The 126,550-nt window shown below is 41.3% G+C and overlaps 2 protein-coding genes and 3 long non-coding RNA genes across 8 annotated transcripts; 1 reads left to right on the top strand and 4 right to left on the bottom strand.

Moving 5' to 3' along the window:
• Positions 1-5,696: 5,696 nt before the first annotated feature.
• On the bottom strand, positions 5,697-10,913 carry LOC124874297. 2 transcript variants are annotated; one of them, XR_007039754.1, is made up of 6 exons: positions 10,552-10,913; positions 8,588-8,782; positions 8,361-8,482; positions 6,066-8,289; positions 5,829-5,960; positions 5,697-5,757 (listed from the first exon to the last, which is right to left on the bottom strand). It is a non-coding gene; the product is annotated as an uncharacterized LOC124874297 (long non-coding RNA). The 2 variants fall into 2 exon arrangements; XR_007039755.1 differs by having other exon boundaries at positions 6,085-8,289.
• A 23,662-nt stretch (positions 10,914-34,575) lies between these two features.
• Positions 34,576-37,043, bottom strand: LOC124874516. Its single transcript, XR_007039822.1, has 3 exons — positions 35,196-37,043; positions 34,802-35,118; positions 34,576-34,704 (listed from the first exon to the last, which is right to left on the bottom strand). It is a non-coding gene; the product is annotated as an uncharacterized LOC124874516 (long non-coding RNA).
• A 6,399-nt stretch (positions 37,044-43,442) lies between these two features.
• On the bottom strand, positions 43,443-49,991 carry LOC124874396. Of its 2 annotated transcripts, none has more exons than XR_007039791.1 (3): positions 49,799-49,991; positions 49,431-49,647; positions 43,443-44,282 (listed from the first exon to the last, which is right to left on the bottom strand). It is a non-coding gene; the product is annotated as an uncharacterized LOC124874396 (long non-coding RNA). The 2 variants fall into 2 exon arrangements; XR_007039790.1 differs by having other exon boundaries at positions 43,443-44,279.
• A 3,276-nt stretch (positions 49,992-53,267) lies between these two features.
• Positions 53,268-88,202, bottom strand: LOC124873321 (putative protein tag-278). 2 transcript variants are annotated; one of them, XR_007039497.1, is made up of 6 exons: positions 84,790-88,202; positions 66,313-66,548; positions 65,349-66,206; positions 61,781-62,263; positions 55,291-55,475; positions 53,268-53,463 (listed from the first exon to the last, which is right to left on the bottom strand). XR_007039497.1 is itself a non-coding variant. In XM_047373883.1 (2 exons), the coding sequence occupies exons 1-2, from the start codon at positions 86,942-86,944 to the stop codon at positions 82,692-82,694; spliced, it is 2,259 nt and encodes a 752-aa protein (XP_047229839.1). In that variant the 5' UTR covers positions 86,945-88,202; the 3' UTR covers positions 82,373-82,691. The 2 variants fall into 2 exon arrangements, 1 of the variants encoding a protein (XP_047229839.1); XM_047373883.1 differs by lacking the exons at positions 53,268-53,463; positions 55,291-55,475; positions 61,781-62,263; positions 65,349-66,206; positions 66,313-66,548 and adding an exon at positions 82,373-82,795.
• Positions 88,203-102,446: 14,244 nt separating this feature from the next.
• Positions 102,447-105,004, top strand: glulb (glutamate-ammonia ligase (glutamine synthase) b). The gene is made up of 7 exons (XM_047373937.1): positions 102,447-102,602; positions 103,034-103,209; positions 103,294-103,455; positions 103,527-103,673; positions 103,755-103,882; positions 103,962-104,161; positions 104,250-105,004. Exons 2-7 carry the CDS (start codon positions 103,044-103,046, stop codon positions 104,566-104,568), a joined length of 1,122 nt encoding a protein of 373 aa, XP_047229893.1. The 5' UTR covers positions 102,447-102,602; positions 103,034-103,043; the 3' UTR covers positions 104,569-105,004.
• Positions 105,005-126,550: the final 21,546 nt, after the last annotated feature.

The raw sequence follows: 126,550 nt of genomic DNA, 5'->3' as shown, positions 1-126,550 counted from the left end.
CATCTTTTGGCTCTCAAATTTAATCCTGGGTTGCAGGCGAAGAATATTGCAGCAACTAACAAAAGAAAAACTGAGCTTTTAGTCTAAGCTTTTTATGTTTAAAATATGTTTCTTCTATAAAAATAAAAGCAGTTCTGTAGAGGTTTTAACTTTAAAGCCAATTTTTCTAGTTCCATGAACATGCTTTTAGTTTTTTTCTTGTTGTTTTTACCCATGTCCAAATATGAGCATCCCAAATGTAATACCGTTTGTAACAAAATGTTCAATCCTAAAAATTCTCATGCAGGCTCTGACAGTTTTATACATGTTATTTAAATGAAGACCTGATTGATGTTATTGATGAGTGGCCAGATATTCTGTATCTACCTGTTAAACAGACTCAGGGTTGAGGAGTAACTGCCAGGATCAGCCATTTTGGGTTTTTTGTTAGTTAATTTTTTCTCTGTAAGGGGATTTTCCTGTTCCTTCTGATTAAGTAGTTATTCTGTTAAGTTATCACTTTCTAGATTCTTGTTTTCATGTGTTGGTTTATTTTCCTTTTAGGTCATCCCCAGGTTTTGTTATCTAGCCCAGTTTCTTTTTGCTCTGTCTCTCTTGTTTACCCTTCCCTGCAGTCAGGTCTCATCAGTTGCAATTAGTCACATTCCCCTCTGTCTCCCTGCTACCCGGTTCCTCACCTGTTACCATTTACCTCTGATTATTTTCCTCTCTCTCTCATTGGTTCATATTCCACCTCCCTCTGTATATTAGTTTGGTGATTTTCATTGTAGCTTGGTCCTCCTGTTTATTCCCCATGTTGCCATTCTGCTTCATGTCAGTGTACTGAGGATCCGTGTAAGTGTCGCTTACCTTTACTATTAAAAGAGAAGAATCCTCTCAATATGGCGATGCTGCTTCTGAGTGTTCATTTGCATTATAGTCCAAAACAACCCAGCGTTATGACAGTAACTATTTAAATGTAACGTTGATTTGCAAAATAAAAGATACAGCTACAGAGTAAAACATCTAGGCCTAAATAAATGACATGTTCTTATGAAAACATTCGTGATTACAAATTGCGATATATGTTATCTTCTGTGACAAAGCAATGTTTTATGTTCATCAACATTTTTACCGTCTAGACCGATGCGAATATAGGTAAATATTGCATTTCCAAGTGCAAGAAAATGCATCATGAAATGACACGTAACAACGTAGGTCCACTTTGACCAGGCAAGGCACATCCAACAGTCCTAATGACCTGTAGCCATCTTTCATTAAGATGTTACATGCTTAAACAGTGTTGGACCAACAAGAGTAAGTCAAGTTAACGTTGTTTATGTGAGTAAAGTTTGCTGACAGTCAGTATTATAGCCACCAAATACCCTTGGCGACATAAAACATCCCGAGAGGACCAGGCGGCCTGACAATCTATGCTACGTAGTTGAATCTTCTTACAGGTCGGTGCTACCCTATCGAAAACTACTTCTACCGAAAAGTACAATAAACAATGCTAAATATCACTATAACCAAGTCAAATGTTAATATTGTAGTAGACATTTAGTGGTTCCAGATAGTATTCTAATAGTCATGGTATTAAACAACTGTTAGAACTTTACCGAATGTCATATAGCTGTTGGACCACTTGTTTGCTGAGTATTGGAGTATCTGCACGTTGTTGGACGTCACTGTGCCTCTCCAATGGCATCGGCCATTTTGTATCCAGGACAGGCCGCTACTACATATCCCGTCGAGCACTGCGACTGATATGACGAGCGTCCCATGTCTGACGTCACAAGACGCTATATAGGAAGGCCTCCGTTTTGAACACCCCGCCTTCAGCTGGAGATCGTGACCCGATCACCAACATCTGAAGCATCACCTGGAGAAGAGTCCTGGGTAGATGTCATTTATTCTCTCGTTGGCCAACGAACAATCCATAACTGAGGTTTCTGGACTAGGAAGGCCAGAAATTTCACTTTGCCGATCGAAGACGTGAGTTTAACACGCAACTAAAAACACGGAGTTTTGAGGAGTCGAACCGCCACCGTGTTTTCATCCCAAGTCAACTTTGATGGTCAGATCATATTTTTCCTTTTCGCCAAGAAGGCCAAAGGACGGGGATTGGCCGCTTTCTTGTAGTTTAACTGCGGACACGCAGCAACGCTTCAACCCCCCCAAAAAAATTATCACATTTTAAAAGCACTTTTCTGATGACAGAAACGGTAAAGCACAGTGTAATATTTTCCAGAAAAATATCTTATTCATGTCCCAAAATAAAATAATTTGTATCCACCCAACGCATATAGATAAAATGAGTTACCCCAAGCTAGCTTCTTAAAAATTAAATAAACATAGAAATGAGCCTATTTGAAATGGCGCTTTGAAATCAACAGATCTACGAACCTGTATAAACGATTATCACCCTTCAATTAGCCATAAATACCATGTCTGCTTCTCACGTAACAATTTGAATTTCCAGCGTCACCCCATGTCTGCTACTTCACTTGTTTCTAGTCTTCTGGACTTTAAAACTGCAGCCGATATGACTGATCCAAATGTGTTAAAAAGTAATTAAAAAGATCTTGGTCCTACTCTACAACCACACAACTTCACTAATTGTGGCTCAGGTAAGACATACCGGAACCAAATCAAATACTAACTCTAGAGTTTGCCATTCAGCCACTCGTTAAAATTTCTGTTTATTATTATCCTGCTCTCTATTAAAGTACCCAGGTTAATAAACTCTAAACATTGTGAGAAATCTTAGTGACAGCTTGAATAAATGTTCAAAGTTAGCATTGTAGTGACAAGAAAATAGTATAGTAAATATAGTCATAGTAAGTGTGACTTATACTGTTAAGAAACAGATTTTTGCATGCACGCTATAAAAAGAGGCATAACAATTTTAAATGGTAATGTTAAACGGAGTGACTTGTGGAAGTGTTACTTCTTTTGTGATATCATGGAAACATCAAAAGAAATCAGCCAAGATATCTGGTGTTGGACTTCCACAAGACTGGATCCTCCTTGGCCAAGACAAGTTTTTTTTGTATTCCATCATTTATACAAAAGGCAAGTCAATGTGCTTTACAGGACATCAAAGGAAAGAGAAAAAGAGAATACCAATAAAACTAACTTCATATGTCAAACATTGTCTACAGTTTCTGCACATCTCAGGTTTTCTGGGAATTTGTTCCAGATCTAAGGAGCATAGAAACTAAATGCTGCCTCACCATGTTTAGTGCAGGCTTTGGGAACACTGAGTAAGCACGTGTCATGAGTCACCTGTGTTACCTGTGAGTTCCTTCTTGTTTGTTTCTCTGCATCTTCCAGTTTTGGTTCTCTAGTTGCTGTTATTTCGGTTCATTCATGGTTTAGATTAGGTTCTTGATTTATTCTTGTATTTTGATGATTCTGTTACTTCTCTGTGTTTCCACTCATCTGTGTTAATTAGCCTCCCTCCTTCAGTTGTTCTGCATTTTCCTGCCACCAGCTGCTCTTTATTTCATTTGATTAGGATTACTTCATTGGTTATTTTCTCCACACTACCTCTGTATTTATATTCTCTGGTTTTCATTACTCGCCACTACTGTTTGTCATGCCCATTCTGTTCCCGGTTAGCTACTCTGTTCCATGCCTTATGCTTTGTTTCATCGTCTGGTTCTCTGCCTATGCTCCATATCGTGGCCTCCCTTTTAAGATCCATAATTAACACCTTCTATCGCTCCAACTACGCACTCTGCATTTGGGTCCTTCCTCTATCTCACTGTGACAGTAGGTCTCTGAACATCTAATGGGTCTACATGGCTAATAGTTCACAAGCAACTCAGAAATTAATTTCATCCCAAACCCATTATGTGTTTTATAGACCAAAAGCAGCAAAATATTAAACTCTATTCTTTGACAAACATGGAGCACTTCAGTGATTTAAGAACTAGTAAAATACATTTTCCTAGTGTTGCTCAGGACTCTAGCAGCAGCATTTTGGATGAGATGCAGCTACCTGATTGATTTTGCACAGAGACTGGTAAAGTTTCTGTAATGTAACTTATTGCCATGCACAACTTTTTCTGCTTCCTGTTTTAACAGGAAACCCTTTTTCTGGCAATGTTTTGATATGAGTAAGTTGATTCAGTCACAGACTTTATTTGGCGGTTAAGATTTAGATCTAAGTTTAAAATAACACCAAGGTTTCTGGCATGCTCTGTGGTCTATAGCCCCATTGAGTATAGTTGTGGTGCCATGTTCATCTGTTCAAAGAAAATTAACACATGTATAAACACCATGGGAATCCCCAACGATTACCGTTCAGCAAGTACACATGTCCTGTCACAGAGATGATTGTGTTTTGTGTAAATCAATACCAGAACATAAACAAAACATCTTATGAAGATGCTGGCTGAAACTGAATAGAGAGTTTCACATTATCCACAGTAAAAAGAAGAAGTTATTACTAAAAAAGAAACATAACAACAAATGCCCGTTTGCAAAAGCAAACTGATCTGGCAACTGTAATTTATAGAGACATGCCTTAAGATCTGATAAAATGAAAATTTAGCTTTTCAGCTATAATACACATTGTTACATTTGGAGGAACACGAAGAAAGCTTGCAAGGCTGAGAACACTATCCCAACTTTACAGGGCTGATGGTATCATGTTGTATGGGGGTTTCACTTCAGGAGGTACTGGTGCACTTCATAAAATAGACAGCACTCTGTGAAAAGAACATTATCTGAAAACACTGAAGCAACATCTCAAACCATCACCAAGAAGGTTAAGGGTTGGCCACCAATTGGTCTTCCAGTGGACAATGATCCAAAGCATACTGCCAAATTAGTAGCTTAAGGGCAACATTATCAATATTTAAGAGTAATCATCACAAAGCCATTATCTTATTCCCAAATAAAATGTTTGGCCAATGCTGACATGGTGTGTGTGAGCAAGGCAGTCTACAAACCTAATTAAGCGATATCAGTTTTTTCAGGTGGAATAGGCAAAATTTCAGCTATCTGTCGTGAGAATCTTGTGAAATGATGCAAATAAATGATGAGCCAAGTCATATAGTTTAAAAGAAAATTCTACAAAATAATAAAGAAATGTATGTGGAGAGGGATGTTCAATTGGGGATTGTGGGTGTAGTCTTGCAGATGAAACACCATTTTGGCTCAGAAACTGCACTGTGCATCACCAAAAGAACACCATACCCACTGTAAAATGATATGGTATCATGGTTTGAGGTTTTCTTTCTTCTAATAGAATTGGGTTTATGTTTAGGTGAATGAAATTGAATCTGACTACTAAATCTAACAGAACATCTGTAGGCTCACCTAAAAAACGTTGTGGACCGGAGATGTCTTCTCAGTCTGAAAGATTTTGAGACCTTTTGCAAAGTACAGTGGACAAATACTACAAGGTACATATGTGGCATGCTGATAGACTTCAATGTCTTGTGGAATGTTTTTGTCTCATTCTTTCATGTTAATGTTTCATTTCCTGGCATTTTAACAGGGGTATGTAAACTTTTCAGAGCTCATCTGATCACACCTAGCTGAATAAAAAAAGAGTATTCAGCTAACTCCCAGAGAGCATACAGGGGAAATCTGTCTGAGCTGCAGCTTCAGGGAACTAAGTCCCAAAGTGTAAAGCAGGTTGTGTCATGATTTTTACAGCCGACTTAACCCACATGCAGAGACACTCAGAGAACTTGTTAAATAAAGAAGTTTATTGAAAACTTGGTCAAGCACAACAGAAGCGGCGGATCTAATCTCCCGTCACTGAAAGAACACAAAGAGAAATTATTAGTGGCTGAACCTCAGAACATGACCCAACTGAAACATTTTCTCACTGGAGACTCCAGGGAAACCGCCAGGGAGAGGATCAGAGTCAGGAAAGAAGCCCGCTTGCCAGGTTCAGTCCAATTCCAGGAAATAGCCAGTACCACAATGGAGGACTGGGACAGGACAGGCAGAAATCGCACCTGGAACAGGTAACAAGGGAAGTTAAATTTCACACTGAGAAAATACTTCAAAAAATCCTTCACAGCAATTCTTGCAAAGTTTTTCAAAGCTGGCCAGAAGATTACCACGGAGGCAAAACACCACCTGGCCATTAGACTGGGGGTGATGACCAGAGGTTAGCGCCACCTTCACCCCCAAGGCGTCACAGAAATGTCTCCAGACACGGGAAGTAAACTGAGGCCCCCTGTTGGACAACAGGTCACTGGGGATGCCATGCAGGCGGAAAACATGTTTGACCATCAATCTAGCTGTTTGGAGGGCTGATGGCAGCTTTTTGAGAGGAACCAGGTGGCAGGCCTTGGAGAACCGGTCGATAATGGTCATAATTACGGTCATCCCTTGAGAACGTGGTAGGCCCATGACGAAGTCCAAGGCCACATGGGACCAGGGTCGGCCGGGGATGCTGAGAGGCTGGAGCAAACCTGCGGAAGGTCGATTTGAGGACTTGCTTCTAGCGCATGTGGCGCAGGCATTCACATACTCCCTAGCGTCTCTGTGAGGCGACGGTCACCAATAATTTCTGGAAATTGCGGCGATGGTCCTACTGACACCAGGGTGGGCGGAGAACTTGGCCGAATGGAACCAGCCGATCAATCTGGATCGCACTGAAGCTGGAACGTAGGTCCTTCCAGGGGGTCCAGTTCCTGGCCCAGGATCATCAGGGAGGGCTCGCCGCACCAGGTCCTCTATCTCCCAGGTTAACGAGCCCACTGTACAACTTGGTGGCAGGATCGACTCTGCCTTTTTTTCTGAATCTTCAGGTCCGAATTGGTGGTACAGAGCGTCAGGTTTGAGGTTCTTGGATCCTGGCCTAAAGGAAATAGACAGATTAAATCGGGAAAAGAAAAGTGACCAACGTGATTGACGTGCATTAAGACGCTTAGCTGACTGGATGTACGACAAATTTTTATGGTCTGTCCAGACCAACATGGGGTGTTCGGCACCCTCCAGCCAATGCCTCCACTCCTCTAGGGCCAACTTAATGGCCAGCAGCTCCCTGTCTCCAACCTGATAGTTCCGTTCAGCAGGGGTCAGCCGACGGGAGAAAAAGGCGCAGGGGTGAAGCCTTCCATATCGGTCTGAGAGCTGGGAGAGAACCGCTCCCACCCCGGTATCCGAGGCGTCTACCTCCAGTGTAAACTGCCTTGTAGAGTCAGGATGAATCAGAACCGACGCCTGAAAGAACAGCCTCTTCAGTCGGGTGAAGGCGGTCTCGGCCTCCGGTCCCCAGCTGAAGGTCGTCTTGGTGGAAGTTAGCGCAGTTAATGGGGTCGCCATCTGGCTGTAATTTCTAATAAACCTTCAGTAGAAGTTGGCGAACCCCAAGAACTGCTGCAACTTCCTCCGGGAATCAGTTACTGGCTAGTCCATCACTGCTTGAACCTTCCCTGGATCAGCGCGAACCTGTCTCTCCTCCGACACGAACCCCAGGAAGCTGACGGTCGACTGATGGAAGTCGCACTTCTCCACTTTAACATACAGTCTGTTCTCGAGGAGGCGCTGTAGGACCTGTCTAACATGGTGGCGGTGTTCCTCGAGACTTCTGGAAAAAATCTAAATGTCGTCCAGGTATACAAATACAAAAATATTCAAACAATCTCTCAACGAGTGCCTGAAAAACTGCTGGGGCATTACTTAGGCTGAAAGGCATAACTAGATATTCAAAATCTCCCAGGGGAGTCTTGAATGCCGTCTTCCACTCATTTCCCTGGCGGATTCTGACTAAGTGGTAGGCATTTCTGAGGTCCAGCTTAGAGAAAACAACAGCGCCATGTATAGGCTCAAACGCAGAAGCTAACAAAGGAAGAGGATATTTATTCTTTACTGTAATTGAATTCAAACCCCTATAGTCTATACAGGGGCGTAAACCTCTGTCCTTTTTCCCCACAAAAAAAAACCCCGCCCCTAAAGGAGATGAAGAAGGATGGATAATTCCCACGGCTAAAGACTCCGCAATATATTTATCCATTACCCTTCTCTCCGGCCCAGAGATGCTATAGAGCCGACTGGAAGGCAAAGGAGCACCTGGGAGGAGGTTAATGGCGCAGTCGTACGATCGATGAGGCGGCAGAGACAGAGCCCGAGATTTACTAAAAACCATTTTGAGGTCGTGATACTCGAATGGGACCTGAAGGGTCTCCACTGGGTTAGGCTGGCCTGAGTGTTCTGTCATGATTTTTACAGCCGACTTAACCCACATGCAGAGACACTCAGAGAACTTGTTAAATAAAGAAGTTTATTGAAAACTTGGTCAAGCACAACAGAAGCGGTGAATCTAATCTCCCGTCACTGAAAAAACACAAAGAGAAATGATTAGTGGCTGAACCTCAGAACATGACCCAACTGAAACATTATCTTACTGGAGACCGCCAGGGAGAGGATAAGAGTCAGGAAAGAAGCCCCGCTTGCCAGGTTCAGTCCAATTCCAGGAAATAGCCAGTACCACAATGGAGGACTGGGACAGGTCAGGCAGAAATCGCACCTGGAACAGGTAACAAGGGAAGTTAAATTTCACACAGAGAAAATACTTCAAAAAATCCTTTACAGCAATTCTTGCAAAGTTTTTCAGGGCTGGCCAGAAAATTACCACGGAGGCAAAACACTCAGGCGACAAAGTGTTGGCAACCATCCTCTTTATGCTTCTCAGCTGATGAATAGATGCGCAACACCTGTCGCCTCAGGACTCTCCTACTGGCGGCACCTAGTGTTGGAAAGGTGTTAGCAGCAGGCAGCAGATGACTCCAGATCCTGACAGGTTGGTGAAACTGCCACTGGCTGATGTCTAAAAACCAAAAATTTGCAATTAGGCAGGAAAATAAGGAGAGGATAGATGTGGCTGTTGTCTCTGTAAAAATGAATAAACAATTAAACAATCATATTTTTACCAAATTCTGTAAAAGAACACCAAAAAATTTACTGCTAAAGTTTATAGATGGAATAGCATTTGGCAAAACAAGATAATGTCAAGAGGTGGATTTAAGGAGCAGAAGGTGGAGAATATTATCAGGACAGACATGTTGCTGTCTTGAAAGCACAAGGCAGAGAATGTCAGAGATTGTACATGAAGAAGGGCTGGATGATGGCGGTTTCCTGTGGAGGGTTGGACTTGATCTGTGCAGGCACATGGAGGAGGAGTAACGGCAGCAGCTAGAAGAAGCATTTCTGAGCTGAACAGTGCCAAATGGAGATTTGATTTGCAGCCTGGTTCATAAAGATCTTGGTGAGAATGTTTTCCATCAGTTTCAATCTGAAGCTGGTTGCTGAGGCAACAACAGCAGTTTAATGGTGATGGGAAAGTTGCAGCCTTCGGTCGGGCTGAAATGCAACAAATCAGTCAGGATACAGAAGTTTAATTTAATTTAAATTATTGGAGGTAGTGTAAGACAAGGCATGTTAATAAACATTTTCAGAATCCTAAAATGGATGTTACCTGTGAAGGTGAATGTTTGCATCTTGTGAAAGTGGATGCTGGAACTAAAATGTGGAAAAGAGATTTTTTAGGTTGATGTGAACTTTGTACCCTGTTGATGTTTCTTGGCAGAAGCAACATTTGGTTCAAAGAAGTATCATCCATAAAAAACCCAAAGCTGAAGAACAAATTACAAAGTTTATCTTGTCCAACTGTGTGATATTAGTCTTTTCTGCTAATTTCTTTAGCGCTTTGGACTCTGGATCATGTGCTCTCCTTGACATCTTTGATGCCATTGAACAAGTGACTGTCTGTTGCAAAATCCAGAAGGTTACTTTAATTTTTCTAGACTGGTTTCCAGACAGATCAATTCCAGCTGAAGAGGTGGAATGATGCAGCCATTAGACTCTGTCAAAGTAATTATTATTAGTGATGTATAATTATGCATTTACAAAAAAACAAAGAACAAAATAAAATGCCTTTTTTCACTGACATCGCAATCTTCCATTTTCATGATTTAAGGCCTATACATACTCTGCAAGAACTGAGACATGTGTTCTCTCTCCAAGGGGTGCAAGAACCGAAAGCCATGCTGTTCTTGCTGCCCTGGTTGTGGAGTTCTTGGAGCTTGTTCTTCACTCATATTCTGGGCAGAGCTTTTTTCTGGTGTGGAATCAGAGAAATATGAATGTGGTCTGCTGCAGTGGGAGAGACTTATAAAGACTTCCTAGAAGTTCTGAAGTATGAATTGTCCTGGACAGAAAGAACATTGTTCTTGTTAATGTGTCCCTGGGAGAGAGAACAAATGTCTCTGTTCTTGCAGAGAATGTACACTGTATAGATGTAATGCCTCTTGGAAACCAAAGTTTAAAAGCTGCCTTAAAACTATGAGTAAAGATAACTTTCAGATTCGCATTTGCCTCAAATCTGACAAGCTTACAAACAGTCAGGGTCATTTACAGCTGTAAGTTAAACACTCAAAAACACATAAACTTATGTTCTGTTTAAAAAAAACCTCATAACAAGTGGAGCCTTTCTGAATATCTGTGGTCTGTGCTTCAAAAGAATTCTCTGACTTTAAATATTGCTCTAATAAATATGCTGAGGAAAATAAAAAAGCAACAGTGGCAGCAAATTAATACCTGCAGAGTGCATCAACAGCAAAGCTCCATCGTCAGAGTGCTGAATATTCATTTCCCAGGATGCAGTGTGGGTGAATTAAACAAGCTGACCTCATCTGTTGGATTGACTGATATCCGTCACTGGTGAAAAAGCAGGCAGAGGGTGCAGAGATTCACCTGATAGTGCTTAAACACCGCTCCAAACATCAGAAACTATTCACAATGAACAAAACGAGTTTTTCTTAGAATGTTTTATATATTCTTACATATAAGGTTGTAAGACACAACCAAATAGAATTTCCTGTAGAACAAACCCTTAGATCTATGACCTACATATGTGTTAGTGCATGATTTGTTTTCTAATTGAAAGCTGCTGAAAATTAGTCCAGGGCTCTCCCCTCCTCTACCATTCGCTGTCATTATGAGTGTAGCTTTCACAGAGCTCCCACTGTGATTAATATTGTGAACAAAGATCATAAACCTACCTAAATCAAATAAGACAATTGTTAATTGGCCAACTTATTTCATTTCAGAGTCCATTATGAAGAATTACATTCGTTTTCATGAGGAGGTAATTGAATTTCTAATGGAACCTTTAGTTTTTGAAATTACCTTTTTCAATTAAAGCTTTTTAATTGAAACTATATCTTTTTCAATCACTAAACATTATTTAATTAAACAGTATCAAGATATATAGGACACTGGTTCAAAATTTAGCCTTGTCTTTTAGATTTTACTTTTTCAGAATATTTCTGCTGTTTGGAAACTAACGTGTACAGTTTGTTAAATCTACTCTGGAGAAGGTTTCAAATGTTTCTTCTGTCAGCTGCTCCCTTCAAGGGTCACCTCAGGACATTATCTGCCTTCATATCATCCAATCCAACATCTATTGTTTAATATATCCCTGTCCCTTCTATCAACATGAGCAAACAATCAGCTTTGTCATCAAACCTCTCATCATAAGCTGCCTCTCTTATACACGTTTTACTAATCCTGCCTATTTTTGTCACTTCCAATACAAATCTTAACATTTTCAAGTTATGTTGGACTGTTGGACTTAGTCCAACAGATGATCAAAAGTTTACTCTTCCCCTTGCCATCTAATAAATAAATCATTCATTTGATCAGTTTGATCTGACAGAGATGTTTGCATGAGCAGTTTGTACCATTATCAGAAAATAAATGTTTTATAGAGATGGGATAAATGAAGGGAGCCAGATCTGATGGATCTTTTCCTTTCTACGTTTTTATACTTCCTTACTTTTTTAAGGCCACCCTGGAGTAACTCATTTTTACCCATTTTTTTGTTTGGATCAGAATTATTCATTCAAACTTAAAAATCCCACCAATATAAAACCTACTGGTGGGAGTCCTCCGTGTTGTTCTATCCTTGTATTTTATTGATTTTAATTTCATTTAATGTATGGGGACAAGATTGTAATGTATGACCTGTTATATATTTGTTATTGTTTTTAAATTACTTCTTGACCCAGACATGAAGAAGATATTTTCCACCAAAAATTACACCTTGCAACATTATTTTTGTCATCAGAAATGTGCATCCTGATGTTCCTGCATCTTCTTTGGTTCAAACTAGTTATTTTGAGTCATCAGCCAATCACTTGAAATGAAGTGCATTTGGCTGCCCCCTTAGACTACCACATATTAGGCGCTCAAGTTAAGGCATGGTGGGAAACTCATGTGATGTCATTCGATATATGTAAATCAAGTAATAATCAGGTGTATTCTGCTGCCCTCCTTCACTTGTGCCGGTGCTCCATATCACCAAGCACCTGTTGTTTGAATCTGTGTAAAACTCAGGTGTGTAACCCATAACTGTAATGCATTAGTATCAGCCATAGAGGATTAATAGTATATTTTACTTAAAGCTAAAAGTCAGAAATGAACTGAAAGGCCCTTTAAAGTCGAAATTCTTACTAGGAAATTTCAAGGTCCCTCTTTAATGCCAACATCATAATGTTCATTTAAAATCTATTGATCACTGACCTAATAAGCTTTACTTCTTACGACTGGAACAGTCTCACGTTTAGTACTTTAGAACCTGTGTTAATGGATATTATGCTACAGATTTAGAAGTTTAAAATGCAGGGAAATACTAGCTTGTATAGTCTCCCGCTTTGCCACTGGAAGGCATTTAAAGCTTTTTGTTTTTAATCACAGCCCTAATATAAATGCTTAGAGCAAATAGAATTGGACCAACAGCATTTTGAGGTAGATGGAAAAAAACTCCCCCTTACAAAACCTAACTTTGGCTATTGCAGCATAATGTAAGGAGAGGTTGTGATTTCTCTCATTGGCATCCACAAAAAAATGGGTTATTTATCTGCTGGCTTGTTTGTTTTATTGGAAATGTGCCAAGACTTTGTGCTGCTGTGTTTTGTGAGAAAATTAAATAGTGTAAATATACAGGGACCAATTAGTGTACATCACTTCTACTGATTCTGTGTCAATTCTGGTTTTAGCTGAGAGATGCACCACAAATCTATGTTACGGAGACAATCTGCAAGCATAAAAAAAGGCATAAATGATCTGTCGTTTTATTATCGGAACCAACATTACGTAGAGAGAACCACAGAAACCACAGAAACTCTCAGTACCGTTTACACCCCTCATGCATCCAGACATCTTAAATGCTCCCAGCCTATCTCGAAAAAAACCTTTCAGTGTTCTGGTTGTAACCCTCCTCCTTGCTAACTTTATAGTAGAAAGTTATTAATGCTGCTATGTTTACAGCTGGACTTTTTTCCTTTGTTAAAGTGTTAATCTTAGGTGTAGCACACAGATATAAACACTTCACTACTCTGACCCAGACTATTGTAAAAGTATTGAGATGACATTAGAATGAACTACACCGTCTTTTATTTCCACAGACTGTGCTCTTCAATTTGTCCAAATGCAATGAATATAAACATGATTAAATGTTTGAAGCTTTTAGTAAAATTGAAATGTTTGTGAATATATGTTGAATTAATGTAAGTCAAGTTAATGGTTAACCTTCTAAGCTCGGTCCTTTCCTAGTGAAATACAACTTGGAAGGAACACACTGTCTCAGATGGTGATCTTTATCATCTATTTTGGAAACACTCCAAAAGTGAAGAGAATTTTGAAAAAATAGTACAATGAATTATTTTTTAATCTTGTGTACACTGAGCAGAAAAGCTTTCTTCTGTTAAGCTAAGAGCTGTGTAAGTAGATTGCAAGAGTGATGAAGAGAGCCAGACAGATGGACACAATGTCCTCTGGCCAGCTGAGACACAAAGAACAAGAACCGTGTCCAACTGACCCAACAAACAAGCTTGGGTGATGTCAGGGTTCTGAGTGTTGTTCTGTCTGTGTGAAGTTTGTCTACTGAGCAGCAGGTTTTATTCTGTTAATCTTTATCAGCTGAAGCATAGGAGGAGCTGCATGCCAGTGATTTCCCCCTGAGTTTTTACCACATTGGTAACTAGTAGCCCTCTGGGCTTTCTGATTTGATGATTCCTTGCACTACTTACCCAGCTCTCTCTGTCTTGTCCAAGGAGTAATCTCAAAGACTGCTGGCAATACCTCTACCAGCTGTTTTGAACCAGGCAACGTACCTTCACAATGGGCAGCTGGTGTTATCTTCTGCTAGTGTCTCCAAGCTTCCACCTGTCCGCCCTCAAACGCTCAGAGAGAACCCTTTTGGTCCATCTTAGCATACAGACCAACAACTCCTGCACTCTCTCCTTATGAAACCTCCAATAATCAGACAGTCAGAAAAATACCTTCTCATCAAATTCCTTCCCTGCTTAGTTGTCATATCCATTACTTGCCTGTCCTATTTCTTGTTATAATAAATCTTTCATGTTTCCTGAGAGTCTCCTTGTATGTGGGTCACACATCAGTAACAGTAGTAAGAGTCCATGTTTATTTGTCTTATTTAATTAATCATAAAATGATTGTGTCTAATACGCTAATTATTAATTCTTTTAGTGGCTAGATCCAGTATAATTTAATTTACAGCTGTGATTCTGAGGATATATATTTCATAATATAATCCTCTCATTACTTTTATGCAATTGAGGTTCCCTGAAAAACAAATTACCCTTCAGACAAATAGACTTCAGACAGACTGAAACATATTTAAATACTTCAGACTGATCAAAATAATAGAATTTCTTTATTAAGACTGATATAATCATCAATGCATACTGATGTTACTTAAGCTCTAGTATTTAGACATTTTTCCTCTAATTTCATCTTCTCTTCATGGGTCAACAATTCACAAAACAATTGCATAGTGGTAAGAAAAGGCCTTTAATTTGTGACACCATTCTCCGATCCGAGTTCTGAGTTCTGAGATGGAACACAGCAGCTTGACGTTCTGCCTCACACGGAGATCAGAGCGAAGTGTCCCATTTAATCAGCACACCCGTATGTGATTAGCAAGAACAGTAAAGAGATGATGAATATATAGTGATTCCAAAGTTTTTACTGTCCTCATACCTCCTCAGAGGTATGTCCATCTGCATAAAGTTTCATTCAGAATTAACATGGAAAAGAACACCACCACACATTCTATTGGGTCTTAAGCCATACCTAAAATATGTCTGCTGTTACTGCTCTTACTGAGCTTAACCTGCTCTTTACAGTTTACTCTTGAAAAGAAGTATTTATGGTAAATTTGAATCTGAATAACAATCAGCTTTATTGGCCAAGATTGTGCAAACAAGCAAAGAATTAGACTTCAGTCTTTTTCTGAAATAAAATTCCAGTGCTATGAAAATGCCATCAGTAGAAAATGAACTCCATGCTAATTATTATTTATTTATTTTTCACACAGTTAAACCAAAAAAAGACTAGTTGTTAAAATTGTCTGCGGTATATGCGTTTTTTTTTCTTCAGTTTATTGGTTTTGGAGAGGTTCATGTGAGGTTTGCTAAACTCTAATTTGAAACAAATATTGAGCTTTTTACCAAATAAAGGCCCTCACAGAGTCGGACGTAGTTCCATCTGCCGTACATGTCCACGCAAAGATCAATTTTTACGACTGTGTACGTGTACGCAGTGTCATACAATAAACTGCTTGGCGGGAAAAAATATTAATGTCAAACTGTTTCACATGTGACACCGAGCTGATAAGGATTGAGGTCTCTGCACTGACAGGTCTATGCCCTGGTGGAGAACAAACTGGACAAGGCGCCCGACTAGCTCATCAAACTTGTTACTATCAATTCAAAATTGTTTCTCACTGTTGATCATCTTCCTGTTCTTTACCAGTGTATTGCATTCCCCTTCTTCATCTCTAGTCTGGTTTAATGGACTTATATACCATCTTCTTTTCTTTGATTTCCAAAGCTATAAAGCAAACCAGCTCTTCCTCTTTGTCCAATGACGCCATGGTAGAAAGTGTTGTGAATGTCAGAATTTGTCTTATCAAATGTAAGAAAGTGGTATGCTCGCCTATGAAATCTCAAACGTCTGTGATCAGTGCGCATGGAGTCCACTAACCAACAGTCCACGCATAGTATGCCCGACTCTGTGGGAGCCTTTACACTTCAGGTAGGTGTTACATGAAATAATGGATTAATAAATGAAAAAGCACTTCATGTCTGCTGTTTAATATGGTGTAGGATCTGTGATGTTGTGGGCCTGTTTCTCTTCCAAAGCCCTTTAGAATCCTGTTGGAGCGCATAGTATTATGAACTCCTTGAAATACCAAGAGATTTTAAATGATCTGCTGAACTTACTATCAGTAAACTGATAATAGGTTGTCATTGGGTCCATCACCAGAATAATGATCCAAAATATACGAGTTCAACACTGCAATGGTTCACAAGACACAAAGTCAGCCTTCCTCCATGGCTGTCTAACACTCTGGATTGTGCAAAAAGATATGGTCTATGATCCCTCTCCACTCCAACCTTGAGAAGAGTTCTGATCTAAAAAAGTAGAGTGTTTTACTTCTCCACTGACCAAACATTCTCAATTAAATATTTCTAATAGACTTTTACACATCTTTACCAGGGGTGTCAAAACATCCTGCTGGCATTGTAGAGAGCAATAAAAAGGCTTCTGCAGCACCGACAACTAGTTTTCATTATTAAGAGATTTTACTGTTGCTTGTTTTGTAATTTAGATTTTTTTGTACTGAATTTAAGAAGACAAAAACAAACAATAGTCATAATTACTTGATGCCTGACTGAAGCTGTTCTTCTTGACTTTGTATAATTATATAAACACAAATGAGAAGAAATCTCTACTAATTGTTGTGGCTGTAAACACTGTCCTGCTGTAAACATGAGGCTGAAATTTGATTTAAAGAGAAGAAAACAATGTGTGACAATATGTGACAAAGCGAACAGCTTGACCCGCGCTGTTTTTGCCCTGTAGCCGTGTGTGTGTTTGTTTCTACGTCACCTTTTGGCATTGCTCTGAAATTCTCCATCCAAGTCGACCCGTTCTGCGTGCAGCAGCTGCTATTGCTGCCCTCCTTGCTTTCCTCCCCCATCCCTCCCTTTTTTCAACCTAACCTCTTTCAAAATCACCTTTTCTTTCCAAATCAAATTCAACATCTGGAGGAGGAAGAGCTGCTTGGAATGTTTATTGTTCTGTGCGTCAGAACAAATTACAGGCAATCAGGCGGGCGGGCAATCTAGGATGCAGGCGTGCTCAGTCTTACTGAGTCCGGATGTCAAACTTAAACTTGAACATAACCCAGTGTTACTCCTGACCTCCTGTACATGTCACAGTCCACATCCTCTTCTGGTGATCTCATTAAAACATTTTTATTCTTCCTCCATTGACATAAAGAAAAAACATCTGACTGCAGAGAATATTTAATGATAACAGATTTTGTAGAGTAATCTGAAGGTAGCCCATATTCTCTTCCATCTGTAAGGGGAACAAATAATGGGCTCCACACTGGTTTATGTCAACTTGAGGCCAAAACTCAACTACAGGCGGTGCAGATCTGTGACAGAATCTGACCAAAAGGGACTAATAACTAGGGGAGAGAAGCAAACATTGGGGCTGCACAGCCGATTCTTTGTTCTCAGCATGTATCACCCCTCAGAACACTGGATGTTTCTACATGCAATGTGACAAGACTTCCTCTATTCTTAACCTCTGCTGCTGTGGCTGCTGGGGCGGAGGAAAGCTGAGATAGGGTGTGTGTGTGTGTGTGTGTAGGGGTGGGAGGGTGTTGGTGGGGGTTTGCGGGCTCCTGGCTGTGGAATGTCTGACACAGCCTCAGCCTCTCGGCTCCTCGACGGCGTGCTTATGAGACAGCGCGCTGCCATCTGCTGTCCCCCACCACCACCACCACCATCACCATCACAACCCACCACCTCACTCCAAACCTAACGCTCGCATCCGGATGCTGCTGTCACCACTAACAACACAACAAGCTAATTAGGAGTCTTACTGCGCTAATTACACATGCACGGAAGTGTTGCAGAAGATTTCTATTTGGGGGCTCAGCTCTGCACACGATTTACCCTCGATTAAAGGCAAATGTAGCATGTAAAACTGTGCAATTCTCTTTTACACCCCCTGCTTGATGCTGATGCGCAATGACACCCGACAGACAGCTGTAATGGCTGAGGGCCACCTGACTTCTGAGGGGCTGGAACAAAGAGATGAGATCCCAGGCCCTGCAACCAAAGGGAGAAATGGGTTGTGTGCCACACTGAGGGGATGCTAGTATGGAGATAAGACGCGCAATCATAACATAGCATTCTATTTTCTATAACAATTAGCAAACAAGCAGGAGGAACAAGCCTACAGAGAATGCTAGTGCAACACGAAACAGCAGTTTGCAATGGTATAAAAGTCAGGCTTACTGGAGCTTTTCAAAGTTGCAAGGCAACAGTGCTACCAACTGCGCCACTGTGCAGCTATATATATATATATATATATATATATATATATATTTATATATATATATATAAATATGGTGGTGATTTTAACCTGATGGCGTGAGAGTTGAGGATGGAAGAATGACAGAGAACAAAAGTAACATGGTGCCGTGGAGATTTTAACCTGAAAATAAAAACATGCTGCACTGATTTACAGCGGTTACTAAGGGTGCCTGCTGGAACCTATCTAATTCTCTCATGATTAAAATGGATGTTGTCTTGACATGCTTCAAATGTCTTGCATCAAATTTGGAGGTGCTCTCCAGAACATGTGTGAAACATGAAACTAGGTGTTTCCTTTGTTCTTGATGTAGGGCTTTTGTCACTGTAGTTCCTATGTGAAATGGTTCTTGTGTTTGTATGGGTTCCTGCACAGTCTTGATCACTCCTTGCATCTTTCCAATTTTTTCCTTTCCTACCCCACTTCCTTGCTTGCTTCCATACCTCCTTCCATACTTCCTTCCTCCCTAAGACTCAAGGTTTTTGCAGGTTCCATCTTTAAAGCCTGACCACTGTACAAATAACTTTCATAAATTCACACTAACCTTTTATATTTAGTTTTGAGCACTGGGGCCAATGAACTGTTCATTATGAGTCTGAAAGTTTGACATGAGAATCATGTAGGAACTCTGGTGTGTAGATTCTGCGATGGCGTCTTTTGGCTTTAATGTGTTTTGACTATGTTTGACTTTTTCATGTTGCATTCTTCACAATAAGATGTCTTCAGTTGTCGTGTGACAACTTCCCCACACCTGTCCTCCATCTGTAATCCGTACATTTGTCGTCACTCAGTAATCACACTTCTGTTCCCAGCTTTTCTTCAGTTCACGGTTAGGTTCTCCTGGTTCCCATGTCTGCCCTTGTTTTTGTTGTGTTGCTTGTTTGTGTCTGGTTTTTCAGGTTCAGTTTAATCAGAAGAAAATTCCTAAATCTGAATTTTTCTTGCCTTGGTTTGAATTCTTTCCAGCAACTGGTCCTGCCAACATAAGGAACAATCTACTGCTAAATCTCAGACACTCTCCGAGAAGAGGAAAAGAACGTCAAAGTGCTGTGTATTAAATGGAAACAGGAGTGGGTGTCAAGGTTTGGATATCAAAGGTTTAACATTCAAAAGTCTGAATGGGTCATGAGTTATGAGTTTAAGTCAAACATTGTTTTAGAGATCTATTCATCAGTTAAACAGATTTCTGTTAAACCTCCATTTGTGTAATAGAACCATTGATTTAGATATTTTGTAAATTCTGCTTATTTCAACTAGTACGATACTAATTCTGTACTAATGTGCTGCTGGCATCAAGTAAAGATGTTCATAATTTCTAAAAATATATCTATTATATACAATCTTTTTCAATAAAGTGCAATATTATTGAAAAACAAATCTATTTCAGTAACTTAATTCACTAATTAAAAGACATTATATGGATTATTAGATTATTACGTCACACAAATAAAAATTGTTAAGGTTGCTATTTTCCAGTGGTACTTAAATCTAACAAACAAGCCTCATCTGAACGCATATTCTCATTTATTGAATATGACTGTATTATATGTTTGCTCAGAGTAAAGATTTAAAAGCAACGTTTTTTAGTTTACATTTCAAAAAACCTCTCACCTTCCTAAGAATAGCGGCTTTTAACATTTGCTTAACAAAGCATAAAAAATATGCCTATTTCTGCCACAGAGAAATTTGCCAAACATGCATCTTCCTTCCAGCGGTATAACGAGCTCAGTCAGGAGAATCCAGAGAACATCTCATTTGGGTGTGGGATTCTTTTTTATCTTGAACCAAAGCTAAATGAAGAGCAACAGTGAAGCATACGAGGAGCTGGAATGGTGCAGGCAACAGTGCACTGCCAGCACTGTTGCCTGCACCATTCCACCTTATTACTGGCATACAAAATAGGAAGAAAGTGCCAAGGCACCAACAGAGTGTTTAAATATTAATGAAGCATTTCCTAACATGGGAATAACAGAGGCCTCTCCTATTCCCTTTCCCTTCTTTATTAAGCTCATTTGTTTAATTAATAGAGGATGTTTTAGGGAAATGAGCTTTAGTCAATGGCCTCCGGCAAGGTTTCCACCCGGATTTGGGTGGGTTTGCATTTAGATGAAGAAGTTAGATGATGTAGTGTTGGCGACCTGGTTGGAAACTGTGTTTTTAATCATTACTCGTCTTATTTATGCATTTATACCCACTGATACACCAACACAAAGTAGCGCATGGTGGTGAGGTGGAGGTAAAAGAATACAATGGTTTAGAAATTTACCCATATAACCCTAAATAAAATTGAGTATAACCAATTGCCTATAGAAGTCACCTAATTAGTAAACAGAGTCGACCTGTGTATACATTAATCTCAGTATAGGCGCAGCTATTCTGTTTCTGGCCTCAGAGCTTTGTTAGAGAACATAAGTGAACAAACAGCATCTTTTACACCAAGGAACACTGCAGACCGGTCGGGGGGTAAGTTGCAAAGATGTGCATGGCACAACTGTAAACCTAAGTTAACATTGTCATCAGCATTAATTAGAGAAGCAGCCAAGACACCCATGGTAACTCTGGAGGATCAGTAGAGATTCACAGCTATAATAGGATAATCTTTTGATAGGACAGCTTTGAGTTGTACACTAAATAAATCCGCCCTTTTTTAGAAGAGTGGCATAAAGAAAGCCATTGTTCAAAGCTGTGCTTATGACTTTGAACAGTTTACAGTTTGCCAGAAGCCATGTAGGGGACTGTCATAATTTGGGGTTTTTGTGGACCAAAGTGCAGAGACAGGCGAGGAGACGGCATGGCGAGCAGAACGATGATTTATTTATATCACTCCGGTTTAACTGAAGGCAGGCAGGGAGATAGTAACAAGAGCATACAGGTGTCCAGGTCTGACAGAGTACGAAAAACAAAGGGAACTTGACGCAGGCAAGGTGACGCAACAAACCACCGAGGAACAAGGAAAACAGACCAACTAATATACAGAGGGAAATCAATGAGGAACAAAAGACAGGTAATCAACAGAACAAGGGACAGCTGTGACATGGGAAGCAGGGAGGCTGAAGGACAGGTGAAACTAATACAAAACTAAACCATGGGAGAAGGGACTAATTAACAAATCAGAGAAACAGACCTAAGCAAACTATAACAACCTAAGATATAAGAACCTGGCAAATAAGAATTAACAAAAGAAACCATAAAGAGACCCTAACTGCAAAAGTAAACACACCCAAACACTCACTGAAACTAACTGGGAAGGGAGCAGAGAAAGCAAAGACTAGAATAAATGTAAACAATAAGTAGAACAAAGTATAGTGACAAACAATAACTACAAGCTAACCTATAGAAGGAACTGAAACAATAAAAACTAACCTGGGGAACTAAACTAGGGATAAGGCTGGGAAGAACTACAAACATAAAGGGAGACGAACACTGAGTAAATAATAACTGAAGGGGAAACTAATGACAGAGAAGTAACAGGGAAAAGAAGCTAATAAACTAGAAGAGTGCAGCAAGAACAAATAACCTAACCATAAACAAACACAGAGATGCTAAACGGGAAACTAAACTAGAGAACCCAAGGAAGCAAGAGAACTGTAATAATAATAATAATAATAATCAGGAGAAACCATTCTAAGTAATAAATAAATGAGAAAGCAACCACCAAGGGAACTATGGGCGAGGGGAGAAAGAACTACAAACACAAGGAGGCTGGAGAGAGAACAAAACAGGAAACAGAATGAATAAATAAACATAACTACTAAACCCAAAGGAATAGATATATCTAGCTGAAAAGTAAACAAACACAAAACCACAACAAAGTCCAAAATGGCAGATCCTGACTGCAAAAATGTGGAAGATGATAAGGAATGGTATTTATAATCAGATTTATGAATTTTGTTTTTTCAATCTGAATTAGGAAATAGGATTTGAAAATACATTTTCAAATTGCAGTATTTATTAATGGATTAATAAATACAATTTACAAGTCCTCTTTAATAATTAAATTTAAAATGAGCATATAACAAAACGCTTTTCAAATTGGATTTCTGATTGTATCATTGAAATATTAAATTTGAAACGGTTGTATTTCTTTTTCAGTGACTGTCCTAGTCTTCCATATAACACCCTGAACAGACCACCCCCATGGTGAAACATGGTGGTGTCGGCATCATGTTGGGGAAAGCGTCTTCAGCAGGGACAGATATGCTAGTCAGAGTTGATGGGAAGATAGATGGAGCTAAATAAATGACAATCCTAGAGGAAAAGCAGTTAGGGGCTCCAGAAGATTTGAGACTGGGGCAAAGATTTACCTTCCAGCAGGATAACAACCTTATACACATAGCCAGAGCAACAAAGATCACAGGTGTCATACTCCAGTTCTTGTGAGCCAGTGTACTATCTGTCTCTGCTTCAACACACTGGAATCAAACAATTAGATCATTAGCAGAAAATAGTAGATCTATTTGCATGCTGAGGACGCAATTCAGCCATTTGATTTAGGATGGTCCAGTCAAAGTTCAGACCTAAATTTAATTAAGAATCTGTGGCAGACTTGAAAATTATTGTTCTCTATATAATTTGTCTGCCATGTTTTGTGTATCACATACAATATACAAAAAGTAAACTAAAGTTTGTGGTTATAATGAAAATCGGTATAAAAATAACCTTTTTAATATCCACATAAGTGAATATGTACACTCACCAGCTGCTTTATTAATAACAACTCTTAAATTGCTTGTTAACACAAATCACAAAACATCGAATCACACAGCAACGTTATGTATTTAGGCATCTAGATGTGCTGAAGTTCAAATAGCACATCAGAATAGGGAAGAAGATAGATTTAAGTGACTTTGAAAATGACATTATTGCTGGTGCTAAACAAGCTGGTTCGTGTGTATCTGAAGTGCTACTGGGAGTTTACACAACCATCTCTCAGGTTTACAGAGAATTGCTCAAAAAAGAGAAAATATCCAGCGAGTTGCCGTGTGGTGGAAAAAGTTCATGTCACAGGTGGCCTACTCGTGTTGATGTCACAGGTGAATAGGCAGAAAGGTTCCGAGTGATAGAAAGCAAGAGTAGCTCAGGAAAAAACAAGAAAAAGACGCTGCAATTTACACAGACTCAGCAAAGTTGGAAAGTATGCCTTGAAGAATTGAAGACAGTTCTCAAGTTAAAAGAGGTTTAACCAACTGGTACTAGGTGTACATAATGAAGTGGCTGTTGAGGGTTTGGCACAGTGGAGACAGATGACAATAAAATTAGTCAACAACACTGCGAGAATCTCTGCAAAGTTCTAACTTAAATTTCTGTTATCCGCAAAACACATAGTCTAGTGAGCAAATGTTGGAAAATGTGTTGTGGTCAGCTCAAAGACAATGTTTTGTTCACAAAGAAAAACCTCATGGTATAGGGTTGCTTTACTTCACATGGGGCTGTTGGGGTCATCCATTTTGGTTGGATAGAGCAGTTCAACATGCTCAGCTCAACAGGCATCGCAGCTTTTATGTTACCCGGGATTATAAAACCAGCGGAAACCAAACTTTCATTGTGATTTCCCGCGTGTCTCACGGGACGACGCAACAGGGCGCATATCTGGAGCAACAGAAACTCGCAGGCGAGTTACTTTTTTTTCCTTCACACGGCCATTCCTGGAAGAGCTTGAAAGCTGGAATTCTGTCTGATACAAGAAGGTCCGAAGATTCATAAACCGATCGAAGACCCCGCTGACACCCACCGCAGGTGAAAACCCCACAGAGGTTTTATTTCCCCACATTAGGTTTTAGGAGACCCCTTGTTGATTCAGTCGACTGCAACGGTTCCTCATCTTTTCCCCATTTTGCACAGATGAGAAGTTTACCAGTTTTGAGTTGATCAATTATCAATTATTAATAAGAATTAACTACAGGTCCTTCTCAGAATATTAGCATATTGTGATAAAGTTCATTATTTTCCATAATGTCATGATGAAAATTTAACATTCATATATTTTAGATTCATTGCACACTAACTGAAATATTTCAGGTCTTTTATTGTCTTAATACGGATGATTTTGGCATACAGCTCATGAAAACCCAAAATTCCTATCTCACAAAATTAGCATATTACATCTGACCAATAAAAGAAAAGTGTTTTTAATACAAAAAACGTCAACCTTCAAATAATCATGTACAGTTATGCACTCAATACTTGGTCGGGAATCCTTTTGCAGAAATGACTGCTTCAATGCGGTGTGGCATGGAGGCAATCAGCCTGTGGCACTGCTGAGGTCTTATGGAGGCCCAGGATGCTTCGATAGCGGCCTTTAGCTCATCCAGAGTGTTGGGTCTTGAGTCTCTCAACGTTCTCTTCACAATATCCCACAGATTCTCTATGGGGTTCAGGTCAGGAGAGTTGGCAGGCCAATTGAGCACAGTGATACCATGGTCAGTAAACCATTTACCAGTGGTTTTGGCACTGTAAGCAGGGGCCAGGTCGTGCTGAAAAATGAAATCTTCATCTCCATAAAGCTTTTCAGCAGATGGAAGCATGAAGTGCTCCAAAATCTCCTGATAGCTAGCTGCATTGACCCTGCCCTTGATAAAACACAGTGGACCAACACCAGCAGCTGACACGGCACCCCAGACCATCACTGACTGTGGGTACTTGACACTGGACTTCTGGCATTTTGGCATTTCCTTCTCCCCAGTCTTCCTCCAGACTCCGGCACCTTGATTTCTGAATGACATGCAGAATTTGCTTTCATCCAAAAAAAGTACTTTGGACCACTGAGCAACAGTCCAGTGCTGCTTCTCTGTAGCCCAGATCAGGCGCTTCTGCCGCTGTTTCTGGTTCAAAAGTGGCTTGACCTGGGGAATGCGGCACCTGTAGCCCATTTCCTGCACACGCCTGTGCACGGTGGCTCTGGATGTTTCTACTCCAGACTCAGTCCACTGCTTCCGCAGGTCCCCCAAGGTCTGGAATCGGCACTTCTCCACAATCTTCCTCAGGGTCCGGTCACCTCTTCTCGTTGTGCAGCGTTTTCTGCCACACTTTTTCCTTCCCACAGACTTCCCACTGAGGTGCCTTGATACAGCACTCTGGGAACAGCCTATTCGTTCAGAAATGTCTTTCTGTGTCTTACCCTCTTGCTTGAGGGTGTCAATAGTGGCCTTCTGGACAGCAGTCAGGTCGGCAGTCTTACCCATGATTGGGGTTTTGAGTGATGAACCAGGCTGGGAGTTTTAAAGGCCTCAGGAATCTTTTGCAGGTGTTTAGAGTTAACTCGTTGATTCAGATGATTAGGTTCATAGCTCGTTTAGAGACCCTTTAAATGATATGCTAATTTTGTGAGATAGGAATTTTGGGTTTTCATGAGCTGTATGCCAAAATTATCGTATTAAGACAATAAAAGACCTGAAATATTTCAATTAGTGTGCAATGAATCTAAAATATATGAATGTTAAATTTTCATCATTACATTATGGAAAATAATGAACTTTATCACAATATGCTAATATTTTGAGAAGGACCTGTAATTGTAATTATTAAGTGCTTTGAGCCCATAATCACAACACAAAAATTATTTTTCTAAATTAGGATTTTTAATTATAATTTTTGATAAATATTCATCAATCAATAATCATAATCCTTACAGGGCTTTAATTTTTGCCAAGTCAATTGGAATTATAAATAGTTTTAAATAAAATACAGTTAAAGACCAAACCTTGAGAAGCCTGCTGGAAAAGTAGGGTTTTCATGGCAATCAACAAAATTTACAAAATAATGAAGAAAATTAAAGTTTTGGAATAACATATCCAGATTCCAGATCAAAATCCAACAGAAAAATCTATGACCTAAAGAGACCTGTAGACAATAAATAATCTTACAATCTGATAGGGTCTGGAGAAGTTTTAGCAAGTAGACCAGACTAGTAAATTTTGTTAGTAAAGGGGATACTGAATCATGAAGAATTGTGCAAAATAAGAATACATTTTAAAATGAGTAAGTTGACCAAGACATATGTCACAATAAAGGTGGGAAAAGATTTAAAATTATTTATTGGGTCCAATTCTTAATGTCAAAAAGATCTGGCTTTTAAGAGGAGGGGGAACACTTTAAGGACCCATATATTTAGTCTCTAAATGCATCATATCAGGTTTATGTCTAATTAAATGTGTTGGATTTATTAATTGTTTTACCAATGCAATGCCAAATAAAACAGGATCATATAGAATATTAAACTATTTAGCAACCAAACTTCATGAAAGTCATGAAGCTACATGAGGAGCTGTTGTTTCTGCAGTAAAACATGGCCTAAGGCATCATTTAAATTCAAGCTGCACAGTCCAGGGTCATTAATGAGTGTGAGGTATCCGATAAGCTCATCTTTTCCATAACAATAACAGGAGTAAACAGAACCTCCTTTGGCAAGAATGATCATCGGCTCCCTGCTAGAACTTCAATGTCTCCCTGCTTTGTCCTTTCAGAGGCCAATTCACTCCAAGACACCACGACATGAATGAGCCTGAGCTGCACTTTGAATAGATAGCAGACACGGATGTTTTTTCACCCTCATTTCCAGAATATAACTGACAAGTTAGAGGAGAACACCACCACACTCCAATCCCTGTTTTAATTGCTTTCTAGCAGTGCTAACAAAGGAGTCATTTAGTCGACATACAATAGCATTCTCAGCTGGCCTAACCCAGTTATTCCAGTATTAAACCTTTAATTCAAAGTGCTGTGTAGATTCATTTTCTGATATGCTAAACATTTTCTACATTCTAATTGACACAGTTTTTTTATTGTGTAAATGAACGCTTTTCATGGAGATGTAATTAAATGGGCTGGTGAGGCTTTTATGAAACACATTAGAGCAGCAATGAGTCAATTCTGGTTTCTGTTTGAGCTGTGAAGTGACCATCACTGCACCTTGCTACTGTTTCATGGCTTCTCATTACCCACCAAAATATTTAGCTTCCCAAAACAAAAGAGAAAACAGAGAAAACAGAGATTTAATTTGAATGTCTGGGAATCTGTATTAGATCAGTTTGGTGATATGTTTTTAAAAACTAAATAATGGAAATTTGTTTTTGGGGAAAAATGATACAAAATGACTATGAGATTTGTTTTGACTGCAGTCAATAGAAATTACATTGAGAGCCTGATGCTTTGTTCCCACCTCTTTGACAATCAACACCTGTTAAGCTGAGTGAAACTGCCACCTGGTGGCAGAATTAAATACAACAAGAAAAGAATGAGGACGCCTCATTGAAACCAAACATATGCTAAAATAAAACTATGACCAATTAGCATGCCTTACTGTGTGTGCAGTGTTCACAACTTATCACTCTCTGCCCACTCGTCCACGCTAAGCAGACATGCAAGAAGTGCGAGCCAGAAATTACAAACTCTGAGCATAAGTTGCCTTGACAGGAAATCCTCCATAAATGCAGGAGTTTCTGTGCTGTGTGCAACGTTTTAATGAACATCCAGAAAATTATGCATTTTTTGAATGGTTTGCTGTATTGAACCAAAATGAATACCAACCAGAAGCTCATTGGAAAATGACTATCATAAATAGCAAAAGAGCATTGTACAGTAGCTTGCATTATGGCTACAAATGTTATATTTCCTGTAAATATAAAAAACCCCTGTTGGTTTACGCATTTCTAAACAGCTCTGGAGCAGTCTTTGTGAAGAACTTTCAAAGCATATAGGACAAATTGTGCATTTAGCAAATTCAAACTACCACTACTACTCCTACTTACCAAGTAGGAATTTTGGCCCAGTTTTCTTTGTAGAATTGTTTTAATTCAGCCATATTGGAAGGTTTTGAGTCTGAGCGGCCTGTTTAAGTTCATGCCACTGGCAGAGGTTGACTTGCTGGACTGCTTCAGATCATTTTCCTACTGCATAACCAAAGTGATCTTGAATTTAAGATCACAAACTCATGGCCAGACATTGTCCTTCAGAATGTTCTACCACAATGCAGAATTCAAGGTTCCATCAAATATAATAAGACATCCAGGTCTAAAAGCAGCCCCAGACTACCACACTACCATGGTGTGATGTTAGTTTTCAACCAGATCTAACGGGACACTTTTCCTAAAACATTCTGTCTCTCAGTGCACATTTTCCCAAAGTCTTGGAGATTATCAAGATGTTTTTCGGGAATTGTGTTCTTTGTGTTCTTTTTAGTCAGCAGTAGTTATGGCCATGAACTCTTCCATAGATGCTATTTTTCCCCTATCTCTCTCATCGTTAAATTAGGAATTGTGACTTTAACTGAGGCAAGTTAGGCATGCAAAGCTTCAGATGTTGCTCTGAGAAGCTTTGTGACCTCCTATTTGAATCGGGAATGTGCTCTTGGAGTAATTCTAGTAAGCCGGCCTCTCCTGGGAAGGTTCACCATTGCTGCATGTTTTTTTCCAATTATTTGTAGCTGGATGGTAAACAAGACAACAGCAAAGGGAGAGAATAGAGTGTGATGCAAATTTAAAATAAGGATACATCAAAAGGCTCAAGGTTTTGCCCCAGTCCTATTGGAGGAAAAGGGTAAATGTATGTTTCATGAAGGAATGTTAGAGACTGGAGATTAGTATTGCTATAACACATGCTAACTGATGTAATTTTGGTAATACTGGACACAGTAAAAAATATGTTTTAATGCTTTTTAATGTGTGTTTGCCAGTTGAGCTCTTATGTAAGAGTGGTATATGTTGGACAACGTTAAACTAAAGGAATGTTGGGGTCATCCATTTTGGGAGGATAGACCAGCTGGGCTGTCCAGTTTGACATGAGCAGCTTGACAGACATCGCAGCTCTGACATCACCCGGGATTGTAAAACCTGCAGAAAATAAACTTTCCTTGCCATTTCTAGTGTGTCTTACGGGACGACGCAACGGGGGCGCATATTTGGAGCGACAGAAACTCGCTGGCGAGTTATTTTTTTCCTCCACACGGCCATTACCGGAAGAGCTTGAAAGCTGGAATTGTGTCTGATACAAGAAGGTCAGAAGATTCATATACCGATCAAAGACGACGCCGACACCTGGCGCAGGTAAAAACCCACAGGTTTTATTTCCAAGGAGACCCCTTGATGATTCAGTTGATGCAATGGTTCCTCATATTTTCCCCGTTTTGGACGGATGAGAAGTTTACCATTTTCAAGTTGATCACTCTTTCCCCGCTTTTTTCTTCTTCAGACCTGCGATCCATCCTCAATCAGAGAAGAGAAGAAATCGACGTCAATGTAATTTCGTTCTCTTTTTTTATATTAACTTGGATAGGTGTATTTAGAGGTCTGGGCAGGGTGAGGCATAGTTAAAGGGGATTTAGAATCACTAGTAGTTAATCCAAGGTATCAACTTCTGGCATTCAATACTGATTGAAGTGTTTTATGCTGAGCTGTCTCGATTTGTTGTGCAAGGTGCGTGTGTATGTTTTTCGTCCGGCTGATCCCAAATCAGCCAGGAGTTAGAAGTTGGACTTTTAAAAGTTTCCATTCAAAGCAGCTGCGATCTGGGCCTCGTGGCCTGACCACTCCTTTGTCCCAGTTTTATTACTGGAGTTTTTCCACTGAGTTTTTCCTTACAAGAAACAGCTAAAAACCATCAGTAATGTTCATCTTTGCCCAACTTGGGGCTACAATGTAAAACATTGAAGTGTTACGAAAAGACAAAAAAGGAAATCTGTAAGAGTGCAAACACATTGACTGCACTGTATCTGTAAACTGAGGTGTGTGATTTGTGCAGCCTTTGAGGACTTGTCCACTAATGTAAATTGCAAAACACAATAATTGTTCTAAAATAAAAAGTCACTTCACCAGCTTTATTAAGTTACACGTGTTTGACTTTGTTAATCATGTTTGGGTAGTTAAGCATTTAGAGTTTTGTTTGATTTCTTATTAGTAGCTTCATGTTTAATTTAGGACAGTCTGGCCCTTCCTGTTCTGTGTGCTCTTTGCTTCCTGTTTTCTTACTGTTTCTGAGTTTCCCAGTCTATTCTTGGTTTTGAGTCTTATGTCTAGTTGGGTTCTGTTTGTGTACTGCTCACTAGTTTCTGGTCTGTATTTAGTTCCTTTTGTGCCATTCATTCACTTTGATTCCCTCTCTCTCTGTCCTCTGGTTACACTCTCGGCTGCTTCCACTCATCAGTTCTCCTCAGTTTATATTCCTCTTTGGTTCTTTAGTCACTGCTGGTTCATCGTCTCTATGCTGATAAATCCTGCTCTAGTCTGTCCTGTGCTATTCTTCCCTCATTGTCTTCCCACCATGTTCCTAGTTTATTTATTCATTTAGTTTCACAGTTTTTGGACCTTGGACTTTGTTTTTGGAAGTTTCATTTTGTACCATTGAACATCTTAATTTTTTGCTCCACCTCTGCCTTCTTTTTGCCTGCATTTGGGTCCTCGACAACCGCCATCTCTTTTTTTAGAGACGCTGCTAAGACTTTTTATAGACAAGAGAAGAAGCAGCAAAGAAGGTCAGTTTGTGGGGAACTAGTTTTGCTATAAAGTGAACAGCACTCAGAAAGTGTGACTCTTTTAAACTTGGACTTCTACCTCAGCCTTCATCACAACAGTCTCAATCAGCCTAAATCTAGCTGATGCAGATGCCACCACTACCAGACCTCCTCCTCCAGGGGGATCTGATCAGCGACGCCTCCACTCCTTCTCCAGAGGGTAAGGCTGACGCCTCCACTCCGCCTCAGCCTGTGCTGCGCCTCAGAGCACCAGAGGACCCGAGCTTGAGATGAACAGCCATCCACCCCACACCAGGGAACAGGGTTAGGTGAGAGAAGAGGTTTTTTATTATAAATCAGGACTGGGACTTTATCCTGTTACTTTTAATTAATTAATTACAGAAAAATTAACACATAAAAAAACACATTTAATCAAACTGTGGAATGTAAACCCATGCTATTTGAACCAGTGTGTTTAAATGAGTAAATATGATATCCCAGTGCAGGTGAATGCATCAAGCACAGATGGGGCTGCTCTGTTCATCCCCAGTGGAGTACAGAGCAGGAAAGGTGGATAATTGTATCGACGAAAACATTGTGCTAAAAACAACTTTAGAACTAAACTTGGTATAGTGAAACAGAGAGGAAGAGAAAAAAACATGGCTAGAAAGTTATGAGATCCTTGTGATTCAGAGACCATTGTGGAGGACCTAAGTTTCCACTCTGATCAGGTGCTTTCTACTCAGTCTGGAGCAGTCTGATAAAAGAAAAGAAGAATAGAGCACGAAGAAGTCCGTCTCATCTGGGTTTTTGTTGCTGCTTTGGTGTCCACATGTATTTATGCGCCGCCTACACCTATTTACTACTCCATGTAGCTCCCAAAGACATTTAAGTTTTAACTCTTTTGTCTTTAGATTTGCACTTAGTTTTTCCTCTACATCTTCTTCTACTCAAATGCGCTTCTCCTATGTTACATCCTCTCTTGCTGCTTTTGGTACGCTGGCCCAGCATGCATTCACACTGCAAGTGAGCCAGTCCAGATAAACTGTGCTGAGACCGACAGTTGTAATCATGCCCGGGTACGGTTCTCTGGTCCCTTTTAGAGTCTGGAATGGGTTTACACCTGCAAGATCTGCTCCATAGACCAGACTCTGGGATGGTACAAAGCATTCCAAAGGTTTGGTGTAAACACACTGTCAGTCATTCCCCAAAAGTTATTGGAAATACTTTTTGTGTCAAATATTACTATTTTATAAATAAAAAAAAAACTTGTAATAATTTGTAATTAATTACAAAGCCTCTAATGAATTAATATTTTTTATGAAGTTCCACCAATAGTAATATTTGATTGTTCAATGAGAAAGGAAAATAATTCAAGTCAAATAAATTCTTAAATTAAAATACTGTGAAATATATGAGACTGATTTATCTATTCAATTTAATGCGATTAAGTGCTAAATTATGCTACACAGATGATGCACTGAGGTGACTCTTAAAGGGAGAAGGAAACCGTTTGTCATTCATGTAACATACACATTAGTTTGCAAACAGTAAAAATAGACCAAAAAAAGGGCCAATTTTTAACAAGTGCCCTATATATCTGTGATACAGTGGAATTAAATAACAATCAGTGACTGAAAAAAAATATAGTTTCAAAAAAAGAGCTTTAATTGAAAAAGGTCATTTTAAAAACTAAATGTTCCATTAAAAATGTAATTACCTACTCATGAAAAAGAAACATGTTCTTCTTAATAGACTGAAATGAAATAAGTAGGCCAATTAACAATTTTCTTATTTGATTTAGGTAGGTTTATGATCTTCACAATATTAATCACAGTGGGGGTTCTGTGAAAGCTACACTCATAATGACAGAAGAGAGGAGAGCCCTGGACTAATTAACGCATCCCTAAGCAGCTTTCAATTAGAACACAAATCATGCACTAACACACATGTAGGTCAGAGATCTCAGCCTTTGTTCTACATGAAATTCTATTTTGGAAAGGTTGTGTCTCACAAACTTATACAGGTCCTTCTCAAAATATTAGCATATTGTGATAAAGTTCATTATTTTCCATAATGTCATGATGAAAATTTAACATTCATATATTTTAGATTCATTGCACACTAACTGAAATATTTCAGGTCTTTTATTGTCTTGATACAGATGATTTTGGCATACAGCTCATGAAAACCCAAAATTCCTATCTCACAAAATTAGCATATAATTAAAAGGGTCTCTAAACGAGCTATGAACCTAATCATCTGAATCAACGAGTTAACTCTAAACACCTGCAAAAGATTCCTGAGGCCTTTAAAACTCCCAGCCTGGTTCATCACTCAAAACCCCAATCATGGGTAAGACTGCCGACCTGACTGTTGTCCAGAAGGCCACTATTGACACCCTCAAGCAAGAGGGTAAGACACAGAAAGAAATTTCTGAACGAATAGGCTGTTCCCAGAGTGCTGTATCAAGGCACCTCAGTGGGAAGTCTGTGGGAAGGAAAAAGTGTGGCAGAAAACGCTGCACAACGAGAAGAGGTGACCGGACCCTGAGGAAGATTGTGGAGAAGGGCCGATTCCAGACCTTGGGGGACCTGCGGAAGCAGTGGACTGAGTCTGAAGTAGAAACATCCAGAGCCACCGTGCACAGGCGTGTGCAGGAAATGGGCTACAGGTGCCGCATTCCCCAGGTCAAGCCACTTTTGAACCAGAAACAGCGGCAGAAGCGCCTGACCTGGGCTACAGAGAAGCAGCCCTGGACTGTTGCTCAGTGGTCCAAAGTACTTTTTTCGGATGAAAGCAAATTCTGCATGTCATTCGGAAATCAAGGTGCCAGAGTCTGGAGGAAGACTGGGGAGAAGGAAATGCCAAAATGCCAGAAGTCCAGTGTCAAGTACCCACAGTCAGTGATGGTCTGGGGTGCCGTGTCAGCTGCTGGTGTTGGTCCACTGTGTTTTATCAAGGGCAGGGTCAATGCAGCTAGCTATCAGGAGATTTTGGAGTACTTCATGCTTCCATCTGCTGAAAAGCTTTATGGAGATGAAGATTTCATTTTTCAGCACGACCTGGCACCTGCTCACAGTTCCAAAACCACTGGTAAATGGTTTACTGACCATGGTATCACTGTGCTCAATTGGCCTGCCAACTCTCCTGACCTGAACCCCATAGAGAATCTGTGGGATATTGTGAAGAGAACGTTGAGAGACTCAAGACCCAACACTCTGGATGAGCTAAAGGCCACTATCGAAGCATCCTGGGCCTCCATAAGACCTCAGCAGTGCCACAGGCTGATTGCCTCCATGCCACGCCGCATTGAAGCAGTCATTTCTGCCAAAGGATTCCCTACCAAGTATTGAGTGCATAACTGTACATGATTATTTGAAGGTTGATGTTTTTTGTATTAAAAACACTTTTATTTTATTGGTCGGATGAAATATGCTAATTTTGTGAGATAGGAATTTTGGGTTTTCATGAGCTGTATGCCAAAATCATCCGTATTAAGACAATAAAGGACCTGAAATATTTCAGTTAGTGTGCAATGAATCTAAAATATATGAATGTTAAATTTTCATCATAACATTATGGAAAATAATTAACTTTATCACAATATGCTAATATTTTGAGAAGGACCTGTATAAAATATTCCAAGAAGCACTGCAAAAACTGAAACCTCATTTTGTTTATGGTGAATAGTTTCTGATATTTGGAGCTGTGTTTAAGCACTATTGTCATTTTATTTGCAATAGGTCTGACCCACATAGAGAACAGAATATGTAAAGGAATGTTTATTGTGACAAAGATAATCAGGAACGTAACGGATGATTCTCCAACTGTATGGGAAGAAGGGAAGAGCACAGGTGAAAAATAGGGAACTGAATAATGTCGAACTAAGAACAAGGAATTAACGCAAACAAGAGAACAGCTTACTAAATAGGTGTGGTCAGGTCATTGGGGAAAGAGGCATTTATGATCCAGGTTTGTAGAAGGTTCTTTAGGTGCTGTTCAGTGTGAACTCAGAGCAAAGCAGGAATGAGTTCGGTGTGCAGATGCTTACGTTGGAGGGTGGACAGGGTACGCTTACGGCTTGGTCCAGGAGGCGAAGGTAGCAGGAAACTGGCAGCTAGATGCGAATCCAAACGAAGACAGTAGATAGGAAATGAAATCCTCAGAATGTAGATAGCCTTGATCATCCAGAAAGTCTTCAGTATTCAGTGTCATAAACCCAGGGTTCAGGTTTACTTAGCCTGCAAAGGAGCATAAACAAAGTTACACGAAGTCAAAGAACAAAGCATAGACTTAGTGTTTGGCTTGAGCTTGTTACCACTGAGGGCAAAACACTCTGGCATCGAAGTGCTGGCAGCCCCCTGCTTAAGTACTCCTCAAAGTAATCAGTAGAACAAGTTGCATCTGTCACCCAGGACACCTGAGAACTCCAGCACCGTCTGAAAACACTGAACACATGAAGCAAGCACAAAACAAATGCAAACAAAACCCAGATCCTGACAACTATCAGGTGAATTTATGCACCCTCTGCCTGCTTTTTCACCAGTGACAGATATCAGTCAATCCAACAGATGAGGTCAGCTTGTTTAATTCACCCACACTGCATCCTGGGAAATGAATATTCAGCACACTGACAATGGAGCTTTGCTGTTGATGCACTCTGCAGGTATTAATTACCTTTTTTATTTTCCTCAGCATATTTATTAGAGCAATATTTTTAGTCAGAGCATTCTTTTAAATCACAGACCACAGATATTCAGAGATGCTTTTCAAGATGCTACCCCGCTGTGTTTCAGCAGAACGGATTTTTATCAGAACTTATTCAGAGTGGATAAAGGACGGCAGATTTTGATGTCAGTGAACAGTAAAAAAACTCTTTGTTTTTGTAAGCAAATAATGACACTGGTTTAACACTTTTTGTGCTGTCAGTGATTTGAGGATGAATTTCACAAAAATTGAGACAGCATATGTGATAAATATGTCTTACAAGATGTTATTATGATGAACTGCAGTCTGCAGTCATGGTAAAAAGAAAGTGCACCCTCTTTCATTTTAACATACAGGAAATCACAAAAATGATCCGGACCTCAAGTGCACAAAAACACACAGCAGATTCCACACTGTCATTAGTTATTTCAATTAAATGGAAAGGTTGTGTGTGAAAAACTAAGTACACCTTGGTAATAAGAGAGACTTTGTGAGCTGATCAGCAGCAAGTGTGACCACTCCTGTAAAACTAGCAGTTTCCTGCTCTGGAGCATTCATGTGTATACTGAAGGGATATTTTGAAATTTCTGATGTGAGGTTATCAGTAAAGTTCTCTAACCCATAGTAGATAGATGTCATACAACAGTAGAAAAATGAAGAAATCATCAGAGGAAACCTTACACTTGATATAAATTTAAAATAACTCCTACTAAAAACCCATTTAGGTTTACTAGGTCTGTCAGCCTCCCCTACCACCGATGTTCAGGATCTCCATTGCAGATGCTGGGGCTTGGTTGTCCTTGAGGACTCTTGAAACGACTGACAGGTACTTGATGGCCAGAAAGGCTGTAGCCACTGTGGCTACTCAGGCAAGGGAGGAATTTAGGATGCCTATGGAGAGAGACTTTTGGTTGGAAGGTCTGGAACACCAATCGGTGACTTAGAAAAGGAAGACAAGGAATACAGAATAGAAAAGAATAGCATAGAATATTACTTTATTTGTCCCTCAATTGAAACATTCCTGAAAAAAACATGTGAAACTGGAAAAAAATAAAATGTTCGCACTTGCAGATTTTATAAATTTGGCTTCAAACTTCAAACGTTTTTTCAGTTACAAAACGTTTTTCCAGTTTTGAAATTTTTTGTGGGGAGGTTCAAAATAATTTTTGAGGTTCAAATTTTTTTCTTTTGTACAAACTATTATTTTTCAGGTTCAAATTGTTTTCTTTTGAGCAAACTATTATTTTTCAGGTTCAATTTTTTTTTCTTTTGAACAAACTTTATGGCCCCAATTTAGTTCCATAATTTTGCTGCTAATGCAGCTGCAAGCCTTGGGGGGTATTGTCAGGTTCAAACAACCTAAAATACTTATAATCATCACAAAAAGAAGAGAAAGGCAAAGAATTAGTTATTTTACTCGCTGCAAGGAGAACGGACAGAGATGTGCTTTCAGTTACAAATCTCCTACCGCTCTGAAAACCATCTGTCCACGACTCTCTTTTTATTTTCTTTGGGGGCTCCCTAGTTACAATGAATGTCGCTCTCTTAGGATGGGAAAAACAGCTGCAACGTATACAGGTCATAAACACCATTATCTTGTAACAACACACTTCCACAATCTCCCCCATCTTAAGATCAATGTGTCTTCTGTTCAGCACAATCAGCCACCCTCTTTATGACCTCCTCAATTGTGGCTGCTTCCTTCCCAGTTCCACCTTTGATCCTTGCCTGCAGACAAACTCATCACATCCTTACTCACACATACAGCATGAAAGGTTATAAAGATCAAATTGTAAAGTTAATAGAAAAGGGAAAATATAAGATAAATCTATATACTATTATTCCAACAGGTATTTCTCTACTATCTTTGAAATGTTTCACTATTCTTAGAAAAATAGCTTAAGCTTAGTCCAACTGAATGGGGAGCATCTGTAAACTGAATTTTTCAGGTGTTGCCACAGATTCCTTGTTGGATTTAGGTCTGGACTTTAACTGAGCCATTCTAAGACATTTGTTTCCTTTAAACTGTTCCACTATAGCTCCGACTGCATGTTAAAGGTTGTTGTCCTGCTGGTATGGCAACCTCTGCCACAGTCATGTTCTGCAGTCTCAAAACATTTTTCTTTGAGGATTGCCTTAGCTCCATCCATCTTCACATCAACCCTGACCATTTACACTGTCCCTACTGGTGAAAAACCATCCTGTAAGCATAATGCTGCCACCACCATGTGTCCCCTACATGGCTTGTGGCAAACTACAAATAGGACCTCTTGGGTTTTCTTTCAACAATGGCATTCTTTTTGTCAGTCTTCAATAAAGACATTAGTTGAGTGCAGAACCCATAATTTTCATCTGAACTTCTACCTGAGCTCACTGTCAGTTAAGGTACACGGCTATGCCTTAGCTTACCTACTAACCCAATCAGTGAAAAAAGATTGTGGTGTAAGGTTAAACAGAAATGAATCTATTAATTGTGTCAGACCCTCTCTGTAGCTCAGAATCCTGTCCCTAGTGGGCCTGGGACTCTGAAGGGAACTATGCAACTTGTGATTCTGCAGCAGTGGCTTAATTTCTGGGTCTACCAGAGCTGTTTCAGAGAGAAAACCCATTCAGGCTTTGCACTTACTGTAAAGGAGGCTCTGAGAAACTACAGGTACTCTGCTGGTGGTGAGGACTGTAGCTCCGCCTGGTGGCACATTCTGGTACAACATTTTTTTCATCTTTGGCACTTCGTTAACCACAGCAGACTATATGTTCATTATAAAAATCTTTGATGGTTCTTGTTTTGCACAATTGTGCTAAAACTGTAGAATTGTTTTAAACTTATATGTACTTCTGTCTCAGTCAGTCACATTGCTCAACTTTCCAATTATCCCAAAAAAAGATAAAGCACTCAGTTCTGTGCATTATCAAAATATTAATACAGACAGCATATATTCTATACAACTAACAGAAAGCAGAGGTGGTGACATCATCATATAAAGTGTTGATAATAACTAAGCTTTTATTGTGAAACAGATCCAGGAAAGATGGACTGATGTTTTATGACACATGGCTAATAGCTTGTGCAGTATGAGATCCAAGATGAGAGTATTAATTGTGAAAGACTGTTAATAAAACAAGTCTAGTGATACATAGATTGCCCATCCGACATCTTTATAATAATCTGAAACCATTTGCCCTTCTATTAAAGAATACTGGTGGTTCAGTGTCAGTTATACCTGTGTATGTCCATGACATTTGGGTAAGCAGAGTTTGCATTCTGATTGTTGGGACACAGACAACCTTCCCCCAGGTTTACAGTTATTCCCCGGCAAAGGGGGCTGGAGGACAGCTCAGGATGAGGCATTTCCCTCCTTCTTCCAGCAGTTGTCTCATTACAGCAGTTTTGGATGATGATCCACACTCTGTTGTTGGTGAAGCCTCCAGCACAAGAACTTTCCTCCTGCTCAGACTAAATAGCCTGATTCATTGTTAAAACGTTTAAGAAGTGTGAATACTTGTTGTTGTTGCAGTGCTGTTCAGAAATACAACAATAATTCCAAATAACAAGTTTAGTTCTTTATTTTTAGGAGATACGTGATAATAGCTGGGTATCTCATTTCTGAAACATTGGATTATAAGTTTTTAATCGGGAGTATAAAAAGCAACCTGCGTAAAACAATTTAAGAAGTAAAACCTTGTTACCGACTATAGTTCCTGTCACAAAACGAGCATTCTTGTTTTCATAAAGTGCTTTTGATCTCCTGCCATCTCTGCAAACACCTGATGCACCTTTACTCTTTTCCCAGGAAGCAGACTTGTGAAACAAAAGGGACAGTTTGGAGCAAACAGGGCAGAACACTTTCCTGACATCATTTCCATCTGATGGACTCCTCTGATGACTGGCCTCAGGTCCTAGAGGCCTGCACCTTCTACCTCCATTCTTCTCCAAGCGGATTTTTAAATTGCTCCTTCTCCTTCCAAGAATTTAGGTCCACTGGAATCCCAAGCCTGTCACGATACCTGGAAAGAACAGATAAAGGCTCCTGGTCCTCTTCAGCAAGCCGCTGCGCTCTGTGTTTCCTTCTTTCTGCATACCTCTGCAGTTTTTTGGGAACATCTGTCTGAAACTTAGGGTACAATTGGGAATCTGAGACTCAAATCCAGGCCAATGGATCCCCTGGGCAAACGGAACAGGCTGGGAAGTGATTTGAGAGACATTCAGAGCCAACTGTACGTCCACCCAAACATTACAGGACGAAGAGGTACAACTCCCTGGTCTCTGGTGGTTATTTTCAGAATACAGGTCCTTCTCAAAATATTAGCATATTGTGATGAAGTTCATTATTTTCCTTAATGTCATGATGAAAATTTAACATTCATATATTTTAGATTCGTTGCACACTAACTGAAATATTTCAGGTCTTTTATTGTCTTAATACGGATGATTTTGGCATACAGCTCATGAAAACCCAAAATTCCTATCTCACAAAATTAGCATATCATTAAAAGGGTCTCTAAACGAGCTATGAACCTAATCATCTGAATCAACGAGTTAACTCTAAACACCTGCAAAAGATTCCTGAGGCCTTTAAAACTCCCAGCCTGGTTCATCACTCAAAACCCCAATCATGGGTAAGACTGCCGACCTGACTGCTGTCCAGAAGGCCACTATTGACACCCTCAAGCAAGAGGGTAAGACACAGAAAGACATTTCTGAACGAATAGGCTGTTCCCAGAGTGCTGTATCAAGGTACCTCAGTGGGAAGTCTGTGGGAAGGAAAAAGTGTGGCAGAAAACGCTGCACAACGAGAAGAGGTGACCGGACCCTGAGGAAGATTGTGGAGAAGGACCGATTCCAGACCTTGGGGGACCTGCGGAAGCAGTGGACTGAGTCTGGAGTAGAAACATCCAGAGCCACCGTGCACAGGCGTGTGCAGGAAATGGGCTTACAGGTGCCGCATTCCCCAGACCTGGGCTACAGAGAAGCAGCACTGGACTGTTGCTCAGTGGTCCAAAGTACTTTTTTTGGATGAAAGCAAATTCTGCATGTCATTCGGAAATCAAGGTGCCAGAGTCTGGAGGAAGACTGGGGAGAAGGAAATGCCAAAATGCCAGAAGTCCAGTGTCAAGTACCCACAGTCAGTGATGGTCTGGGGTGCCGTGTCAGCTGCTGGTGTTGGTCCACTGTGTTTTATCAAGGGCAGGGTCAATGCAGCTAGCTATCAGGAGATTTTGGAGCACTTCATGCTTCCATCTGCTGAAAAGCTTTATGGAGATGAAGATTTCATTTTTCAGCACGACCTGGCACCTGCTCACAGTGCCAAAACCACTGGTAAATGGTTTACTGACCATGGTATCACTGTGCTCAATTGGCCTGCCAACTCTCCTGACCTGAACCCCATAGAGAATCTGTGGGATATTGTGAAGAGAACGTTGAGAGACTCAAGACCCAACACTCTGGATGAGCTAAAGGCCGCTATCGAAGCATCCTGGGCCTCCATAAGACCTCAGCAGTGCCACAGGCTGATTGCCTCCATGCCACGCTGCATTGAAGCAGTCATTTCTGCAAAAGGATTCCCGACCAAGTATTGAGTGCATAACTGTACATGATTATTTGAAGGTTGACGTTTTTTGTATTAAAAACACTTTTATTTTATTGGTCGGATGAAATATGCTAATTTTGTGAGATAGGAATTTTGGGTTTTCATGAGCTGTATGCCACAATCATCCGTATTAAGACAATAAAAGACCTGAAATATTTTAGTTAGTGTCCAATGAATCTAAAATATATGAATGTTAAATTTTCATCATGACATTATGGAAAATAATGAACTTTATCACAATATGCTAATATTTTGAGAAGGACCTGTATATACAATATGAACAAGTATATCAAAAATGGTTAAAAACCATGAACAATAAAGTGATGCAACATTACCATTAAATGCTATTTATGTTTGAGAACCAAGTATTATCTAGAAAAATCTGGAAATGAAGTTAAGATAGTCTTAGAACTCATTTAGGCAATAATTGGTATACCTTCAAACAACCATTCACAATGCAAGATCGGATAAAGAATTATTTTAATAAAATAATATTTTAAAGAATGATTTGCTTAATAAAACCAACCTTCTGGATGATTAGTTCTCAATGGTGTTTAATTAGCTGCCTTTATTTAGTACAATAATATTTAAATAAATATTGTTAAGGAAATATTAAAATAATATTTATGGAAATATTATTTTGAATAAGAAGAAAACCTTTCTGGATAAATGATTCTTAATAAACTCCTAAGTCACTCATTACCTTAGCCGATAGCTGTTGAAGCTAAGAAAATAAATGTATAGCTTCTTATCATCCTTTAACATCAAACATGTACAGGGGTTGGACAATGAAACTGAAACACCTGTCATTTTAGTGTGGGAGGTTTCATGGCTAAATTGGACCAGCCTGGTAGCCAGTCTTCATTGATTGCACATTGCACCAGTAAGAGCAGAGTGTGAAGGTTCAATTAGCAGGGTAAGAGCACAGTTTTACTCAAAATATTGAAATGCACACAACATTATGGGTGACATACCAGAGTTGGTGCACGTTTTGCTGGCACATCTGTGACCAAGACAGCAAGTCTTTGTGATGTAACAAGAGCCACGGTATCCAGGGTAATGTCAGCATACCACCAAGAAGGACGAACCACATCCAACAGGATTAACTGTGGACGCAAGAGGAAGCTGTCTGAAAGGGATGTTTGGGTGCTAACCCGGATTGTATCCAAAAACCATAAAGCCACGGCTGCCCAAATCACGGCAGAATTAAATGTGCACCTCAGCTCTCCTGTTTCCACCAGAACTGTCCGTCAGGAGCTCCACAGGGTCAATATACACGGCCGGGCTGCTATAGCCAAACCTTTGGTCACTCATGCCAATGCCAAACGTCGGTTTCAATGGTGCAAGGAGCGCAAATCTTGGGCTGTGGACAATGTGAAACATGTATTGTTCTCTGATGAGTCCACCTTTACTGTTTTCCCCACATCCGAGAGAGTTACGGTGTGGAGAAGCCCCAAAGAAGCGTACCACCCAGACTGTTGCATGCCCAGAGTGAAGCATGGGGGTGGATCAGTGATGGTTTGGGCTGCCATATCATGACATTCCCTTGGCCCAATACTTGTGCTAGATGGGCGCGTCACTGCCAAGGACTACCGAATCATTCTTGAGGACCATGTGCATCCAATGGTTCAAACATTGTATCCTGAAGGCAGTGCCGTGTATCAGGATGACAATGCACCAATACACACAGCAAGACTGGTGAAAGATTGGTTTGATGAACATGAAAGTGAAGTTGAACATCTCCCATGGCCTGCACAGTCACCAGATCTAAATATTATTGAGCCACTTTGGGGTGTTTTGGAGGAGCGAGTCAGGAAACGTTTTCCTCCACCAGTATCACGTAGTGACCTGGCCACTATCCTGCAAGAAGAATGGCTTAAAATCCCTCTGACCACTGTGCAGGACTTGTATATGTCATTCCCAAGACGAACCGACGCTGTATTGGCCACAAAAGGAGGCCCTACACCATACTAATAAATTATTGTGGTCTAAAACCAGGTGTTTCAGTTTCATTGTCCAACCCCTGTAACCTTTAAAATACCATCAATAAAGGGATCAAAATGCATAAGTGTTGACGGAGCGTTATGGCCGATCTGTGTTTAAAAACCACCCTTTAAATAAAGTTTGTCTTAACTTTAAAAACACAACACAGAACACATTGTTCGCTGAGCAGCTAGTCTGCTAGCACTTACTGTAGCTGAGTTTTCTCAACAAAAACAAACATCATTAAACAAAAATTTATTTAGATTATTTACTCCTAACTAATCTTCTTTCCCCAAACACTACCTCTTACGTGAACGGTGCTGAGGACAAGCTTTCCAGGCGACGAGATGAGGGAGGTCCGGTCATCCACGTGTGGACTGAAAGGGACCAGTGTTGCAGCTAATCTCAGTAGCTGTAGGGGGTCGGCTTTGAGCTGGCCTGGCCGAACCGTACGACAAAGGCATATTCAGCTCCTTAAGCGTCCGTGGTGCTGCTGGGTAGTTCTTGCTACCTGGACGTGCACACAGGAAGTTGTGCAATGTGGTCCAGGCTGTTGCAGACATCTGCTTCGATTAGGGCTTCTGGAGGCCTCAGAAGAAAAGTCAAGCAACGCTTTTCTTATTAAACCCTTTATATGAATGAATACCGGATCCTCGAACAGCAAATCATTACTTAACTTTGTTGCATGTGATCAGTGTGATTGTAGAAACTTTGTTATATTTGGCCCTGTCCTGTACTTCAATTTTAATCCACTAGAGAGCCTTAGGGCTTTGGGGTTGGGCTAGGGGAGACACAGCTGTCAACAAAGAGTGGGGTCTCTTATGTCCCAGCTACAGCCTCAATTCATATGCACTTTAGATATAGTTATTGGCATTCATCACAACACATCACATTACCACAGACACACACACCAACACCATGGAGAGGGGCCTGTGCTCGGGGGGGGGGCACCGCAGGCTACCATGGTTCCGCTATGGAGCCTTTGCCAGCTCGTTGGAGACTGGGGTGTGGGGATGGCCTCGGGGTCACTGATGTCAGCATGGGGGGCCCAACAGGGGGCTGCCCACCTTAGTGGGGTGTTGCTTTTGTGCCCTCATCTTGCTCTGTGCCTCTTCGGCCTGGGGCTGCTTAAAGAAAAAAGGGGAGAGATAATCCGGCTGGTGCCAAGAGTCTGGTTCTGGAGCTTTCAGCAAAAACAGAGTGTGGATCATCATCCAAAACTGCTGTAATGAGACAACTGCTGGAAGAAGAAGGGAAATGCCTCATCTGTCAGAATGCAAGCCCTGCTAACCCAAATGTCATGGACATACACAGGTATAGCTAACACTGAACCACCAGTATTCTTTAATAGAAAGGCAAATACTTTCAAATTATTATAAAGATGTCAGATGGGCAATCTGTGTATCATTAGACGTGTTTTATTAACAGTCTTTCACAATTAATAATTAATCTCATCTTGGATCATCTCATACTGCACAAACTATTAGTCATGTGTCACAAAACATCAGTCGATCCTTCCTGGATCTGTTTCACAATAAAAACTTAGTTATTATCAACACTTTATATGATGATATCACCACCTCTGCTTTCTGTTAGTTGTATAGAATATATGCTGTCTGTATTAATATTTTGACAATGCACAGAACTGAGTGCTTTTTCTTTTCTTGTGATAGTTTGGAAAGTTGAGCAGTGTGACTGACTGAGACAGAAGTACATATTTTGTTCTAAGTTTAAAACAATTCTACCGTTTTCAGCAGAATTTTGCAAAACAAGTACCATCAAAGATTTTTATTATGAACGTATAGTCTGCTCTGGTTAACAGCGCCACAGATTAAAATTGTTGTACCTGAATGTGACACCAGGCGGAGCTGTTTTCAGTCAGCTGGGGAACTACAGTCCTCACAGCAGGCAAAGTGGCTGTAGTTACCTGCAGCCTTTTTCACAGTAAGTGCAAAAGAACATTGTCATTGAATCTGAGTTGGGATTTTTTCAGCTTTGGTAGGCCCAGAAAAGAAGCCACTGCTGCAGAACCACAAGTTGTAGAGTTCCCTTTAGAGAGACCCAAGTCCCCAGAAACTGAATTCTGAGCTACAAAGAGGCTCTGAAACAGTTGGTAGGTTGATTTCAGTCTAAACTTACAACAAAGTTTGTCTCTGATTGGGTTAGTAAGTAAGCTACATTAGGGTCACCATTACCCACAGGAATTCACATGGTTGGGAAAATGTGTTTGCTCATTACATCCTAGTTTTCTCCCAGCAGAGGGACCAATGTTCTTCACAGCAAAGTAAAATTAATTCAAATAAAGCCAGCTGATAGAAAAGGGGTTATAATCATCGGTGAACTTCTCACAGAGCACTGTTCAATCCATCACTGAAAAGAGTATGACACCTATAAACCCACCAAGGCATGGCCATCTACCTTGACTGACACTGAACTCAGGTAGGAGAGTTTGTCCACATGAAAACTATGAGTTCTGCACTCCACTAATGTCTTTATGGAAGATTGACAAGAAGAAAGCCATTGTTGAAAGAAAGTTCCATATGGTAAGTTTGCCACAAGCCATGTAGGGGACACAGCTAACATGCAGAAGAAGGTGCTCTGGTCAGATAAAACCACAGTTGAACATTTCCTCCACACATTCTATTCACAGGTTTCCAAAAAACAAACATGCCACATGACTATGAACACACCATCCTCTCTGTGAAACTGTCATAATTATCAGAAATAAAGAATTGAAAACCTTAGTTTTTGTGTTTGTAATCTATATATGTTTCACTTAGCGAATCAAATTTGGGTCTTTTCACCTGTTATCCACTGCTGTGGGATAACATAACATGGTCATATGGCTTGCACACCAAATCTAGCACCAGCTCCATTCCACTCTGAAATTCATTACTTTGTATTGCTTGGCATGTAACAGAGCTTGCATTGCACTCATTTTAAAGTTTAATTTAGTGTCAGGACTTGAGCAACGTATGAACCCAGAATGCAGACTAGCAGGCAGCATGACGGTAGGTGAAAAAAGATTTAATAACAAAAAATTCACTCAAAGAAGGAGGCAGGAACCAAAACAATAAACGGACAGACAAGACAGGCAAAAACAGACATGGGCAGGCTGGCGAGACAGGCTTGGCGTGAACAACAGGACAAGAGCATGATCTGAAAGCAAGACTTGAGCGTGATTTGAAAATGTTTACGCAAGGAACAGAACGGATGTGTATATATGGAATGTGAACCAGGTGAAGAAAGGAGCCAGATTAGTTTGGAGCAGGTGAACTGAATAAAGTTAATTGACAGGAGAAAACAAAACGTGGCTGGAGCAAAACAGAGACCCTTGAATACAAACTAGTACACTATGAAATTAAAGCATAACCAGATACAAAAAACATAACTTGATAAGACATGAACAAAAGGGAGAGTGTCAGGGTGGTTTCCGGGCTTTGTTAACAAGGCTGGTGGCAGATGGGAAAAAACTGTTCTTGTGGCGTGAGGTTTTGGTCCGGATGGACCGCAGCCTCCTGCCAGAGGGGAGAGTTTCAAAGAGTCTGTGACCAGGGTGGGAGGGATCAGCCAGAATCTTCCCTGCCCGCTTCAGGGTCCTGGAGGTGTACAGTTCCTGGAGCGACAGTAGACTGCAGCCAATCACCTTCTCAGCAGACCGAATGACACGCTGCAGCCTGTCCTTATCCTTGGCTGTAGCAGGGGCGTACCAGATGGTGATGGAGGAGGTGAGGATGGACTCAATGATGGCTGTGTAGAAGTGCACCATCATAGTCTTTGGCAGGTTGAATTTCTTCAGCTGGCGCAGGAAGAACATCCTCTGTTGGGCTTTCTTGATGAGGGAGCTGATGTTTGGCTCCCACTTGAGATCCTGGGAGATGATGGTTCCCAGGAAGCGGAAAGATTCCACAGTGTCAATTGTGGAGTCACAGAGGGTGATGGGGGCAGGTGGGGCTGGGTTCTGCCTGAAGTCACAACCATCTCCACTGTCTTTAGAGCGTTGAGCTCAAGGTTGTTCTGGCTGCACCAGTCCAACAGATGGTCCACCTCCCATCTGTACGCGGACTCGTCACCATCAGAGATGAGTCCGATCAGGGTGGTGTCGTCCGCAAACTTCAGAAGCTTGACAGACTGGTGACTGGAGGTGCAGCTGTTGGTGTACAGGGAGAAGAGCAGAGGAGAGAGAACACAGCCTTGGGAGGAACCGGTGCTGATGGTCAGGGAGTCAGAGACGTGCTTCCCCAGCCTCACGCGCTGCTTCCTGTCAGACAGGAAGTCAGTTATCCACCTGCAGGTGGAGTCGGGCACACTCAGCTGGGAGAGCTTCTCCTGTAGCAGAACTGGGATGATGGTGTTGAAGGCAGAGCTGAAATCCACAAACAGGATCCTGGCATAGGTTCCTGTGGAGTCCAGGTGCTGGAGGATGAAGTGAAGGGCTAGGTTGACTGCATCATCTACAGACCTGTTGGCTCTGTAGGCAAACTGCAGGGGGTCCAGGAGGGGGTCGGTGATGTCTTTTAGGTGTGAGAGCACAAGGCGCTCAAAGGACTTCATCACCACAGAGGTCAGGGCGACGGGTCTGAAGTCATTAAGCCCTGTGGTCCTTGGCTTCTTGGGAACAGGGACGATGGTGGAGGACTTGAAGCAGGCTGGCACATGATATGTCTCCAGTGAGGTGTTAAAAATGTCTGTGAAGACTGGAGACAGCTGATCAGCGCAGTGCTTCAGGCTGGCTGGTGAGACAGAATCCGGACCAGTAGCTTTCCGGGGGTTCTGTCTCCTGAAGAGTTTGTTGACGTCCCTCTCCTGGATGGAAAGAGTCGTCCTCGGCGTGGGTAGGGGGCTGGTGGGGGGGAACTTCAGTGTGGGGGTTGGAGGTGCCAAGGCCCCTCTTGAGGTTGGAGAGATGGGGGTGGTGGATTGTGGCTGCAGCTGTTGGGGGGCGTCGTGGGGATGGTGCAGGACTGTCCCTTTGTCTTTCAAAGCGGCAGTAGAACTCGTTCAGGTTGTTGGCGAGGCGTCGGTCGTTGATGGAGTGGGGGGCTTTCGGCTTGTAGTTGGTGATTTGCTTGAGCCCTTTCCAGACAGACGCAGAGTCGTTGGCTGAGAACTGGTTTTGGAGCTTCTCAGAGTACAGTCGTTTGGCCTCTTTCACTGCCTTGCCAAACTTGTACTTTGCCTCTCTGTATATGTCTTTGTCCCCACTCCTGAAGGCCTCTTCCTTATCCAGTCTTAACCTTCTGAGTTTAGCTGTGAACCAGGGTTTGTCGTTGTTGTAACTCACCCTGGTGCATGATGGTACACAGCTGTCCTCACAGAAGCTGATGTAGGAAGTCACAGCCTCTGTGAACTCGTCCAGACTGTTGGTAGTAGTCCTGAACACATCCCAGTCTGTACAGCCTAAACACGCCTGGAGATTCTCCACAGCCTCACTGCTCCACTTCCTTGTCGTCCTCACAACAGGTTTGCAGAGCTTTAGTTTCTGCCTGTATGCAGGAATCAGGTGGACCATGATGTGGTCGGATTGGCCCAGTGCAGCACGTGGGACGGCGTGATAAGCGTCTCTGATGGTGGTGTAACAGTGATCCAGAATGTTGTCCTCTCTGGTCGGACATTTAATAAACTGTCTATATTTGGGGAGTTCGTGGGTGAGATTACCTTTGTTAAAGTCACCAACGACGATTACTAAGGAGTCCGGGTTGGTCCGCTCCACACTCAGTATCTGGTCGGCGAGCATGCGCTGTGCGACCTGCACGTTAGCTTGCGGCGGGATGTAAACACCGACCAGGATGAACGAAGCGAACTCACGGGGGGAATAGAAAGGCTTACAGTTTATGATGAAGGATTCCAGGTCTGGAGAACAGTGCTGCTGAATCACTGTCACGTCGTTGCACCAACCACTGTTGAGGTAGAAACAGATTCCTCCACCTTTCGCTTTGCCGGAGAGTTACGTGTCTCTGTCCGCTCTGTAGAGCTGGAATCCTGCCAGCTGCAGCGCAGAGTCCGGTATTAATCCACACAGCCACGTCTCTGTGAAGCACAAAACTGCCGATGAATAAAAGTCCCTGTTTTTCCCCAACAGCAGTTGTAGTTCCTCAATTTTGTTGGGAAGTGACCGCACGTTAAACACACTGGTTCACATAGCATAGGTTTACATTCCACAGTTTGATTAAATGTGTTAATGTTTCGGGTGTTAATTCTTCTGTAACTGTTTAATTAAAAGTAACAGGATAAAGTCCCAGTCCTGATTTATAATAAAAAACCTCTTCTCTCACCTAACCCTGTTCCCTGGTGTGGGGTGGGTGGCTGGTCATCTCAAGCTCGGGTCCTCTGGTGCTCTGAGGCGCAGCACAGGCTGAGGCGGAGTGGAGGCGTCAGCCTTACCCTCTGGAGAAGGAGTGGAGGCGTCGCTGATCGGATCCCACTGGAGGAGGTCTGATTGTGGCACCATCAGTACCTAGTAGATTTAGGCTGAAGCTGTTGTGATGAAGGCTGAGGTAGAAGTTCAAGTTTAAAAGAGTCACACAAGCAAAAAGGACGCAGAGGCAGATGATGTTCAATAATACAAAAAGAAATTTACAAAAACAAAGTTAAATGTCCAGAAATCTGAAGATAATGAGATTAAAAACATCAAAAACCATACCAGGAACATGGTGGGAAGACAATGAGGGCAGAATAGCACAGGACAGACATTTATCAGCAGGATTTATCAGCATAGAGACGATGAACCAGCAGTGACTAAAGAACCAAAGAGGAATATATACTGAGGAGAACTGATGAGTGGAAGCAGCCGAGTGTAACCAGAGGACAGAGAGAGAGGGAATCAAAGTGAATGAATGGCACAAAAGGAACTAAATACAAACCAGAAACTCGTGAGCAGTACACAAACAGAACTCAACTAGACATAAGACTCAAAACCAAGAATAGACCGGGAAACTCAGAAACAGTAAGAAAACAGGAAGCAAAGAGCACACAGAACAGGAAGGGCCAGACTGTCCTAAATTAAACATGAAGCTACTAATAAGAAACCAAACAAAACTCTAAATGCTTAACTACCCAAACATGATTAACAAAGTCCGGTTCTATATCCTTATCTTAACTTTCTCTGTATCCTCAACTTTCCCTCCGTGTGGAATCTTCTGTATTTCAGCAGCAGAGCAAGAGTCATAATAAAGCATACAGATAAATACCAGAAATAGGCAACAACATAGGAAATAGAAACATATACAGCTGTGACAAATGTAGAAGGTAAAAATCAACTACACTGTTATTATTTAAATTGATTTAGGTTTAAAATGTTACAAATAAATCTACTGAGGAGATGTGATCATTAAGCATTTGGTGCTGTCATGTCATGGAGCTAAGCACAGGTAAGTCTTGTGTTTGCATTTTTTCTCTCTCTCACCTCTTCCTGCAGGATGCGACAGGCAGGTGCAATCACACACCTTATCTGGGCTAATCAAGAAGGAGCTCTTAAGCAGCAGGAACCCAGCTGAGTGAAGCTGACACCCCACCCACATGAAATATTCCAGTAAATAGACAGAAATGTTATAAGTTCATTTGTGCAGGTTTGTGCGTTTAAAATTTTTGTTTGTGCTGCTTTGGTTTCTGAAATATTAAAGATGATTTTTTAGGTCATCCAGAGGTCACCATCACCCTATTTTGCTTCGAATTGAACCAGAGTGGTCTACTTTTTTAGTGCTTCGTTTGTGCAGGTCAGGTCCTTTGTGCTGTTATGGTTTATGAGATATTATAAGTTTAAATTTTGACCGATGACATCACCAACACCCCATGATGCTCCAGATTGAACCGGAGTGGTCCCATTTTTTAGTGCTTCGTTTATTCAGGTTTGTGCTGTTTATGAGATATTTTTTAATTTCAGACGATCACACGACTTTGCCTGTGTCTGTGGAAATTAATTTCACCAGCTGCAGGCTGTAATTAGGCACTGTTTTTAGTTTCACGTTAGCTTCATATGTTCCAGTACATCCTTATTCACTGGCAGATGTTAACAATGCAGGAAGGAAGACAAGATAAGTTTTTTTCTTTCTTTCTGCAGAACAGTGACATTTCGATGACATTGTTTGTGTATATTGTATGAAGCCATTTGGAGTACATTTCCTGGACAATTTCTTGTACGCATGCAGCTGAGTATGACTCCAGTGGTGACAGAAAAACTTGTCCAGCCCAATATCTGCAATGATTCCAGTGTGGGGTGTGCTATATTTTAGTACTTGCAAAGAAAGGATGGGATCTTTGTCCCCTAATTCCAAATCGTTTCTCTCTTGTTTGACTTTCCACAATGTGGCAAGATTAGTTAGGTGGCTTGGCTCTGGATCTCCAACCTCCATCAGATCTGCTGCCTTTGCTGACCTCCACACAGCTGGTTCCATCTTGCCATCACACAGCCCTTTTGCAGGTTTCCAGACAGTAACCACTTGGAATGGCCGGTGGCCATGGAGATATCTGTGTCTTCTGTTAGACTTTTCTTAAAGTTACCTGTGTCTCCTTACAGGAACATATGAATAAAATATGTAACATGCTTATTAAATGCTTTATCAAAAGTTTTACTGTTGCATGCACACAGAATTAGGGTTCATCACACCCACTGACCACACTGCTCAATCCAGTTAAAGCCACTTCAGGCTGACACATAAATTTACTGATGCACTGAGGTTTGTGCTCTGTCTCATGTAACAAGGTGGAGCCTAGAGTATATATTGATGAGTGTTCTTTGTTTCGATGTGTTCCACCTTTATCCACGAGAGGAGTAGGATTGGGCCCCGGTACCGTAGTTGTACTGTTTTTCTGCTTTTCTATATAAAGTATTTAAAATGTATTTACAGAGTTGTAGTAAATCAATTAAAGTGTAAAGGGCAAATTAAATCTCTTTGCCTGGAATAAAAGGATCTGAGTAACCAAAGCGGAACGGTTGCACTTCGATGAAACATTGGAGCACCACTGGGATGTTAACTGCTGGCTGTCTGTCATTTCAACATGAGTCCAAGTGCCAGGTTTCAAAGTTGTGTATTCCCTTTTCCCAGTTGAGAAAGCTTGTTGTGTTCTACTTCTTCACGAATACATTTAAATTCAAAGAGAACTTTTCTGGGAGAAATGCAACATGAGTCTAACTCTGTGTCAACACTACTTTCAGAATCACTTTTCTGATCACTAATTTCCAAAGATGACCAGATGCCTGGTGTCTTTTTAATTTCACAAAGGTATACAGGGCCTTTGCAGACATCTTGTGTTCCTGTTGCTGATTCAGATCTGTACAGATAGTGGCAGGGGGCGTGGCTATTTTGGCATTTTGGGGTATGGCCTTTTTTGAGAGTACTGCAAAAAGAGAATTCCTGTGTACCAATGGCTGTCGGGGCGTATAATTAAAGAATAAAAAAGCAAAAGCTATAATTAGCATTGATCAAAAAGATTAATTCTGGTCTACATAATATGTCTGGTGCCACAAAACATATCAATCTACAGCAATCTCTGGACACTTACTACTTACAACCTTCAAATCACAACCCAAAAACCATCTGTTCAAGTGGCCTTCTCACTTTCATTTCTTAGTCATTTCTAATAGTTCTTAATTTCAGTTTGTTTTATAATTTTTTTATCGTTTTTAAATTTGTAAAGTGTTCTTGGGTGTCTTAAAAGATGCCACCAAATAAAATGCATTATTATTTTTGCTACTTGGCTTGGAACTGAAAGTACCTGTTCAATTTTGAAAATGTTCCTTAGCCTTCTAGGGTCACAGATGCTCCAAAGCATCCATGAATGATATGAATGTCATATGTGTGAAACAAAGCCTAGCTGAGTCTTCATTTCAACATGTATCAAAAGTGTGGACGTCAAACTATATTACCAGTTGTGTATTTACTTGAATGACTACAATATCCATCCATCCATTTTCTCTCCTAATCCGGGGCAGATTGCAAGCACAGCAGACACTAGTGAGAACTTGCAATAAAAAGCTCTTTTTCATAAACCTTGAAGACATTTAATAGGTCAATTATGCACAGAAATGTGACTGACAAAGTAAAAATAAAACAATGCATTACAAATTTCCTTGATTAAAGTCAAAGTACATTATGCACAATATATTTCGTAACCATAGTTTATTTAACAAATTTACACACAAAAGCATAAAGTCATTTTAAGAAGACAACAAGCTGAGCAGCATCCGATATTTGTTATTATAAATGTTATAAACATTACATTATAACGGTCGTAGGCCATAGATGTCATCAGTTCCTGTCAAGGTAGGCTGGAGCTGGTGAAATCCATTCCCACACAAGGTGGTGTTTTCTGGATCAGACGGAGGTAATTAATTCAGGTAAAATCATGTGATCGTCTGAAATTAAAACTTATATCTCCTAGACAGCACAGACCTGCACAAACGAAGCACTAAAAAAGGAGATCACTGTCCAAAAACACACACATTCATTTTTGAACATACCATTTACAGTGAACATGCTTAAACATGGTGCAGTTTTGAACATGTTAGTATTTTGTTTCTTTGGATTTGCTAATTATTATATTACATATAAGCACATAATTTGTCATAAAGATGAAAACCATCATCATTACTAGTCTACCAAGATTATGTTAACAAAATGGGAAAAAGGACAAGAAACATTTGTCTTTAGCTTTGTCCTAAACACATATTTTCTTCCATGTCTTAGATGTCTTTACTTAAGAGTACACACTGTATGCATTATATTCACAGTTGCAATTTCCACATTTTGTCTTTCAGAAGGAGAATGCAGTCCCATTACACTTGAGATGATACTGGAGTTTGCTTCTGGAGCATCGACGGTGCCTCCACTGGGATTTCCCCAATCGTCCACAAATTTAGTTCCTCCACGAGACCAACAAAATATTCCCAGAAGCAAATACTTGCCTTATAGTACTCAGGGTTCCTCTACACACAGACTATGAATCTTTTAAAAAGTACATGACAGAGGGGGTTTTGCAGGCTCCTACCTTTGGTGTTGCATAAGCAGCCAGTAAGTGTAATATGCAGTTCTTTTAAAAATGGTTGGAATGTTTTGAAAATGTTTTAAAGAAGGTTTTTTAACAAGTTATAGTAAAGTTTTTTAATGACCAAGCTTGGAAAAGATTTAAAAAAAGTTATATTTACTGAATTTTATTGTATTTATAGAAAAAATGTGCTTTTGAACGGCTTTTTTGGTATGAGCATTCAAGGGTATATGTTTGAGCTAAATGAGCGTTGTTTGGTTTCTTCTTCTGTAATGCTTGTTCTAGTTAATATAATAAATCAACACTGCTCATTTTGATTAGACAAAAACTCAAATTCTAAAGCTCAAAAAGGGGTCCAAAAGATATATTGTTTTAAGGGTGAAAAAAAAGACACTTAGCAAATATTACACAAACATTTTCAAACTGAGAATGTTTAACAGTGTCTTGCTTTTTGTTGCCCGGGACCATATATTTAGTTTGTCATTTCGGAAGTGGCTCAAGGCCATGCTGTTCCAGACGTTCTTCGAGAGTCTCTGCTGTGTAGGAATTTTCACCAAACATGTTGTTTGTTGCTGTGGTGTTGACATCCATGTTTGCCAACATCCCTTCAGTCCAGATTTGTGTTCTGTTGTTTTCTGTACACAAGGAATGATGGTTCCAAGCTTTTCTGAATTGTTCTAGTCGGTTTTGAATCTCAGGAAAAAAAAAAACTATGAGCAGTGAAAGTTTGTGCAGATTGTCACTGGGATCCAATGGGGTTGAATCTTCAAGAGCGTAGAACATACTATAAAATGGTTCCAGAACGTGTAAAAACACATCCCTCCAAAAACGCTCTATTCTCTGGTTATGGCTAGACTCCCCAGTAATGCGACATTCAATTCCCTGTTGGAGGTTCATCACCAGTGCCACTTGCACATTCTCACCACCGTGATCTGACCTCACTCTAATCGGAAATCCATAAAGGCCTGTTGCTTTGAGAAAATGAAACAGTACTGTTGAGGTGTGGTTGTCTGTGCTACAGTTCAAGTAAGTAATCAAGCGGGAACATTCATCAATGACACCATGGACCATAAAGCCCCACATAAGAATCAAGAAATTGAATTTAATTCATCAAGATGTATTCTAAAATGCAGTTTTGACATTTTGATCTACCTTATGAGACGCATGTTGCCATCAATATGCCACAAACTGTTGGGGTATGGGACATGATAGACACGTCGAGACACTGCACTGCTCCAGCTCATTGCAGTTGCCTTAGGGTTTATTCGAGCCAACATCTCATGGACCTTCCGCTGTGGAACCACTAGTCCTCATGCATGCAAAAAGCCTCTCATCATCTGGTTAAATTAAGAATGTGTGGTTTTAGCATTTCAAACCACCACACAACAATTGACATTTTGAATGTAATCATATTTCAACCTGGAAAGACTCACATAAAGGAGAAAAAACAAGAAGACGGTTAAAGAATTTATTAATAAAAGATTATTTCTTTGGCGCTCGGACCCCTGAGGGAGCCATAAACGCTATGGATGAAGTAGGTTTGAATAAACATTTTAGGATTATGATTAGGTACGTCTTCCCCCCCCCGGGATCCGATCCTGGTGGTGGTGTAGGCTTTGGTATGGAAGGAGTTGGGAGCCCATGGTGAAGAAGGGGTGGAGGAGGGTCGAAGCACAACAGAAGAGCGGTGTTTTCCATGCAGAGGGTCTTTAAAAGTGATGCCCTGGGAGATGACTGGCCGAGGAGGAGTGCGGACCTGCCGTTGATTGGAGCAGCCAGTGAGGAGTAGAGGCTGACATTTTTTCGGGAGTCCCATGGGCCACGGGATTCCCACGGGAATCCCGCGGGACGGGAGACAGCATCAGTAAAGATCACGTGATTGGGACGGTACAGAATCAAAAAATGAACGGGAGCAGACGGGAGCGGGAGCTAACCAATAGGAGGGAAAATAAACTAGGATCAATTGTCCTTGGAAATGTAAAACTGAGACATTGTTATAAACTTTAAGAAAAAAAAACTTGGATCGACGCCGCCATTGTGTAGTTTTTTTCCAAGAAGCCTATACTATAATGTGAGTCAAACGAACTACACGACCCACAAGCCAACAGTGCTTCTGCTCAATGTTTTCCACCTGCGTTCAGAATGTAGGGAGCAAACGCAGGTGGAGAACTGGACGCGGTAAAATTGGATTTGTAACGTAAAGTCAGAAGTAAGGACTTATCTATTAAACTCATAGAGCTGACAGGAAAGTCGCAAATATTACCAAACTTCAGGAGAGTTGAATGTAGCGGTTTTAACACGCAGTATGATGCTTGTAAAACGTGTTTAGTTGTAATCAAGTTCACCAGATGAAGAACAAAATATCGAGGCACGTGACGTCGCCCGGTACGGCGGAGCCGGGGTCCCACCCTGGAGCCAGGCCTGGGGTCGGGACTCGTCGGAGAGCGCCTGGTGGCCGGGTTGCTCCTCGCGGGACCCGGCCGGGCCAAGCCCGAACCAGAGACGCAAGGCCATCCCCCAGTGGGCCCACCACCTGCAGGGGGAACCGTGAGGGACCGGTGCAAAGAGGATTGGGTGGCGGACGAAGGTGGAGACCTCAGCGGCCCGATCCCCGGATGCTTAGGCTGGCTCTAGGGACGTGGAATGTCACCTCACTGGGGGGGAAGGAGCCTGAGCTTGTGCGGGAGGTCGAGAGATATCGACTAGAAATAGTCGGGCTCGCCTCCACGCACAGCGTGGGCTCTGGAACCCATCTCCTTGAGAGGGGTTGGACTCTCTTCTACTCTGGAGTGGCCCACGGGGAGAGGCGGCGGGCTGGTGTGGGTTTGCTTGTTGCCCCCCAGCTCAGCCGTCTCGTGTTGGGGTTTACCCCAGTGGATGAGAGGGTTGTATCCCTGCGCCTTCGGGTTGGGGAGAGGTCTCTGACTATCATTTCAGCCTACGGGCCGAGTGGTAGTGCAGAGTACCCTGCCTTCTTGGCGTCCCTGTCGGGGGTGCTGGATAGTGCCCCTCCCGGGGACTCCATTATTCTGCTGGGGGACTTCAACGCCCACGTGGGGAACGACAGTGACACCTGGAGAGGCGTGATCGGGAGGAATGGCCTCCCCGATCTGAATCCGAGTGGTGTTTTGTTATTGGACTTCTGTGCTAGTCACGGATTGTCCATAACGAACACCATGTTCAAACATAAGGGTGTCCATCAGTGCACTTGGCACCAGGACACCCTAGGCAGGAGGTCGATGATTGACTTTGTTGTCGTATCATCAGACCTTCGGCCGTATGTTTTGGACACTCGGGTGAAGAGAGGGGCTGAGCTGTCCACTGATCATCACCTGGTGGTGAGTTGGATCCGCTGGAGGAGGAGAAAGCCAGACAGACTTGGCAGGCCCAAGCGCATAGTGAGGGTCTGCTGGGAACGCCTGGCGGAGCCCTCGGCCAGGGATGTATTCAACTCCCACCTCCAGGAGAGCTTCGACCAGATCCCGGGGGATGTTGGAGACATAGAGTCCGAGTGGACCATGTTCTCTGCATCTATTGTCAATGCTGCTGCCCATAGCTGCGGCCGTAAGGTCTGCGGTGCCTGTCGTGGCGGCAATCCCAGAACCCGGTGGTGGACACCGGCAGTAAGGGATGCTGTTAAGCTGAAGAAGGAGTCCTATCGGCTGTGGTTGGCTTGTGGGACTCCTGAAGCGGCTGACGGGTACCGTGAGGCCAAGCGTGCTGTGGCCCGGGCTGTGGCAGAGGCAAAAACTCGGGCCTGGGAAGAGTTCGGTGAGGCCATGGAGAAGGACTACCAGTTGGACTCGAAGCGATTCTGGCAAACCGTCCGGCGCCTCAGGTGGGGGAAGCAGTGCTTTGCCAACACTGTTTATAGTGGGGGCGGGAGACTGCTGACCTCGACTGAGGACATTATCGGGCGGTGGAAGGAGTACTTCGAGGATCTTCTCAATCCTGCCATCACGCATTCCGTGGTGGAAACAGAGGCTGGGGACTCGGGGTTGGACTCTTTCATCACCCAGGCTGAAGTCACCGAGGTGGTTAAAAAGCTCCGCGGTGGCAAGGCTTCGGGGGTGGATGAGATCCGCCCTGAGTACCTCAAGTGTCTGGATGTTGTAAGGCTGTCATGGTTGACACGCCTCTTCAACATTGCGTGGCGGTCGGGGACAGTGCCTCTGGACTGGCAGACTGGGGTGGTGGTCCCCCTTTATAAGAAGGGGGACCGGAGGGTGTGTTCCAACTACAGGGGGATCACACTCCTCAGCCTCCCTGGTAAGGCCTACGCCAGGGTATTGGAGAGGAGAGTCCGACCGATAGTCGAACCTCGGCTTCAGGAGGAACAGTGTGGTTTTCGTCCCAGCTGTGGAACACTGGACCAGCTCTATACCCTCTACAGGGTGCTCGAGGGTTCATGGGAGTTTGCCCAACCGGTTCACATGTGTTTTGTGGACCTGGAGAAGGCATTCGACTGTGTCCCTCGTGATGCCCTGTGGGGGGTGCTCCAGGAGTATGGAATCGGGTGCCCTTTATTAGGGGCCATCCGGTCCCTGTACGAGCGGAGCAGGAGTTTGGTCCGCATTGCCGGCACTAAGTCGGACCTGTTCCCAGTGCATGTTGGACTCCGGCAGGGCTGCCCTTTGTCGCCGGTCCTGTTCATAACTTTTATGGACAGGATTTCTAGACGCAGCCAAGGGCCGGAGGGGGTCTGGTTTGGGGACCAGTGGATTTCGTCTCTTCTTTTTGCGGATGACGTGGTCCTGCTGGCCCCCTCTAGCCAAGACCTACAGCATGCGCTGTGGCGGTTCGCAGCCGAGTGTGAAGCGGCTGGGATGAGGATCAGCTCCTCCAAGTCCGAGGCCATGGTACTCGACCGGAAAAGAGTGGCTTGTCCTCTTCAGGTTGGAGGGGAGTTCCTGGGGAGTTCCTGCCTCAAGTGGAGGAGTTTAAGTATCTCGGGGTCTTGTTCACGAGTGAGGGAAGAATGGAGCGGGAGATCGACAGACGGATCGGTGCGGCTGCCACAGTAATGGGGGTGCTGTGCCGGTCCATTGTGGTGAAGAGAGAGCTGAGCCGAAAAGCAAAGCTCTCAATTTACTGGTCGGTCTACGTTCCTACCCTCACCTATGGCCATGAACTTTGGGTCATGACCGAAAGAACGAGATCACGGATACAAGCGGCTGAAATGAGCTGCCTCCGTAGGGTGGCCGGCCACTCCCTTAGAGATAGGGTGAGGAGCTCGGCCATCCGCGAGGAGCTCGGAGTAGAGCCGCTGCTCCTCCACATCGAGAGGAGCCAGTTGAGGTGGCTCGGGCATCTATACCGGATGCCTCCTGGACGCCTTCCTCGGGAGGTGTTGCAGGCACGTCCCACCGGGAGGAGGCCCAGGGGACGGCCCAGGACACGCTGGAGGGACTATGTCTCTCGGCTGGCCTGGGAACACCTTGGGCTCCTCCTGGAGGAGCTGGAGGAGTTGTCTGGAGAGAGGGACGTCTGGGCGTCTCTGCTGAGTCTGCTGCCCCCGCGACCCGGTCCTGGATAAGCGGAAGACGACGAACGAACGAACAAGTTCACCAGTAATTAAGGGACACTTGTAAGGCAGATTCTGGATTAAATCAGCCCTGCATCTCTTCATTCATCAAACCAAAAGTACCATCATGTGTCAAGTCTCATCTGACCAACAAAATTGCTGCATGTGCACTAAAGATTTAAGAGGTAAGGTACGGAAGCCCGTGAGGGGACATGGGGAAATTTATTACTTTTGCGTCCCCATGCAATACTTTTGCGTTCGGCATTTTGGAACAGCAGCACAGATGACAAACTGCTCATAAAACAAACAGCACTGATATGGCATTGATATGGATTATTTGTCATATGCAGGTCAACAATGTGATGAAATGCTTAGGATAAGAAGAACCGTTCAAATCACGATAAAAACAAAAACACTAATGGCGTACAAAAAAAAAAGTACACATCATGCAGCAAACAATAAGCAAACAAAGTGTCACAGATGTGGTTTCGTGCAGTATTATTGTCCAGAGTTCAGTAGTTTGTTTGACAGCTTGTGGATAAAAACTGTCTTTTAGTCTGATTTGAAGATAATTTTATTTAAGGCTTATTTCAAAATAAAACTCAATAAATCTCAAAACGGGTGTAGTGTTTGTTTCATTTTTGTAGTTATCTGGTTTGGAAACTATCCCACAAAGTATTGCGAAATAACGCAAAGACTATTCCGTGGGGACACAAAAGAGAAAACAAATCCCCCCTTGTCCCCTCGCGGACTCCGTAGAAAGGCTTCATCAAGGGAAGATATTAAATAAATATGTTGTGAAATAGAAAAAAATTGAATGTACCATTAAATGTACAATTTATTTAATACATCATTAAATATTAAGTGTACCACTAATTACGTCATATCGTCTTTAAAATTATACTTAATTATTCAGTGGCACATTTAATTGCATAATATTCCATTTCATAATATAATGGTACATTTATTGTTTCTAAGGATGTATTAAATAAATAAATGGTACTTTTAATGTAATGGCACATTTAATGTTACATTTCTTTCATGTTACATTTACTTCACTTATGGGACATTCACAACATTCATTTATTTAATGATGATTTTATTGTTTTAATTTTGTCCAGTTTGACCCTCCATTCTTGATGCCTGTATAGGAGGTCATGTCAGAATTTGAATCAGGTGTTCTGGAGCACCTGCTGAGAAGGGGTCCCTGAGGACCAGGGCTGTGAACCATTGAGGTACAGTTTCTAAATTGTGAAGGTAATGCCTTTTTGGCCTTTTGTTCAACAAGTACTGTTCTCTTACTAGGTGCATTTTTCTTTCATTTCAGCAACTTGAAACATAAAAGTAATGTCATTGTTCAAAGGAAACAATCACTTAATAAATGAGTAAAATACAACTAGGTACATTTTGTTTATTCAACTAAGAGAGGCATGGTCTGTTTCCTTGTTTGATATTTTATTATTTCTTCATTATTATTCTTTTTACTTTAACTGGCCTTTACTACAGCTAAAAACAGGGACCTAACTGGTCCTTCAAAGAAAGAAATTACCAAAAGACTAAATGAAGAAAACAAAAATGGGAGTGGCACAGGAGTGGGAGTCGTTCTGAATGGGAGCGGGACGGGAGTGGGAGTCAATTTACCAGGAGTGGGATGGGACAGGATTTCTTTCGTTATGCTGGCCTGGGATTGGGATGGGACAAGACATTTTTCTGTGGGAGCAGCGGGATGGGACAGGAGAGAAAATCCACTCCCGTGTCACCCTCTAGTGAGGAGTGATTGGGCGTGGCGGGGGTGGTGAGTCTTCCATGTTGAATTTTCGTTTAAACTCCATTTCAACCTGGAAAGACTCACATAAAGGAGAAACAACAAGAAGACGGTTAAAGAATTTATTAATGAAAGATTATTTCTTTGGCGCTCGGACCCCTGAGGGAGACGTAAACGCTGAGGATGAAGTAGGTTTGAATAAACATTTTAGGATTATGATTAGGTACGTCTTCCCCCAATAGGGCCGAGGCCAGGCTGAGGCTAAACTGAAGGAGATTAGTTATTGATCATCTGAGAGCAGGGAGTCAAACGCAGACCAAAATTTTATAATGATTAGTCTCGAATGGGCTTACCCTGAGTTATGACTGATGATGCGTGGATGGCCGATGCCAGGTCGGGTGAAGATGGGCTGTACCTGGCAGTGTCAAGGTGGTTAGATGAATGCCTGACAAGGCTTAGGATTGAGATGCTTGCCAAGGCATGTTTGTAAATGCCCGCCAATGGCGTGTGAGAGCCCGACGGCTGCATGAAACGCCTGCCAATAACGATTGAGCCCAACGGCTGCATGAAACACCTGGCAATAGCGTGTGTGAGCCCGACGGCTGTATGTAAGCCTCCCAATGGCGTGTGCGAGTCCGACGGCTGCATGAAACGCCTGCCAATGGCGTGTGTGAGCCCGACCGCTGCATGAAACGCCTGCCAATGACGTGTGTGAACCCGACGGCTGCATGAAACGCCTGCCAATGGCGTAGATAGTGATGAGCCTGAAGAGGCTGAATGAGGAGCATGACGAGGCTGGTTGGAATTGCCTGCCAGTGGCGGAGCTCCAGGTGAATCTGAAAGAGAGAAAACTAGAATAAAACTGTCTAAAAACATGGTACATGAATTGAAATAGGAGAATAAAATATGCAAATTTAAAATGGTTTGATAAGAGAACCAGGAAAGTGATTTTAGAGAAATACTGAAGGAAATGGGAGATTATGTGTTTCCTCATGCTGTAGCAAAGTAGTCAGTCTAACCCAGCTAATTCATTTCATTCAATGAAACAAGCCAAAAACATGACACAAACCCCTCAAATCACAATATTTAAGTAATTCAAGTCTGTATAACATTAATAAGAAAAGTAAGTAATTAAATAAAGATTAATAATTGTAATTAAATAAAGATTAATAATTAATCTAGCTAGAGGAAAGGATTGGATAAGGCCGACCACCACCAGTAATTGTGAGAGTTGTTACCCAAGAAGTGATAAATCGTTGAGTGGATAAGACAGATTGGAGGTCTGGACAGACATACAAAGAAAACGCTGAGGAGACCAGCGGCCGAGTTGTTGGAGTGAAGAAATCGAAACTCCTGGTGAGGCAGCTAAAGTGGACGCCCCGATTCGAAATGAGTTTGTGCCGTTTGATGGCGAATTTAGCATGACATGAAAGGGGCAGGATGGACCATTAAAACGAGCAATGAAGATAAAAGCAAGTACCTTTCTTTTGAAGTGTTTAAGATAAATTTTAAAATAATCGGGATAGATCTTTCGATGAGGAGTAGTTAGGACTCTAGCAGAATCAGATGAGCTTGATGGGGTAGTACATTTCCCTACTCTAAGGAAGCTATAAAAGCTGAAAGCCAGGCGCTGGAAAGAAGAAATTTTAAGTGAGATGAAGAAGGGCCTGAACGGAGCACTAGGAAAAGAACTTTTAAGATGGGAGGAGTGATAAGTCTCCTCGGATCTGGCTCAGGAATGCTATGATTTCAGAGACCTTAGAGTAAAAGTTTAATGGAATGATTTGAGAAAAGGCTTGGAATGGGTTCGAAAAGTGGCCCTTAGAAGAGAAGTTTATGCTGGCTAATAAACTTTTAAAGTAAGGGAGTTTGAAATGCGGGACTTCGAAGCAATAAGTAATAAAAGCTAAGAAGGTAGGAATGCAAACGGGGTAAAGAGGAGTATTATGAGCGATGTAAAAGTTTGAAAGTTTGCTAAGCGAAGGAATCAGACTTGAGCGAAGGGAGCCAAGCCTGAATTACAATAATAATTAGCTGATTGGAATAGAGAAATGAGGGATGAATTAGTCGAGTATCAGGTCTTCAAGGTGGTATCTGGCATGATTGACTTAGAAGAGGAGCAGCCTTTATTTACTTCGACTACGACTGAATTATCGCATAAAGCGGCTATGCGTTCCTTCCATTAGTTGCCCCAGGCGCAGCATGCAATAGAGATGGAGATTATCTCATAACGGCTGATGGTTCGGATTGGGGAAAGAAAGTGGCCAGATGGCAGCGAACCATGGACCCTGAAGAAATCCCCCAAAACCCACGGACGAAGCTGCGTCCGTGCAAAACTGAATGGAATCTGCTGACGTGACGACGTCATCATAAAGGAAAGATATACCATTCCGGTTCTGCAGAACAGAGGACCAGAAAAACAGGTCAGAGTGGCAAACTCATCTAAAGAAACCAAATCTAGCAGAAAGGGGACGGAATTAATCAGATTCAGAAGGCGAGAAATAAAGGAGCGACCTGGTGAATTAAGCGCATTGCGGTATACAATGTTTTGAGATGTATTTGAGGAGAAGTTAAGGCGTAATTAGAGAAAAGGCTCGGAGTGAGCTCAGAAAGATGATTTTTCAATGAAAATTGATGTCTGCTAAAAGAGCTGCGGCTGTAGGGTGGCTTAAGCAATGAGCCAGGACTGAATGTAAACCAATGCTCAAAATTTCTCAAAGTTTGCCAGGTGAAGAAATAAGGTTTGAAAGTAGAAAGAGATAGACCTGAGAGACAGCAGTGTTTGGCAAATTGTGAAAGAGGAAGGAGAGCAAAGTAGGCTGATGGACAGAGACGACGGAAGACCTGAAAATTTTAAATGAGACAGGGCATGAGGACTGGATTAGAAACTTGGAACATGACTGGCAGAAATGATGGAGTAATGAGTTACAGCCAGCCAAAATTCGCTGGAGGTAAGAGCTACGTCCATTAAATTAACTTACTAATATTGACTGTACATGGATTGTTTAGTAAGAGTTTGTTATTTTGCTGTGGCAGTAATGCAGTTAATGCTCAAATTTGAAAACACTTAAATCAGGAAGGTGCTGTAAATCAGTTGACTCAAACTGAACAACGCAGCACCAACCCGATATGCAGAAAGAAAGTGTGTTCCACGATTAGACGGGATAAGATATAGATAAGATGTATATTAAAACAGTAAATGGTTCCTTAGCGCCTGATTAATAAAGGAAGAAGGTTGGTATAAATGTTCGAATGCGTAAATGAATGTTTAAATGTTCTATGGAGCAAACAGGTTGCTTTTAAAAGTACATCCCCCCAGTAGAGAGAGCTAATACGAAGGTTTACTAGTTTTAATAAGCCAAGTAAAGTCGCAGACGATCAAAATAATTTGCATTGCATTTAATTTATTGTACGGACAAAATATAGAAGACAGTGGTTACAAATTTAATAAATATACGTGGTAAAAGCACTCAAGGGAAAGACTGTCAAGGATAAACAGGGGTTGTAAATATTTAAGGTAAAATTCATGGTAAATAATGAAGCAAAAGATTTAAAGCAGCATATTGATAGAGTTACTTAAGGTATTTACGTTCTGTATATTGTTTTTAGCTATAATGATGTGTTCACATGCAAGGCCCTGTCCCAATACCGGCACTTTCACCCTTGTGTCCCTGAATTGCGCGTTCCCGTTGATGGGTTCGAAGTACCCACAATTCACTGCTGCAGATGACATTCTGAGCAAAAACCAATCACAACCGTCAACGTAACCAGCAATCAAATCAGAATAATAAGAACTGCGTAAACTTTAGACAGCAAGCCGACAAACAGATTTTTTTACTAGTTTTCCAGGCTCAACATTGTAAGATATCACTGGGTTCAGAGTGAGTCTGGGCAGTCAGTAGGCCATAACACTGAAGTTACCTTTCAAACAAACACTGGTGTGGCGAGAGTCTGGTGTAAAAGCCTCTTTCGCTTCCTGCACTTTCTTCTCCTCAAAACAATTGCTTGTTGCAGTTTTAAATTGTTTTTTTAGCAGCAAGTTGAACGTTGTCGGAGCTGAGGAAATGCTGATGTGGCAGAATTAGAGGCGAACTCCTGGAGGAGCTGAGTAAAGAAGATATTAAACTCTGGACAGAATCCATGGACAAGATGAATGAAGCAGGGAAGATTGTGGGATGACCGGCGTAGAAGAAGATGTCAGAGCCTGGGTAGTGGGAAGATTGGTTTGAGAGACGAGATCGGAAGAGAACCACTGGAGAAGCCGGGCCGGGTGACGCGGCGGCAGGAGCCGCGGAGAAGGCAGGGCGACTTCAGCAACACTTAGTAGATGGATTGGAGGAGTTCTTAAAGCACTTTCCACATGCCCGGAGCTGAGACAAGGGGAAAAGGGGCCATTAGGCAGGAGGCCAGTCAAACGCTTCTACAAGCAGAGAAGGAGGGCGGAATTCGTCACAAACAGTACGAGGAAACAGTCGCCAGAAACTAGTCGGACATGTCGCAGCTGATTGTCGAAGCACAGCAGAAGAGCGGTGTTTTCCATGCAGAGGGTCTTTAAAAGTGATGCCCTGGGAGATGATTGGCTGAGGAGGAGTGCGGACCTGCCGTTGATTGGAGCAGCCAGTGAGGAGTGATTGGACGTGGCGGAGGTGGTGAGTTTTCCATGTTGAATTTTCGTTTAAACTCCATTTTTGAAAATCTAGGTTTCAGATTCAACATCTAGTCATGAATCGAGAAGCAAACGGTCTTATATGCTAAACAGTCCAAGAACTTTTATGATTTCTGAAAATCAAAATAAAATGATAAAATAATTAGCATTCTGTCTCATCACTATTAAGCATATTACATATATTTGTCCTGAAGCAATACAATAATTTTGATACCATACCTCATTCCCAGAATTTGGATACAGGGCCTAAAGTTGTCTGATATTAGCTCCAAGGTCTTCATCAGTCACTGCAGCTAACATTCTCCTTATTGGTACACCATGTGCTTTGGACTTCTTGTAAAGAAATGATGCTGAGCATCCTAAGATGTTTGCCATCCTTTTGACCATGTGTCCTTGGGTCAAAAGAAAGTCGATCTGATCTCTTCTAATACGAATGGTTGGTCTACCTCGACCACCTGAAATAGAATCATATTGAAATGCTCAGCATGTAGGCAAGTGTTTCCTTTATACATCTGTTTGTGTATGTGTGTGTATGTGTGTGTTTTATACCTATATAAACCTTACAAAAAATGTATGTGTGGTTATTACATTAACTATCTCGGGTTGCAGAGAAGGCTCCATTTTCGACTTGGAAATGAGTCGACAGTAGTACTTTCAGCTCTTCTAAGCCGTTTTTAAGTGCATTGAGTGGCAGAAAGTAAATTCTTTGTAGATTTCTTAAGCAGTCTTCAAGTTCACAATTTTTGCGCTCTCTGCATATCCCATACTGAAGAGCTCTTTCTATATTGTGACATTTTCGTACAATTTTGTCAACAAAAGCCAGCGCCATTGCAACCACCCAAAATTCTGCAGGCAACTGTTTGGACAGCTGGAGAACAGCATAAGGGGGCTTTGGCACAATTTCTTGATTCAGATATCCAAAATTTTATTTTTGACTAGTCATAATTACATTCGAGATATCTTGAATTGTAATTACAGATGTGTGACCCTTCAGATGACGAATAAGTCATTTCAAATACAGTGCCTTGCGAAAGTATTCGGCCCCCTTGAACTTTTCAACCTCTTGCCACATTTCAGGCTTCAAACATAAAGATATAAAATTCTAATTTTTTGTGAAGAATCAACAACAGGTGGGACACAATTGTGAAGTGGAATTAAATTTATGAAGGAGCCGCAAATGCCTTTGTCGTACAGTTTGGCCGGGCTGGCTAACGAGCCGACCCCTGCTCCTCAGCTACTGAGAGTAACTGCAACGATAGTCCCTCTGTTAGTGCTCACACGTGGATTACCAGGACAGTTCCGCTTCCCTTTTGCCCAGGACACCTTTCTATCTAAGTGACAGCAGACTAGCTGCTCAGCTAATGTGCTCTGTGTTGTGTTTTAAAGTTAAGACAAACTTTATGTAAAGGGTGGTTTTTTTAACACAGATCGGCCAAAACACGGCGCCCACGCTTATGCGTTTTGATCCTTTTATTGATGATATTTTAAAGGTACATGTTTGATTTTAAAGGAGTGGTAACTAGCTATAGTCTCCACCTATATTTGCTCCAACCGCTAACAGCTAAGGTAAAAGGTGCAGGCTGTTTTTCTATTGAGCCGAGATTTATTTACTCACTGAAGATTGATTTATTCACCGAAGATTAATTTAGTCACCTGCAGAACGCCTGCTCATCTTCGGTGCCTCACTGAAGATGAACAGGCGTTCTGCAGCGGGGATACAGCGCCCGTAGTTGGTGTCTCGGAGGCTTATGCCCCCAACCTGGGGCAGCATGTCATCAAACTGTATCCTGGATAGACGGAAGTACCGCTGAAAGCGAACCATATCCAGATTCAGCTCCTGGACTAGGTGGTGGTGCTCTCCAAACGGGTTCTGTCTCTGGAGAATCTGGTGAACCCAGGGACGTTGACACCGGCGGCATTGTTCGGCTTTCAATAAATAAACAACTGTGACTAGCTCCGTAAAATCCAGTGTCGCCATGTTGAGTTGAAACCGGCAAGCAGCAGATGGAAGCACCTCCTGTTTGATGATGAGGTGAAGTGATGAGTGATGCGTTGTCACCTGTTGGCCACACGAATTACTGGCAAAATGTCAGGTGAGCGACTGCACACAAATGAGGCAAAACATTCGCTGGAATCGTGGTCGGTCTGACCGCACCATAAGGACGTGACTTTCCACCATGTTATGAATTGTAGTAAATAAACTATCTATGTGTGTAATGTAGAATATAAACTATCTATGTGTGTAACCGGTGTGCAGATACAGGGGAGTCAAGCTTAGGGAGTGAAGCATAGAGAGTCCAAGGTCATAAATTGGTGAATGACAAGGGATTACCGGATCGGGGTGAAGAAAATACGGGAGGACAAGCCCACTAGAAGAAAATAACCAGAAACACTCCTTATTTGGACATGAGGAACGGTTATACTGTTGCTGGGAGACATCCACAGACAGAATGATTGTGTATGTGTACTGCATAGCAGCGAGGCACACCTCCAAATTAGACAACACACAGACGTTTCCAGGTACCAGTGTAAGTGTGATGTCTCCACTGTGAATTCAGATTGGTTTTAATAAACTTGTGGAAACGTACAACTGATCTCTGACTGAGGATTGTCCTTTGGGGTGCCAAATAAAAAGAGTCGATGAGAGGTGAGGAGTAATGTAAGAGTTAACGGACGGCCAGTAAAGTTTTCCTACCTCGACAGTTGGTGCCGTGACCCGGATTTGGCACTAACTAAAGGATAATTAATTGACTACGAGGCGGACGTCGTTCTACAACACCACAGAGTCGACCCAAAACAAAAGGTAAGGAGATCTATATTTATTCTCCTTTTGCCTACTAATAGTGTAGGTGATGTTGTGGAATAGATATCTGTTTTCTCTTAAATTTACAGTCTTGATCAGTTTTGGGTAAAATATTTGTTGGTTGAAATAATGTATTACGGTAAAGAAATGATATATTGCGTAAAAATATTTGTTGATTGACACAAGATAAATTTTAGCCGAGATACTTGAATGTTGAGGCTGTAACATACTTTTCACTGAAGATACTTAAATGGTGACGGTGTTGAAGTAAATAAGTTCCGGATTTGGCAATCCAAACTCAGTCCTGACGAGGACTGGGGTATTTAGGCTGGGGTTAGGAAGGGCCTCCCCGAGGGACTGAGGACGCCTCAAAGTGGCCAGGGATAGGACCCCGAGACCCTGAATTGGCAGGTGTAGGAAGCCAGTTGAGATACTTAAATGGAGAAACTGTAATAATAAGATTAAGTAAAAGGAATTCCAGGGAGTCAACGGAGGGTTGATTCCTAGGTGTCAAACCGGGTTTGGCATCACAGCGGTTGGACCAGGAAAGATTGAAAAAGTCCCACTGAGTGGAAGGGTTAAAGGCCCTCCGCACGCGCAAGCTATATATCCTGTTGTGTTTTTGTATTTGTCTAACTGGATTTATAATGCATATGAGTGAGAAGAGAATACAAATGAGTGTTTGCGAATGGCTGCACTTGAGTGTGAGTGACTGTAGAAGCGGTGATTATATTACAACTGTATTGCCATAGAGTAAAAAAAAAAAAAAGTTGTTCAACATGGCAGGAGAGATTGATTGTCGAAGGAGGAGTAGGAATGGATGACAGGGAACCGTTAGGTAGATGGTTGAACCGAGAATATAAGAGGTATCTGAAGGATAAAGAAAGTTGGTTGATTAAAGCTGATGTGAAAGGGCAACTTGGTGGAATAAAGCGTAAAGTTAAAGCAAAAGAGCTGAAGTAGGGCCTAAGAGAGGCAGAAGCACAAGAAACGCTTAGACTTTTAAGATGGGTTACACTATTGGAATCAAAAGTGCATGATTTATATGAGAAAGCTTCTCAACAGATGACAGAAAAACAGTTTAAAGATTCTGGAAGAACACACACCATGACTACTCGTAGCCAGAGCGGTCCATCCAGATTTCAATGTCCGTTGTTGACCTCATCAGTTGGAATGACAAAATATGTCCCTTTTTCATTGGGAGATGTACAGGCATTAGTGGATAAGTTGCCACCTATTGCAGGATGCGGACGTGTCTGGTTACAGGAATTAGATACATTGACTAAAGGCATGACATTGGCCTTGGGTGACTTTAGAGCAATTTTGGGACGATCTGTGCGTCCCTCGGTGGCTAGGGAGATAGAACAGAATGCTGATTGCAGTAAGGACCCTGATGACACACCCCTGACACGTGTAATGACAGCCCTAGGGAAGGCCATAAGAAATCAGTATCCGCCCCCGTTGCAGTCCCTCAATACAATTGGGACCCTAATCAGCATCCAAAAGAGCACATTAGTGCTGCTGTGGACACATGGATGAGACACACAGGAGTTAATCCTAAGGGTGACGGGACAGGAATGGGACAGCTGTTTAAAAAGCCATATTAAAAGGAGTTCCTGTTGACATGTGTCAAAAGATGAAAAATAATCCTGATTTGCAGGGAGCAGATTTCACAAAGTGGGAAAAACATTTAATTCACCATACATACAGCTCAGGAGGCAGAGAAAAAGAAAAGAGGAGAAAGAGCACCTACAGAATCAGCTCCTTAAATTACAGCTGCAAGAGACCAAAGAGAAATTAAATAAGAAAAAAAGTGATATAACTGAAAATGTAATGTTAGCTGCAGCTCCAGCTGTTCTTCCAGCTGCATCTGCATCTCCTGCAGCACACACCCCAATGTCTGTGACTGATCAGTGGCCAGGAGGGGGATTCCCCCCCCCCCTCCACCCTTATCCATTTAATAATTACAGGTACAGTGTCCCCGGTCGTGGAGGCGGATGGCATGTTGGTTGTCAGCTGGTCGTAGTAGATGGTGTGGAGCACCCAGAGGAAGGGGTGGAGCCAGCAGGGCACTGGGAGATGTGTGCTACAACTGCGGTCAGTCTGGACATTGGGCACGCACCTGCCCCACCTGGGGGTAACAGCAGGGAGTAACGGCCCCTCCTAATGCAGGTATGGCACCTCTACCACCCCAGCAGGGCCAGTATCCACAGATGGGTGGACACCCGTCTTACAGCCCATACTGACGCCCCTGAGGAGGACCAAGGCAGCGTGGGCAAAGCAGACCCCATGTTGCCTGCAAAGGTGGGAGAGAACTGTCTGAATTTTTAGTGGACACTGGAGCTACTTATTCCCACCATAACACAGCAACCTCCTAAACCACTGCTCTCTACCAAGACTGTTTCTGTGATGGGCTTCTCAGGGGCTGCATAAATTCTGCCTGTGACTGTACCACTTCCTGTTCAGATTGGGACTCAGAGAGTAACTCACCCTTTTGTGTGTTCACCCCGCACACCTGTTAATTTGCTGGGCAGAGACTTATTAGTGAAGCTGGGAGCATCAGTGCTGTGTGGTACTGATGGGTTAACGGTAACTTTTCCAGATGGTTCCTCTTTGGCATGTGGACAAATGCTTCAGCATGGACAATATTTTTTACAGCCAGTTGAAGAGGAATATGCTGACATCTACTGGGGACTGCTAACCGCACCTTCTTCTCCAAGCAGCATCTTCTCTGTGTAGCAGCTGTGGAAACCCTGGATTCAAAGTCTCTGCCCCTACACCTCTCCGCCTGACCTGCCCCATGTCTCTCTGTTCTACAACTGTTGTCACACTGAATGGTACCAGGATTTGTTTAATGAAACAGTAGAAGGTAGGACATGGTTTATTTCATCCAAAAATATTTATGTGGCTCCTGAGGGTGTGGCTGCAACAGTTGATTTAACACCTGACCAAGCAGAATGGTATTTACTGTCAGATGAAGCTGTTCCTCATGTTTCTCTTTCTTTGCATCCTGAGCATCAAGCTAAGGAATTGGGAGGAGTGGTAAAGCGCTCTCTGGGAAATTTCTGGGACTGAAACACTCATTTGGCACTGTGTACCATCCACAGTCACAGGGGAAGGTTGAAAGAATGAATCGAACCCTTAAGACCAAATTGGCTAAAATCTGTGCACAGTCCAAAATGAATTGGGTTACCCCCTTACCATTAGCTCTGATGTCTGTACGGAGTTCTATAAATCAGAAACATGGTTTGACCCCACATGAGCTGCAAACAGGGAGGCCATTTCCAGGCCCATAAACGAGGTTACCGTTTCTCACTGAGTGTGAACAATGTATGTCTCATCGTGATTATTACAGATCTCTCCACAGTCTTGTTACAGCTTTCTCCAAACAGATCCGAGCAGAACCAGAGACCAGGGTCGGAACCACCACATCGGAAGCCGAGTGGGTCCTCCTGAAAGTCATCAAAAGAAAGTGGTCAGAGCCAAGGTGGACCGGTCCATTCCAGGTCACAGAGAGGACAACCCATGCAGTCAGGCTGAAGGGCAAAGGTGATACTTGGTATCATTGGAGCCAGTGTGCAGGAACGGAACCACCTCAACGATCCCTCTCTCAGATCCAGGAAGATCTGAGCGAAAACACAGGAAAAGATAATCTCACTTCTCTCACCCAAGAAGGGGCAGAATAATCCCCGGGTGAGAGAAATTAGCCCAGGGTCAGTCTGCCCTGAGAGCTTAGCCCTTAGAACAGCAGAAGAAGAGGCGGAAGTGATTGAGTTTCTATCTCACTGGGAGTGGTGGAGCTTCCCTCCCACCCTAGAAGACACCATTTGGCGAACATTTTATATTTTATATTACATTTTGATGTTTCTGTAACTTCTTTAGGTTACGATTTAACTTTGTGTGGATTACAGGCATGTTTGGACAATGGAAGGGTTTGATAATGTCTTTGATGATTTCTGTTGCAGTATTTGTAGCGATAATGGTGACCTGTGGATGTTGTTGTGTACTATGCATTCGTTCTCTGATGGTGCGTCTCATCACCTCTGCAATTGAGCAGAGGGATCCAAAGATAATGATGCCACTGTTGCAAATTGACCTTAACCAGGATGAGGACTCAGAGTGTGAATTCATGGACGCATGATAAGATGGATGCATGTTTTCTTAATGATTTACTTGTTTTACAGGGGGTACAGTAATATTTTTTACTTATTTCTACTTATTCTTAGAAGGACATTTTAGATTGTGAACTCTTTTATGAGAGTTCAAAAGGGGGGTTGTAGAATATAAACTATCTATGTGTGTAATGTAGAATATAAAGTATCTATGTGTGTAACCTGTGTGCAGATATAGGGGAGTCAAGCTTAGGGAGTGAAGCATAGAAAGTGCAAGGTCCTTAGGGAGTGAAGCATAGAGAGTCCAAGGTCATAAATTGGTGAATGACAAGGGATTACCGGATGGGGGTGAAGAAGATACGGGAGGACAAGCTCACTAGAAGAAAATAACCAGAAACACTCCTTATTTGGACATGAGGAACGGTTATACTGTTGCTGGGAGACATCCACAGACAGAATGATTGTGTATGTGTACTGCATAGCAGCGAGGGGTATATAAAGGTACTGTGGCGCACCTCCAAAGGAGACAACACACAGACGTTTCCAGGTACCTGTGTAAGTGTGATGTCTCCCTCTCTGAATTCAGATTGGTTTTAATAAACTTGTGGAAACATACAACTGATCTTTGACTGAGGATTGTCCTTTGGGGTGCCAAATAAAAAGAGTCGATGAGAGGTGAGGAGTAATGTAAGAGTTAACGGACGGCCAGTAAAGTTTTCCTACCTCGACAGAGTCTATTTAGAATCATTTAACCAGAAAGGCTGTTAGTTTTCAATCTAGAAAATATTTTCTTAAATATTATTTTACTAAATGTGATAACTAATTAAACCAGTCAAATAATTGATTTCCTTAAATATTTAAATATTTCCTTAATTTAAAAAAATATATATTATTTAACTAAATAAAGGCAGCTAATTAAATTGAGAATAAGTCATCCAGAAGGTTGGTTTTATTCAGCAAATCATTCTTTAAAATATAGTTTTATTAAAATAATATTTTATCTGATGTTGCATTGTGAAATTGTGGTTTGAAGGTATACCTATCGTTGCCTAAGTTAGTTCCACGACTAACTTAACCTCATTTCCAGATTCTTCAAGATAACCCTTGGTTCTCAGACATAAATAACATTAAATGGTAATGTTGCATCACTCTTTTGGCCATGATTAACCATTTCTGATTTACTTGTTCATATTTGTACATAGTTAATTGGTCTTCCTTATTCTTTAATTTTGCTTGGTCGTTTTAGTTGGATTGTTTTAGTATAGTAAAGAGTTTGTTGATTGAAATATGTTCGACTTTAAGTTGAATTATTTTTGCTAATTAATTCTTGTATTTTAGGAAATTGTGTGAATTTATTCCATGTTTGTGCAGAGTTTTGCTGTTGTTAATAATGTCAGCGCTTGGCTCAACCCTTTCACTATTGTCCTAATACCACCGCCTTATTGGGCTGGTAGTCACAGGACAAAACTTAATAGACCGAATTATTATTTAATAAAATATTAATGTTAAATAATATAATCATAATAATAATCACAACAAGCACTTCACATGCAAATGGGTGAGCATGACCTCCTCTCTGAAGTCGGGGGAGGGTGGTTTGGCAATACCAGATAGATTAGCAAGAATGCCTTAGTAAACAATAATTAATATTAATAATAATAATAATTAACATCCCCTCGCAGTGGACACTGTTGACATCTAAATCAAAAGATAAACAGAGTCCAGTATATGACCACCATTGTATGCTCATAAACATGAATGAGATAATGTGATTCAACTATGTTTAAATACTTGTTTGCACGACAATTTCCAACATCCTCAATAATTAGTCTATGACCTGAGATAGAAACTGTCCAGCTGGAGCTGGAGGGCAGTAAATGAGAATGCTAAAAAATCCACCAACTTTAGTAGGCTGCAGTTCAAAAGCGGAGAAATGCTCTGGAGAAATTCTGACCGATGCCACATGTTGAACTCAAACTGCAGCAAGTCCAGCGCCTCATTCACATAGCGATAGGGTTCCAATGTAGGAGAAATCCAACAAACACAATTAATGTAGGTGATTGAAATCAGAGATCAGCTGCCAAGTTTCTGTCGCAAACAGAAAATCCAAAGAGGAGTTGCATAGATTCACTTAATACAACTGTATATATTAGGATTTAAATCTGTTATTGATTAATAACCGTGTAGTTGTTTTTTACCTTGCACCTTTGTCATAAAGTTATAGGTTACTATTTCTAGAATGATACTCATTTCTAGTGTTCATCTATATGCTTTAACTGTAAAATCGCTCTGCTGCTGATACACAAAAAATTCCAGACTAAGTGACAAACAGTTTGCATGATTAATTAAGGGGTTTTCTTCTATAGGTAATTAAATAATGAAAGTGTGCAAGCTGTGTAAAAGCTCAACATAGCTTTTGGGTAAAAAAAATAAAATCAGTTTTTATCCGTTATCTTTGCATAAAATTAGAAGTCCCAACAAGTATCACAGAACACAAGTTTTGTTGTTTATGTTGCGTGTAGGAATGTTCAGAGGTCTGTAGGAAATGACTGACAAACTGGTTCCCCTCCTAGCATTTTTGTTATCAATCCAACCCATGGTTCTTAAAACAAGATGCTGTGAGCAGTTTCTATCATTTCACATCCTGGGTTGTTTTTTTCTGTCTGACCTTGTTCAGGTGTTGATAGAAATGTTTCTGTAAGATCTGTGTCATGAACTGGGTCCATCACTGGAGAATATCTGACCACAAATACTAAACACCCTGAACCACAAGATAGAAGTAGAAGAGGTTTCAGAACATTTACAAATCTGAAAACTTCGTTGTGCCTTCTTCATTCTGCTGCACCTAACTAGAATCCAGATCAACCAACTTCCTTCACAAGTCACCTAATGAAGACATGGAATCCTGCTGTCTATAATTTAATCTCCATATAAATTCAGCCACTTCCCGAAGGCCCCAGAGGTTTGTTAGAGAACAGTAGAGAACAGACAGTATCATGAAGACTGAGGAACACTGCAGACATGTCAGATATGTCACAAAAACTATACAAGTTTAAAAAGGTGTTAACAGCAATTACAATATTTTAGGGTTTGTCATTTCTTTAATATAGAAAACTTCTCATGGTCATTATCAACACAACCAGCAGGGCACCACAGGGAGTTGAACCCTGTCCCAAAATTGAGAGTACCTGTACCAGTGACTTTTTCTTTTTCTATGTGACAAGGTGAAGCAAAACCTCCACCAAGAACAGCATATTCAATGTTACCTTTCCAATTAAAAAAACTTTAAAGCCCAGCATAATTATTAAAGAAGCATTTCGGATTCATGACATGCTCAACTTTTGTCAATTTGTTTGTCATTGAAAGCAGGAAACGAAACCATAACAACTTTAACAAATTACAAACGTACTTTCTATTGCATGCAAAACATCTCTATTGAAAACTCATTTTACAACATTTAAAACATCTATCCAGATACATCATAAACTATTTTCTAAATCTACCATTTTATTGCATTCATCGTGTTTAGAGACGTGTAAGGCAGGGTTAGATTATAAAATAATATAACACAGCCTTGAACATCTCATAGAGTTTGAACTTGACTGTACTTTGATTCACTTTTTTGAGTTAATAAAATCCTATAAAGGTTAGGGACACATGCCTTAATGCATAATTGGGGATAACTTTGTAACACATTTGTTTGCTTTTCTACTTCCTCTCTTAAAACACTTGCAGCATTTTCTTTGTGTTGTAGTTTTTAGAAAAAAAAGAACTTTCTCAAAAATGGACTGGCAGGGCACACCTTAAAGAAAAGGGGAAATCAGTATGAGCCAAAATAGGCCTGATTGGTGCATCTAATCAAAGACGGATCTAGAAATGACATCACACTCAAGTTGCAAGTTGGAAAACTTTAGGGACATGCTAATAATGTGTAACTGATAACAATGCCTTCCTCACAACTCTTTGAGTTCAGCCACTATAGAAACATATTCACAAACAGGGTAGTACAGCACTAAGTGCAACGCTGGTTTAATGAGATACAAACTGTGTGTAATACCTGTCATGTGACCATGTTTCTCATGTGTAGCAATCAAACTATATTTGAACTCCAACGTTCTAAGTCAGAATTCCAGTTTCATTAAGCATTCTGTTATTTTATTTTATTTTTACATTTTGTTTTCCTTCAAAAAGTCTGACTAATGAGATTAAATTGAAGGCACCATTAATCACCCTGGAGAAACCAATGTGCAACAGCAGTACTGGGGAAGAAGGATCTATATGTGTCGAATGTGTGAACTTCACGTCTTGTCTAACACACTTGGAAAAGTTATTGATAGAGATTTTTTTACAAAAACGAGAGTAATTTCGACTCAACTATTTCAAGATATGTGCTGGTGAAAACTCTCTGTCATCAGGACATAATAAATCTAAAGATGGTTAAAAAACAAAACAGCTGGATTTCAGTTCTTGTAGTTAAAGACGCTTTGCTCTTGATCTGAAGGGCTTTCTCAATTCAAAGAGATGTCTTCAGCTACAAGTACTGAAGATGAGCTGCAATGAAAGAATCATGAAGCTACATGAGGAGCTGTTGTTTCTGCAGTAAAACATGGCCTAAGGCATCATTTAAATTCAAGCTGCACAGTCCAGGGTCATTAATGAGTGTGAGGTATCCGATAAGCTCATCTTTTCCATAACAATAACAGGAGTAAACAGAACCTCCTTTGGCAAGAATGATCATCGGCTCCCTGCTAGAACTTCAATGTCTCCCTGCTTTGTCCTTTCAGAGGCCAATTCACTCCAAGACACCACGACATGAATGAGCCTGAGCTGCACTTTGAATAGATAGCAGACACGGATGTTTTTTCACCCTCATTTCCAGAATATAACTGACAAGTTAGAGGAGAACACCACCACACTCCAATCCCTGTTTTAATTGCTTTCCAGCAGTGCTAACAAAGGAGTCATTTAGTCGACATACAATAGCATTCTCAGCTGGCCTAACCCAGTTATTCCAGTATTAAACCTTTAATTCAAAGGGCTGTGTAGATTCATTTTCTGATATGTTAAACATTTGTCTGCATACTAATTGACACAGTTTTTTTATTGTGTAAATGAACGCTTTTCATGGAGATGTAATTAAATGGGCTGGTGAAGCTTTTATGAAACACATTAGAGCAGCAATGAGCTTTCATGGCTTCTAATTAGATTTAATTCTAATTTCTAGCAATGTGTTTTAGATCATTTTTGTTTTATTATTTAAAAAAAATTTAAATGATCGATAACCATAAGTATTTTCGGCTTTTAGTGAAAAAAATAACTTCATAAATAGCAACAAATTTTAATAAGATTTGTTTTGATTGCAGTCAATAGAAATGACATTGAAAACCTGATGTTGTGTTCTCTGTAACAACCAATCCCTGTAATGTGTCATGATGCTGCCACCTGGTGACAGAATTATACACGACAAGAAGAGATTGACAACGATTCTACTACTAAAAAGGAGGACCTCATTAAACCAGGCAATTGAGTATTTGAGTAAATATTTTTAAAAATATTGTTGCTCCTGTACAAATGTTGGACTGATGGAGAAATCTGTAGCGGCTGAAGAAATAACAAAAACCTCAAAACTTTTCATTAGTTATCCGTTAGCTATCTGAGAGATATGTGATCCTCAGGTAACAGTTAAGATCCAGAGTACCTCAAAAGAAAAGAAATTCTTTCACCATCTCAGAGCTGAAAAAAAGTAATATAAGAATAATTATGGATAATTGTTATGTCATCACTCGCTGTGACGGAGTTATCAGATATATAGACAGAACTGATCACACCAAAAAGGGAAAAAGACCTAGATAATTAATCATCACAAAAAGGAAAATGGAACTAAAGATGGTCACATTAAGTGTACATCAATTGAACCTCAGACAGATATATAGATCAGCCAGTGAAAAATAAAATAAACACTGGAGTTAAAAATGAGAGCTACACCTAACATCTTTAAAGGATGAAATAACAAAACTAGATTATCACAAATATTGTATACAAATATCTATCTATCTATCTATCTATCTATCTATCTATCTATCTATCTATCTATCTATCTATCTATCTATCTATCTATCTATCTATCTATCTATCTATCTATCTATCTATCTATCTATCTATCTATCTATCTATCTATCTATCTATCTATCTATCTATCTATCTATCTATCTATCTATCTATCTATCTATCTATCTATCTATCTATCTATCTATCTATCTATCTATCTATCTATCTATCTATCTATCTATCTATCTATCTATCTATCTATCTATCTATCTATCTATCTATCTATCTATCTATCTATCTATCTATCTATCTATCTATCTATCTATCTATCTATCTATCTATCTATCTATCTATCTATCTATCTATCTATCTATCTATCTATCTATCTATCTATCTATCTATCTATCTATCTATCTATCTATCTATCTAAAGTATTCAGGGAGGGTCACACAAAAAATGGATGATGAAAGTAGCCAATCTGCCAGCTCACAGGATGTCTCGAATGAGATATGCCGTGATCTTGCGGACTTGATATTTCCCAGCATAGGACGTAGAATATATGTGAAGTATAAGGCAGACATTAGTATGTAGAAAAACGTTTTTAGAATCTACCTTCAGGTCTAAATAGCTTGATTGCCTGTTTTTTTTTTTTACTTCTGGAGGTGCAGTTATTTTTAAACAGCCTGACTTCAGGCTGCCTCACTATGTGCTTCAACTCCACATCATTCAATAATAAAATGTCAGGCGTTGACAAATACTAACATAGTGAGGCAAAATACTGCAGCCTCTCAAGGTGATGTTGACACAGTAAAATCATACTGGCTGACTGGACGGGATCCACAGCTACAGTTAGCACATACAGAACACAGTTCAGACCAGAAATTTACATACACTGCATTAAAGGACGCATACAACTTTTTTCTCACTGCCTGAAGTTTAATCAGACCAAACTTTGTTTTAGGTCAGTTACAATTAGCAAACTTATTTTTATTTGCTGAATGCCACAATAATTAGAGAAAGAATATTTAAGAGAGATATTTATTAATGTCAAACAGAATAATTATTATCTCTCTAAACAATGAGGGAAAGCACAGATGATGACTTCGTGGTTTTGGAAACGTCTGATAGGTTAACTGACACATTTCAGTAAACTGGAGGACAAAGACCTTTATTTCTGGATCATTTTTGGAGACATGTCAAAAATGATCTGATGAAAGAAAAGTGCAACTGTTTGACCATAAAGACCATCATTACAATAGGAGGAAAAGGGGGATGCTTGTGAGGCTTGGAACACCATTCCAACTGTTAAGTATGTGGGTGGCAGCATCATGCTGTGGGGCTGTTTTGCTACAGGAGGAACTGTTGCACTTCATAAAATAGATGGCATCATTAGGAGAGAACATTATGTATGTTCAAATATTGAAGCAACACCTAAAGATGTCAACCAGGAACTTAAAGCTCTGGCGCATCAACGAGTTCAAAGGCTACCAATCCAAGGCTTGTAATTATTATTATTATTATTATTATTATTGTTATTATTATTATTGTTATTACGCCCGATCAGCGCAAGAGCTGCCAAAGCCTATTGTAATTACTCAGTTTATTATAAGTATTATCATTATTCATCTGTCAAATAAATTGGCTCTTTGGGTGCTCTAACATTTTCAAAAAGTCATCAGATTTGGCGGAGCCGCCAGTGTGCGTGAAACTTACGTATTTTGGGTGTTTTGCCTAAGTTAAAAAAGGAGGCAAAATAACACAGAATGGCTTTCACTAACTAAGACTCGAGTCCTACCGTAAAGAGCCGTTGAAAAGAATCGATTCGTTCGTGAACGTCACATCACTAATTGTCGCCCATCGCAGCAGTCTCGTTCTCACAAAAAAAAGCTGCATGATCAAGCCCGCTCCTGTACTGAAACGTCATTTTCAGCACTGAGATACCACAATAGCATTTGCCATTTATTATTTCAAGAATGAAACTGTGGAAGTTGGGAAGACTTCATGGATGAGTACTGACAACCAGCAGCAATGTCCAAAACGAATCACCCAGTGCCCTAAACAGGATGGTGAAGATGGATGGATGGAGGTAAAGTGACACACTAGAAGCAGAAAAAAGTCATATGGTGCAACCTTATTCCCAGTCCAAGTTTTAATGTTTGGTTGTAAATTGTTGAATTTTTGCTTCCTAATTACCTTGATATCATTAATTTAATCTGTCGCTCGTAGCCCAGTTATACTGTATAGAAATTGATTAAAAAAAACACATATTGAAATTTGATAAATAAAATGAGATAAATATGTCAATTGTTCAGAGAGAATTCAAGAGCTTGAAAGAAAACTATGTGAAAGATATAATAGATGCCCTGAGAGGTATTTTCTGATAATTAATTCAAGTAAAGCAAATGATAAAACACTGCTTTTAAAAGCCAAGTGTGAAAATCTTCTATTTAAACCTTATAGCAGATTCAGTCTACTCCTTAGTTAAAACTCCACCTCCACCCTTCATAACACAAATGACTAACGTCATTTTTTTAATGGTCTCAAACACAGTAATGACACAAAGCTTTTGTTACCTTGTTTCTCCTTTGGTTTCATTTCTTTTACAGAGCTTCCAGCAGTAGTGACACAGCTCAAAGATGTCTTCAAAAGAATCACCGTTTAAATATCAACTTCTGTATCCACCTGGTCAACACCCACACCATCTGTGGAGCCACCAGTTTCTCCACCCATCTCTCCTCAAGTGTTATCTGACCCTGATGATATGGTAATTACCTCATAATGCGAAGATACTATATGTTACTGATCTGTGTGGAGAAAAGTTGCTATACAATTTCTCTTTACATCTACTGATTGTACACATAAGCAAAATAAAATATATCAACTGGTGCTGGACTAATACCATTCATGATGGATTAGGAAATGGTATGATGCCCCCAGATTCCTGCAGTTAGTCTATAAACTATAGGTCTACGCATATTTACTGCACAGATGAATAGATACAGTAGATTTCCAAATACTGTATGTAAATTGTAAGTATTTTTTTTATTGTAATGCTGTTTTATTGATTGTGTTTTAAGTTTTATTTTTTACTCACTGTAAAGCACTTTAATTAACCTAGTGGTTATTGTAAAGTGCTATACAAATACATTATTAAATATTATCACTATCATTACTATTATTATTATTATTATTATTTTGAATTGTTTAATCATTATATGGTGAATAGCGTTCAAATGTTTTGCAAGTGCCTCTTGTGTCAGACTGATGTAAAAGTTCAAAGATATACATATATGTATAGCAAGCTCTATACATATATGTATAGAGCTTGCTGTTAGCGAACGCCAGTGCTTGGATTACCCTTTTCATCTATTGTTCCATAATATTACGGCATGTTGGGCTAGTCATCATAGGACAATACTTGACAGACCGAATGTTTTTGGCTAGTGATTCCTGATCAGGCGGTGCACTGATTTCTACATTTGACTAAAATTCTATATTTCAACGTTATTGGTAATTTTGTTAATAAGTGCTAATGATTAATTATAATTAATATTAGTTGCTAATTACCAGAAAATCATGAATATCCAACAAAGGACACAACATTTTATTGAAAGGTGTAGTGTGATAACAAAATTTTAAATGCTTTTGTCCTTCTGAGGTGACGATCTGTCTGACCTGACAATGGCTTCCACCTTCCTTCCTGCTCCCTCCTGCTGGTCATCCCTACTGCATTTACAAGCTAAAGGGGAAATGTTTATCACAGAGGAGCCAAGATGCACGGGAGAGAATTAATTCAATTTCTCACCTCTGCTCTTCCTGGAGGCAGCGCTGCATTAGGATTTTACAATTCTGATATAACTAGGTGTTAAACGTCTGATGCTAGAAACATGTCTTCCTTATAAGGCCAAATTAATAAAGCTGATTGAATGGTGATCATCGTTCTCTTTCTTTAGAAATAAAATTTTTTTTTCAACAGTAACTTTTAACTTTTCTGCCACTCGATGACTGAAAATGTTGCTAGAATTTTCCTATGACTGCTTTCTAAAAACCCGGCAAATGTTGTAAAAAGCAGCCCAAATTTTAACTTGCCCAATGGTATTTTTTTCAGCCAAATGTGTTCAAAAGAGGCCCAATTGGGCAGAAACCCACCAATTGCTGTTACAACGGACCAAACCATTGTATTAACAATGGTAGCGAGGAATAGATGCATCCTTTTTTGCTTTTATATTTTTATTTTCTTTAAAAATAAAGGTTCCTAGGGGGGTGCACCCCATCACCACCATGATTACTGCCTATGAGTATCACTGGCAATTTTGTAAGCAGATAATATCCCTGTGGTGTCACTCTTTGAGTTGGAACCATAGATATCTATGATTAGAACCAGGATAACAGTGTATACAGAGGTAAAACTGTATTCACTGTACAATGCAAAGCAATGTACAGTGGAAACTTGTTATATTGTTATACCTGACATTCTCTTTAAATAAAAAAATGAAAAAAGAGATATTAATAAACCTTTTTTAGGAAAGTATCATTTTTCAAACATTTTAGAATGATCTTCATCTTTTTTTAACCATAAACTCATAAATGTTCAGTATTGGCTGTGTTTTGTTTGGATTCCTTGCTGAAGACATTTTACAGTACCTGTTTGTTTTTGTTAGCTACATTTCATATACATTCCATATACATTTTCATATACATATATTTTCATATACATTCCAGCTAATTTGCATAACAAAAATCAGAATTATCCAGTATTTACACTTCTAGACAGCAAAGTCTAAAGGAATTTTAAATAATACAATTTAATGAACAAATAGCTTTGCTATTTTACAGAATTAGATGTAACACAAAATGTAATCATTGGATTTTTTCAAAGCAGTTGTAATTTAATAATATATTTCCGAGTTAAAATCTATGGCTTGTGTGCTGCTCTTCTTGGCACAAGATCATATTCCAAAAACCTTCACGTCATTCTGCATGCAGATGACCACAATCTAAATGTGAAATGCAAAAAGCTTTGGGGCACAGCTGTGCTCCTATGAAAATGTTTTCAATAAATTTCACAACTCTTTTGCCCTTTTGTATCATTTTCTTTGTTTGACTAGTAATATAACTTGTGTGTAAAATCTACCTGAGATAATATTGTTGGTGTACCTCACCCAAAACAAATGTTCAAATGTTTTTTTAAGGAGAAACCGGAGACCCCGGGGTAAACCTAACTTTTTATTAAAATAATATTTGACTTTCCCTTCTGATTTTGCGTTGTGACTGGTTATTTGAACACATGCCAGTTTCCCTTAATTAGTTTCAAAATTAATTTTCAAATTCCTTGAAAATCAAAACAAATGTTCAAATGTTTTTTTAAGGAAAAACCGGAGACCCCGGGGTAAACCTAAAAGAATGTGTTCGTGTACAACGCTATAAGTCAAATGGATTAGTTTGGCACTCTGATATATACGAAAAAGATTTCAGCACTTATGTGCTTCCATGAAAATACCAGTGGTTTGCTGGTGAAGAGACTGATAGAAATTGTTCTGCAAAATGTTAATCTTTTTAATGGAAAAGCTGTAGTGTATGTCTATTATTTAGTAACAGTGTTAAAAAAAGGTTTTTCAAAAAAGATATTTTCACTCCTGATGCTTTTCATTTCTTTCTTATATTTGCGCCTATGAACAGGAGTGAAAAATTTCTTAATGCGCCTCCACAATGATACGTGATCTTTGGTCTTACCTGCTTCTGAGATTTTTATATTGACTTCACCTTGATGATTTTTGGAGGCTTCGACAATCTGTGACCTGGAAACAGGATCTTCAGTGATGATCTCAGAATCACAAACTGGGGCCACTGAGACCGTTTCAGACTCAGAATGGGATTGTTCTATTTTTCTCTCAGAATCACAAACTGGGGACTTTGGGACCGTTTCAGATTCAGAATTGGGTTGTTCGGTGTCGCTGTCAGAATCACAAATTGGGGCTTCCGGGACCGTTTCATACTCAGAATCGGATTGTTCGGTGTCGCTCTCAGAATCACAAATTGGGGCTTCTGGGACCGTTTCAGACTCAGATTTGGATTGTTCTCTTTTTCTCTCAGAATCACAAACTGGGGACTTTGGGACCGTTTCAGATTCAGAATCGGGTTGTTCGGTGTCGCTGTCAGAATCACAAATTGGGGCTTCTGGGACCGTTTCATACTCAGAATCGGATTGTTCGGTGTCGCTCTCAGAATCACAAATTGGGGCTTCTGGGACCCATTCAGACTCAGAATCGGATTGTTCTGTGTCGCTCTCAGAATCACAAACTGGGGCTTCTGGGACCTTTTCATACTGAGAATCTGATTCTTCTTTGTTGATTTTAAAGGCATTTTCAAAGATCTCAGGATCACAAACCAATAGAGATGTATGTATCTGCTCACTTTCCTCACAAACCTGCTGGTCTTGATAATGTTTGAGCTGCTCAAACAAATTATTGCATTTTTTCTCAGCCTCAATGCGTTTCTGTTGTTCTGATTGGGCTACAGCTAATAGGTGGTTAGTGGATGACAAGGCAGAATCCACATGCTTTTTCAGTTTTGCTGTCTTGAGTTGTTCTTCTCCCAGTTTTCCAAGCAGTTCCTTGTTTTCTTTTTTAAGATTTTTTACCTCCAGATGAATTTTTGCTTTACCCTCTTGTTGGTTTTCAAAAAAGGCAAGTCTTCCAAGCAGTTGCTTGTTTTCTTTTTTAAGATTTTCCAACTCCAGCTGAATTTCTGCTTTAGCCCCTTGTTGGTTTTCAAAAAAGGCAAGTCTTCTAAGCAGTTCCTTATTTTCTGTGTTAAGATTCTCCAGCTCTTCCTGAGTTGCTTCTTCAGCATTTTGTTGTTGGTCAATAAATTCCAGGAATCGTTTAGCTTCTTCATAGTGCAGTTTCAGTTCTTCGTTGCAAGTATCATAAGCTTTCTCTGCCGCAATTCTCTTTTTCTTCTCTTGCTTAAGAAGAATGTTATTTTCCTCCAGGATTGACCAAAGCATGTGATTTTCATTTAGAAGAGGATTCATGTCATCCTGAAATTCTTGTGGTAGTTCTTGGTTTTGGGTGATACTGACTGGATTAAAGTTCTCATGTGGATAGTACTCAGAATTATCCCACTCGTCCCCATTATAGCTATACTGAGGACTGACATGGGTATTATGTTGGTCAGTGGTCGAATGCTTGTAAAAGTTATCTCTTCTTTTATTGGAATTGTTCTGAAAATAACCACCAGAGGACTGGCAATTGTACTTCTTCGTCCTGTATTGTTTGTGTGGACGTACAGTTGGTTCTGAATCGCTTTCAAATCGCTTTCCAGTCTGCTGCGTTTGCCTAGAATATCCATTGGCCTGGGTTTGAGTCTCAGATTCCTGATTGAACCCTAAGTGTTCACCCAGAGAGGTCATTGCAACATTTTTCCTTTGCCTTGTGACTTTCCTGTGAGCCTGATAGTTTTGTGAGGTTGAGGGTTTTTCTCCATCAGGCTGTATAAGGTCAAATTCAGAAAGGTCTATATTGCGTGGTAAATAAGATACAGTGAATGTTGATGAGATCTTGTCATTTGAATGTTTCTGAAAATTGTCAGCAGAGGGATCAGTTTCGATCCATTTCCTCTTTCTGGAACACTTGCGTGGTCGTACAGATGGTTCAGTATCATTCCCAACCTTCTCTGTTCGTCCCCTGGTTTGACAGGCTTGAGTGTCGGTTTCAGAGGTCTGTGTGACACTTTGACCCTCCGTGGTTTTTCTACTAACCTGGTTGTTTTGGAAGGTAGATAGTTTTTCTCCATTGAACGTTGGCAGATCAGTCTGAAGAACATCAGCAGAAATTGCTCCACTCTGGTTCAGATGCAGTTTTGTCCTCTTTCTTTGTGCAGCCATGTCGAGACTTTAGATTACAGTGCTGTGCAAATTATAATGTAAAAGCCTTAAGTTAATCTTTGTGAAGTTCTTAAATTTCTCAGACAAATTCTTCAAACTAAGGTTGACTTGAGCTTTCAATGACAATCTTCCTGCTGGATCCAAGACCAAGACAAGTGAAAAACAAGCTTATCTGGTTATTTACCATGTATAGTCCTTTGATACGTCACAAAGGCATGTTGTGACATCACGTTCCAAGATGTCATCAGATTTTCGAATCACATGTATTTCTCAAGTGACGTTCCATGATATTATCTCGTAGAACAGGATCTCGCGGTATTATAACGCAGCGATATTTCTTGACAAAGTTACACAGTGGCTGCCAGCGTGACTTAAAGCTTGATAACCAGCTTTGTTTAACACTGTTATTTTGAAAGGAGTAAAGGGAAGTTGCTGAGACGGGTTGACCGACGACTCTCGATTAGAAATGCATCAAAGAAACTTCTGTTATTGTCGAAGTATTTGACGGTATTTTGGGGAACCCAGTGGAAAACAGAAACAGACAGAGTGGCAGACAGCTTATGAAAGACTCGTAAACACCGGGAGAATAGTTAACGGTTAGCTTCCAATCGGCGCTAAACTAAAGGGCTATTACACAATGTTTTAGTCAGCCCGGACCTTTATTGTTCATTTATAGTTTACTGGCAAGGACAGTTTATTTGTATTGCATGTTTTCGCAACAAGACAATTCAACGTGCTTTACATACTAAAAAAAATAAATACTTTTCAGTAGCAAAAAACATAAAAAAACAAATATCTGACATATTTGGACTGATCCGATCTGAGCTGAATAATTTCATTGGAGGCGATTTTAAACTGTTCCTATACTTGTGTTGGCATTCATAACGAAACATCAGTTTTTAATCTTCTACAATTTAGAAGTGGTTTAATACAAAACTAAACCTATTTCAAAATGTTGCTAGGCAACAATTTAGACAAGTGCAAAGTCATCCAAATCTGAAACCAACAGGAACACCAATTTGCTGTGACACCAAGCTATTATTATTATTATTTAAAACACACAGCCCTGCCTATATGTTTAGTAAAAAAGCTTCTAAATGAAAATACATCATTACGCCAACATCCGTATGATGATATAAATCATCTCATCTTGAACATGATTTAAACAAAGGAGATAATTGCAAATTTTAAGAGAAACAAGAATAGGTCAAACACTATTTCCATCATGGGAGAAAAGGTGGAGGTGGTGGAGGAGTATAAATACCTCGGTGTTCACCTGGACACCTGACTAGAGTGGAGATGTAACTGTGAAGCCATCTACAAGAAGGTACAGAGCAGACTGTACTTCTTGAGGAAGCTTAGGTCCTTCAGTGTTTACAGCAAGATGCTGCATATCTTCTAGAAGTCTGTTGTGGAAAGTGTGATCTCTTCTGCAATGATCTGCTGGGGAAGCAGCATCAGAGCCAGGGACTTAAAAAAGCTCAACAAGCTGATAAAGAAGGCTGGCTCTGTTCTGGGGACTCCTCTGGAACCTCTGGAGATCATTATGCAAAGAAGGATTCTTCATAAAATAGAGAACATTATGGAGAACCCTGAGCATCCTCTTCATGAGACTGTCCTACAACAACAGAATGTCCTCAGTCAGAGGCTTCTTCAGATGTGCTGTAAGACAGCTACAGGAGATCATTCCTGCCCACAGCCATCAGCAACGGCTCTTTGAAAAAACCTTCATAATATGAGCTACAACAACATTTAATTTCCCTTTGTGATTAATAAAGTATTTTTGAATGGAACTGAATTGAACAAATTGATGCCTCTTAACTGAATGAAATATTGTTGCTGTTATTTCAGTTAAATATTTGTAGGGAGCAGAATATCTAAATATCTAAAACCCTCAGCGGTAGTAAGAGAAGACAGTCATCTGGGACAGCAAATCCTGTAAAAAGAACTTAAACTGAAGAAAACTCGTCAGGAAAACAGTCCCTTAAGCTATGAACCCTTTGTTTAATGACTGACACACTGTAAAGTTGGGGTTAAAGCAACAGCTTTGATTTGGATCGCCCCGTGTTCCTAAATGAATAAATGTAAAGGAATGACTGACTCACAGTTTAAGCAACACCAGAACACTGTCAGCTTCACACATGGCAGGTTTATTGTTGCAGGTTTAAATAAAATTAACCGTTTCTGGTTTCAACCAAATACGATACATCCATTACAGCTGTGGGTTGGTGGTGGATTCTCACCATAATATAACCTTGAGTAAACACACCACAGTATTTAAATGAAGACTTTATACCAAACTGTATAGCATGATCTGACTGCTTTTATTTCAAAAAGGAACTATTCCAGCTGCTGCAAATATAATATAGCATAGCCTATTTATAAATGTGCTGATATAGACTTAAGCAAAAATGTAGTGCTAACACCTGCTAAATTTCTCTGGTAGTTTTCAAGTAAACATTTTTGTTATGCACTGGTATTAGCAGAAAATCCACTGTGCTATGAGAGCAGTTAGTGAGCCTGCAGTCAGACATGCTGCTCACAGCTTCCAGACAGTTGATACAAACCAGATTTAGCTTAAAAGACATGATGAGTAGCTCTCCTTTAGCTCCTCTGAAGACTCGCAGGTCAAGATTCTCATTAATTTCCAGTTTTCTTTGAGACCTGACATGCTGATTCCATTATTTATTGTATATGACTCTAAATACAAATACATATAAAACTATGCAGCAGATGCTCTGATTGTGGAAAATGTTTTCAATCCATCCAGGAAGGAATGCTACCTAATAAAGCATTAAGCATATATTGCCAATCTTAGCTGACTTTTAATTAACTAAAAAAAAGAAAAAGAAAAAACTGTACAGCAACTGGTGGGGGAGGGACTGCGCTACATTGTTTAATGCTCAACATAGCCAGAGAAGACACAGATCTCTTCAATCCTTTTACTGTCCTCGTCAAAAGGATCTCAGACTGTAAGAAGGGTATAAGTGAAACGTTTAGGAATAAGGAGCAAACAATCAACAACAGTTTTAAGAAGAGGCTCATGTAAAGGCCACTAAAGCTAAGAATCACTGGTTTAGTCCTTTGTCACCATAAAGAGGTTATGTTTTAAATTGTTGGTGTTCTGCCCTGTTTGCTCCAAACTGTCCCTTTTGTATCACTTTGTTTTTTAAAGTTTGCTTTCAGGAAAAAGAGTATCAGGTGCATCAGGTGTTTGCAGAGGTGGCAGGAGATCAAAAGCACTTAATGAAAACAAGAATGCTCATTTTGTGACAGACAGATACTATAATTGGTAACAAGGTTTTTATACTCCCGACTAAAAACGTATAAATTGATCTTTTCAGAAATAGCTAAAAATAAATAACTAAACTTGTTCTTTGGAATTGTTGTCTTATTTCTTCTGGAGGAGCCGACACAGCTTATTCTTTGCAGAGGAAGACAGAACTCCGTTGGCAGGAGCTGCAAGAGCAGGTAGCTCAAGATCACTGCAAAAGAACAAGTATTTACAGGCCTTTAAACATGTTAACATTTTTCCACATCACAACAATAGTTTTTTTTTTTTTTTTTTACAATTATGGATTATTCTGGGTTGGCTTACAGCCTAAAATCCGAAGATAATATATAGAAGTTTGTGACCTTAGGGTGAGAAAATGTGAAAGTTGAAGGTGTATGCATACATTTGCAGGTGACTGTGTATACTCAGAGATCATCCTATAATGGCTGGTACTGAAAGTCTGACTTTTACCAGTTTCAACAAGAAGAGAATATTTGTAACCGTTGCACAGTAAATAAGTGGAATATAATAAGTTAAATGTAGGTTTGTTAAACATGGTGTGTGTAATGCTGCATGTCAGTGAGTAGCATGTCTCCTGGAGCAGAAAGGTAAGGCAATAGGAGCAAATGACCCTGAGAAACTGGTCAGCCGTCACATGACAGAGTTTGGGCTAAAATTTGTTTTACTACAAACTTCTCTTTAATGGTTTTTATATTCTTTTCACCCATGCTCACTCCATCAAGACCGAATCGAACAATTTGGTCTGGACAGGAAGAAAAGTCCCTCTGGTTCTGGAGCTTTCACCAACAGCAGAGTGTGTGTCATCATCCAAAAATGCTGTAATGAGACAACTGCTGGAAGGAGGGAAATGCCTCATCCTGAGCTGTCCTCCAGCCCCCTCTGCTGGGGAATAACTGTAAACCAGGGGGAAGGTTGTGTGTCCTAACAGTCAGAATGCAAACTCTGCTTACCCAAATGTCATGGACATACACAAGAATAACTGACACTGAACCACCAGTATTCTTTAATAGAAGGGCAAATGGTTTCAGATTATTATAAAGATGTCAGATGGGCAATCTATGTATCACTAGACTGGTTTTATTAACAGTCTTTCACAATTAATAATTAATCTCATCTTGGATCATGTCTTTCTGCACAACCAATTAGCCATGTGTCACAAAACATCAGTCCATCTTTCCTGGATCTTTTTCACAATAAAAGCTTATTTATTATCAACACTTTATATAATGATTTCACCACCTCTGCTTTCTGTTAGTTGTAAAGAATATATGCTGTCTGTATTAATATTTTGACAATGCACAGAACTGAGTGCTTTATCTTTTCTTGGGATAATTGGAAAGTTGAGCAGTCCAACCGACTGTCAAAAACAATATGCATATTCCATATCCATAAGGAATTTTCATATTCATCATTCAGTGTTTTTATTTTTATAGACTAAATACAAAAAGTCTGGCATTCATTTATATTCCACCCTGACTCAGTTCCCAGGTCTACACCCATATTGGGCTATTCACATATTAGATCAACATGCATTGATCCAAATCATTCTGTTTTAGCCCTGGCTGTGTGTTTATGGTTGTAATCCTCCTGAAAGGTATATATGCATTTTCAGAATAGAAAACGAGACAAAATCAGCAAACAAAAACAAACAAGCAAGCACATCAACAGCCAACTCTAAAGAGACAACCACAATGAGCGTAAATGTCCGTATAAAGAAGAGTCTAAGGAGAAAAACAAAACTGATATCCAAAGTTCAGTTGAAATTGGTCATATTGGGATATTGGGAAATTGATGGACATATGTGGTTTATTGGGGGTCAGAATAATGAAGCCTATCCAGGACTTGATGTGTATCAATCTGTAACAAGTGTTTACAGAGCTGGAGTAGATATGTGACATTGCTTTGTCCCAGAGCTCCTCTGAAAGTACTGAACCCAGATTTCCGGCCTAGGCTTCTAGTATTGAGGATGAGGAAACTAATATGATGACTGTCCGAGCTACTGCACCCTGTTGACGCCTTGGACCTCCCCCAAAATCTTTTCCCCAGAAGCATCACCTCTACTTACAATGAATTTCTCCTAAAAACTGTTCTATACTCTCAACACTTTTATTCTAAATAAGGCAGAGGAATGGTTACAGAGATCAGCGCTGATGACTCCCGTCCGTAACCCACTCGGTGATGTGACGAAACAGCCCCGAAAGAAGGTTGCACGGTTTTTTATGTCTGGTACTCCCTGCATGGGATGTACACTCCCTCAGTGTTTATCAGTAGACTATGTGTCAGTATTCTGGTGTCTATCTGATTGAGTGTGCAATAGCAGGTGTCGAACCCTGAATCTAAGTGTGGCTGCTGCAATCTAATCGCTCCTGTTACAGTATGTCCCACAATCAACACAATGCACTAAACTTTATGTCAAATTGTAGGTCACTGAGGATTATTATCATATTCTAAGAAAAGTGAAAACATTAGCATTCATACTTTATCATTCTGGTCTGTGTGTGAAAGCTCATCTGTAAGTTATAGTAAGCAAGGTTATTCCTAACAATGACAAAATTTACAAAGACTGAAAGGAAATGTTTAAAGTATGGAGAAAGTTGTAGGTGGTTATTAAAAAATAATGAAAAGATGGCTTAAAGCAGGAGTCTTCAACCTGGAGCTCCAGAGTGGCTCTTAAGATCCTCAGCAACACTCTTAATAACTTTGACAAACAATAAAAATATAACAAAGATGTACTTGTTTTTCTGTGTTTAAAGCAATATTTGCATTTCTACAACAAAATGAAACTGATTTGTTCTGAACATTTTTGTCGCAATGTTGTATATTATATTTTATTTTCCTTTATTTACCACAAATACAGTATTTTAAGAAAATGCATTCAATCTCCTCTTGTAAACTAGTTCTAAAAATGTTTTGTGAGTAGGAGTAGAGAAATAGAAAAAACACCCTAATGTAATGTCTGAGTTAGAGATAGACAGAAAAGGGAAACCAAATGACTAATTTTCCTGCAAAGTTGGGAAAATGATGCAAAATGATGAGTAATGTAATGGTCTCAAAAGATAACAAAATAATTCTTCCTCCTGACATCAATCCCCACATTAAGCTTTCTAGATTTGAATTAGTGATGATGACAAACAGTAGCAAGTAAATAGATATACCACATACCTTTCCAATCTGGTTGAAAGTTCCATCTATTTTCCCAACTTCAACCAGCTGTCACTGCTGAAGAAAGACACCCCTATAGCATAATGCTGGCACCACGTTTCAACATGAAGATGATGTGTCTAAGATGGTATATTGTTTTGCATGTAAGATAAAGGTTTACCGGAGCACCCTCTTCCCCATGTTTGTTGTATTCCCTACATACTTTGAAATGGGATTTCTGCCAACCTTTTCATAAAAGACAGATTTGTCGGCAACAATTAGATATTTCAGCATATTCTCTCAGGATTCACCTGTGTTTGAGTCTTGAGTTCTTGTTGGTTTCCCTGCTTATGTCTCAAGTTGTGGTTGTTTCCATTCCTCTATGGTGCATTAGGTTTTTGGTTCATTCTTGTGTTTAGATAGATGTTACTTTCCTGGATTTCTCTGTGTTCCCACTTCTCTGAGTTAATTAGCCTTCTTCCTTCAGTTGCTCTGCATTCTCCCTGCCAACAGCTGCTCCAAATTTCACCTGATTAGCACTTCTTGGTCATTGGTCACTTCTCCACCCTGCCTCTGTATTTATACTCATTGGTTTTCAGTGGTCACCACTGGATCCTCCTGTTTACTACCTGCTCCATGTCAATTGCCTTGATCTCTCTGTATACCTGCGTTAATTATAAGTTTTCATTACCAAAATGGTTTTACTCACCAAGTGGTTCCCGCAGCCTTGTCTGCACATTGTTTCCCCAACAAACCAGCACTTCATGACTTACTTGTATTCTCCCACCTTAGCTGTGGATCTCAGTAGCTTCTCCAGTTTCCATGAACATCTTGGCTTCTTCTCTGACTGATGCCATCCTTGCCTTGTCTTTTTAAGTGAATGGCCAAAGTTGTATTTATGAGGCAGGACTACCAGACATAACGTGAATAGATGTTCTTTAATTAATCTCCTCTCATAACATGTCTTACACACGTGCAATACCACTGCAGACCACTTCTGTATATTTTTATCTACGAGTGCCTATACAGCTCATTACTCACATACATCACAGCCACAACGTTCTCCCTGTGTCCCTTGGGCTTTGTGTTCCCTAATGTTCTATAACAAACCCATGAGGCCTTTATAGAACAGCTAGATTTATACTGAAAAAATAAAAAAATAACATACAGATGTAATAATTGTCTCTTCTGAAGGCTTTTGGTTGCTCTTGTATTTTTCGGATGTTTATTTGTACAAATCTTAGAAAACTATGTATTATTTGCTTTCTGCATTACAATTATACACACATTGTGTTGGTCTCTGTCATCAATTCTAAATAAAATAAGTTGAGTTTTGTGGTTGCAATTAAATGTGAGAAAATCTTGAAAAAACGTAACACTTTTTGACAGCCCTGTACATATATATATATGTGAAAAACCATGAACATGAAAGAAAGCCAACACAGTCTCCAATAAAACATATAAAAACATGCTACCTCTGTTCTTTACAACAGCCCAATCCTCATATTTCACAGAGTACAATGAGTGAAAACCAACCTAGAACATTATTTGACATGTCTATTACTGTTGCTATGCAGGTCTCAGACTCACAGAGTCACTGTTGTTTACTTCCAAACATCCCTAAAATAAACAGTTTACAGGGTCACTGATGTTGCAACTCTATATGGGCAGACTTGTTTCATGTTTACTGATACCAAACCATGACTTCAGCCATGTTTCATATCCGGTTACAGTAATCTAATCCTATGTTTTAAAAGGTTTGACTGACCTGCGACTCCTACAGCAGGGCCCAATAAACCCAATTTATTCTATTCCTGTTCCATTAAGTGGTTCTTTGTTATTAGAAAGTTTAAGGATGGAATTTCTCTAAATGTGGGGTTCCACCCACTGTTTTATTTTATTAACATACGAAGTTCCTCTTTTACAAAGAGTTTGGGTGACTGTGGCTCAGGTGGTAGTAGTCTGTCCTATAACTGATGGGTTGCCGGTTTGAACCCTTATGTACGTCTCAGTTGTTCTGTCCTTGGGCCCAGTGGTGCCGATTGTATAGCAGCCTTGCTTCTGTCAGTCTGCCCCAGGGCAGCTGTTGCTATAATATAATCTACCACTGTCAGTGTGTGAATGTGTGTATGAATTGGTGGATGATTGATTGTAGTGTAAAGCACTTTGGGGTCTCTGGGGATAAAGCGTATGCCATTTGCGATTAACAAGAATAAGTTTCAGTTTTTGCAATTATCCAGTTTGGCAATGTCATGGCATATCAGGATTTCCACAAACCTTTTATTTAAGATCTTATGTAAGAACCATGAGTATAATAACAAAAAAAGAGCCTAATGATGAAACCCCTGGGCCTAGAATGAAATATTCTATTTAGCTCACCTAAGCCACAGTCAGAAAATTCTACAACTAAAAGCACAGATGGAGCAAACTTAAGTCAAGACATGAGGTATAAAGCTGAAGCAATAGATAGTTGCCTAGAACCTGAAAGAAAAGCTTGAAATAAAAGAAAGCCATAGTTAAAGAACATCAGCCTGTGTGCTGTTAAACCTTTCGAGATTTCACCCAAAAGGGAAACAGAAATCTTGGGCATGTATTATACCTTCCTACTTCAGCTCAAGGTATTTTGTTATTAGTAGAATATCTTAGTGTCAAAATTATTATATACTGATCTTCTCATCCTGCTGCTGTTTTATTTAGAGTCAACACACAGAGATTGTGAAAGTATATGTAATGATTGGTGGAGTTATGGCTTTCACAGTGACCACATAGCTACAGGATCAAATCTCAGCTGGGGTATTTCTATGAGGAGTTTGCAGGCTCAACCTGTGTATGCATGGGTGAATTTCCTCCTATAAGTACAAAAGCAGGTATTTTAGGTCAATTGGCCCCACTGAATTGCTCATTTGTGTGTACATGTGTTTTTACACTGATTGTACCCCTTGATTGTTTATTGCACAAAGTCTAAGTATTGGATGTTTTTTTATTGTTAAAGTTGTAGTGATTTATATATTTCTTTCAAAAAATGTAAGTAGAAAATTATCCAATTATTACATAAATGTGAGTATGATAGTTTTATTTCTTTTTTGTTTAAATTGTAAGATTTTTTAAATTGAAGTATATTATCTATAGCTTTCATTTATTTAATGCCAACCTCCTGACCCTTTCTTTAAGGGAGTGCCCGGCCACCCTGCGGAGGAAGCTCATTTCAGTCGCTTGTATTCGGGATCTCCATTATCAACCTCCTGCCTGGTGGATCCTGGTGCCAAGTGCACTGATGAACACCCTTATGCTTAAACATGGTGTTCATTATGGACAATTTGTGACTAGCACAAAGGTCCAATAATAAAATACCACTATGGTTCAGATCGGAAGGGCATTCCTCCCTATTACACCCCTCCAGGTGTCACTGGAAGTCCCCCCGCACAATGTCCCCAAGAGGGCCACTATCCACCACCCCCGACAGGGAGGCCGGGTACTCCGTACCACTGCTCGGCCCGCAGGCTGAAACAACAGTCAGTGACCCCTCACTGACTCTAAGGCGCAGGGATGTGACCCTTATATCCACAGGGTAAACCCAAACACGAGATGGCTTAGCTGGGGGTTGACAAGCAAACTCACCCCAGCCCGCCGGCTCTGACATCCTTTTGTCAGGTGTTTTCCCCCAGGCTCTATAAACAGCAAATATCAAACCTCTATTGAAAAAGAGCAACTTGGACAAGTTGCTACTACAGAACTACAAGCCTATCCCAAACCTCCCCTTCATCAGTAAGATTATTGAAAAAGCTGTGTTTCAACAGTTAAACAACTTCCTAACAATGACCAACCGCTTCGATGTCTTCCAGTCAGGCTTCCTGCTCACCACAGTACAGAGACTGCTCTTGTCAAGGTGTTCAATGACATCCGTATAAATGCAGACTGTGGAAGAACCACAGTGCTGGTATTATTGGACCTTAGTGCAGCATTCAACACTGTTGATCACTCCATTTTATTAGAATGCCTGGAAAACTGGGTCGGCCTTTCTGGTACAGCACTCAACTGGTTTAAATCCTACTTGAAGGACAGGGACTTTTTAGTGTCAGTAGGTAACTTTACATCAGAGAGCACAAAAATCACATGTGGCGTTCCCCAAGGGTCCATCTTAGGGCCCCTCTTATTCAATATTTACATGCTCCCCATAACTCAGATTATAATAAACAACAACGTAAGTTATCGTAACTATGCAGACGACATTCAGCTTTACATTACAATGTCATTAGGTGACTATGAACCCATCCAGGCGCTGGGTAAATGCTTAGAAGAAATCAATGGATAGATGTGGCAAAATTTTCTTCAGCTGAATCAAAACAAAACTTAGGTAGCATTATTTTTTTTTGACCAAAAGAAGAGCATTTAAAAGTTAGGACCCAACTTCAGATAATACAGCTAGAAACCACCAATCAGACTTGAAATCTGGATGTAGTGATGGACTCTGAACCTTTATCAAACCTTTAACAAATATCCAAGATGGCGCCGCAGATGGTCGCCTCGGCGTGTTGGTGCACATTGTTTTGTTTTGTTTTTTGCTTTAAAACGGTCTTCTGTGATGGTACCCGGAGCTCTCTCACCAGAGAAGAACTCATGAACATCAGGGCTACTACACCAGAGGAGTTATTTCCAACTTTTCTGCCTACTGCTCTGGAATTTTTGGACATTCTGGTCAAAGGTGCGCTCACCTTTGTTCACGCGTTGAAACGCTGGAAGAGAGGGAAACGGGCTGGGGTGCTGGAACGTCTTCGCCAGCGTGGACTTCGAACACCGTTACCTGGAATATCTCTCTCTAACGTGCGCTCACTTCCCAACAAAATTGAGGAACTACAACTGCTGTTGGGGAAAAACAGGGACTTTTATTCATCGGCAGTTTTGTGCTTCACGGAGACGTGGCTGTGTGGATTAATACCGGACTCTGCGCTGCAGCTGGCAGGATTCCAGCTCTACAGAGCGGACAGAGACACGTAACTCTCCGGCAAAGCGAAAGGTGGAGGAATCTGTTTTTACCTCAACAGTGGTTGGTGCAACGACGTGACAGTGATTCAGCAGCACTGTTCTCCAGACCTGGAAGCCTTCATCATAAACTGTAAGCCTTTCTATTCCCCCCGTGAGTTCGCTTCGTTCATCCTGGTCGGTGTTTACATCCCGCCGCAAGCTAACGTGCAGGTCGCACAGCGCATGCTCGCCGACCAGATACTGAGTGTGGAGCGGACCAACCCGGACTCCTTAGTAATCGTCGTTGGCGACTTTAACAAAGGTAATCTCACCCACGAACTCCCCAAATATAGACAGTTTATTAAATGTCCGACCAGAGAGGACAACATTCTGGATCACTGTTACACCACCATCAGAGACGCTTATCATGCCGTCCCACGTGCTGCACTGGGCCAATCCGACCACATCACGGTCCACCTGATTCCTGCATACAGGCAGAAACTAAAGCTCTGCAAACCTGTTGTGAGGACGACAAGGAAGTGGAGCAGTGAGGCTGTGGAGAATCTCCAGGCGTGTTTAGGCTGTACAGACTGGGATGTGTTCAGGACTACTACCAACAGTCTGGACGAGTACACAGAGGCTGTGACTTCCTACATCAGCTTCTGTGAGGACAGCTGTGTACCATCATGCACCAGGGTGAGTTACAACAACGACAAACCCTGGTTCACAGCTAAACTCAGAAGGTTAAGACTGGATAAGGAAGAGGCCTTCAGGAATGGGGACAAAGACATATACAGAGAGGCAAAGTACAAGTTTGGCAAGGCAGTGAAAGAGGCCAAACGACTGTACTCTGAGAAGCTCCAAAACCAGTTCTCAGCGGACGACTCTGTGTCTGTCTGGAAAGGGCTCAAGCAAATCACCAACTACAAGCCGAAAGCCCCCCACTCCATCAATGACCGACGCCTCGCCAACGACCTGAACGAGTTCTACTGCCACTTTGAAAGACAAAGGGACAGTCCTGCAACCATCCCCCACGACGCCCCCCAACAGCTGCAGCCACAATCCACCACCCCCACCTCCCCAACCTCAAGAGGGGCCTTGGCACCTCCAACCCCCACCCTGAAGTTCCCCCCCACCAGCCCCCTACCCACGCCGAGGACGGCTTTTTCCATCCAGGAGAGGGACGTAAACAAACTCTTCAGGAGACAGAACCCCCGGAAAGCTGCTGGTCCGGATTCTGTCTCACCAGCCAGCCTGAAGCACTGCGCTGATCAGCTGTCTCCAGTCTTCACAGACATTTTTAACACCTCACTGGAGACATATCATGTGCCAGCCTGCTTCAAGTCCTCCACCATCGTCCCTGTTCCCAAGAAGCCAAGGACCACAGGGCTTAATGACTTCAGACCCGTCGCCCTGACCTCTGTGGTGATGAAGTCCTTTGAGCGCCTTGTGCTCTCACACCTAAAAGACATCACCGACCCCCTCCTGGACCCCCTGCAGTTTGCCTACAGAGCCAACAGGTCTGTAGATGATGCAGTCAACCTAGCCCTTCACTTCATCCTCCTGGCACCTGGACTCCACAGGAACCTATGCCAGGATCCTGTTTGTGGATTTCAGCTCTGCCTTCAACACCATCGTCCCAGTTCTGCTACAGGAGAAGCTCTCCCAGCTGAGTGTGCCCGACTCCACCTGTAGGTGGATAACTGACTTCCTGTCTGACAGGAAGCAGCGCGTGAGGCTGGGGAAGCACGTCTCTGACTCCCTGACCATCAGCATCGGTTCCCCCCAAGGCTGTGTTCTCTCTCCTCTGCTCTTCTCCATGTACACCAACAGCTGCACCTCCAGTCACCAGTCTGTCAAGCTTCTGAAGTTTGCGGACGACACCACCCTAATCGGACTCATCTCTGATGGTGACGAGTCCGCGTACAGATGGGAGGTGGACCATCTGTTGGACTGGTGCAGCCAGAACAACCTTGAGCTCAACGCTCTAAAGACAGTGGAGATGGTTGTGGACTTCGGGCAGAACCCAGCCCCACCTGCCCCCATCACCCTCTGTGACTCCACAATTGACACTGTGGAATCTTTCCGCTTCCTGGGAACCATCATCTCCCAGGATCTCAAGTGGGAGCCAAACATCAGCTCCCTCATCAAGAAAGCCCAACAGAGGATGTTCTTCCTGCGGCAGCTGAAGAAATTCAACCTGCCAAAGACTATGATGGTGCACTTCTACACAGCCATCATTGAGTCCATCCTCACCTCCTCCATCACCATCTGGTACGCCGCTGCTACAGCCAAGGATAAGGGCAGGCTGCAGCGTGTCATTCGGTCTACTGAGAAGGTGATTGGCTGCAGTCTACTGTCGCTCCAGGAACTGTACACCTCCAGGACCCTGAAGCGGGCAGGGAAGATTCTGGCTGATCCCTCCCACCCCGGTCACAGACTCTTTGAGACTCTCCCCTCTGGCAGGAGGCTGCGGTCCATCTGGACCAAAACCTCACGCCACAAGAACAGTTTTTTCCCATCTGCCACCAGCCTTGTTAACAAAGCCCGGAAACCACCCTGACACTCTCCCTTCCCCCCCCCCCCCCTTTTTTTTTTTTGCTGACAGGACACTTGTAAACTGTAACTCTATGCGTTACATTAACGCTCAGCTTGGACTCCTGCTTTATTTGCACTACCATACTTGCACAATGATCATCTGCACTGTTGTACTGCTCTTGCATCGTATACTGCTCTATATTTACTCTCACTCACTTAAAACTGTGCACATATATTTATATTATATTGTAGATATGTTTATACTGTTTAATTTGTATTGTATTGCACTGATTACGCAAAAAACAAATTCCTTGTATGTCCAAAAACGTACTTGGCAATAAAGCTTTTCTGATTTCTGATTTCTCTGATTTAGAGGCACATAAAGACAGTAACAAGCTTGGCCTTCTATCACCTAAAGAACATCTCTAGGATTTAGGGACAAATATCTCTGCAGGACCTTGAAAAACGAATTTATGCGTTCATCTTTAGTAGAATTGATTACTGCAATGGTGTCTTCACAGGTCTGCCTAAAAAGTCGATCAGACGGCTGCAGTTGATCCAGAACGCTGCTGCTGGCTTCACCAGAACTAAGAAAGTGGAACACATCACCCCGGTTCTAAAGACCCTACACTGGCTCCCTGTAGCTCAGAAAATATACTTTAAAATATTTCTGTTAGTCTATAAATCACTGAATGACTTAGCACCAAAATACATTAGCAGCTTTCAGTTCTTATGCTCCACTAATCTGGAATAAACGCCCAGACAACTGTAAAATGCCGAAACCCTAAATTGCTTTAAATCAAGATTAAAAACGTATTTGTTTACAGTGGCCTTGGACTGTGCTATTTAAACATTATTAGTTTAGTTTTCAGTCCAACTTTCCTTTCATTTTCTTAGCAATCATTTTATCAATCATTTTTCATTTTTTATCTTTTTATTATTATTTTATCATTTCAATTATTCATTTTGATTCTCTTTAATTATTTGTGCTGTGTCTCTTTCTCCGTTTTCATGTACAGCTACTGAAATGTGCTATATAAATAAATTTGCCTTGTTTAGCCACCCAAAGTAGGGTCACTGAAGCCATAGACAAAAAAATCCTGGATGCGGATCACCACATAATTTTTAATGGATTCTACCAAAGACCTCTGGTAAAATAAATAAATAAAAATCATCTGTACGTTTTTCCGTAAAGTTGCGAAAACACACACACACACACAGACAGATAAACTCAACTGAAAACATCCTTGGCCGAGGTAATAATAAACAAAACTTTTGAACAGCCAAGTATCAGACACTAGAGGGCGCGCGTCTTGTTTACTACTCAGTTTGTTGTTCCCTTTCAATCCAGGACTTTTTCTACAGTGTTCGTCAGATTTAAAAATGCAGATTGACGTACCTTCTCGGTGCCCGATTCATTATTCATACTTTAGTGAATTAGTAAGAGGTGAAAACCTATCTATTACGTGTAGGTGGGGGGTGTTGGGTCTCTGCTTTGTTTACCGGTGCAGTGACAGAAAAAGGCCCTCCATCATCCTACATCACGGGCTAGTCACGTTTCGGTCTGGCCAATAGGAGGCGGCGGAGATGCTCGGCAGGGATATAAATGCAAATAAGCAGCAGCGAGAGACAGCAGGAATGAACAACAATAGCAACAGACACTTCGAGCACAGAGCAAGATACTCTTTTGATCTTTCGATATTTTTCTACACTTAACATAAGGTACGTGGGTTTTTGCCCTCAAAAGGCACGCACTTTGCGGGTCGTTTGCGTCATTTGTTTGGTCTGTTGCAAACTTTCTGCTCACTTACTCTCAATCAGCAGCTGTTTAGATCAGAACTAAAGGTGGCTTTGAAAAGGTCATTACTGGCGTTGCTATCACTAATCTCAAAGATGTACAACAGTTAGGGTAACTGGTGTGTACGCGTGTGTGTATGCGTGTGTATAAAATCTGTTTTCATAAAATGCTGAAACTGATTATTTATGACAGACTGTATTTTACTCATCTTCTTAACGTTGAACATTGATAACTGAATTGTAGTAAAATGAAACCTTTAATTTTTTAATGATTACAACTTTATGGGCAACAGTTTATGCGTTCAGAGATCAGCAGAGAAGTCCGTCATGTGTCTTCTTCTCTCTGTACGTTACAGGGTCAGGAAGATGGCCACCTCAGCAAGTTCAAAACTGAGTAAAGCTGTTAAGCAGCAATACATGGATCTCCCTCAGCGAGAAAAAGTCCAAGCCATGTATATATGGATAGATGGAACAGGAGAGGGACTGCGATGCAAGACCAGAACTTTAGATTTTGAACCAAAATCTATTGATGGTAAGATCGACATCCAGTAAAACGTTGCTGAACATTTGCTCTCAGATACTTTTTGCAGATTTCTGATCTCCTTTCCTCTGTTAGATCTTCCCGAGTGGAACTTCGACGGTTCCAGCACGCACCAGTCAGAGGGCTCCAACAGCGACATGTACCTTATACCTGCAGTCATGTTCAGGGACCCATTCAGAAAGGACCCCAACAAGCTGGTCCTCTGTGAGGTGCTGAAGTACAACCGCAAGCCAGCAGGTGAGCAGATAAAGAATAAAATTAGGAAGAGCTGCTGTATTCTGTCTTTTTGTTTTATGCTGTCCAAACAGAGACCAACTTGCGGTGTAGCTGTAAACGGATCATGAGGATGGTGGAAAACCACTACCCATGGTTTGGCATGGAGCAGGAGTACACCATCCTTGGTACAGATGGACATCCCTTTGGCTGGCCCTCCAATGGGTTCCCAGGTCCACAAGGTGAGTGTCAGTTATTTAGCTTACTCACTGTTGCAGCATCAGTTTTGAAGAGCCAACATTGAATTAATTTTGATCATTTAGGGCCTTATTATTGTGGAGTTGGTGCAGATAAGGCATATGGACGGGACATAGTGGAGGCCCATTACAGAGCCTGTCTGTACGCTGGGGTTCAGATCTGTGGAACCAATGCTGAAGTCATGCCAGCACAGGTACTTTTCCATCAGCGCATTAAAAACACAAAGTTTACATGCATGTTAATTAATCTCCATGTCAATGCTGCTGTTTCAGTGGGAGTTCCAGGTTGGACCCTGTGAAGGTATCAACATGGGAGACCATCTTTGGGTTGCTCGCTTCATCCTGCACAGAGTCTGTGAGGATTTCGGCGTGGTGGTGTCCTTTGACCCCAAACCTATCTCAGGGAACTGGAACGGCGCTGGCTGTCACACCAACTTCAGCACAAAGGAGATGCGTGAGGAGGGAGGACTCAGGTTGGACAAATCTGGGCTTTTCAATCCAATATTTTTTCGACTTCTTTGCGATTCCGTTTCCTGATCCTAAACTTCTCTTTTTCTACAGAGTCATTGAGGAGTCCATCGAAAGGCTGGCAAAGAGACACATGTATCACATCCAGGCTTATGATCCTAAAGGTGGGCTGGACAACGCCAGACGCCTAACTGGTCATCACGAAACCTCAAACATTGATGAATTCTCAGCTGGCGTGGCCAACCGCAGCGCCAGCATCCGCATCCCCCGTTCGGTGGGACACGAGAAGAGTGGCTACTTTGAAGATCGTCGTCCGTCCGCAAACTGCGACCCTTACATGGTCACAGAGGTGCTGGTGCGCACCTGTTTGCTCAAAGAAGAAGGCAGTGAGCCCACAGACTACAATAAATGAGTGATCTACAAGGAAGTGTCACTATATTTACTGTATTTGGTCATGTGTCTATTTTAAGACTCCATAGAAAGACTTTACTTGTCTTAATTTGCTATCCCTGCATTGAGTTGTGTGCATCAACTGACACAAACACTGACTTCTATGAACACCGGGTTTTGTTACAGTGTTAAGTGATCATTTCTATAAATGTACGCTATTATTGTCTGTTTAACTTGTACTAATCTAAACTGTTAAAGTGCCTCAGCTTTTTGCTGTAGCCCTTTATAAAACAGCCAAAAAATCCCGAAGGCATTTGAATGTTTTCTGTTGCAGTCTGTCACGTCTTGGGTAGGTTGTAACAGATTTCCTTTCTATAGGCTTTTATAGGCATGTTTGCTTTCTCTTTCTTTTTCACGAGTTATTAACGCTGGAATAAATTGCTACTGTTTTTACATTAGACCTTTGCCTGGAAGTTTTCTCCTGGAGTTTTATTCTGACACAGACTAGTTTATCACAAGCAGAACATCAGCTAAATCTCTGAAATGTGACTGTTGTTAAAGGAAAATGCAGAGTAATGTTTAGCAAACAGTACTTCATTTAGATGAGACACACACACACACACACAGTCTCGATTATTAAGTGGTGCCAAACAGACCAGTCTGTACTGTTGAGAGAACTGACACGAGTAAATCTTTAAATGCTTTATCCCTATAGTAAAGGACTGACTACTACTGGTCAGTCTAAAAATTGTGTCTGCCTTGAACCAAACCCTGATTATGTTTAAATGAGTCCTAAGGAAGGCCAGGAAAGTAGGAGGAGGGCGAGGAAGACATTAGGGCTGGTTATTAAGCATCAAGAGGGAAAAAATGGCAAATTCTGTTTGGAAAACTCTAAGCAATTAATACCACGTTGTGCATGTCACATGTTGCCTCCGGCATTATTTTGTAAAAAACTTGAACAAGGTCTGGTGCCTCTAAATCCCTTTAATTTGTGGCAACAGAAAATTCCACTAAGTTTGATTGGAGTGATAAAGCCCAACCTTGTACACTAATCTGAGTCAGGTAAGTCAGCACACACCAAACTGGTTCTGTTGCCACGATTAGAGAAACAATTAGAAGATTTAATTTCATTTATTTTTTTCATACCAGTTGTCCTTTTTACAGAATAAAAGATGATATAATGTTCAGTTTATTTCTGTAAAGCACTGAAAGCATATCTGAGTCTTTCCTCTGCTTTATTCTTATCCTACCTTTACCAGGCTTGTAAGTGTGTTACAGTCTATTTTAGTTGAAGGCCTGTAAACTGCAATCACTGGTGTCAATAAGGTGACCCTGTGACGCACTAACAGTTCCCTCATCCTGCTTTTTTGAAATCTCTCATCACTTTTTTTCAGAGGGAGGGTAAAATCACTTCTTACGACTCGTGAGTTGACTGCTGTGGCACGGCAGGAAGAAGCCATGCTGTGTTCCATCATTCAGTAGTGACAATGTGGTCACATCCAGTGGAAAAAACATTAAAAGGTTCCGGGTGTACTCGTACTCGTACTCGTCGTCTTCCGCTTATCCGGGACCGGGTTGCGGGGGCAGCAGACTCAACAGAGACGCCCAGACGTCCCTCTCTCCAGACACCTCCTCCAGTTCCTCCAGGGGGAGCCCAAGGCGTCCCAGGCCAGCCGAGAGACATAGTCCCTCCAGCGTGTCCTGGGCCGTCCCCTGGGCCTCCTCCCGGTGGGACGTGCCTGCAACACCTCCCGAGGAAGGCGTCCAGGAGGCATCCGGTATAGATGCCCGAGCCACCTCAACTGGCTCCTCTCAATGTGGAGGAGCAGCGGCTCTACTCCGAGCCCCTCCCGGATGGCCGAGCTCCTCACCATATCTCTAAGGGAGTGCCCGGCCACCCTACGTAGGAAGCTCATTTCAGCCGCTTGTATCCGGGAACTCGTTCTTTCGGTCATGACCCAAAGTTCATGGCCATAGGTGAGGGTAGGAACGTAGACCGACCAGTAAATTGAGAGCTTTGCTTTTCGGCTCAGCTCTCTCTTCACCACAACGGACCGGCACAGCACCCCCATTACTGTGGCAGCCGCACCGATCCGTCTGTCGATCTCCCGCTCCATTCTTCCCTCACTCGTGAACAAGACCCCAAGATACTTAAACTCCTCCACTTGAGGCAGGAACTCCCCTCCAACCTGAAGAGGACAAGCCACCCTTTTCCGGTTGAGTACTATGGCCTCGGACTTGGAGGAGCTGATCCTCATCCCAGCCACTTCACACTCGGCTGCGAACCGCCACAGCGCATGCTGTAGGTCTTGGCTAGAGGGGGCCAGCAGGACCACGTCATCTGCAAAAAGAAGAGACGAAAACCACTGGTCCCCAAACCCGACCCCCTCCGGCCCTTGGCTGCGTCTAGAAATCCTGTCCATAAAAGTTATGAACAGGACCGGTGACAAAGGGCAGCCCTGCCGGAGTCCAACATGCACTGGGAACAGGTCCGACTTAGTGCCACCAATGTGGACCAAACTCCTGCTCCACTCGTACAGGGACCAGATGGCCCCTAGTAAAGGGCCCCCGATTCCATACTCCAGGAGCACCCCCCACAGGGCATCACGAGGGACACAGTCAAATGCCTTCTCCAGGTCCACAAAACACATGTGAACCGGTTGGGCAAACTCCCATGAACCCTCGAGCACCCTGTAGAGGGTATAGAGCTGGTCCAGTGTTCCACGGCCGGGACGAAAACCACACTGCTCCTCCTGAAGCCGAGGTTCGACTATCGGTCGGACTCTCCTCTCCAATACCCTGGCGTAGGCCTTACCAGGGAGGCTGAGGAGTGTGATCCCCCTGTAGTTGGAACACACCCTCCGGTCCCCCTTCTTATGAAGGGGGACCACCACCCCAGTCTGCCAGTCCAGAGGCACTGTCCTCGACCGCCACGCAATGTTGAAGAGGCGTGTCAACCATGACAGCCCTACAACATCCAGACACTTGAGGTTCTCAGGGCGGATCTCATCCACCCCCGAAGCCTTGCCACCGCGGAGCTTTTTAACCACCTCGGTGACTTCAGCCTGGGTGAGGAAAGAGTCCAACCCCGAGTCCCTAGCCTCTGTTTCCACCACGGATGGCAGGATTGAGGAGATCCTCGAAGTACTCCTTCCACCGCCCGATAATGTCCTCAGTCGAGGTCAGCAGTCTCCCCCCCCCACTATAAACAGTGTTGGCGAAGCACTGCTTCCCCCTCCTGAGGCGACGGACGGTTTGCCAGAATCGCTTCGAGGCCAACCAGTAGTCCTTCTCCATGGCCTCACCGAACTCCTCCCAGGCCCGAGTTTTTGCCTCTGCCACAGCCCGGGCCGCAGCACGCTTGGCCTCACGGTACCCGTCAGCCGCCTCAGGAGTCCCACAAGCCAACCACAGCCAATAGGACTCCTTCTTCAGCTTAACAGCATCCCTTACTGCCGGTGTCCACCACCGGGTTCTGGGATTGCCGCCGCGACAGGCACCACAGACCTTACGGCCACAGCTACGGGCAGCAGCATCGACAATAGATGCGGAAAACATGGTCCACTCGGACTCTATGTCTCCAACATCCCCCGGGATCTGGTCGAAGCTCTCCCGGAGGTGGGAGTTGAATACATCCCTGGCCGAGGGCTCTGCCAGGCGTTCCCAGCAGACCCTCACTATGCGCTTGGGCCTGCCAAGTCTGTCCGGCTTTCTCCTCCTCCAGCGGATCCAACTCACCACCAGGTGATGATCAGTGGACAGCTCTACCCCTCTCTTCACCCGAGTGTCCAAAACATGCAGCCGAAGGTCTGATGATACGACAACAAAGTCGATCATCGACCTCCTGCCTAGGGTGTCCTGGTGCCAAGTCCACTGATGGACACCATTATGTTTGAACATGGTGTTCGTTATGGACAATCCGTGACTAGCACAGAAGTCCAATAACAAAACACCACTCGGATTCAGATCGGGGAGGCCATTCCTCCCGATCACGCCTCTCCAGGTGTCACTGTCGTTCCCCACGTGGGCGTTGAAGTCCCCCAGCAGAATAATGGAGTCCCCGGGAGGGGCACTATCCAGCACCCCCGACAGGGACGCCAAGAAGGCCGGGTACTCTGCACTGCCACTCGGCCCGTAGGCTGAAATGATAGTCAAAGACCTCTCCCCAACCCGAAGGCGCAGGGATACGACCCTCTCATCCACTGGGGTAAACCCCAACACGAGACGGCAGAGCTGGGGGGCAACAAGCAAACCCACACCAGCCCGCCGCCTCTCCCCGTGGGCCACTCCAGAGTAGAACAGAGTCCAACCCCTCTCAAGGAGATGGGTTCCAGAGCCCACGCTGTGCGTGGAGGCGAGTCCGACTATTTCTAGTTGATATCTCTCGACCTCCCGCACAAGCTCAGGCTCCTTCCCCCCCAGCGAGGTGACATTCCACGTCCCTAGAGCCAGCCTAAGCATCCGGGGATCGGGCCGTTGAGGTCTCCACCTTCGTCCGCCACCCAATCCTCTTTGCACCGGTCCCTAACGGTTCCCCCTGCAGGTGGTGGGCCCACTGGGGGATGGCCTCGCGTCTCTCGTTCGGGCTTGGCCCGGCCAGGTCCCGCGAGGAGCAACCCGGCCACCAGGCGCTCTCCGACGAGTCCCGACCCCAGGCCTGGCTCCAGGGTGGGACCCCGGCTCCGCCGTACCGGGCGACGTCACGTGCCTCGATATTTTGTTCTTCATGAGGGATTCTTGAACCACTCTTTGTCTGACCCATCACCTAGAGCCTGTTTGCCATGGGAGACCCTACCAGGTGCATTTAGGCCCCAGACAACATAGCCTCTAGGATCATTTGAGCACTCAAACCCCTCCACCACGTTAAGGTGGTGGTTCAAGGAGGGGGTTCCGGGTGTGTTCTTCCTAAATGCAGGGTTTCTGCTGTTGGGTTAGTTTTAGGCAAATGTTGGCTCAGATATTGTTAACTAGTTTTTCTGGTTAGAGGGGAGACTACCTGACTTAACAGCCATTTTAAACTAAACAGCATGATCAGACTCCACAGGTTGAAATAATAATGGTTAAATGGTAAAATAATGCTGCATGACAATATAAATCTATATACATATATAGTGCAATTAATCAATGACTTTTATTCACCCCAGAGAATGGGATTGTTTTAAGATAAAATTAGACCTTTACCTGTTAAGTAGTAAGAACAAACAGGAGCTAACTTTCTTCAACATTTACACTTTGACCATAGAACTGGACATAAAGCAAATAACCAGGCAATATTTTATACAATATTATATAGTGAGGACTGCATGGTGGACCAGTTGTTGGCACCACGCTGAGCTGGGTTCCTTGTGTGTGGAGTTTGAATGTTCTAAACCTCCAAAGCACTTTACACTGCTGATCAGTCATTCACCTATTCATCCCCACATTCACACACTTCCCGTGGTTGGCTTTATGGTAGCCACAGCTGTCCTGGGGCAGACTGACAGAAGTGAGGCTGCCATACAATCAGTGCCACCATCTCCAGGCAAGGTGGGTGAAGTGTCTTGCCCAAGGACGCAACGACTGAGACGGACAGAGCAGGGGTTCGTACCAGCAACCCACCGGTTACAGGACAAAGCTCTACCAAGTCAACTTTTTTCCAGTTAGAGGCATGACAGGTGTATGTGTTATGTATTTGTAAGCAGGTGTGTACAGAAGTAGTCTGTAGTTAAGTGGTGAGAGGAGCCACAGACGAGAGTTGAGTTGGGGGGTACCAAGCCTAGATGTTTTATTCTACTCAAACTTCTGGGCTAAAGTCTTGGTGTTATACTTTAGTCACTTTAACGTCGTTTTGGATTGATGACCTAACTCAGTATGCTGGTTCAGAGTTTTACCCAAACCAAGATGTGATCACATTCTCTCCAGGACTTGAAAACTAACTCAAATCTGGTTGTTTTTAACCAAGAAACAATCTGTTGATCTACCAGTAGTTTAGCTGAGTGAGTGAGCTGTCTATTATTACAAATGTAAGCCTTTTATAACATCTGCAGCAGAGGTTGTTCAGTACAATATTGCTGCAATAGAATTTACACAGGTGGCAGCCATATTGGATTTTAGGGTGAAAGTTGGAGAGATGCAGCATTCCATTAGCTAGAAGTCAGAACTCTGATCTGGAAATGTAGTCACATCCATATTAATTATGTTCCTTGGAGCAAGTCACAAAACTTCTGGGATTTGGTGATAGTTGTGCTCAGTGACCAAGCTAACTATTATTAACATTAAGCTGAATATATTCTCTGCGTTTTAGACATTTCTTTGTAGTAGCACAATTAGTTACAAAGGTTGTAGAGTACTGTGTGTGTTAATTACGTCACACACCAGCCATATTGGATTTGTCAGGCTTAGTGAGAGTCTGTGTTCCATTTGGTGTGGATATCGGATCTCAGAACTATGACCAACAATACACTAGAGTTATCTGCTGGAAAAAAGTGTGAAAACCTTTGGAATTTGCCCAATGGTCAGTAATCAAGCCAACTTCAAATAGCTCTACAAGATAGTATGTGTCTATCAGACTTTGATGCATTCAAGCAGTGCAGTAACAGGACTGTACAGTGCAATGTTTGGGATTGTTTAGATAAGGTACAAACTAGGTATGCACAATGTTGAAAACGTGATATGTGATAATATTGGTTTGTGATGTGATTACATGTTAAAAGTATTACAGTTTTTCTGTGTTAGGTTCACAGCAATCCCAGACCACAGATAATGAGTAATATATCAATATTTCCATCTCAACTACAAGGTTTTATTGAAAACATTGCTTTTAGTCATTATCAGCTGTTTAGACATTGAAACAACTTTGCTGAAGTTCTTAATGACTTCACTTCACCAACGTTTTACCTTCCAAAACGTTTTATGCTGCATCAAACAAGTGTCACCAAATGTATGACAGGCATAGAGAGTCTGAAAACATGGTAGTTAAACAATTGCAGATGAGCCAGTTTGTCTCGATATGCAAACTGCATAAAGTGGGATTGCGATAATGCTATATTTACTGTTTATTGTTGAGCCCTAGTGCAAACCTTCAGAAGAACAAATTAGTTTATTGTTGTGGCTAACATTTTGAGTTCAGAGGAGACGAGAATTCCTGAGCTTCCGAAGTAATAATTAAAATTTGTGGGGACATCACAACTTATTTTTTGTTCTTGGTCTTTCTCTCTGGAGTAACAAGAATTCAAGATCAAGTAAATTTGAATTTCATAAAAATTTAACAACCTGAGGATGACTGAAAGCAAAACCTAGGTAAACTGTGAACAATATCACTGTTTTGTTGTGTGTTACATATTTCAAGTAATACTGCACTGGGTTCTTTTGGACCTTGCGTGACAGTGCTTATATAAGCTGGAGTCATAGTGCGTGCAGTAGTATTTGCTTACAGCAATGCATTTGACAGTAGTTTAGACCGGATAAAATTTGATTTGGCTCAGAGCTAACTGCCAAGGAAAAAACCCCACATTACACTGCACTGGTCTCCTTTAATCAAATCCAGAAGTCAAGCTCAGGAAATGTTCCTAAACTCTCAGTGAGTCATTCAGGACAAACTCAGTGATGAGGCTGGTGCTTCACATAGGCATGTGCATGAGAATTTGTCCTTATTTTATATAGTGGAGAAACAATATAAAGAAAAAAAATATAAAAAACATATAAAAGAATATAAAAAGAAAAATCACAAGTGCAGTACACGAGGTGTATGGAATAACAGTCATGCTACAACTCTTACTAGCTGGAACACATCCAATCAAGGGTTTTTTCTCATTTGCTACAGCAAATGAAGCTTTGCACAACCTTCAAATATCTTATTATGGTGTCAGCTGAGCTCCTCCCAAGTCTATCCAGTGTTATCTGACCTCATTGTGCTGTCTCCACAGAGGTGTATCTCAATAGGTCTTTGCCAGCAGTATGAACATTTTTTAAGCAGCTGTATAACTTGCACAGACGAGGTTTTGGATGGCATATGCTTGAAAGACTTTGTTCTTGTTTTCATGGCAGCCTGGTTCGAAGCTCAAGCAGTCTGTTGGGTGAAAGTGGAGTGGAATGGGCTCCATGGCGTTTTATATAACAACCTGTTGGTTTAAACTATTTTTGGACACTCACAAAAATCACAGAATAGAAAAAACTAGCTTTGGTGCCTTAATACATAGCATGTCTAAAGGCTAAATAATCTAACTTCTCTCTTAGTCAAACAACACAACCCAATCAGATGAAAATAACAGCTCAGTCAGTAAGCCTGGAGTTAATCAGATAGCTTGAATTCAAAAAGCAAATGAAGCTTCATTCTCTCAGCCTTAGACCTAGTCTCATCACATGCATGCTATCTCGTGTGCTTTAGAGGCCTTTTTGGCTTTTTTATCACTACCTTTACTAAAGACAGCACACTGACTCTGAATGTCCCCTATCACCCTTCCCCTCTGGGACCCAATCTCCCTTCACTTGTTTGTGGTTTTTGGGACATGGTGGGAAAAAAAAGCTGTTGCAGTGTTCCTGGCCCGACAGTCGGAAACTCGTACAGCTGTACAAGCAGAGCTGTGGTGTGAGAAAGAAAAGATTAAAAAGCTAAATAAACAAATAAGGATGAAGATCAGACCACCAACAATTCTGATTAAAGTTTCTGTCATTTCAGAAGTGTGATGATAGCAGACCTGATTGCAATGACTATCTAAAGGTTTGATTTTATCCATGACCTTAGAGCCCTGTTTAATATGGGAAGTATGGCTTAATACCCAAGGAACAAATAATATAATAAGGGGGTGGCATGGGCGCTCTAAAAAACACAATATTTTGTCAGTTGTGCCCCGATTTCTTCTATTGCTTTTTTCGTACTCTGTCCATGTGTGCACCGCTGTGTTGTGCAGAAACCGCCACTGTATGCACATAGCTAATGAAATATTTTGGGTAATAGGACACAACCGGGTTAAGTTTAAGTTACATTCTCAATGAGCTAAAAAAGTAGTCATGTCTGAACAAAGACCTTCTTTGTGCTGGTGTATGTGTCCAATTAAATTTAGCTGTACTGCTGCACATGCAGCGCAGCTGACTGATAAGAGACATGAGAGAGCAGGAAAATGATTATTGGCCCACTAGCTCCATGTGAAGCAGCATGTGCAAGTGAAATCCACACAGACAAAATTTCAAATCATTATTTTTTGGAATAAAAACACAGCTACCCAAATCATGTTTGGATTTCATTTTTCACCATGCTTTAAGGAAAATCAGAATCCTTTGCCAGAGGAATGACTGAAGTGTTGCTGCAAATCTGAACAAAGTTGTTTAGAGTGATTTGCTTCATGTATAGATTAAATCTTTGATTCAAAGTGGTTTTGATGAGTCTGAAAGAGATCTAATCCAAACAATGTAACCTCCCTCTTCCAAACAGTAAACATACCCATGAGCTCTACCAACTCATACTTTTTGTTTTGTCGTTTTGTGTTTTATAACATAAACCTGCTCCATTGAGTATTTGTGGATACTGACTATTTTCAGTTGCAGTTGCTAGTTTTTTTTCACATTAATCAACCGGAATATCCAGATACATTTAATAAAACAGTATTTCAAATAGCCCTATTAGCATCTTGAAGGGCCAGAACAAACCAGTGCTGAATGCTTTGGATCAATTATTACACCAGATGCAGTTGATGGCATTAATGCTTCATGCCATTCTAATAGTAACATCCAATAATATTGTCCTATTAAGGTGCACTTTCAGAAAAAGGAAACATTCTTCTTGAACGGCAATAATTGCCAACGCCAGTAAGATGTTTATTAAGTGACTTGGAAGTGATCTTTTTTCTTGGAAACAATCAGTAATAATCAAATGGTTGGCTGTGTTTAGCAGAATGTCCAGGTATTGAACTTTTAGACCTTTCAATTAGTAACCTTTAAGAGGTGATAAGAGTACAGCTGTGTCTCAATGATGGGTGTCTTCATCCCAAGTCATGTTACCAATGTTCTGCTTGTAGTTAAAGCATTAAAATTATTTTAGATATTTTTTAAATCCACTTTTTTTCCTATTCGAGTATCTAATGGTTAAATTAAAAGTTCACTTCTACTTTGATTGATTATAAAGTGTCATGTTACACTTACCTGATGGACAGTGTTGAATTACTTCGAATTGTCATGTTTTTTTTAATTGCAAACATAAAATGCATGATTACCGTATTTTCCGCACTATAAGGCGCACCTTCAATGAATGGCCTATTTTAGAACTGTTTTCATATATAGGGCACACCGGATTGTAAGGCGCATAGAATAGAAGCTACTGCAGTCAAACGTTTGACTGGGGTTGCGTTATGCATCCACTAGATGGAGCTGTGCTAAAGAGAATGTCAACAAAACAGTCAGATAAGTCAGTCAGTCAAACTTTATTAATACACTACAAACCAGCGTTCTGATAACTCCATTCACTCTCATGGTAAGGTCTCCTCTACATAGAATTCTATTGAATAGAGCCAACCGCACATTAGGAATGCATTGGAGTCTATGAAGTTGAAGTTGAAATCAAACGTTAGTTAAAACGTGAAAGGGAACTTTTCCCTGATTCAGTAAACACGTAAAAGAAACAGTTTGATGCACTAAATCAAACGTTAGTACTGTTAACCTTTCCTGTTTCTGTCCCCTGACCGTAGTCTGATGACACAGGGGAGACGCTTTCTCCAGGGCCGAAGTTACTAGTTTCCTCGGGGTTAACTCCCTCACTCATACGTTGCTGAGTTGAGCATGAAGAAACAGCATCAAAACACAGAGTTGTTGATGAGATTCGGGGTTCTTTTTAATGACTTTACAGCACGTAAAAACACAGGGCTTACAGACTCATACACCGCTGCTCCGGTCGCCGTCTCTACCAGCCCCACACACACAATAATACTGACGTCACTCCTTCACTCTTGATTCTCAGCACACAGCGCCACCTCTGTCCGGAGGAGTAATGTCAACATCTTCCATACACACACACGAAACATACACCCCACACACTGAGCTTCTAATCACATATAGTTCAGGCAATTCCTACAACAGTACATTCAAACGTTATACACACACAAGTGGTGTTGGACTAGGAGTAAGCACAGTACAAGTGTTTACCGCTATTACTTCGGCGACACCCCTGACTACGGTAGCCGTAATGCTGCAAGCGGTGCGGCTTTGTAGTTTACCAGTCGTACTGAAACATTTTGACAGAGCGCCGTGTACAACCAGTATGGATCAACCAATTAACCAATTGATCCATATATAAGGCGCTCCGGATTACAAGGCGCACTGTCATTTTTTGAAAAAATTAAAGGTTTTTAAGTGCGCCTTATAGTGCGGAAAATACGGTAGTTCTCCTGGATATCCTCTTCATTTCTTCATGCAACATGAACACAAATGCAACATGAAGCATAAAATAGCTTAAGCAAAACAAACCCACCTTTGACCACAAAAGTTAAGATATTCATTGAAGCAGGAATTCTTAAAACTTAAGATTGTAAACCCTCACTCTGATAAAGTTGGGAAAACACTTGCTTCAGCTTTTCACTCTTGCTCAATCCTTTTAGATCTGTGATTTTGTTGTTGAGAAACTCCCCATGCATCAATACAACAACTGAGATGCTTTCCAAAGTCAATGAAAACCCAACCAAAAACCAACCCAAGAAGCAACTACAGTAAGGCTTTCTAATGTTTTTCCAAGACATTACCTGTGTCTGTTGACCTTCACTGACTCTCAGTTGCTCCGCTAACTGCCTGATACAGAATATCTCCATTCTTCCCTCTGGTGCCACAAACTAAATTGTTAACATGCTCATTCTTGGCCTGCATGTGCATCAACTTACATCCAAATGGACTGTGTTTCTTGTATGTGTTCAACTTTATTTTGTCACTGACTACACAGAGAATGAGATGAAACGCTTTGAGAAGTTTGCAAAAAAGCAGCATTCTGTGTAGACAGTGTGGCAAAATATTGCTTTGGAATGCTGCACAAAAAGGTTTATGAAATGACAGTTTGTCAAATAATTTATTTGATAACTTTTAAATGTTATTACCCCAGGCACATTTAAAATGTTTAGTGCCTTTTCCTATTCAGTTTTGGCTATGGTTCCTGATCAAGGAATTCTTAATGACTGGTATGAGATTCCCCGACTAAAATATCTCGATACCTGCTGGAGGAGTACTGTCTTTGATTTAATGTCATCCACTCCCACAACAAGCCATTTAGTCACTTTTTGTACTTTTTTCATGTGCATGGTTTATGTTATAGGATGTACACATTATTGTGATGATCTAACAAAGCTTGGTTTTCAATAAGAAACTCAGCATTTTTCACCTTTGACAGTGACGTTTACAATAAAGGAGAGTCTGCATTGACTACTGCAGTTCCCTGTCTGTCTTGGGACTTCCTCTAAGTAGAGTGTTTCACAAATATTTCCATCTTAAATCTGTCTCTGAGCTTCTAGGCCATTCATAAATCACAAGAGGAGATGATGATGTTCCACACAGTTGGGAGTTTACATACCATATAGTGAACAGTGCTGGATGCCAGGAGGTGTTGTGCGGCCTCAACGGTGGCCCTATGCAATAAACCAGCTTGGTAAGTTTCCCGGTGCAGTTGTTTTCAAAACAATAATGGTGGACAACCTTAGTGCAGTGATCCTGTTTTTAACAGACCAAGTGTTTAAATGATATGTCTCACCTTCTTGAGGGGGGACTTCTGGGGGACTTCAACACCCATGTGGGAAACGACAGTGACACCTGGAGAGGCATGATCGGGAGGAATCGCCTTCCTGAACGGAATCTGAGTGGTTTTTTGTTATTAGACTTCTGTGCTGGTCACAGCTGCATGTTTTGGACTCTCGGGTGAATAGAGTGGCTGAGTCGTCTACTGATCACCACCTGGTGGTGAATAAGATCCGCTGGAAGAGGAGAAAGCCGGACAGACTTGGCAGGCCCAAGCACATAGTGAGGGTCTTGTGGGAACGTCTGGCGGAGCCCTCGGCCAGAGTTGTATTCAACTCCCACCTCCGGGAGAGCTCTGACAAGATTCTGGCGGAGGTTGGAGACAGAGTCTGAGTGGACCATGTTCTCCACATCTATTGTTGATGCTGCTGGTCATAAGGTCTACGGTGCCTGTCACGGCAGCAATCCCCAAACCCGGAGGTGGACATCGGCAGTAAGGGATGCTGTCAAGCTGAAGGAGTCCTATCGGCTGTGGTTGGCTTGTGGGACTCCTGAGGCGGCTGACGGGTGCCGCAGCCCGGGCTGTGGGAGAGGCAGAATGTGCATGTTGGACTCCGGCAGAGCTGCCCTTTGTCATCGGATTTCTAGGCGCATCCAAGGGCTGGTGGGGGTCTGGTTTGGGGACCAGTGGATTTCGTCTCTTCTTTTTGTGGATGACGTGGTCCTGCTGGCCTCCTCTAGCCAAGACCTACAGCATGCACTGGGGCGATTCGCAGCTGAGTGTAAAGCGGCTGGGATGAAGATCAGCTCCTCCAAGTCCGAGGCCATGGTTTTTGACCGGAAAAGGGTGGCTTGTCCTTTTCAGGTTGGAGGGGAGTTCCTGCCTCAAGTGGAGGAGTTCAAGTATCTCGGGGTCTTGTTCATGAGCGAAGCTCTCAATTTACTGGTCAGTCTACGTTCCTACCCTCACCTATGGCCATGAACTATGGGTCATGACCAAAAGAACAAGGTCCCGGATACAAGCGGCTGAAATGAGCTTCCTCCGTAGGGTGGCCGGGCACTCCCTTAGAGATAGGGTGAGGAGCTTGGCCATCCGGGAGGAGCTCGGACTAGAGCCGCTACTCCTCCATATTGAGAGGAGCCAGTTGAGGTGGCTCGGGCATCTATACCGGATCCCTCCTGGACGCCTTCCTCGGGAGGTGTTCCAGGCCTGGGAACGCCTTGGGCTCCCCCCGGAGGAGCTGGAAGAGGTGTCTGGGAAGAGGGACGTCTGGCTGTCTCTACTGAGTCTGCTGTCCCCGTAACCCGGTCATGGATGAAGTGGAAGACGACGAGTACCAGTACGAGTACCTTCATATGGCTTCCAAATAGTGGGGCATACTTGACTCCGCGGACGTCCGTATTTGAGGCGGACTCAAAGGCTGTGGGTCACACAATAAACTGCTCACCGGAAAAAAGTCTCCACATTGAACTATTTTATATACACACCGCTCTGAGCAACCAGTTGCTAGAGCGAAGTCACTGCCACTCTCTGAGCTGCCCTTCTTTGTCCCTAGTAGAGGGTGACACGGGAGTGGATTTTCTCTCCTGTCCCATCCCGCTCCCACAGAAAAATATCTTGTCCCATCCCAATCCCAGGCCAGCATAACGAAAAAAATCCTGTCCCGTCCCACTCCTGGTAAATTGACTCCCACTCCCATCCCGCTCCCATTCAGAACGACTCCCACTCCTGTGACTCTCCCATTTTTGTTTTCTTCATTTAGTCTTTTGGCAATTTCTTTCTTTGAAGGACCAGTTAGGTCCCTGTTTTTAGCTGTAGTAAAGGCCAGTTAAAGTAAAAAGAATAATAATGACAAAATAATAAAATATCAAACAAGGAAACAGATCTATCTTAGTTGAATAAACAAAATGTACCTAGTTGTATTTTACTTATTTATTAAGTGATCGTTTCCTTTGAACAATGACATCACTTTTATGTTTCAAGTTGCTGGAACGAAAGAAAAATGCACCTAGTAAGAGAACTGTACTTGGTGAATAAAAGTGCAAAAAGGCATTACCTTCATAATTTAGAAACTGTACCTCAATGGTTCACAGCCCTGGTCCTCAGGGACCCCTTCCCTGCAAGTTTTAGACGTGTATCTGCTCCAGAACACCTGATTCAAATTCTGACATGACCTCCTATACAGGCATCAAGAATGGAGGGTCAAACTGGACAAAATGAATACAATAAAATCATCATTAAATAAATAAATGTTGTGAATGTCCCATAAGTGAAGTAAATGTAACATGAAAGAAATGTAACATTAAATGTGCCATTAAATTAAAGGTACCATTTATTTATTTAATACATCATTAGAAACAATAAATGTACCATTATATCATGAAATGGACTATTATGCAATTAAATGTGCCACTGAATAATTAAGTATAATTTTAAACGACATGACGTAATTAGTGGTACACTTAATATTTAATGATGATAAATAAATTGTACATTTAATGGTACATTCAATTTTTTTCTATTTCACAACATATTTATTTAATATCTTCCCTTGATGAAGCCTTTCTATACGGAGTCCGCGAGGGGACATGGGGAGATTTGTTTTCTTTTTTGTGTCCCCACGCAATAGTCTTTGCGTTATTTCGCAAATGTTTGTGGGATAGTTTCCAAACCAGATAACTGCAAAAATGAAACAAACACTACACCCGTTTTGAGATTTATAGAGTTTTATTTTGAAATCAGCCTTAAATAAAATTATCTTCAAATCAGACTAAAAGACAGTTTTTATCCACAAGCTGTCAAACGTACTGAACTATTACTGCTGCATGATGTGTACTTTTTTTTGTACGCCATTAGTGTTTTTGTTTTTATCGGGATTTGAACGGTTCTTCTTATCCTAAGCATTTCATCACATTGTTGACTGCGTGTTAACCTGCATATGACAAATAAACCATATCAATGACATATCAGTGCTGTTTGTTTTATGAGCAGTTTGTCATCTGTGCTGCTGCTCCAAAATGCCGAACGCAAAAGTATTGCGTGGGGACGCAAAAGAAATAAATTACCCCATGTCCCCTCATAGGCTTCCGTACCTTACCTCTTAAATCTTTAGTGCACATGCAGCAATTTTGTTGGTCAGATGAGACTTGATACATGTTGGTACTTTTGGTTTGATGAATGAAGAGATGCAGGGCTGATTTAATCCAGAATCTGCCTTACAAGTGTCCCTTAATCACTGGTGTACTTGATTACGACTAAACACGTTTTACAAGCAGCAGACTGCGTGTTAACACCGCTACATTCAACTCAAGTCCTTATTTCTGACTTTACGTTACAAATCCAATTTTACCACGTCCAGTTCTCCACCTGCGTTTGCTCCCTCCATCCTGAACGCAGGTGGAAAACATCGATCAGAAGCACTGTTGGCTTGTGGGTCGTATAGTTTGTTTGACTCGCATTGACTCGGGAATCCCGTGACCCGTGGGACTCCTGAAAAAATGTCAGCCTCTGTTTTGTTCCTGCCTGTGAGTGAGTTTTTGTTATTAAACCTTTTTTTTTCACTTACCATCACGCTGCCTGCTCGTCTGCATTCTGGGGTCCTATATCTTGCAAACCATAACTACAGTGGCTGGGGGGTGCAAAACACTTTTACAAGTACTGAAACAAATTTACATTTCAGAAAACAAATTTACATTTCAGAAAACACTTACCTTTCTGAAAACACTTTTACATTTCAGAAAACAGTTTACATTTCAGAAAACAAATTTACATTTCAGAAAACAAATTTACATTTTAGAAAACAATTTTACATTTCAGAAAACAAATTTACATTTCAGAAAACAAATTTACATTTCAGAAAACTAATTTACATTTCAGAAAACAAATTTATATTTCAGAAAACACTTTTACATTTCAGAAAACAAATTTACATTTCAGAAAACAGTTTACATTTCAGAAAACAAATTAACATTTTAGAAAACAATTTTACATTTCAGAAAACACTTTTACATTTCAGAAAACACTTTTACATTTCAGAAAACAAATTTACATTTCAGAAAACACTTTTACATTTCAGAAAACAAATTTACATTTCAGAAAACAAATTTACATGTTATTGTTATGATTCGGGGTTGTTTGGTTTTTGGTTTCTGGGTTTTTGTTGGTTTTTCACAGTTAAGGTCACTTAAGTTTATTCCGTCCACCTGTTAATCAGTTTTGTTTTCCACCGGTACCAGGCTCCATATATACACACCTGTTCTGTCATTGATTGCGGAAACATTCTCAAACCAAGTCTTGTTTTTATTGATCATGCCATGCCTGTCTTGCCTGCCCATTTGTTTTGTTCCTGCCTCCTGCTGTGAGTGAGTTTTTGTTATTAAACCTTGTTTTATCACTTACCATCACGGTGCCTGCTCGTCTGCATTCTGGGGTCCTATATCTTGCAAACCATAACAATTGATCTCAGAAGATGGATAGTTTTCCTGATTTTCGTTCTGTAGTGGGGCAAATCTGTTTTGGAGGGGAATTCCATTATTTCCAGCTGTCTCACTCCTATCAGTTCTTGTGACAGCAGCTTGCTATTGAAGTCTCCTTTTCCCAGGGGAAACGGAGGCATTTCTCCGTAATTCTGGCCATTCTAATTTATTTAATTGCTGAGATCTTCCAGTGAGTTGTCCACCTTGATTTTTTGGGCATGCGCCTAAAACATGCCAGGGGGGTCTGCCAGTAGGTTTATTCTCAGTGTTCTGATTGCCGGCTGAGTTGTTGAGCTGGCTGTCACTGTTTGGGATCACGTGCAGAGCTGAATCATTGTTGTACCCCATATTCACCTCCACATTCACTTCTAGTTGACGGATTTTCATCTCCAAAACAGCCAATTTCTGTAAAAGTTTGTCAAAGTCCTCTGTGGTGAAAGGAGGCATTTTGTGCTGATTAGCTGGCGTCAACTTGTCCTGCTTTTGAGTTTGATTATAAAAACATCAAAATCCTTTAAAAAAAAATAATAATAATAATAATCCTTGGGAGTTGCTGGTAAGAAGTTGTTTTGTCCAATTTTTCCGTAATTTCGGCTAAGAGATAAAAAGTTAGGAGTAAAAGAATGCAAGCAAGCAGGGAGCTAATGAGAAAAGCATCTGAGCAGGCAGAGAGGCGGAAGTAGAAAAAGAACTGAAATTCAATTTCAATTCCAAAATTCAGTTTTTTGTGTCACACATCCGGGTTCTTGAAGCCACAGATGAATGAAACACAAATTTACTGATTCACGGATGTTGTTCACTATTGCTCTGTCCAAATTAAGGTCTGCATTCTTTTGAAGGATGCATTTGTAGGCCGATAACGTCCTGGATGAGGTGACGAATAGTGTCCAATCTCCAAGGTCCCAACAAATGCGTCCTTCTTTTCCCCAGATTTGAAGGTTGGGTCCGGTGTATCCTCCGTGTCCCACCCTATCCCATGATTCATTGCGGGTCAAAGTAGATTGTTCAAACAGAAGAAGCAAAGGCTGGAGGACAGAAAAAAGCTGTGAATAAAATTGGATATATTGCGCATTCTGTGAAACAACTGAACTTTTGCAATGTTTTTAGACGAGAATGTAATTGTGTAAACCTAAAATATCTGATCCGTTTATATGAAGATATTGCTTAAATACACAAATGCGCCAATGTGTTCGTCCGCTGCCCCAGCAGCCCGCTCGCCTCGCCAGCTGTCAGCTGACCGGGTGGTTGAGGTGCGCTAAAAAACCCCGAGAAAACAGCTGACTCCCGGCACATTGTTTTCAAAATCCCGCTGGGTTTCCCCAATGGGTGGAAGTTAGACAGATATAATTCAGTCAGATGAAATCTAATATTAATGTTTGGTTTATTTATAATAATAATTATTATTATTATAGTTATGCTCTGCAAATAAACTGAATTAAACTTTGTTCCTAAAGGTCATATGTTAGTATTTAAGTTGTTGAAAGCTTTGCAAATAAATTAAACAAATGGTATTTGTCATCACTGTATTTTATCTAGTGTTAGATTTTTATATCTATAAACACAAAAAATATTTTCAACATTTTAAATGGCTGAATAATGAACGAGATCATAAAACAATAACATTTTAAAACAAACCTGCATTATAAGCCATCAGCAATATGTAAAAGGGTAAATAATAACCATGTAGTTATTTACAGTAGAGACAGCGGTATTAACCTTCAGGCTCCATTTGTTCGGCTTCACAGCTCTGTTCTTCATGCCAACACGGTTGCTAGGCAACAGAAGTTATGCTGAGGTAAAGGCAAGATAAACGCAGACCGCCGGCGGCAAACTAGGCTAATCTGGCATGTTTAGCTAATGGCTACAGGTAGCATAAGTGTTACTGTGTGACCATCATTTGTTTACATGACGCTTCTTATAGATGCTCATTTGACCATCTACATTTGAACAAGCTCATGTATTCTGTACTGCTCCAGCTCTACATGCCGTAAAGGAAATTTAACCTGATGTGAAACGTAAATCGATGAATCTGTGTTTGTTTAGTCTGTGGCTATCTTCAAGGACCCGGATGTGTGACACAAAAAACTGAATTTTGGAACTGAAATTGAATTTCAGACCTGAAAGTGAAAGTAGTCAAACAGAATTTTTAATACAACAAAATACATTTTAAAAGCAAATGAATTCAGTTTCAAACCATTAAATTCAGTTTCCGTTTAGTAAAATTCATTTTTAAACCAATGCATTTAATTTTCAAATTACACAAATACAAATTCAGTCAGAGCAATTCAAATTCAGTTTCTGATGGCACAAGTTTCTTCCCATAGGAATTTGCCAGCATAAATGTAGAAAATTGGTATGCTTGACAATTAAACCTCAAAAAACCTAAATAAAATCATTTTAAAAAGTAGGTGTTGCCAACTCAGTAATAAAACTGGCTGTTCTAAAAATCACTGGTAGTTGCAAATTACATCAAAACATCTAATTTGCATAATTTGCCATGTGCGTGTACTTGTAATGGACACTGTAGGAGGGGGGAATAACAATACTGGAAAGATTAAAAGAAAATATAAAACACGGTAAAAATGTTTAGGACTACAAATAAACTTGCTGCTGTTGATCATGGATGCCATTAGGTCTATTCTAGGGGGACTGAAGCCTCGCTAAAATGTTCCTAAGTCCTATAAAACTAATATTAGTTTCATACAACCAGTACAGACATCCATCTTATGCAAAAAAGCAAAACTATGAGCCAAAATAAACATTAATATAACTTTTTTATTTTTATTTAAAATGAAAGATTTGTTATAAGATGATGAAATGATCTATTTTGTTGTTTTCGTTAAGGTGTTAGGTGGACCGGGAGGGTCTAATGGACCCAGGTGGGAGCCGCATTGTTTCAATTAGCTTCTTAAACAGTCTTGAACTGCTGACTGCAAGCAGCTGTCTTTTCTTTACTGCTCCTTTTCCAGTATTTTGACCCAATTTTGATGTGTTATTTTGATCTGCTCTTCCTAGCAAAAACCTACATCTCATAGTGTCCTTGTTATTGCTAATGGTGGTATAACCTTCAACTCATTCACCAGGTGGATGTAAAATAATTTCTCATGAGACTGAGGGAGACATGGAGGCTGACAGCAGCAGAATGTGAGTCACTGACTTGCAGCATTCTGTCCTCCTGGACGAGGATAAGGCAACAGCGGACAGTCGCTTGCATTGTGTCATTGACTTTGCAGCAATGTTTCATACTTAGCATGGAAAGGAAAATCTTCCTTTAATAGAAGAAACCTCCAGCAGAACCTGGCTCAGTTTGAATGGCCATTTGCCATGACGACAATAGTACTTAAATGTTAAAGAAAAGTAAAAAGTTATTTTTTTAAGTATTAAAGCTGTCCCACCGAACAGTCTACTTGGGACAAAACATCTGTCGGCATGGGTGCCTGGTTACGCTATAAAATGTGGAAAAGATATAAGTAATCACCCCCCACCCCCACACATCTCCACACCCCCCACCTCAACAACCACAATCAGATGGAACGTTATCTTTTGGTTTGGAAGATCCTGAGTTAATTTCATCTTAGAAGATTTTTTTCTTTTTTTGTCAGTTTCTGCTATATTTTGCAATAATATGTTTAAGTTATTTCAGATTTAATTAAATAACTTTTGGTCTGTCAAGTAATGTCCTGTGAATAGCAGCTCAATATGGCAGGTGTATTAGAAAAATAGATGAAGGATTGATTTGAGCACTGGCATTCTCATAACATTATTTTAATATGATATTATTTTAAAGAATGACTTGCTGAATTATTTCTGGAGTATTGATTCTTATTGCTGTTTAAATAGGCCACCATTATTTTTAATAAAGTAATATTTAGGGAAATATTATTTGCCAAATTAGAAGTCATTAGAATTTGTTGGACAATTGATCTCAGTGTTGTTAACTAACCATGGAGTAATGGACAACTAAATGGCGAAGAGGAATGTTTATGAACCCTCACAAGATGGCGATGAGTTGGATATACAAGTCCTTCTCAAAATATTAGCATATTGTGATAAAGTTCATTATTTTCCATAATGTCATGATGAAAATTTAACATTCATATATTTTAGATTCATTGCACACTAACTGAAATATTTCAGGTCTTTTATTGTCTTAATACGGATGATTTTGGCATACAGCTCATGAAAACCCAAAATTCCTATCTCACAAAATTAGCATATTTCATCCGACCAATATAAGAAAAGTGTTTTTAATACAAAAAACGTCAACCTTCAAAAAATCATGTACAGTTATGCACTCAATACTTGGTCGGGAATCCTTTTGCAGAAATGACTGCTTCAATGCGGCGTGGCATGGAGGCAATCAGCCTGTGGCACTGCTGAGGTCTTATGGAGGCCCAGGATGCTTCGATAGCGGCCTTTAGCTCATCCAGAGTGTTGGGTCTTGAGTCTCTCAACGTTCTCTTCACAATATCCCACAGATTCTCTATGGGGTTCAGGTCAGGAGAGTTGGCAGGCCAATTGAGCACAGTGATACCATGGTCAGTAAACCATTTACCAGTGGTTTTGGCACTGTGAGCAGGTGCCAGGTCGTGCTGAAAAATGAAATCTTCATCTCCATAAAGCTTTTCAGCAGATGGAAGCATGAAGTGCTCCAAAATCTCCTGATAGCTAGCTGCATTGACCCTGCCCTTGATAAAACACAGTGGACCAACACCAGCAGCTGACACGGCACCCCAGACCATCACTGACTGTGGGTACTTGACACTGGACTTCTGGCATTTTGGCATTTCCTTCTCCCCAGTCTTCCTCCAGACTCTGGCAACTTGATTTCCGAATGACATGCAGAA

This window comes from Girardinichthys multiradiatus, chromosome 9 (genome assembly GCF_021462225.1).
Source record: "Girardinichthys multiradiatus isolate DD_20200921_A chromosome 9, DD_fGirMul_XY1, whole genome shotgun sequence".
NCBI classification, from domain to species: Eukaryota; Metazoa; Chordata; class Actinopteri; order Cyprinodontiformes; family Goodeidae; genus Girardinichthys; species Girardinichthys multiradiatus.
This window is presented reverse-complemented; position numbering and strand designations above follow the sequence as displayed.

Excerpts from the sequence above, each read along its gene's own strand:
- LOC124873321 (XM_047373883.1), bottom strand. The coding sequence starts at position 86,944 with ATGGCTGCACAAAGAAAGAGGACAAAACTGCATCTGAACCAGAGTGGA. Across the intron at positions 82,796-84,789 it reads TATAAAAATCTCAGAAGCAG|CTTGTAAATGCAGTAGGGAT; the intron begins GTAAGACCAAAG and ends TTTCCCCTTTAG.
- glulb (XM_047373937.1), top strand. The coding sequence starts at position 103,044 with ATGGCCACCTCAGCAAGTTCAAAACTGAGTAAAGCTGTTAAGCAGCAA. Across the intron at positions 103,456-103,526 it reads GTACAACCGCAAGCCAGCAG|AGACCAACTTGCGGTGTAGC; the intron begins GTGAGCAGATAA and ends CTGTCCAAACAG. Across the intron at positions 103,883-103,961 it reads CTGAAGTCATGCCAGCACAG|TGGGAGTTCCAGGTTGGACC; the intron begins GTACTTTTCCAT and ends CTGCTGTTTCAG.